Here is a 125,875-nt window from a genome sequence, read left to right as displayed (position 1 = left end):
TTTTTAAAGTTTGAGGGTCAACAGCCTTTATGGCTTGTCAAGTTATTGATCGGACACAATTTTTTACCTACAAGGTCAAATATGACCTTGACCCATTGACCCAAAATCATTAGGGGTTCATACTACTAGCAAAGTACCAATGCACCTATGAAGTTTGAGGGCTAAACAGCCAATGATTTGTCAGTTATTGATCGGAAAAAGTTTGACCTACAATTGACCAACAAAATAATAAGGGTCATCAACTAGTCATGAGGCAATCATCAGTTTCTAGCATAAGCGTTTTTTAGTTATAAACCAGAAACCGTTTTTACTTACAATGTAAATTATTGACCTTGACCTTTGACCCCTTTGACGCCAAAATCAACCAGGGGTCCATTCCCTTGTCACGAACAAATCATCATATTCCTTGTTTGAAGTACCTATGCCTATTGGTTTTTTAGTTATTGATACAGAAAGACGATTTTACCTAAATATCAATGTGATTTGCCCACGTTGACTTGAAAAATCAATCGGAAGTCATATACTGGTCATGAACAATCGTCATACCAGAGTTTGAAGTTCCTTGTGCCTAAGTAAGTTATTGATCCGGAAACCGTTTTTAACGCTACAAGGTCAATGTGACCTTGACCTTTGACCCCGAAAAAAAAGGGGTCCATCTACTGGTCCCATGAAACCCAATCCATCAATCTAATAGTTTTGGGAGGTCTTATGCCCATAAACAGTTCCTTTTTAGTTGATTGATCAGAAAAAATTTTTTTCCTTTCAAGGGTCAAAGTGCCCTTTGACCCAAAAATTAAAGGGCCCCAATCTTTGGTAAATTGGAAAATTTATAAATACCCCCGTTCAAAAGTTTCCCCAAAATTTTTTAAAATTATTGTTGGGAAAATTTTTTAAACCTTAAAGGTCAATGAAACCCTTGACCTTTGCCCCAAAAAATTAAAATAGGGTCATTCTTACTGGTCATGAAAACTCAATATACCAGTTTAAACGATCAAATAAGAAAAGTAAAAATTTAAAGAATTTTTAATTTTTTTTTTTTTTTTTTTCTGAAAGGAGGGGGAAAAAAAAATTAATTGAAACAAATAAGTTTGTACATTTTTTTTTTTAAAAACAGTAAACCCCACTCATGCTTTTCCAAAAACAAGAAAACAAATACATTTTATTTAATTTTAAAAAGGTAAAAATTGTATTACATTAATAAAAAAACCCAGTGTTCTTTTAATTTATGTAAAAAGATCAATTTATTTTATATTGTTAACATTTCTCAAAACCTGAAAATTGAAATTTGGCCGGGCCTTTTTTTTAAAAAAAAAAATTAATTAATCTATTTTTAATTAAAAAAAACATTTTTTTTTTTTAACTTTTATTTTCACTAAAATTAAAAAGCGAAAAGTTTTATTTTTTTTTTGTTGGCATGATAAAAAAAAATTAATCTTTAGTCAATAAAGGGCTGAAAGAAAATGTGTATTGCAAAAATTTAAAAAATTTCCCATATGGGTTTTTCTCCAAAAATTTATCAATTAAATCAATTAATAAAATTTAAAAATTTAAAAGACACATTTTTAAAAACAAAGTTAAAATTAAATATAATTAATCCCAAAAATTTAACGGGTTTAATTGTTGGTTTTAAAAAAATCTTCCCTTATGAAAAATTAAACAGTTTTTATCTTTTTAAATTTATTCCCCAAATTCCCTTTCATTAAAAAAAAATTATTTTTAAAAACAAAAAATTTTAAAAAATAAAAGAGAATAAAATTGGGGAAAAATTTAAAAATTAAATAAGTGTTTCCCCAGAAAAGTAATATTTTCAAAAAAATTTTGTTTTCTTTCCTAGATCTTTTAAATTTTATATTCTTTTTAAAGTAAAAACCCCCCGTTTCATGCAAAATTATCATGAATTATTTTATGTCATTTTTAAAGGTAAAATTTAAAATTAAACAAGGAATTTTAAATTATTTTATTGCACACGACATTCAAAAAAGTGGGAAATTGATAAAAATAACAAAAATTTGGGGTCTTAAATTGCAAATATCATTTAAATCATTTCTTGAATCTTTCTACTTTTCTTAGGGTCTTAGGAAATTATTCTCAAGTTTGATTTTTTTATAAAGAATAATTTGGGGGGGGCTCATCTGAAGGTGTGCAGCTTTAAATATATATATGTATACAATTTACCTTAAAAATATTCCACATTGAACTTATCTTAACTGAATATATAGCAATTGCTTAAGCATAAAATATGAACAATATAGATTTGTTTATCATGTGCATGTAAATAGATGGTTTACAAATGTACTTGATAGATTTAAATCTATATTCTAAGTAACAAACAAACATGTTTAACTGCCAAGTGTTCATAAGACATAAAAATAACTAAACATGGGCATAAAACATTAACAATCATATACCTAGCAAACAAATTATTTAACAATTGTCATTGTAATTATTTTTTTTTCTTGCATACTATATACATGTAGATGAATTTACTCCACATATACATTTAAAGTTTAAAGGCACATTACACCTAAGAAATGAATAGACTTTTATTTTTGTAAAAAAAAATATGTGTTTTGTTATGTTGTAATAATAGATTTACAACATGTGATATTCTTATCACCTGACAACTGACACAAAATGAATTTAAACAGAAAATATGGAATGGTATAAACACAAATATAAAATTCTACTTTGACTAAAATATAAAATACTTATCCACCATAACTGTACTATTTGTGCAGAAAAATGCAAATATATGGGCAAATGGGAAAAATTTGAACACCCCCAAAAAATAAAACCTTTGAAAAATAAAAAGTGATTGCATTTTATGGCTTTATGGACCTTTAAATTTCAAACATGTTCACCCTTTTAAAAAATAATGTATAGTTACATGTAACAAGACGTTCTTTATTATTGTTATCAAGTACATGTAAATTGTATGTTTACAAATAACTAGAATTACAAAATCTATATTCCAAGTCAAAAACAAACATGTTTGATGCATGTGTTCAGAAGACATAACATATCTAGGCATAAAATGCACATAAACATTCATATATCTAGTAAAAACAATTAATAAACAATCTTCATGTAATTATATGTTTACATACTTATACTAGATGAATTTATTTAAACATTAAAATTTTTAAGTTTAAAGGAAATTTTACACCTCCGGAATAAAATAATTTTTTTTTTTTGGGAAAAAAGAGCAAATATTTTTATTAAAATGTTGTAAAAAAAATTTACAACATTTTGATATCTTTTTCACCCTACAAACTGACACAAAATAAAAAATTTATGTTTGGGTGTAAAAAAAAATGAAAACCCAAAATGGTTTATTTAAACATCCATATAAAATTTACTTTTTTTATCATAATTTGTACTAGTTCCCAAAAAATGAAAAGGAAATTGAATAGGCTCATATTTTGGCCAATAAAAAACTTTTTGGACAAAAAATAAAGGGGGTTTTTAAAAAAAAAAAAAAGTAAAATTGAATTTTAAGGTTTTAATTCGCCTTGGTTAAAAAAAACGGAATAATTTTTTAAAAAATTTATTGTATTGTTCATTCACAAAAACATTATTTTTAAAAAATTTAAAAATGATCTTATTTTCAAAAAAAGTTTTGAAATTGTTTTGTAATTTTTACAAAATTTTCTTTTATTAACTTTAAATAATATTTCTACATATGTACCTATAAAATTCAATCAAAAAATTTTCCATGAAAAAACGGGACCCAAACATATGTTTATATAAAACTTTGGGGTTATATATTTACTAAAGAAAGCAAAAAGCATTAAGGCAATCAAAATGTTAAGAGTCAAAAAGCACTTGTCCCTCACACCCATGTATTTTTAATCTAAATTATCCCTTTTTCTATTGAGGATAAGTAGAAGGAATAATGAAATCATATTTACACCCTGGTGTAAAACATGTTTTGAAAAAAAATTTTTAAAACTGTCAGTAGTTACAGTATATACTATACTATAATTTCAGAAAGGAAATATTATACTTGCCTAGTTTTAAAATTATCATTCTAACATAAAAAACAAAGAGTTCACTTAAAGGAGCTCCACTGAGGTCCAAAAGCCAAACAAAAAAGAATAAAAATAGAAAGCCAAAATTGATTAATCGGGATATTAAATAAGGGAAACAAGAGCGATCAGTGATCACATGTGTCGCCTCATGATGGCCAATTTCATGTTGGGACAAGTTTTGTGACAGACGGACAGACAGATGGATAGTGCACAACTAGACTTGGTACTGATAATTCCTGTAAAGTTTGGATGAAATTGCACTAGTAGTTTATGAGGTGTAGTCCAGACAAGCTTTTGTGCATCTGGCAACACACAGAAAAAAACACCTTTTATCAAAGGACCATAACTCGGCCAAAATCATTCAACTGGAAAACCCGTGCAATATGTGCAAGGACTTCAGCTACAGATCATTCCTGTAAAGTTTCATTGAGATTGCATTAGTGGTATAAGAGAAGTAATCCGAACAAACTTTAAAAATAAAAAAAAATATTAAAGGGCCATAACTCTTACAAAAATCATTGAACCGGAAAATGCTGACAATATGCACAACTAGACTTGGTACTGATCATTCCTGTAGATTTTGGATGAAATTGCACCAGTAGTTTATGAGGAGTAGTCTGGACAAGTTTTGTGACGGACGGACAGACAGACAGACGACAGAGAAGTGATTCATATATGTCGCCACTACTCCATAGAGGTGACACAAAAATGATACTAAAGAATTATAGTCGGAATAAAATTGAAAATCGATATTAATGAAGTGTAATTTTCACGGACTTTAGCTATAAACATTTAAACACTGTCGACAGGACATTACTTACCAATGCGGTTAGTACTATTATAGCATTATCTCTATTCATTGAATAGCCGAGCTAAAATGATTACTAGTATTTTGGAAAATCAAAGTGAGCAAATAATCTGAAATTTTGCATACAATTTTTTTACATGAAAAGTAATATATCTTCTTCAAATAGTATGAAACCTCAACAACATAACTCCCGTCCTATCATGTCAAGAAATGAAGAAAATATTATCCTCAGTGGAGACCCTTTAACGATACTGTTTGAATAATACTGACTAACATTATTAACTTGTACACATATATGGTTTTCCATAATTACAATTTGTAAATTTTTACAATCTTTACAATATAAAACAATCAAAGAAGGAATCTCTAAAATATAACATGTAAATGGTCCTCATCTCAATAAAACAATTTACTTGTCATATATATCATATAACAGGTATTTATATATACCATTCCATTGTCCTATATATCATATAACTGGTGTTAATATAAATAATTCCATTGTCTAAATATTGTATAACAGGAATTTACATATCACATTCCTTTGCTTTATATAACATATAACTGGTATTCATTTATACCATTCCATTTTCCTTTATATCTTATAACTGGTATGGATATATACCATTTCCTTTGCATATTTAACATATAATATACATATATGGTATTTTTATATACCAATCATTTGTCCTATATATCATATAACTGGTATTCATATATACCATTCCATTGGCCTAAATGTCAAATAACTAATATTCATATAAACCATTCCCTTGTCCTATATATCATATAACTTGTATTTACCATTCTCTTGACATATTTATCATATAACTGGTATTTGCATATACCATTCCTTTATCCTATTATATATTATATAACTGGTATTTGAATGTTATATTAATCTTTTACTGTTTCTGACCTTGTACATTAAACATCTGTTTTAAGATATTTCCATTAATTAAATTTACTTATTCATTAATTTATTTACTTGCTAATATATTTATGTATTTATTTATTTATAATTAGAACCTATTACTTTTTCAAATCATACTTTTCACAAACTATCCCTGATCTTTAAAAAAACAGTTACCTTAATTTTCTTTATATTTCACTGCATTTCTTTCAATTATTTATTTAAATACACATTTGAATATTACTTTCATCAATTTCAATATTACTACAATGATCAGAAATTGATATTAAATGAACTGTTTTTGATGATTGTTATTTATCATATTGTATTACATTCATTATTTAACATATCAATGTGCAACTTTAGTATTATTATTATTTTTTTTTTGCTGATAATGTTTATTTTATTAATTATTTCTCTATCGTGAAATAATATAGATTAAGCACTATGTTAACTGCATGTTAAACATTCAGATCATTTTCTTTTTTGTCAAAAATGAAAAAAGCAAACGTATCATCTCTTTTACAATGCAATTATTATAACTAAGTTTTAACACTATGTTAACTGCATACATCCATGCTTTATCCTGTTTTTGTTGAAAATTCAAACCATTCAGCATCATCACATTTAACATAAAATAACTGATCCTTATCCTTTACATACTGTACAGCATCATCTTCCTTCCCAACTTCAAATTCTTGTGATGTCATTGTAAACATATCATCATTAAACTCCTCACCATCTCCTGTTATATCACAGAACCCTGCATTCACATCTACAGTATGAGGAATGTGAGGAAGACTATCAACAAACTTCTGCCATGTTGTCAAACTCATTGTGACTTTATTAAACCTTATGTACTTTAAACCCTTCATCTCTAAAGGCGACTGTATTATAGTGTCAGTTAACCTACAATACTCTAACGTAAGCTTACTGAGATTGTGTAACAATGGTAATACTGTGACTAGTCTTTTTGTTATGATGGTATGATATAATTGAGATTTATTGCCATATTCTCCATACAATGTTAGTTTTTTCAATTTGCAAGATTTTCTAATACTATCAAATATTTTCTCAAAATTACTGTCTTGCAAATGCCCAAATTTAAATATTTCAAAGTTTGTTGTATCAGCATCTATCACACTAACAGCATCATTCAAATTAAGGTACTGTAGTTCTTGATGTTTTGATAAATTTACATCATGTTGCTTCATACACTCACATTTTACATTATAAAGATGTATTTGTTTAAGCTTACTAGTTCTCTCAAGAAAATTACAAAATAAAGTAGTTTCATCATGACTCATTGTTATCTCAGTCATACTTATTGCTACAAGATTAATCATACTAGGTAGGTTACTAACAACTGTTTTACACATTGGGTTATACTTATCAGTGTGATATTCACTACCAAGAGACAGAGATTTTAATGTTAAAGTATTTTCTGTAATTGTCTTAGACACACAATTATTAACCTCATCAATCATTTGTTCATTACTCTGTATACTATCACTTTGTGTTCTAGATAACATTGAACAATCGTATGTATATTTCATTTCAAATTTTTCAAGATGATTAAACAATTGAACTCTTTTTGTAAATTTAACATTTATTGTGTTGTAAAAATCTACTTTAATAGACTGGACAAAGTCAGAAGCAATTTGTTTCTGATCAATACCTGTACAAACAATATCACAATCCTCACTATTATTAATGACCAAATCTCTAATATAAAATACAGTTTTATTTCCTACACTACATGCTGCATTTAATTCTTCCATTGAATCAAACATAAGCCTTTGAATATCAGTTATACAACTATGATCCCTATAAATGTTACTACTTATTGTTCTTCTGTATTCCTGAACACAAGAGTCTTCTGACACAGTATCATATATGTATTTTGAAACATGTGTTGCTAATCTAGGTTCAAGACCAGATAGCATAATGATAACATTTGACTGTTCTAATATGTCATTTACTGTTGAACATTTCTGAAAAACCTCAGTAATAAACTTTTGGGCTAATTTAACATTAATTGTACTACCTGGTGAACTTATTTTTGTATTAAAATTGATACCAATATTCACTGCAGCCAGGAATTCTTGCATTGATTTGTGAATGAAAGAGAACAATGAGCTTTTAGGTTTAGACACAGATAAGGAAGGACATTTATCTTCTGTCAAAATCCCCAGTTTCAGACATGTTTCTCGCATTTTATGTGAGATTTGTAAATCATTGAACACATATTTGTCAAATGTTAAGGACTTATCCTTCGGATAATTGAACAGTGTCTCATAAGCCAAGTGTGACACACAGTATATAAAATGACTATTTAATCTACATATATGTACATCTGTTAAATCCTTAGGGAGTACAACACTCTGAGAACTTTCCATACATTCTACATTAGTTCCTAAAGTTTTATTGATATTCCAGGTGAAATAAAGTTCTAACATACCAGTATAAATAGCACACCTTGAGGTTTTATCAAGTTTACCATCACACCATAGACACACCAATTGCTGCAGCATAATTGGTACCTGTTTCAATCCAACCAGAGACTGTGCATTAAGCTTTTTTTCACACTCACTAGGATCTAATGATTCGTTCAATGCTGTTATTGTTTTCTTGATCATATCTATTTCATGTGTTTCATCAAACCCTTTTAATTTCAATAATTGATGAATCTCTCTATTACTAACTTTCAAACTGTGAATTTTCCATGGCCGTGATGTAGTAACAATTGTGTATTTCATTGTAAAGTCACGTTCAGGTAGGCCTGCCTGGAACTCATTGCTAGTCTCACTGTCAAAAGACCATTCATCTAAACCATCAAGCAAAATAATAACCTTTTCAGAATCATTTTCCATAAGTTTTCTTAACATTTTTATCTTATTATATCGCATTTCAAGCATTTCTTGGATATTTAGCCTTTTTATGTTATGTCTAAGAGAAATATAAAACATGAAATCAAATTTCTTCATTTCCTTGACTCCACCAAACTCATCATCTTCATTGTGTCCATCACTATGTGCCATACACCAACAGTTGATCAAATATTTACAGAAACTACTCTTACCAGACCCTGCATTTCCAACAACATAAATAAATTTTTGTGGTTCCCCATTCTTTGTGAAAATCTCTGATATGGACTTTATTTCTTTTTCCTCAGACTCCCCTCTATTCTTTTCTATCTTGATTGTTATAGTGGGTCTTATATAAACGTCACTAAAGTTATAATTTTCCTCATCTGGTTGCAAAGGTATTGCTGATACTTTAAGCACATCACTCTGATAATGTTCAATCAATTGAGTGCGACAACCTGGAATTTATTGAAAGCAAAACTCACAAATTATCTTAACATAAAATCAGCAAATATTACAAATAATCTAAACATAACAATATTCCCTGACAAACTAGATTTTGTAGTAAGTTTTGTTTTGTAAAAGTATTTATTAAATAAAAGATATATGATTATATTATCACATTCAGCAAGAAAATAATACAAAAACATATGATAAAATTATCACAATTAGGGCAAAATTTATCTGGTTTTAGCCTTATGATTTTATTTGAAGCATACCTGATTGAGCCTTTTCATATTCTATATTACATACCTGATATAGCTTTTTCATATTTATGTAACATACCTGATTAAGTGTTTTCATATTCTATATAACACACCTGATTTAGCCTAATGTTACTCTATTCGCCTTTTCTTTATTGTATATAACACAGCTGATCTAGCCTTTTCATATTTTATAAGATATACCTGATTTAGCCTTTTCATATTAAACAGAACATACCTGATCTATCCTTTTCATATTATGTATCATACCTGATTTAGCCTTTCCATATTCTATATAACTTTTCTGATGTAGCCTTTGGTTACACTTTGAAGCATACCTGTTTTAGCCTTTTGTCATTCTATATTTCATACCTAATTTAGCATTTTCATATTCTATATATTATCATACCTGAATTAGCCTTTTCATATTCTATGTATTAACATACCTGATTTTGCCTTTTCATATTGTTTTTAACAAAACGGATTTAGCCTTTTCTATAGAATAATATTGATTAAGCCTTTACATATTTTTTATATAATATACCAGATTAAGCTTTTCAAATTCTGTCTGGCATACCTGTTTTAGTCTTTTCATGTTCTATACAAGAGCGAGTTGAACTGGGTGATGTTCCCTGACTAGGTTTGGACACAGAAAAGTATATATTTTGTAGTTTCAGAGTTACGTTCCAGACAAAGTTCAAAATATGATAATTCCAAACAAGGCAAGGCAGAGTTACTGTTCTTTGCACTGAACTTCTACTCAATAAGATCTATTTACCAACTTGCGTGCGACACATCGTCCCAATATGGTGATGATTTCTGTGAAATAGTTGTAAAATCCTACTTCAAATAACGAAGCTATGGGCCGACCAAGATTTTGCATTAAAGATAATGATGTGACATTGACCTTCAAGGTAGCGACCCCAATGCTGCGCGCGACACGCCGTTTCAAAATGGTGATCATTTCTGTGAAATAGTTGTGAATTCCGACTTCTAATAATGAAAAAATGGACCGGACACGAGTTTGCTGCACTTTAAGGTACCGACCAAAATATTGCGCGCGACACGTCGTCTCAATATGGTGATTATTTCTGTGAAATAGATGTTAAATCCTACTTCAAATAATGAAGTTATGGGCCAAACACCATTTTGCTGCATGGTCATGCTGTGACCTTGACCTACAAGGTAGCGACCCAATGTTGCGCTCCACCTGTCATCTTTATAAAGTGATCATGTATGTGAACTTATTGTAAAATCCGTCTTCAAGTAACGAAGTAATGGCCCGGACACCATTTTGCTGCAAGGTCATGCTGTGTCCTTGAACTTCAAGTTAGCGTTTGCGCACGACACGTTGGCTAAATATGGTGATCATTTCTGTGAAATACATTGTAGTTGTAAAATCCGATTGCAAATAACGAAGTAATGGACCAGATACGATTTTGCTGCACTTCAAGGTACCGACCCAAATGTTGCGCGCGACACGTTGAATTAATATGGTGATCATTTCTGTGAAGTAGTTGTAAAATCGGACTTGAAATAACGAAGTTATTGGCCGGACACGATTTTTCTGCAAGGTCATGTTGTGATCTTGACATTCAAAATCTACCCAAATTTTGCGCGCGACAGGGCGTCTCAATATGGTGATCTTTCTGTGAAATAGTTGTAATGTCCGACTTCATTTAACGAAGTAATGGGACGGACACTAATTCTGGATGTACGTACGGACGGACTGACTGGCGGATGGACGGACGGACAACCCGGCGACTGTATGCTCCACTGAATTTTTAAGGGCACATAATAACATACCTGATCTAGCCGTTTCATATTCTATACAACATACCTGATTTAGCCTTTTTATATTCTATATAACATACCTGATTTAGCTTTTTCATATTTCATATTACATACCTGATAAGCCTTTTAATATTTCATATAACATACCTTATTAAGACTTTCAAATTCTATATAACATACCAGATTTTGCCTTTTCATATTCTATATAACACACCTTATTTATCTTTTTCATATGCTTTATAATATACCTTATTTAGCCTTTCATATTCTATATAATGTACCGAATTTATCCTTTTATATTCTATATAACAAACCTGATTTAGCCCCTACATATTCTATATAACATACTAAATTAAACCTTTTCATATTCTATAAAACCTACCATATTTTGCCTTTTTCATATTCTATAAAACCTTCCATATTTTGCCTTTTTATATGCTTCATAATATACCTTATTTTGTCTTTCATATTCTATATAACATACCGAATATATCCTTTTATATTCTATATAACATAACTGATAAATCCATTTCATATTTTATATAACATAATTATTTTAACCTTTTTCATATTCTATATAACATACCTGATATCGCCTTTACATATTCTTTATAATATACCAAATTTAGTCTTTTCATTTTATATATAACATACCTGATTTAGCCTTTTTCATATTCTATATGCATACCTTATTTAGCCTTTTCATATTCTTTATAGCATACCTGATATAGCTTTTTCATATTCTATATAACATACCTGATTTAGCCTTTTCATATTCTATATAAACATGATATAACATACCTGATTTATCCTTTTCATATTTTATATGACATACGTGATTTAGCCTTTTCATATTGAATATAACATACCTGATTTAGCTTTTCAAATTCTATATTACATACCAGATTTAGCCTGCTTCATATTTTTTATAATATACCTGATTTTGCCTTTTTCATATTTTATATGACATACCTGATTTTGCCTTTTCATATAATATACTACTCAAAATTTGCTAAGGATCACTTTTTCTACAGTGTGTTACTTTTGTGTATTTGTTATAAAAGTGAAAATTGATTAAAAAGAATTAAATATAATAAAGAAGGAATTGATTTTTATGAAAAAACAATGGAAGTGTTCCTTGACGTTGGCCTGTTGCGGAAAGAGTGTACTGGACGAAAATCAACATTTTGGAGATCACATAGTGGAATTTATTATAATCTTGCAAATCAGGAAATGGTTGGCGTAAGTTTTTAATAGCGCGTTTGGTGTCTGCGGGCATTAATTACGTCCTGGCATCGCCGCCTCATGCTGCTGATGAACCTGGGGACCTTGTGATGAGAAATCTGGGCCCATTCCTCTATGATTGCATGTCTTAGCTCCTGAACTGTTGTTTGTTGGACGTGGCGTGAAGAAATGGCTTTCTGCAGCATATTTCAAGCATGCTCAATTGGATTTTAATCCCGGGACCTCGCTGGCCAATCCATACTGACTTTAGTTGCCGGTGTCGCGTGATTATCACACGCGTGGTTATATTACCAAGCGAATGATTATTACGCGGCGGCGAAAAATCACACGGTTAGGGGAAGTGCCGTTAGAATTACACGTTCTTACATTTACTCCAAAATAGTTAAATCATACACCATTTTATTTCAAAATGAATTATGCATCTAATGGTATAATTTTTTGTGGGAATTAATAAATTTTTAAACACACGGGAGTGTTTTAAAAGCATGTATTGCAGCGATTTTAAATAATTATGACAACCTTGTTATGAATAATTATAATTATGTTCCAATAAATATTTTTTTAAAAGTTTTAGTTCTACTTTTTTAATTTGTTATATTAATTGTGTTTTCACTAAGTGTTCAAGACAGTTTTGATTTTAAATATTGATAATATCTATGCGTGTTTTTTTATATTTTGCCAGGGATGTAAATAGACAATCATTGATGTGTCATTTTATTCTTAATTAGAATAACATTATCTAAAAAAATCGAAGTGTTTGAGCGTAAGTTATTACATCAAATAATGGTTATAATCAGCTAGAGCGAAATATATAATTCGAATTAGAAATTAGAATAGTGCACGTGCTCGATTATATCACGCCGAAGTAACAACGGTCATGCGTACGAAATTATATTTAATTTAATCAAACATATTTGAATTATGTATAGTATAATACTATTTTCTCCGAAATAAATTTTGTGTCTACATGTGTCTTCAGCTTAAAGTTTATGCAAGCTTTTTTAATGTTTGACGTTAAAGAAACTTGATTTCTGAAGAAATGTATAAACCGCCTGTGACAGTATAAAGCCGTGATAATCGCAGCATCGTTTTATATTTAACCAACATACTAGAATTAATAATATTGTTTTCCAAAATGAATTGTGTCAAAGCTTTTTTTTTTATCATATATGTTTGTTATCTAACACACACATGAGCATCTTGAAAAAAGTAATTACAGGGAATTGAAAAAAAAAACAACAACGAAAAAACACACACAAAAGAAAAAACAACAAGCGTCTATTCATAATTTTGTTTTATTTTTTCTTACATCAATCATACTTGTTCATTTAGAAAAATATTATTTCATGATAAAGGAAAAATTTTAAACTAGATCGAAATGATCAGTGTCATATCCGGTTGGTTATATGCATAATACTTATTGATGCATGGAGGTGTCAATTCTCTTAAATTCGCTAGGCGAGAAAGTTAACATTATCCACTAAAACATGACACATACCGTTTGAAGTGTTCGCAATTCCTTATATCAATTTATTGACAAATACTGGTTTCCTAGCAGTTTCCGCCCCTAGCAGTTTTCCGGCCGTTTATCATTTTCGTCCAGTACAATCTTTTTTTACCAGTAAGGCATCCACATTACTTCATGAATAAGAGAGACATTTGTTTTCTATGCTAAACAGCATTAAAAATATTATTACGGTTTAAATGTTTTGAAGTTTTGCCTGTTATTTAAAGTTACATAAGATAAGTTGCGACTTTCAAAAATAAGCAACACCTGGGAAATTCTAGTTTGAATATCCATGCACAATAATTATAAGACCCCATTTTAGGTAAATCAATACTTCTGAAAATATTTTTGCAGACTACACGGAAAAGGTTGGGCAGATCTGTTTGTCTAATATAACCATCTTAACACTGCTTTATGGCACTGAATTATATTCAGAATATTAATATTCAGAATAAAAAAGGTCCGGAAAACTGCTTTGAATTTTTGAATAAAGGTGAAAAAAGGTGTTACATTTCAGGTCTATATTAAATTAAAGAGTAAAATGAAAGTGCAACATTAAACACATGGCAATGCTGGACAGGTACCTAACTTTGACAGGAATACCTAACTTTGTCCTGTCAAAGTTTTGTAACCCTTTGTAGATTGATTTTTATTTTATTTGTTAAAAAGTGCGATTTGTAGTCGAAATCTGTTAGGAAACCAGTAGGGGAGTCGAAATTCTTGTAAAAAAGCATACTATTTATCACCTAAATCTAAAAATTACCACCTGATAAATCTCTTATTAGCATAATAGCATACCGTAGTGCTCTGTGGTTGTAGGTATTGGAAAGGGCAATTTTTACATTTCGTTTTTAGTTTTTTTCAACAACCCGTGAATTCCATTCGAGAACATTGTATACATGTACACATTCGTATCCAACAGGTTAAGTATAAGACAACACAGTTTTGAATTGGGTGATAAATGGACAACGGTAAAAATATATGTACAAATGAGCAACATTGTTAAATACTGAATATAATTGATTGTATCATAGTTTGGGTACTTTTCTGTTGAAAATGTGTCAGAGTTAAAACGTATACATATACATGTACAGTGCGTTAACTGGAGTGCAGGTATTGGTTACCCGCACTCCAGAGCGTGCCCATTGATTGGTTCATTGTTGCTGGGGTTTACGTATTGTGACGGAAGAGAAAGTGAAAGCGACAGAAATATCATATTCAGATGCTCGTTCATTGGTTACTTTTTCCCGGGGTTTCATGTTGTGACAGCAGGGAACGTGTTTTTCTGTTTGACTATGATACGATACAAAATGATATGATACAAAAAAGAAAGAACACCAAAACACTCGGCAATCTGATTTATACTCGGGGGCTACGCCCCCTCGTACAAATCAGATAGCCTCTTGTTTCGGTGCTCTTTCTATTACTTATTAACAAAGTTACGTCCCCTTTATAAAACTACCTCATTAAATAAATGTTCATTGGAGTATATACATATCTATACATTGTGTAGTTATATTTACAGTATATATTTAGTGGTTGGAACATACTGATACATAAGTAAAAGGGAAGGGAGTTCAATGTAGTATGGTAACCACAGTTTTTGATGAAAAGGTTATTTTAATAGATACTTAAGGTCATAGGGTTACTGATTATTCAAGCAACGTTTACCATGAAACTGAAAAAAAATAATTTGATTTTTAACTGTGTTTAATAGTTTTAACACTTTATAAAGTGGTTTCTGTTCTGTGACCAGCGTATGATTATTATGCGGCGGCGTAATAAGAACACGGTTATGGGTAGTGCCGTGATAATCACACGCACAACTTTATAATTAATCAGTTTCATCCAAATGAGAAACATTTTTCTGTAAAACTAGTTCTGCGTTTAATAGTAAACTTTTTTTTAGAATACTAAAGCTACTATTTGCACAATTTGTTTTATTACCACGCTTCGTCAAAATCACATGATTGAGAGTTGTGCCGTGATAATCACACGTACGGTCTTATATACACTCCAAATTACAAATAACACGAAATATATACCATTTTATTCCAAAAGGAATTCCGCATCTAATAGTATAACTTTTGTGCGAATGCTATGTTTTCCCCAAAACGCGGGAATGTATTTAATCAAAGCACTGAAACTACTGAAGTATACATTGCTTGATAATATAAACCATTTTTGTCATCAAGGCCATGCTGATTTTAACCTACTGACCTCAAAAACAATAGGGATAATCTTCTGACCAAGGTGAATGTCCCTAACAAGTGACTCACACCAAGGCTTTTTTCTTCCAAAGCTTTTCCATGTTTTTGACGCTAGACCGTTACGTAGCCGAAAAACACTTTCATACTGTATTTATAAAAAATAATGTCACTGACATTTTCCATTGGTAGCAAAAAATACTACTTATTTATTTTGAAAGGTTGAAAAAAATAGCGACTCTTGTTTTAATTACGACTATTTTTTCGCCGTAAAAAATGTATTTTTCGGCTTTTCCATGTTTTTAACACTAGACTGTTACGTTGCCGAAAAACACTTTCATATCGCATTAAATATAGAATAGAATCATTCTCTTATTTACAAAGGTTGCAAAAAGAAAGTCAATTTTTATCATTTAAAGGATAGAAAAAAGTAGATAAAACTAATTTTGTTGAAATTATACCAACTGTGGCGCCGTAAAAAGTGTTTTCGGTTTTTCCATATTTTTTAAGCTTACCCGTTGAGTTTCCAAAAACATTTTTATAGTGTGTTCTTAACGATATAATGCTGACAACTGTAAAATTTATTGATCGGAATTGTGAAAAACAATGACTCTAGTGATTAAAATGGAAATTAGCATATTCTTTTTTTGCCTGTGTCTTTTCGTGCGATGCAGGCTCAGCGAATACTTTCATCAGCGTATTTTATGATATATTATCGATTTAAAACTGATATTATTGAACTTATTTCATCTCATAACCATCAAAAATTGTTTATATTGATAAATTTAATCACAGCCTTAATATTTCTTATTATTTTACTTTCTTGTATTTTAAGTGTTTTTCGGTATTTTTGGTGTTTTTCGTGTTTTTTTTTTGGCAATTTCATGCACCAATTAATATAAGCAGATTAAAATAATTCCTATTTCCTGGTCATAAATTTAATGCATTTATTTCTAAATGCTTACACTGATTTATAGTTAGTTTCAAATGATTATTTCTTATTGTTGAATATGGGCACATATGACGATATTTAGCTCCATGCTCCGGCTTAATCGTCAATATCCCAAGTTCGACTAATTGTTATGGGTCGAATGGTCGAGTGGCCGAATCTTAAAGTTTTACCCGTACTGAATCTGGCAATCTACGATGAATTTCGAAACATTTTCCGGTATACGCTGGTAAATTTTGTTACGGAACTCTATACTCATTTTGTAAAACATTTTAGGACAATTTTATTACATAAATGTAAATCAGGAATTTTATTTGATCAAATATCTATCTGTTTCGTCCCATTTATATAATTCTGACGACTTTACTTTATTTAAGTCGATGTATGCATTCATGCTAGCAAGCGCATGCGTATAGGCAAAGTTTAACGCGTAGGTATAAACTACAATTTTATCAATGAACTGTTACTTTTGGTTTTCTGTAAAGAAATGTAGAGTCTAATATTTCATGAAAATGAACGATTTGGAACTTTCAAAGCATTAAAACAACTTTGCAAACAATATTTTAATGATGTGTAGTCAGAATGTAACGCTACTGCAGAATGAAGAACTAGTTTCTATAGCGGTTTGTATCCGGGAGTGGATGTTGAATGGTAACGACTTAACGTGTAACGATTGCGGAGATATAGCTTATAATTACATTTATATGTATACATTGCAAGCAAAGTATTAATATACAAAAAGCACATTTTACTTGAATTGTCATATGAATCGTCATTTTCATATGAATACATATAATTGTGTTTTTATTTTTTCTGGTTTATAGTTAAAAGATATTTGATTTAGTGCAGTTTGATAAAATGTTCAAGATTATATTCTAAATCAAAGCACTGCAAGCACTGAGGTCTACATTGCTTGACTATGTTGCCATTACGGTCTCTATTTGTGTCATCAAAACCATGTTGATTTTGACTGACCTCAAAATCAATAGAGGTCATTTTATGGGTACGGTCAATGTCCCTAACAAGTTACACAAACCTAGATGTATTTCTGTTCAAGTCATTTATGGGTCAAGGAAACAGTTTTGTTGCTGCATTTTGGCAGGCAATTTAGATACTAGACTATATGGTTCGCAAAACAAAAGAGCATAACAGAAATCAGTTTTCGAAACACCTGTCTATTATCTACAGTATACAGTATTCGAATATTAAAATGGAGTTTCAGTGTTATTTTTATTACTATAAAAGTCTATAAAATGTAGAATTTAATCATCCAACAAGACTAAAAGTTACATGCTAAATACACACTTGAAAAATACAGGCCGTAGTATTTACTATAAACATATAAGGAAAACCTATGACCCCCTGGCAGAGCCAATTTTGACCCCATGACTATAATTTGAAGAATCTTGGTTGAAGTCTACACAAGTGAAGGTTCCATGACAAATATCTAACATCTAGCCTTTTTATATTCAGAGGAAAATATTTTTTAAATTTTTACTATATATACATATGAGAAAAACGTATGACACTGAGGCCAATTCACTAGTGCCAACATATGAACAACTGTGGTGGAGGATCTACTGATGATATTATATACCAAGTATCTAAGCCTTGAGCCTTAAACTTTCAGACAATAAGATTATTTTTTTTAATTTACTATATACATATAAAAAACCTATATACATGACCCCAGGGGCGAGGCCAATTTTGACTCTAGGGCTATAAATTAAACAATTCTGGTAGAGTTTCGCTACACAATGTTTCATGACAAATATCTAACCTCTAGCCTATGTCAATTCAGAAGAAAAAAATCAAGTTATTACTACATTCATGTAAGGAAAACCTATGACCAGGGCGGGGTCAATTTTGACCCCAGGGGTAAAATGTGAACACTCGTGGTGAAGGTCTACTAGATAATGCCTTATGCAAAATATCTATGCACTAGGTCTTATGGAATTGAATTCTTCGAAGCTGCTACGTTTGGTTGAAATTGGACGGGATGTTTTTCACAAGAAGATGTTTTAAAGTCACTATATAATCTTCAAAACACCCACACAAATGTGCACGCACAAATGCGTGCGCACCCTCTCACACGCAGGTGAATCGCTTTATGCCACCGCAGCATCTACATTCATCAGACCGGCAGAATAACACATTTTCAAAACAATAAGATGACAATTACATTGTTGATGTGGCCACTGAAGCCATATGAAATTTAATTAAAGCTTTTTACATTTAAAATAAACTTTTGTTTTGCATTCCAAGCTTGTAATAAAACAATATAAGGTAAGATAAATGATATGGTCAACCATTTGGACCTCATTGGAGCTTAAGGGTGGGGAGGAGTGTAGGAATCCAAAGATTATTGGATCGCCTTTAAAACATGTTGATTTACCCAAAGAGTGCATCAGAAAGTATAATTAAGCACATAATATGCTATATATCAAAATGAAATGCCCAATATCTTAATTTTTTATGTTTACTATAAAGAAATTAATTAATTTCTTTTATATAATCTATGAATTCAGTTAATAGTAGCTTTTTTGCACTGACTTGTATTACAGTCTTTGCTTTTTGTGATACCATACACTGTGCCAGTAATCTTTCCAGTACCTCTACTCCAACTAAACATGACTCCAAATAAACAAATGAAGTAATTGAAGATCAGGACCTTGAGTTCACATTCTTACTGAGTGGGGGATCTGAAGATCACTGCCTTCCCGGTTGATTCTATCTCAACCTCGGGTCCACCTCTGTCTTAGTGTAGACCACCCTGTCTCATGGTCTGCAAGTTTCTACATATATGGCCAGTTGGGACTGTTTAATGTCACGGAGGAGAACTCTCATTTAAACAAAAAATGTCAAATTAAAAAGTTGAATGTTACAATGTCTTACAATGCATTATCAAATATAAAGTCACATATATAGACAATAATTAAATATTTAATAATATTGACTTTAAACATTATAAAACATTAATATACAAACATGTATGCAGGAAATATTTATCAATATCACACCTAGGGTGAGAAAAGAATGCAGCTTGACTAAGCCTCAAACCAGAGACCCTCAGAATACATGTACAATACCTCAGCACTACCAAAAAACAGAGAACACGTTAAATACTATACCCCAGGTCAACTGTGAGTGAGCTTAAACATTTTCTCTCCTCTTTGCATTGACATAACCCCTTTTTATTGAAATTTGTACTATTCATTGGAACACTTAAGTGACAAAGTGAATTGACTTGAATCGCCATAGTTTCATATTGGACCCTAAAAGTAACAGGGTGAAAATATGCGGCCTGACTGGAGCTCAAACCTAACATGCATTGAATACCACAGCTCTACCAACTGAGATATAAGGTTTGTTATTGAACAGTTTACACTGTGACATCCCTATCATATTGAATTTTGTTTTACAATTCATTTCATGAATAACAGAGTATACTTTTTATAAGCTCTATATTTCAAATTTGCACCAAATATCACAGGGTAAAAAACATATGTCGCTTGACCGGAATCGAACCATGTTTCCTCAGAATATTATACATACATGTATATGTTGTTTGTTAACTGACTGAGCTACAATGTATCTAGCTGGCATGTCAATAATCTATTTTATGCGTGGGCATAAATATCGAAGAAACATTTGAATTGATAATGACCCATTATTAAAATTAAATCATATCAGAAGAATATCCCTTGAAAATGATATCATTTAAACATTAATTAATTTTTGACCCATAATTATCACGACTACCTTCTAATTGGCCTGATCAAACTGAGTTTGTAGCATCTTATTAAATCAAACAAAACATTTAAATCAAATATTTCATATCTGCCAAAATAAGTCAAATGTTTTTAATTTTGCTATTCATGGCACTTTCTTTGGGTTTCAGTTTTTTTCTTCATTTTAGGGATGTAACTCATGTTTACTAACTTGTTTGTTCTTATCTGTCTATTTTAGTCATTACAGACTATTCTAGCTGTATATAAACATACAAATAAATTTTCAATATTTATATATTGAATAGAATAAGATGAAAGATTTACATTTAGAAGAAGTTCATCGAATAGATGGAGGTCCAGGAATGATGAATATATGGATAGAAATTTTATTATTTGACTGGCTTTATATATCTTAATTTTGTTTTTCTCGTTGTTGCGGCTAAGAATTTAAAATTTATTCTTTAAAACCAAGGTTATCAGTCAAAATTTCATCATAAAGATCTTGAGGTCTCTAAATAAAGTAATATGTGTGCTTTAGGGGAAATTAAAATACTATTTATGCCAAATCAAAGCCATGATGCTTGAAAACTGATCAAACAACACCAATAAAATATTGAAAATGAATCAATGACCTGTAATGAAAGTCATATTTCCAATGTAAGTTATCAAATTGGCTTGTTGATAAGGAAATAGTTACATTGCTTTGTTACCTGTGAAATTTGAGGAATTAGAAACCAGTATTTGCTGAATCTGATATTTTTCCTAAGAAATACAGGTGTATTTTAATAATTTTACAGGTGTATTTTTGACATGTTTGAGACAAGACCTGTGTTTTAGATGTACACATGTAATTCTGATACTTAGAAAATATTCAGCAGATATTTTGTGCTGATAATAATCTAAGTCCAAAAGTACAATTGTATTTTAAGTGGTACAGATCTAGAATAAACACTTAGATTATCTTTTTCAAGACAGCCAGTAAAATTTGTTCTTATTTAAATACTTTAGAATCTTTAATGCAGTTGTAAAGACTGGATGAACACTATTTACACTAAGGATTTATTTTTTAACATTATGAAAGCAACATTGGACTAAGAATGCTATCTAAATTTAAATATACATGTACATTCTATATGATCATTTAGTTTCAAATTATATGAAATAGTTCACAATTAGGCATGTACTTGCTGTTTTTTAAGTATAATAAACGACAACAACAAAGCTGATACTTATTCAAGACTCCCAAATTTGTTTGTAAATTTGCCGACATTATGAGTTTTTCTACTCTCTGTAAAGTCTCTTGTGTATGAAATATACAATAAGCTCTCTTAATATAAATGACCTATTGATAATTTCTTATAAATAGGATAAATATATAAATAATCACTGCCTGTACCAGTACTCTACAATGATTTTACACCACTGACCGATTTTACACCACTGACCAATCTGATAATGGTAACCACCTGTTTTCCCACCATAAATTCTGCTATGGTCCAGACTTTTCCATTTGATTTTTTTGGGGGGAAACAATTTTAAAGAATTTATATGAAGTCTGTTTAGGCGGACATTGCAAAGTTATTTAAAAAAAATCATGATTTTTGAATTCTACGTTATACATTTATTTTTTCATATGTTTATATGATTGTGAAGATAAAATGATGGGTGCTTTGATTTTTGGAATACTCCTGTTTAACATCATGCATGTCCAAAATTTGAAAACTGAGGCATTTGGTTCAGCAAGATTGGAAATTATAGTGCTCATGTATCGCAAATGATCTTATTTATAATTAAGAATAGTGGAGATATATTAGCAATTTTCAAGATAATATTTGGTATAAATTGTTAATTGGGTGTATATTTTTTGAACTTTTCAAAGGAAAAAGTCAAGACTATAGTCTTCTTAATTTAAATGACAATATTCGGGTTTTTGGGATATATGTTCAGTTGTAAATGAAATTTGAATGCTGCATTATGACCTTGGACAAGAAGATGAAAATCAGAATCATAAAAATCAGATAATGTTTTTTGATACATTTATGAAAAAAAAAAAAACAATTATTATTTCAGGTCTGCAAGCAATTATAATCTATCAACTTTATTCTGAAAAATATGATTTTACATTATATCAAACATTGAAAAAAAACAGTACAACTGTATTTTGGACCTGTAGAAAAATACAGTTAATTTACATATTTCGTTTATAGTACAGGTGTAAAAAAGCTGTATTTTTGAGAAGAAAAAAAACAGGTGTAATTTGCTATACGTTTATCTAAACTAAAAAAGATAGATAAAAATACAGGAGTAAAATTTCGTACAGGCAGTTTACAACAGTCACAATTTTCCTTGGAAAATATTTTGTTATATGATAATAGAGTAAAACACAATACGTAATTGGCATTCTTTTAAGAGAAAAGATCTAGATAAAGTGTAAGAGTGAGATAGCATGGTGAAGATGGGATCTTAGTATCTCATGATCCTTGGATCACAAGATCAAGATGTAACAACTCAACAACAGATCACCTCCCTTGAATAAGATTTCCATTTACTTAATTTGCATTAATTCATTGATAACAGAACTTTTCTTAAAAAAATTAAATACATAGTATTTGTATTTAATTGGATTATGATCAGATGGATTGGATTAATAGGATTATGCCATGGTTCATAACTGTTCACTGTTTAGGGGAGAAAATGTGTAAGTGGCCGGATAGCTCAGTCGGTCGTGCCACAGTATGGTACTTTGAAGGTCTAAAATTATTAACTTTTTATATGCATGAAACATTTTTAATCTTGTTGCGTATAATTATAGCAATTGATTTACTTGTATAAGAGATATTGTTGAAGTGACAATGAAAACAACATATGTTCATGTATTTATATATATAGAAAACAACATTTGAATTATAGAAATTAAATGTTGACATAATGATGTTGATCCAGGAATTTACAACAGAGGAGTTTAAGGGGTATAATATATATTTCAGTGTGTACATGTATTTGGTACCATTGACCTAGTGGTTAAGGCGTCTGCCTTCTTATCGTGAGGTTGAAGGTTCCAGCCCCACAGGGAGCGCTAATTGATAGTTCTATGAATGTTTCAAATGGGACTCGTTCCGAAATGGCCACCGGTTACCGGTTTCTACACGCCTGGCGCCTGGCATAGAGGTAGTATTGAGTTTGGAGGTACATGGTATGCAAGCAAAAGGTTCTCATAAGTCAGAAATGGCTGGCCCTTTCAGTAGGGATGACACTTAAATAAACAAGACCTTTCCCCTTTACCATTAACTTTTTTTTTCAAAAAGGCAAGTCCTGGATGTTATATTATATTTATGTGTTGCGGTTCAGGGGAGAAGATGTGTTAGCCCCTGGATAGCTCAGTCAGTAAGAGCTATGGTACGGAGCTATTCTGAGGGTCCCGTGTTTGAGCCTGGTCAGGCTGCATATTCTTCTCACCCTGTGACATTTGGAGCCCAACTTCGGGTTGTGACTGAATATAGCTCAGAGTTAAATTTACATTGCTTTGTAACCTGTGAAATTTGAGGATGAATGTTCAATAAAGTAGGACAGTATCTCAAGCCTAAGAAATTTACTAGGGGAGAAAATGTATATAAGAGGCCGCATAGCTCAGTCAGTATGGTATTCCGAGGGCCCTAGGTTCGTTTCCCGATCAGGGAAACAATATTTATTTTTGTTTTGTTGTTTTCTTTACTTTTTTTCTCCATTTTTTATCATTATTTCCTGTACACAACCCTTTCCCCCCACCTTGACTGGGACAAAACAAAATAAATGAAAGAAAATAGGATTGGTGTCGGTAGATGCACAGGTGACAGTATGATAAAACGCCAAATGTAAGGCGGCTGTAAACTAAATATGGGGCAACAAAATGAATTCTTTATTGGTGCATGGAAACAATATCACCCCTCCCTCATTTGTTTTTATTTCTGTTGTCGCGGTCGAAGGGCCCATTCACAAAGTACCGACAAATGGTAAAAAAGTGCGACAAAATAAAAAATAAATATTTCTCATTCTGACACTCTTTCATGTTTTTTGCTACTTGTAACATTTTTCCACATGTCACGGTCCAGAACTGTTAACTTTTTACGGGGGATATAGTGTAAGCGGCCAGATAGCTAAGTTGGAAGAGCTGGAGTACGGTATTCTGAGGGATGAGGGTTCGCGTCACGGTCGTGCTGCACACTTTTCTCACCCTGTGACATTTGTAGCCCAACGGGGGAGAGTGATTGGATACAATTCAGAGTTTAAATTACATTGCTCTGTAACTCTGTGAAATTCAAGGATAAATTTCAATATAGCAGGGGAGTGTCATGGTTCAGAAGTGGTCACTTATTAGGGGAGAAGGTGTGGAAGTAGCTGTCGGGCGAGCCGCAATACCGTATTCTGAAGGTCCCAAGTTCGAGTCCAGGTCAAACTGCCCATTGTTTTCACGCTGTGACACACAACCAAACAAGATAACAAAATAGCAGTAAACAGACACCATAGTTTTGTGATCATGGCTAGATGGCAGCACTTAAATGCAAAAGTGGAATTCTATTGTTAATTTGAATTGTCATTTTTGTCTAAGTAATGTGTTGAGTTGAGAAAACGTTTTGTAACATTTTGATATCAAAGTTAATGTAATCTTAAGACGCATACTAAAAGAAATTACATAGATCTCATTTAAACAGGATTTGTCCGTCATTTTGAAAAACGGCCGAAGAATACATACCGCTTTAAACCTGTTAAACTTATATTTATGGCAAATAATGATTACAACCAATCATTGAATTGTAAATATTTGAATATGGGACAAGTTATTGGACCTTTATTCTTTAGAATAAATATGTATGGTTATGAATGACAAGTTTTACATTTGTAGTACCCTTTCGGGCAAAATTTTCGGGTAATTTGACCTAGTTTTCGGAGAAATTGGCCATTTTCAACTACAGTTTAAAATTAGGTATAACCAATTAAGAAATAAAACAAGGGACAAGAAACAATATTTAACGCCCCTGACAAGATTTAAAAGTATTTATTTTCTTGGTTTAATTATTTTAGAACCTTGCAGGTTTTTTCAAAATGCCCTATGAAAGATGCATAATTTGACGATTTAGCTCTATTCACACATATATTCTGAAGAAAATAAATACTCTCAGAATATTCAAATACTCGCACCGAAATAATTGTTCTATGCTGAAGATTAAAACTAATGTTCAAAGCGCTTTGTTATTAAACAGAGTCGCAGGCAAGTTTTAAAAAACATGTACAAACCGTGGTAATATTACGCCCGTGTGATTATTACGCGACACCGACTCAAGTTATTGGTTTGGGATGTGGGCTCTGTGTGCACGGGCGTTGTCATCTATAAAAATGAAAGCAGGACCGACTGCGCCAGCGTACGTGTGTACATTGACGTGTACGTGTCGTTTTCAATGACTTACCTTTGTGCCGTCAGTGTACTCTTTTCAATGATATGTAGGTCCGTTTTCCCCTGAGTGCTTATTCCAACCCACAACATGACTGAACCCAAACCATAACGGTCGTGTATTGTTCTGCAATGCATACTGGAGCTCAGCGTTCATTTGGACTTCTCTGTCCGTCTGTCCGTGAAGTCCACACAAAACCTTGACTCATCAGTTAAGAGGACCGGGGTCCAATCATTCACTGTCAAAGTAACTTGAGTCTGCGCCCATTGCAAACGCTAAAAGGAATGTCAGAGGAATGCAAATTGCTGGCCTCGGTGAACTCAACCCAGCACCATGCAACCTGTTTCTTACAGTTTGTGTGCTTACACGCACCCCAGTTGCATTCTGGAAGTCGTAACGTAAGGTCGTAGCATTCGAGAACCGTTGGCGCCTGGCCTGTAGGACAATAAATCGGTCATGGGCTTGAGTCGTTAAACGTTTCCGATCTCCGGACATTCCCAGCCAGTCATTTGGAATCGGCTCCACATCCTGGAGACAACGCTTTGGGATTCCCAAAGGATACGGGCAACTTGACTTTGTGAACGACGGGCCTCCAACATTCAAATACCCCTGTTCATCTCATATTCACAAAGACTACGTCTAACCTGTCCGTTTGCCATAGTTTGTTAATTTCGAACACAGTTTTACACCAAAAAAACATGACGCATTGCTCCTTGTACACATTTAATTGAAAACACATGGACATCAAAACACACAATTTCCATGGGTATGCTATTCCATGTGCTAATCGTGCAAGGTGTGCATGACAAATCGATAACTTAAGTACACAATTATGAGGTCCGCATACATGTGTATCGTTAGGGGAAATATGATATTAATATGATGATAATAAGACTGATATATGCAATGTCAAAAAGGTAATCCTTAGCAAATTTTAAGTTCAACTTGTATATATATAACAAACCTGATTAAGCCTTGTCATATTCTATATAACAAACATGATTTAGCCATTTCATATTTTATATTACATACCTGTCTAAGTCTTTTTTTTATTGTATATAACATACCAGAATTTTGCCTTTTTATGATATATACAACATACCTGATTTCGATTTTTCATTTTCTAACTGTTTTTGTTCAGGAGAGTCTTCTACTTTGATTCTTTTTATCTCCTATAAATAATAATACAAATAATTCTATTTTATTCATTAAATTTTCAAAAATGTTTCTTGTATAAAGTTATATTGGTATTTTAAGTCCGTTTGTATAACATACAGTGTCCCAATATACAGTAGAACCTCAACGAGACAAACTTCGGTAAATTGATTTACTGAATATGCAGAAGTAAAATGAAAGTCTTGATTGTTCCCCCATTATATTCTTTATAGACTAGAACTCCACAAGTTGGATGTCTGGCCTTGTCAACAGTATAGCTGTCAGTTAGGCATTTGATTCTTAAATATAGGTTATTCATGATCTTGTACATGTTCCTATAGCTTTAGTGGCATTTTAACTGATTGTAATAATGTCACATCAAGATAAACAAGAGCCGGTTGAACCGGGTGATGCTCCCCGAATAGGTTTTGGACACAGGAAGGTATACCTCTTGTAGTGTCAGAGTTATGTCACAGACAAAGTTCAAAGTGTAAAAATAACCCAAATGTTATGCACGACACATTGTCTCAATATGGTGATCATTTTTGTGAAATAGTTGTAAAATCCAGCTTCAAATAACGCAGTTATGGGCCGGACATGATTTTCCTGCAAGGCCATGCTTTCACCTTGACTTTCAAGATAGCAACCCAAATGCTGCATGCGACACGTGGATTTAATATGGTGATCATCTCTGTGAAATAGTTGTTTAATCCGACTTCAAGTAACACAGCTATGGGCCTGACACGATTTTGCTGCAAGGTTATGCCGTGACCTTGACCTTCAAGGTAGCGACCCAAATGTTGCCCGCGACACATTGTCTCATTATGGTGATCATATCTGTGAAATAGTTGTAAAATCCGACTTCAAATAATGAAGTTATGTGCCGGACACGATTTTGCTGCATGATTATGCTGTGACCTTGACCTTAAAGGTAGCAACCAAAATGTTGCGCGCAACACGTCATCTCAATATGGTGATCATTTCTGTGAAATAGTTTTAAAAGCTGACTTCAAATAACGAAGTAATTGGCCGAACACGATTTTGCTGCAAGGTCATGCCGTGACATTGACCTTCAAGGTAGCGACCCAAATGTTACGCGCGACACGTCGTCTGAATATGGTGATCATTTCTGTGAAATATTTTTACAATCCGACTTCAAATAATGAAGTTATGGACCGGACACGATTTTGCTGCAAGGTCATGCTGTGACCTTGACCTTCAAGGTAGGGAGCCAAATTTTGCGCGCGACATGTCGTCTCACTATGGTGATCATTTCTATTAAATAGTTTTAAAATCCGACTTCAAATAACGAAGTTATGGGCCGGACACGAATTCGGGACTTACGTACGGACGGACGGACGGACGGACAACCCGACGACTATATGCTCCCCCAAAATTTTTCGGTGAGCATAATAAAACTGTTATATATCAAAAATACAAATACCATGGAAAAGATTTTCACTGACGGGTCTTATGAAGGATTCTGTGATGGATTCTTATGCAATGCACAGGTCAATGAAAAAAACTTACATACCAAATTTAGAGTCAATCAAACTTAATGTGACCCAGTTATGCTCTGTTAAGAAAATTATAAAAGGGCAATAACTCAACAAGAGCCACCGCTGAGCAGGGACAACACTCGACTTTTTCACTTTTTTCTTAAGAAAATAAAATAAACGGTTTAAACAAATCTCAATTATACAAAAAATAAAGAAAACAAGGAATGTGTCCATATATGAAACAGGCACCGCAGCACTTAACTGTTTTGTCAATCTTATGACTCTAGGTCAACTATTTTTTGGGCTACACATTACACAAGTTAAAAACTAAAATGTTTTACTCACTTTTCAAAAACTAAATAAATCAACACGCAAACCCAAAGGTGCATAAAAACAAATGCTGAACAACATTCTTTATAGTTAAGGAGAAATGTACAACATTTCAAAGCAGTACCTCAAAGGGTATAGGATATGGATTGGGTGCTACATAAAATTCTAATTCAAAAAGGGGCATAATTTTATCAAAATCCAAAATGGTAATACAAAAACAAGTGGGCCAAGATGGACCTAGATCGGTCACCTGACCCATCAAACTCATCCATCGATTACCTACACAAGCACCTTGACCAAGTTTCATGACAGGTGAGTCAAAAATGTGACCACTAGAGTGTTAACAAAGATTTTTCACATTTGAGCAGTGTGACCTAGTTTTGACCCAACTTGATCCTTTATTCAACCTTGACCTATAAGTCATCAAAACAAAATTTCAGATCAATTTCCAGGATATTTCAGGGCTTGAGCTTAGGTCAAAATTTTAGGGAGAAGGGACTTCTCCCTCCAGCTGATTTAGGGAGAAGTAAGGAGACTTTAGCGATAAGTTGGGTGATATGTTGGGCGTCATCTTGAGACATGTTTCGTTTAACCCCAGGTGACCCATATTCAAACCTGACCTAGAAATCATCAAACCAATCTTTCAGACCAATGTCCATGATATTTGGATCAAAACAGTAACCACTAGAGTGTTAACAACTTTCTTCTATTTTTAGCTCCTGTACCCTAGTTTTTCTTTTGAGACGGCCCGTGTTCGAACTCATCCGAGAAATTATGTAGACAAGCATCCTGACTATGATTGATGACATTTGAGTTAAACATGTGACCACCAGAGTGTTAACATCGTTTTTTTTCATATTTGGCCTCTGTGACCTTGTTTTTGACCCAATGTGACCCATATTCGTATCTGACCTAGAAATCTTGAAAACAATATTTCAGACCAATTTCAAGCATATTTGAATCAAATCTGTATCCACTAGAATTTTAACAATTGTTTCCTTTTTTCCTGTGACCTAGTTTTTCATCCGGGATTAATAATATCTGTCATATTTTTTGCGGTTTATCCGTCCTCCGAGTTACCGCCAATGGGCGGGTGACCGAGGGACGGATTTTTCGATTCGAACCGCAAACATATGTCAGATATTTTTCTTGCATATTCTACCATATTCCATTATATGTTTAATTCTTTAACTTTAATTTCAATGGAAATTAATATCATTACAACCGTAACTACTTTCAAACAACAGTGTATGAATTACAACGTCATTCATAACGGTAAAATGACGTCATCCTAAGCGTGCCATTCTATAGCATACCCCATGCCAAATGAAATTTCTGGCATGGGTAAAACTGAACGGAAACGCCAGTCTGATATGCAAGAATAATTAGAACAGCATCCTGACCAAGTTAGATGATGGTTGAGGCAAAAATGTCACCGCTAGAGTGTTAACGGACAAATGTGGACGACGACGGACATTCAACGATCCTAAAAGCTCACAGTAAGCTGGCTACACATCATATGTTTATGGTTATTTCATATATGAAAGAAAAATTAAAAATGCTGTCATGCATGTTGAAGTTTCAGAGCTGAAATTATCACCACCTTCTTTAATTATTTATCAAAAAATGACAAAGTTTGAACCTCCACAGTGACCTTGACCTAATTCGTAGAAACACGAGTCTTGTACGACCCACACCATACGTCTATGGTTATTTCATATGTAAAATAAAATTAAAATCCTTTCATGCATACTGAAGTTTCAGTAGACACGCCCATCACTATCTATATTGATTTAGATAAAAAATGACAAAGCTTGAAACTCCACAGTGACCTTGACCTTAGTGGTAGAAACCCGAATCTTATTGGCGACACGCCATACAGTTATGATTTTGTCATGTTAAAGAAAACTAAAATCCTTTCATGCAAACTGAAGTTTCAGAGCAGACATTACCACCACCATCTATATTTATATAATATAGAAAATGACAAAGTTTAAACGTCAACAGTGACCTTGACCTTAGTGGTAGAATCCCGAGTCTTGTTCGCGACACATCATACATCTATTGTTATTTTATATGTGAAAGAAAAGTTACAATCCTTTCTATGCATACTGGAGTTTCAGAGCGGACATTACTACCCCTCCTATATATTTATATAACATAAAAATGGCAAAGTTTGAACCCTTACAGTGACCTTGACCTTAGTCGTAAGAACCCGTGTCCTGTTTGTGACACACCATACATCTTTATTATTTCATATATGAAAGAAAAAATTAAATCATTTCATGCATACTAAAGTTTCAGACCGGACACAACCACCATTGTCTATATGTATAAAGCGGGATGGACGGACGGACTGACAGACAGAGGGTTCGATTTCAATATGCCTCCCGTCGGGGGCTTTAAAAAACATGAACCGGTTTATCAACCAGAAACAAACATTAACAGACGTACAGGTATATCAATCAGAAACAAACAGTAATACAATTGTACCAGTATATCAACCTGAAACAAACAGTAATGCAATTGTACCGTTATATAAACCAGAAACAAACAGTAATACATGTACCGGTGTGACGTGAATTTTGTCATACCCGTGAGAAACGTAAGACTTTACGTTCTGTGCAATGGCAGATATTTGTCGGACGGGGCCGTGAGAGATGTAAGACTGCCTGGTAAACATCGTTTAGAAGCTAATTAATTAATCCAAGTGTAGTTCTTCCTTTTATTCGTGAGCAGAGAGCTATTTTCTATGATATCTACTTTAATTTATCTTTGACAACGTATCGTGTGGATGAAATATTGTCCAAATCAGTCGCGGTCTTTTAAAATCGTTCGTTTCCGATGTCGAGTTGATGGAAAATCCTGGAATATCGAACAGCTTTGATCGAGGAAAGCTTGTTTTGATATTTTATATTAGAATGCGTAGTCCCAAGCATCGATGAAAGTATAATAGTTTTTATTAATGCTTGCAGATACTGACCATGTCAGTCTGTTAAGAAAAATTGGCGCTATGTAGCTCAATATGAAATAATGCCACTCAACTCAGTCTTATAAATGGGCCCCGTAAGTGAAGATATGTGTGAATGATATGTGTGAATATATATATATATATATATATATATATATATATATATATATATAATATATATATATATATATATATATATATGGACTTATTCACAAACGTGGAAATACATTTTTCTTTTATTATTATTACATTTTTGATAGAGTTTTCAATGATTTGGGATACATAAACTCATTACAATCCATCCTTGTGACATTGCCAAATACATTGCATGTTAAAAAATGCATGTTGTTTTATGTATATAAGATTAAGAACAAATATTTAAAAATAGTTTAAATATTAATAAGTAAACATGTTTTATTTCGTATTTTAATGAAGATTACTTTCCAAACAAAAAGCATCAAAAGGAACACATTTGTATTATATTAATTTCTATCATGCAACAGCTATGATAACTGCCTGATAGTGATAACTCTTGACTGACAATTATTTTTCATATCAGGTTAGTAGCCTGATATAAAAAATAAGCTCTGCCAATTAAAATCTTTAACAGACTTGTTTGCCTGGCACTGAATTTTTGACTTTGACATGTCAAGGAAAAAAGTTTAAAACATGTTGCCTTGAAAACATGCAAGTTATCAGAAAAAGTTTAATATGTTTTTTTCAAAAGTGCGCAGAGTTGACATGTGCCCATTTGACCTGCGCCAAGTTGGTATAGGGCCGAAATGACTCTTTACCATTTAAACTAGCATGATAAAGTGGGAATGAACTTATTATCAAGTTATTGTCAAAAACACATTTTGAGAACCACTCATTTCTGTAGCATCAAGACTAAGGGATATAGCTTATAATAATATTTGCTGTTTGAAATATATCCCTGAGAAGAAGTTATGTTTAAAGTAAAATTTATATAGAATAATTAAAATTAAGCTTTAGGGGAGATAATTATGCTAGAGTCCAATTGAATTTTTCTTCGAAATAATGAAGTTTTCCTTATGTACACCAGCTGTTTTTCTACCCAAAGTGGAAATTTGCGATAATTTTCACCTAAATCTAAGGTCTCTTTCCTATTAAGTGAGAAAAATTACAGAGTCCCATATTATTTGAGTGATGATTAGAAACATATATTTGAAGTTAAAAGTAAATAGTTAAAGAAATGAAAAATCACAATAAAACTATATAACTACAACAAAACTGAATCGAATCAAACGGCACGAAGACAAAATTGATGCAAACAAACTTTTAACATGTATGCAAGAAAGTGTAGTACAGATGTCAATGCATGGGTGAGTAGCACAGCTCTGCATATACTCAAGTTAAAAATAAATTTTGTATTCACCAGCATGCAGCCCTTGTTATGCCGGTTGGCCAAGCTAGATAAATATGGCCCGCTATTATTTTACTAAAGGTACAATTGTGGCTCTTACAGCTGCATGCCTCCAGATGGGCCAAAATATTCAAGAAAAATAAACTTGATAAAAAAATGTAGTAAAGGGAAAAATATTTTCAGTTCAAGTACATATACATATGATAATTTCCATGTTATGATTAAACCATTACGTTATATACACGCCTTTTAACACCTTTTTCATCCCCCTCCCCATTTTGTTTTCTCAAATGGTGAATAAATGCCTTATTTAGGCCCCCAACGCTTGTAAACCAACGCTTAAAAGCATTTGACTCTATCTCAATCCATTGAGAAGCTGCAGCACTTTGAAATAAATTTTGATGGAAGAAATCAACACAAAATAGTGATTTTTGGCAGATTTTAGATGTCCTCTCGTTGCCATTGTAACAGAAAATTTAAGCCTGAGCATGTTGTTGCAAGGGCAATGGTCCAGTCAACATTTGTGCCAAGTTTGATTAGTGTTGAAGAAGTTTTTATAGTATTATAGAAATTTGAACTTGTAACGGGAGACTTTTCAATGAAAACAGCCATTTTTCACAAAATGCTCATGAAGTAATTGGTTAATGAAAAAAATCAAAAAAATCTACAAAACAACAATTTTTCTTCAAATTTAATGCTTTTAATTTTAATGCTTCCGAGGGATCACTTTGTTTCCAGAATTTTGTACTTCACAACAGCAGGTGTCAAGTGCTGTGTGGCAGCCGTAAAAAGTTGCCCCGTACTTCACTTCAGTGTTGTTATATTTTCTGGTCCTTCGGGATCATTGATGCCAACACTATAAAGTGTTGAGAATTGAGTACCGCTCAAGCCGGTGCTAGGGGCGTGAGGGATGTTGCACTTATTCATTATCCTCATGTACAGACTCAATCAAACCGAGTCTGCAATTCTTATGTTATTTTGTTGTGATTAATGCTTCCGAGGGATCACTTTGTTTCCAGAATTTTGTACTTCACAACAGCAGGTGTCAAGTGCTGTGTGGCAGCCGTAAAAAGTTGCCCCGTACTTCACTTCAGTGTTGTTATATTTTCTGGTCCTTCGGGATCATTGATGCCAACACTATAAAGTGTTTGAGAATTGAGTACCGCTCAAGCCGGTGCTAGGGGGCGTGAGGGATGTTGCACTTATTCATTATCCTCATGTACAGACTCAATCAAACCGAGTCTGCAATTCTTATGTTATTTTGTTGTGATTAATGCTTCCGAGGGATCACTTTGTTTCCAGAATTTTGTACTTCACAACAGCAGGTGTCAAGTGCTGTGTGGCAGCCGTAAAAAGTTGCCCGTACTTCACTTCAGTGTTGTTTTATATTTTCTGGTCCTTCGGGATCATTGATGCCAACACTATAAAGTGTTGAGAATTGAGTACCGCTCAAGCCGGTGCTAGGGGCGTGAGGGATGTTGCACTTATTCATTATCCCTCATGTACAGACTCAATCAAACCGAGTCTGCAATTCTTATGTTATTTTGTTGTGATTAATGCTTCCGAGGGATCACTTTGTTTCCAGAATTTTGTACTTCACAACAGCAGGTGTCAAGTGCTGTGTGGCAAGCCGTAAAAAGTTGCCCGTACTTCACTTCAGTTTGTTATATTTTCTGGTCCTTCGGGATCATTGATGCCAACACTATAAAGTGTTTGAGAATTGAGTACCGCTCAAGCCGGTGCTAGGGGGCGTGAGGGATGTTGCACTTATTCATTATCCCTCATGTACAGACTCAATCAAACCGAGTCTGCAATTCTTATGTTATTTTGTTGTGATTAATGCTTCCGAGGGATCACTTTGTTTCCAGAATTTTGTACTTCACAACAGCAGGTGTCAAGTGCTGTGTGGCAGCCGTAAAAAGTTGCCCCGTACTTCACTTCAGTGTTGTTATATTTCTGGTCCTTCGGGATCATTGATGCCAACACTATAAAGTGTTGAGAATTGAGTACCGCTCAAGCCGGTGCTAGGGGGCGTGAGGGATGTTGCACTTATACATTATCCCTCATGTACAGACTCAATCAAACCGAGTCTGCAATTCTTATGTTATTTTGTTGTGATTAATGCTTCCGAGGGATCACTTTGTTTCCAGAATTTTGTACTTCACAACAGCAGGTGTCAAGTGCTGTGTGGCAGCCGTAAAAAAGTTGCCCCGTACTTCACTTCAGTGTTGTTATATTTTCTGGTCCTTCGGGATCATTGATGCCAACACTATAAAGTGTTGAGAATTGAGTACCGCTCAAGCCGGTGCTAGGGGGCGTGAGGGATGTTGCACTTATTCATTATCCCTCATGTACAGACTCAATCAAACCGAGTCTGCAATTCTTATGTTATTTTGTTGTGATTAATGCTTCCGAGGGATCACTTTGTTTCCAGAATTTTATATGACAGGTCATGTTTAAACGTGAAAAAACGCGATTTAGGGTAATTTCAAGTATTTTCATCATTTTCTGTTAACCCATTACGTTATATACACGCCTTTTACGCCTTTTTCACCCCCCCCCCCTTTTGTTGTCTCAAATGGTGAAAAAATGCCTTATTTAGGCCCCCAACGCTTGATTTTGTTTGAGAAATGTTGTTAAAAAGTGACCTCTTTTTCGGCGCGGCCCCCAACTAAAAGATACATCAGGGAGTTGCCAAAAGGGGGATGTGCCCCCTTCTGTTTGGGGGGGGGGTTGATGGGGGGGCGGATTCCCTCTCATCGCCAAGAAAATTTTGGACTTGTGAGAGGCTATAAATGACCCCAGATTGATCATAAGGTAACGTGTTACCAACGCTGAAAAGCATTTGACTCTATCTCAATCCATTGAGAAGTTGCAGCACTTTGAAATCAATTTTGATGGAAGAAATCAACACAAAATAGTGATTTTTGGCAGTTTTGAGATGTCCCCTCGTTACCATGGTAACAGAAATTTAAGCCTGAGCATGTTGTTGCAAGGGCAATAGTCCAGTCAACATTTGTGCCAAGTTTGATTACTGTTGAAGCAGTTTTTATAGTATTACAGCAATTTAAACTTGTAACGGGAGACTTTTCAATGAAAAAAGCCATTTTTCACAAAATGCTCATGAAGTAATGGGTTAAGGACTGATTTTGCAGAAATTTTACCATCATATCTCTACTGTGTTACTTACTCAGTGCAAGGTCCTAGGGCTATTTTTGCTTATATTGATTTCCTATTTGGTAATTTATGTGGATTGCAAGCAAATTTTATAAAAAAAATATTCACTTCACAATATTTCACATTTAAATACATTTTTAGAGTTTTCATAAAAAATAGCATGAATTTGCCTGCTGTTCTAACACGTTTTGATAAACTCATCCAGAACAATTTATTGTCAACATTCAATCACAAGTATATTCAGGACTTTAAAATATACATGTATTTGCAAGCATTAAAAATAGTGTATCATGTGGTCATATATAAGTAGTTTTCGTATTTCTTTTTCATGAATGTGTAATTTTAATGCAAAACAGGGGCTCTGCAGCCAAGTGGTTTAGCTTGCTGACCCCTCAAAGTTGTGGATTTGAATCACATGAGGGATATTTTGGGAAGCTATCCAGCTTACATTGGACCGGTTAACCATGTAGAATTTATACATTGTACATGAAAGAGCAGATCCTGGTTTTTCGTTTTCATATGCATTATGCAAAGAAACAAAAATATTTATTATTTCTTAATATTTCTTGAATTAGTGGTTTCCTTGATTATTCTGTTTGATATTCTGTATGTTCATTAAGCTATATAAATTCTGCAAACAAATAACAATGCTTCATCTGCTTATTTTTTTTGTATAAATCCACGTATTGAATATTCTTAAGAATAGTACAAGATTATATGTTACTTTAGATTTTGAGAAACCTGAACAAGCTAAACAGGATAGAATTTGTTAACCTAAATTTGAATTTGATGCCTTAAAAGCAAGGTGCATATCCCTCACAGTATTGTGAGCACTGTAAATATTACCGCATGTGAATTTTGATAGTGCATAAATTATATCAGATAATATGATTTTTAAGTATTAAGACATAACAAAGGAACAATCCTTATTAAACAGTGTGACATGTTATTTTGATACATAGTTTGAATTTTTCGGAAACAGTGGCCAAATAGCTGATTTAGTTAAGCTGAGGTACAATATTTCTAAGGATCCTGGGTTTGAGTCCCGTCATTTTGCAGTACTTGTGACATAATTATGGTTCCCTTTCAGGCGACATGATATTATGGTTTATAGCACAAAGTCATATAAATCGTCTTGTGTTGAACAAATTTCAATACTGTATAGTTTGGCTGAATGTCACATTCACTCACTAGTACAAAATAACGGTACAGTACTGTTCTCATAAATGAGAGGAGCTAAATCTGTAAGCGATTAGATAGCTCAGTCGGTGTAGCTTTGGCAGTTGTTAACCTGTGCAAATAAACATGTAGCCAAATTGATATAGATTTCTTTAGCCAAATTAATAAAGTTAAAGTAAATGGTATAATGTATATAGGCAAAGGGTAAGGTCTGTGTCTATATATGCCTCCCAGATTGTCATTCTCAAGTAAAGCATAATATAGTTCTGTTATATCTTACATAACTTCCAAGCAATAATCTACCATTAAGCAGATGTCTGGATATGAAGGTCTTATTAGCCCAATTTAACACAATAAATAAAAATAGCACATTATGTTCTATGATTTTTGCACAATTATTACATTTTGTGATTTTCTTAAGATAAAGGTTGTTTCATGCTACATGTTTATGGGTATTTTTCTGTCTGCTAAGCATATTTACAGAATTTTACGCCCTTTCTAGCTCACATGAGCACAAAGTGCTTAGAGGTGTCAAATCATTTGGTTGTCCTTAATTTATTTCAACAACATCTATAGACCACATGATGGATTTTGACCAAACTTTACAGGAATGATTCTTAGATCAGGTTCTCTAATAAAGTTATATAAATAGGTCACAGGAGCTAATATTAGACTTGATCAATGAAATATTCACAACAATCTTCTTTTCAGAAACGACATGCCTAGCGGTTACATATTTGGTATTCACATCACCTTGACATGTTGTCCTCTACAAAAATTATATTTATCATGTCCTTTAGGTATAAAATGTCAACAACCTAAGGGTAACTAATAGTTTACATAGGCTATACAGGAAAATATATCTAAGTCTTCTTAAATAAAACTGCAATGCCTAGAGGTTAGACATTTTGCATGTAACATAGTCTAGTGGACCTCTACAAAGGTCTTATTTAACTCAGACATGTATAGTTAAATAACAACAACAAAAAATCTTCTCTAAAATTACAAGGCATTTTGTATTTTGCATGAAGCATCTCCTTGTGGATCTCTACAAACGTTCTGTTACTCTGACAGACCCGCTTGAGCACCCTGGGCTCACTTAGTTTATATACTAGTAAAACAAGTAAGTTTAGTGTAAAACTGTAATGCCAAAAGGTAAGATATTTGTTATGAAGAATTTCGTAGCAGACAGTGAGACATTAACAAATATTTGAAAATTATGCAGTCTGGAGAAAGAAATCTTATATGACTTCATTATTGTTATTATAATTACACATAGTTACTCTCCTTTGATAAATGATCCTCATTAACCATGCTAATTATTTAATCGTAAAACAGTTTGTTGAATACAACATCAAGTAAAGAGGTTTAATACTTATAGAGATTGTTCCATTTGATTTGACTTTGAATAATTAGAACAATTGTTGTCATTTGTTAATGAGAACACAAACAAATATTATAAATTTTCTCATTGAGACTCATTGTTAGGGGCGTAGATTGGACAAATTTAAATATACGCACAAATGTTTACAAAGAAAGGGGGAGTGTACTGTCAGGTCCTCAATTGGCAATTTGACTCTCATTTAATACAGACAGAAAGGGGGAGACGTTCTGTTATGTCAAAAGGTAAAGTGTTGGACAGTGGGTTTGATTTCTGTATGGGCAGGTGGCTATCGTTGTGGTTGATCATTAAATCTACTCTATGGTCATTCACACTGTACCTTGGCTCTGGCATGTACAGAAGTTATCAGGTCGTTGCAACTAGTAATGGTAAACTGATTGACAGCCTGCCCAGGAAAGATACGATGGCTTAATTGTGCTCTAGGAACTCCAATGTGGCTTAATGCCATAATCTGGAGTAAAAACTACCAATTCCACTGCCAGAAAGGGAGGGTAGAATTTGAAATTGGAGAGGCCACTTGGTTAATGTAAATTAATATATCGTTTTTGTAACGTTGTTGTAAGAACTTGCTAGGAGAGCACTTCCTGTGTTCTCAGTGAAATTGTTAAATTTGAGAGGGAATAGATAAGAGGTTAGTCAAGTGAAAACCGGGTTGCATGAATGTGTATTGATTAGTAAGTGTGATGGACATTTATTAACGATAAAGATAAGGTAACTGACGGATCAGATATAGAATATTTTACAGCTTATTCAATTAAAAAGACTGACGGACCAGCTAACCTTTCTAGCTCACCAATGCCGAAGGCTCAGGGTGAGCTATAAGTATAAAAGGAGGATACTCCGGCGTCCGGCGTCCGTCGTCATGCGTCAACACTCGTCTTCTTTTCTGAAACTGCTGGGCAGATTTACTTAAATTTGGTTAGGAGCATCCTTGTGACAGTCACACTTAAATTTGCTCATGTCAATTGGCCCCTTTAAGGGATCAACATAGCTTAAAAAAGAAAAACCTTTAAACATCTTCTTCTACAGAACTAAAAGATGGATGATCACCAAACTTTGTCTGTAGCATTCTCGGGTGGTCTTTTATCAAGTTGGCTCATATTAATTTGATTCCCCCCTTTTAGGGGCCTCTAGGGCTAAAAATAGAGGAAAAAAACACATTTAGACATCTTCTACAGCACTAATAGATGGATGATCACCAAACCATGTCTGTAGCATTCTTATGTAGTCTTTTTATCAAGTTTGCTCATATTAATTTGATTGGCCGCTTTTAGGAGCCTCCAAAGCTAAAAATAGTAAAACCTTTGAACATCATTTCCTAATGAAATCTCAAAACTTTGTAGCATTCTTAGGTAGTTGAGGTACAGTCATGTGACCATACAGAATGTACAAAAAATTTGTTGTCCCAAACTGTAAACTTCAAACATCTACACCATGTTTTGCATGAGGCATTTTGTGTTTTCATTCAAAAAAATATTAATCCAGTCAAAATTAATCCTGCTCTAGTGGTCATTTATTCATAGTTTCATAGGAACACACTTGCAACATACATATTTTTAACAACGCCTTTCGAAAATATTAGGACAAAAATATTTCAATTTATATTGTGAATAATGAAATGATGGTTAGATGAGTGATCTAGGGTCATCTTAGTTGCCCTATTGTTTATTATGAAGAAATAAAGCTAAAACAATCAGTGTTGTGAAAGTATATTTCTAGAGGGGCAAGTTAAAGTTGAGCTGAACTTGCCGAAAGACCTGGACTTGCCTTTAAGCAAGTTCTTTGAAAATAATTTCCAACATGTTTCTGGTGCAAACAAAGATGCTCTATTTTTTTTTTAATTTTTGTTAAAAATTGTTTAGTTTTTTGTCATTTTTTGCTGAATTAGATTCAAACTTGGAGAAAGCACAATTCAATACAATTTACCTGATGTTTCATGTGCATTATTGAATTTTGGTATCAGTTAAGCTGTTATTTATATTTTTGAAAGATACCACCTACTTTCTTGTTGTTGGTTCATGTACAGACTTGAAATTTGGACTAGGAATGTAATTTCTGATGCAAATTGAATTTATATAGTACCTGACTACTTTTGATATTAATGATATCGTTTAACCTTTATCTTGTTTGTTGATGTACTTGAAATTGTTGTTGAAATTTCGACAATGGGTTTAATTTCTGATCCTGAATTGATTTTTTATATCCACTAGGCTACTTTTCATATTTTTGATATCGCATTGACCTACTTTTCTTTTCTTTTTCTTTTATGTAGAGACTAGAAATTTGGACCTTGGGTGTAATTTTCTAATGTCACATTGAATTATGAGATCAGCTGACCAAGTTTATTGATATAATTGATATCAGTTGATCTACTTTTTGACATACAGACATAGATTTTGGACCAAGGGTGTCATTTCTGATGTAAAATCAAATTTTGATATAATCTGATCTATTTTTGATGTTTTCCCCTACATGTACTCCTTTGTTTTTTGACATACAATCTTGAAATTTTGACTAAGGGTGCAATTTGCGATGTTGAATTGAACGTTTATGTCAGCTGGCCTTTTTATGAAGTATTTGACACCATTTGACCTATTTTTCTGTTTTTTGACATACAAACTTTAAGTTTGGACTGGGGTGTAATTTCTGATGCCGAATGGAATTTTTATATTAGCTTATCTACTTTTGAAATTTTTGATATCGCTGACCTATCGTTTTGATTTGTGACATACAGATATGAAATTTGGACCATGGGTGTAACTTCTGATGTCCAATTGAATTTTGATATCATTTGACCTACTTTTGATATTTTTGATATCGTTTGACCTACTTTCTTATTTTTTTACTTACAGACTTAACATTTGGACAAGGGGTGTAATTTCTGATGCTAAATTTAATTTTGTTATCATCCGACTTTCTTTTGATAAGTTTTACTTTGTTAGGCCTTTTGTCAATTTATTTGAAGTACAGTTATGCTACCATATAGGATGTATAAAACGTTTGTTGTCCCAAACTGTACACACCTTACATATTTTGCATGTGACATGTTGTGTATTCATTAACAAAAGTTATAAAGAAAAAATATTCCATCAAAATTAACCCTGCTGTAGATGTCATTTATTCTGCATTATTTATTCTACATAGTCTCATGGGAACACACTTGCAACATAGATAGTTTTAACAAAACCTTTCTAAAATATCAGCGTTAAAGATTTCAATAACAAGAAGGGAAGTAAAAGTTGAGCTGGACAGGCCTTTCAGCAAGTTCATTTCAAAAATAACACTGAAAAACAGTTGTTTCTGGTGAGCGACTCAGGGCCATCTTGTGAAAGCTAGTTATTGATATTTTTTATATTTTTAATTTCAAATAAATTATAATATAATAAATGCTATAGAATGATAAGTACCAAGTCTAGTTTTGCATGTCTTCGAAGATTTCTGGTTCAATGAATTGTGTCAAGAGTTAATGTCTCTTTAATGATTTTTTATTTATAAAGTTTGTGCACACCTCTCCTTTTATACCAGGATTGGACTTAAGACAAGTACTTTCACATATTCTACTGGGTGTACGGACATAATCCCCTTCGGACAAAATCCCCTTCGCATATCCGGACAAAATCCCCTCCATGGGTGGACATAAACCCCATCATTCATTGTACTAGGTTAATGTATTTTAGCTCGACTATACGAAGTTTTGGTACAATAATATACAGTATTTTCAATATATTTTTTGCATGTCTTAAGGTATCAACTTCAAATATATGTTCCTTATCATATCAACTTATACATAATTTTGCATTAATTGATTTTTCTTTCATAGTTTTTCTTCCTTACAGCGTCCATTATTTCATTAGTCCAGCTTAGCTGTCTCCTGTGAAAGCTCTTGTTTGCTGAATTATGGCCCTTAACAAGAGGGATCAGTTGTCACATGAATCAACTGATAATAGCCAATTTCATTGTATACTACTGTGAAGCAGGAGAGTCAAAAAATCAGTAACAGGCCATTTGGATTTTTCTTAAGGTCGCCGCCGGAAAGCCCATATGGGCGACCGTACACTCAAGTCGTGCCATCCTAGATCGTCCCGCCGAGATTTTTCGTCGATTATTTCCAACTGTATTGGTGGAGGAAGACCCTAAGTGCCCCTCTTGGCATTATTTCAGGCACGAGCGGGCACCGGGGTAAAACCACCGACTTTCCGTAAGCCAACTGGATGGCTTCCTCACATGAAAGATTTCGGCCCGAATGAGGATCGAACCTAAAGCTGTGAGGAACCTGTGATCTCAAGTCAGCAACTTTAACCACTCGGCCACGGAGGCCTTAATATATGTGCAAGAGTGTTGGAAATATATGTTTATGTAAGAGTATCAAAAAATGTCAATCTTAGAAAGTTTTAAATCAGTTTGCCTCTAATTATTGTTTCTGTTAAATATGGGCATGTTATCTATAACTGATTCCTGACTGTTGAATATTGACCTTAATGTAGATTTTATTTTAAAAAATGACAATTTTTTTTGACCCATGAGAAATGTAAGACTTTTATATTTTTGTACATTTTATGAAATGTTGAGAATTTATTTACAGAATACATTAAATGTCATGAAAACAAGCATAATCACTACTGGAAATAGGATATGTGTCTGCTATTGAGAAATATTTTGGCGATATTATATGTATTCTTTTATATTACCTTTGAAACCAATTAAATCTAGCTGTGATATTGTGTCCTCTATTGAGATATATTTTGGAGATTTTATATTTTTGTCTTTGAATAATACCCTTTAAACCAATTAAATCTAGCCGTGAGGAATGTAAGAAAATCAAAAATGCCCATCTTAGAAAGTTTTACAAAGGCTGTTTGCCTCTTATTACCTGTTTTTCTTTTAAATATGGGTCTGTCATATATTGCCAATTCCTGACTGTTGAATATATATTTGCCATATTGCAGATTCTTTTTTCAAGAAAAATGACCAATTATTGAAGAAATACCAGTTTTTTGACCCGTGAAAAATGTAAGACTTTTATATTGTTATACATTTTCTGATATTTTCTAAGATTTTCTTTTATTGAATACTTATACATCATACACCATGAAAACAAGCTAAATCACAACTGAATAGGATATGTGTCTGCTGTAGAGAAATATCTTTCAGAGTTTACATGTAACCCTTTAATATTGCCTTTGAAACAATCAAACAGTAGTGGTGAGAAATGTAAGACTTTCAGCACTCATACTTTTGTGGAAATGTTAAGAAATTGTTGTAACTGAAAACTTTAAATGTCATGAAAATAAGCAAACTCACATCTGAATAGGACATGTCTATGCTATTGAGAAATATTTTGGAGATTTTACATGTATTCTTTGAATATTTCCACTGAACCCGCACCCCCCCCCCCTTCCCCACCCAAAAAAAAATGCCCATCTTTAAAACTTTAAACTATCATTACTCTTTTCCTTTGTTTTAATATGTGCTTGTCATCTTATCCTGATTCCTGATTAATGAATATTTTATCTTAATGCAGAATTTTGATAAAGCACATTTGTAAGACAAGGGGTATTTGAAAAGCAACATATTTGGAGTTATGGGACTTTTATTCAAAATTGCTTATTAAGTTGAATTATTTCAAAACTGAAAGGTATCAACGTGAAACTTGATGATCATGACATTAAAGAGAAAGTTGTAAACAATGAGCATTATCTTGAAAGTATATTATACAATCTTCTTTCAATCATTACAGTTATGTATCACTGTTTTCTTCTTTGTCTTTTTCAAAAGTTTAAAAGATATCATTCAAAATGAATCTTGAAATACTCGTTTGTATGATGACAGACACTTTGTCAACATTGCTTATTATTTGTTGGATGATTTCAAAACTATTTAAGCTATCAACTTGAACTATTGATTATCTTGCCAAGGCTTAGTTATAAAGCAATGGATACTATTATCCTGAAAGCAATATATATACTTTTAAAAGTTATGTTCCTTATAAAGTTGTTTTACAAAAAATGTTATTGATAGTGATGCCCTTTACGGATGACCATTGTTAAATTTATTTTCTCTCTAATTTTACAGAAACAGCAGTTTATAGTCAAGAAAAGCTAATCCTGAACTTTCGCAAAATACATGATGTACAAATATTCTGCAAGAAACATCAACCTGACAAAAAGGAAGTGGTGTATATATGTTGGGATATCTGCATATTGTTGGTGATACAAAATGTGTAATATGAAAACAGAATTTGAAGAAGAACTTTGCAAATGGAAAATATGTGATGCAAGAATTCAGTATAAGTAAAAATAACAGATTTTCATTTCAAATGAAAAGGAATTGTAGCCCACCGGATCAGTCCTCATCTTAAGTCAGTGGTCAGTCGTAAAAAGTATTTTTCCAGAAGACACAAGTGCAAATAAAAAAGGCACATCTCTCTTTTTCCACTTGAATTATGTTGGATTAAATTAAGACTGGACCTGTAAAATAGAGTTTTCAAAAAGTATGGAAAATATTCTAGATAATTCGGGCAATTAATGTTTAAGAGTTCCAAAATGACAGCAAAAATGCATCTTTTCCTTAAAGTGAACTGAATGTGTTAGAGAAGACATTATGGAGTTAACAAGGAGATACCAAAGATGTTAATGTAACAATAAATTACATCTTTATTATTTAAGAGGCTCTGTGAAAGGATTATAGTTAGAACTTAATTAGAATCATAAGATAATAACATGTTATAACTGAAAGAAAGCTGATAAACACCATTGGGAACAGTTTATTTGACATAAAAGGGTTAAAAGGCTCAAGTATTGACATGTAACACCTAACCCAGCAGGTTTTAGTAGGTAATCTTCTATTTAACTTGCCTGGTTAACCTTGGAAAACTTGATCAATTCAAACAACCTTCAGTCCTTAATCTTCATGATTTATCATGAGAGGGGATTCGCAGATAATTAAGTGATAGATTATACATGTAGCTTCATTTTTTCCCTATTTTGTAAATATCTATTCCATAATCTTGAAATACAACAAAAAATAATGTTAGAACTTTATTTGTTGCATTGACAATTTTTATTGCATTTAAACAATTATGCTTCAATCAGTTTTACGTAAGAACAATGATACTATTTCGATATGACTTTTGAGTTTCGTCGTAACTTAAAATACAATAACGTAGTTATTATATTATGGATTTTGATATTCGATGTACCCGACACATTAGCAAAACTACTCGTGTCTAGATTTACACAATGTAAATGCCGTCATCTGAAACGGACAAATATTTACTATGTTTGTGTTTTGTAAGTTCTCCTTAACATGTATTTTGAAGTTAAGTTCTTAAGTTACGTGGAAAAAGTGATTAAATATGTATAAACTGAAAGGATATTGAATGGGCGCAGGTCCAATACTTCATTTAATGCTACAAGAATATAGAAAATCATACAGTATGCTGTTTATCACAGAGTTGTGTACAGTGAAAATCAATTTAGTCAATGACAATTTGAACGCTGTAAATGTTAATGTTTTATTATGCAAATTATGTCATGATATACATGTACAGTAATTACATTAGTATTATATTGTTTTTATTAAGTTTGTGTGCCGTGTAAAATATTATGAATCAAAAATATACAAACAAACATAATTTATACTGTGTACGTATCAATAGAGCTATCTCCTTGGCGACATGACTACCTTTTTTACGACAGAGCTGTCTCAAAGATCACATATCCTATATTTTCTTTATTAACTAATGTTTTGATCTGATTTCAATCTCCTTTTTATTTCTAGACCTTATATTTACTTGAAACGTATTTGTTTTTAATCTGAATTGCTGTTTATATGAAAACTGGAGGAAAAATAATCTGTTTCATGATAAAACGATCCGTTTCAACGCTGAATTCGCTAACTGGGAAACGCCGCCACAACTACATTTCAAACACAGTGATATAGCAACTTAACGTTTTCTGAAAACTTTAATCAAATCTACATCGCATAGCATTCTTCAAATTTAGATATTTGGTGTAGAATTTACAAAATCTATAAAAACCGACAACAGTTGACACTTGATTTTAGGTACATGCACTAGCTCGGAAGTAGCGATAGAGCAGTTTACCGTATATCTTTGAAAGAGGTAGCTTTATCATTTACCAGGCGTGTTATAACTACAGAGAATTTTGCCATCACAAACATTTTTATCAATATTTGGATATTTTTTTAGCTTTCTAATTTATTTTTCATAATTTTGTATTGGATACTTTGTTGAAATACTATAACTGACATAGGTACAAAAAGTTAAAAATAAAACGGAAAGAGAAAAGTGACGTTAGGTTTTCTATGTAATGGTCTATATTTACATTTGAATTTCGACGTTACATCATGCAACTTTCATCATCATTTTACGTCCATGAAGGCAGTGATTAAAATTCTGCCAAGGGTGGTAATCACTGTGAGGAGTGTGCATTATTATTTTGTACAGATAAGAATTCCAGATGGAGGCCTAGAATATGCTCTGCATTTAATCGAGTCGAGATAGAGACAATGTTACTTCATCAAATATATCACATGTCCCATCTGGCTACCCAGTGACGTCATTATATGAAGTCATGTTATTGTTTCAATGGTCATGTTACCTTTCCCTATAAATACCCCAGAATTCACTTTGAACTTTGTCAATTGTATTTACCCCTTTACAGACGCAACATGTATGTATAATGTCTTAAAAAGTATCCATTTGCAGAGGTAGTACCAATAATCATTTAATAAATACATTTCCCATGTTAAAAAAAGTATAATAAACGTATAAACTACAAGTATTAATAAACTTGTTCAGAACCGTTACATGTGTAACTAAGGCAAACAAACCCAACTGGAGTGGTTTCGGGATATGTACCCATTTTGCCTACATGTATCATTTATATTTCTATTGAATGTCTATACATGAACGAATGATGATGATGATGAATAAATGAGATGTTAAACTAACTACTGGCTTCCTCCTGATGCAACATACCATGACTATTTAAGTAAAACTAGTGGTCCATCAGCTATATAGGCCTACTATTAAGATAAACATCCTGAGAAATTGAGACCAGGAACTAGCAGGCTCTCCCCGTACAGGCATAAAAATACTAATGTCTCAACCGGAAACAAACAGTAAAAACATTCTATATATCAACCGGAAACAAACAGTAATGCATGTACCGGTTTATCAACCAGAAATAAGCAGTAATAGATATACGGGTATATCAATCGGAAATAAAGAGTAATACATGTGCCAGTATATCAACCAGAAACAAACAGTAATACATGTACCAGTATGTCAACCGGAAACAAACAGCAATACAATGCACAAGTATATCAACCGGAAACAAACATTTATACATGTAACGGTATATTATCTAGAATCAAACAGTAATACATGTACCGGTATATCAACTGGAAACAAACAGTACTGGATATACTTTTATATCAAACAGAAACAAACTGTTCTACATCAACCGGTATATTAAACAGAGACAAACAGTTCTACATGTACTGGTTTATCAACCAGAAACAAAAAGTGATACATGTACCAGTTTATCAATCAGAATCAAACAGTAATACATGTAACGGTATATTATCTAGAAACAAACAGCAATACAACGCACCGGTATATCAATCGGAAACAAAAAGTAATGCATCTACCAGTATATCATCAAGAAACAAACCGTGATACATGTATCAGTATATCAACCGGAAACAAACAGTTATACATGTACCAGTATATCAACCGGAAACAAACAGAAATACATCGACCAGTATATGAACCGGAAACAACAGCAAAACATGTACCAGTATATCAACCAGAAACGAACAGTGATACACGTAGCAGCATATCAACCAGAAACTAACAGTAATACACGTACCGGTACATCAACTTGAAACAAACAATTATACATGTACCAGTACATCAAATGGAAACAAACAGTAATACATGTACAGCTATATCATCCACAAACAAACGGCAATACATGTACCAGTACATCAACTGGAAACAAAGAGTATTACAATGTATCAGTATATCAACCAGAAACACACAGTAATACCTGTACTGGTATATCAACCAGAAACTAGCAGTAATACATGTACCAGTATATTTACCAGTAAAAAGCAAAAGAAACACATTCTACCTCTTTTTGTTCTGTTTCAAGAACAGTAAATTTTCTTTTTAATTCTGTATGTTTTTTCTCAGCTTCCTCCTTCTCTTTGGTCATCTGTGCTTTAAGTTCAATGAATTCTTGTTTAAGTCCCTCGTATCCCTCTGATGATTTCCGAATTTTCGTCATTTCGTCTTTGATATGGCTCAAAATTTCTTCAAACCCTTCTGTAGTGATAATGAAGTCTTTCTTCTTCAGCTGATAAAAAACATCAATTTTGTTACAAAATAATCTCTCTTCTTCCCTTGTTTAAATTCTCTTACTTGTCTGAGGACTTGTAAAATCCACTTTTCAACAGACGTATTTATTTTCAACATATTGTTTTTTCTTACATATAATAACAAACTAAAAAACGGTAATTTCTCTTCTCATATTCTAATATTATGTAGGTTTTTTTATTTGATTTCATCAATATTAGTTATGAATTAACCACTTCGAGCACTTTTTTCTATTCAACTCCGTAAATTAAGTAAAATGAGCTTATTTTAAAATATGATAATTTAACTCTTTAAAAATTTCAAAACTTATATATACACTTACATCTTGAAGTTTTCCAACAGCTTGTTGAGCATCTTGTCGATGTAAAAGCTCCTTACAATCTTTTAGAACAGCGATCATATCATCAATATATGAATTAGCCTTACTCTCCTCTAATTCCATATTACTAGAGTGAAAAATCTCATTTAGATACTGCCTTACCTATTATACAAAAAAAAACAAATAAAACAATATTCACATAGTGTATACAGTGTTCGGCGATGAGACTAAACACAATTCTTAAGTTGAGAATTAAATTTTAATAAAGGAGTTATTTTAAAATACTTAACATAATAATCATTATCATTAGTGTGTTTAAACCACAGATTATATAAAAGAAAAGGGAATATAAATGGCTTTAGATAAATGTTATAATAATTGTACTGAAGTAACAGTATTTACTTGATGCGCACAAGTAACTTTCTGACCATTTTACAGTGAGGCTTAAAATAAAAATAGCTTTTGCTTTCCACACACAAAAATTACAGCTAGCCAAAAGATTGTATTGCCAAGAAGTATTTGTGAATACAATTTTATGCGTAACAATTTTGAATCATTATTTATGTGTTGCAAATTGTTTCTCTGGCAAAATAACTGCATAAGCTTTAAAGTTATATGGACATAATTTCACCTTAGTGCAGTAATTGGTTAACTCCTGTAAAAATTCAATTAGAGTTAACCAATAACTGCAATAAGGTAACAATGTTCCCTTTTACTTTTATACTCAATTAACAGACTCAATCTTACAGTAAAGCTTAATATGCTACACAATTTAAAATAAACGTATAGTACACAAATGTATTTACCTTTGAAAAAAGATTGTTTGGTCCTGTAACATTGCATCCAATATGACTATGAAAGTACTTGTTATTTATGATAACATGAAGCAACCCAGTGCAATCAGTGTCGTCTGCTGATGTCTTGTCCTTGTACCCAGGAGCATTTATAAAACATTTGCAAACCTCCCACGGTTCTGTTGACCACTGTTGGACATCACTGTTTTTCCAAAAAGGTGCAGGTGGTATTGATGCATGATACTGTATAATGCTGTCATAGATGGCACCACATACGTTGTTTGGACAGGGGTTCTTATTATTTGGAAAGCAACAGTTACATTTATCTTGTTTGAGGGGACATATCCCTTTTGAGACTCGGACATGATCTGGCTTGAGAGTTGTTATCTGACAGGAGCTGCATGGCACGTTTGGTTGAGGAGTCTTTGTTTGTTGTATTTTGTTTATAATATCTTTGTGCTGCTGTCTTCCTATGTCATCACAAAATGGCGCAAGTCCCTCTTTAAGATAACCCAAGCCTAGGCCAGCCTTAACCCACTGCCGGTATTTGTTGTTCTTTAAATGTATCTCATGTGCCATCGTGATTTCTTAAACAAAACACAAAAGTATTCTTCACTACAATTTGTAAGAATCCAAAGAAAACCAGAAAAACATATATTTGAAGTTTGAACTCTAGCCATTTGGTTTGTTTTATAAGAGAATGTTTTAAGTTTTTACTATAAACAAATAAAGACAATCAATGACCCCAAGGGCGGGCCAATTTTAAACCCAGGGCTTTTATTTGAACACACTTGGTAGACACCAACTATAAGATGTTTCATGCCTTATATCTAAAGTTTGAAGTATGGATGAAATTGGCATAGCGGTTTTTGAGGATATGTCGTTTAAAGTAAAAGGACAGACGGACGATGGACGGACGGACGTTCCAACATTTTGGCTTTAGGGGCTATTTTCTTTGTTATTTTCTTTGTTTTCTTAAGGGCTACTAGCCCCTAAACCCTTTGATCACGGAATGACCCTATTGTTCTCTTTTGTTCTCTTTACTGTTATATAGCCCCTAAACCCAAAATGTTTGCTCGGACAGCCGATGGACGGACGGACGGACGGACGCCGGATGAAAAGCGATCACAAAAGCTCACCATGTCACATTGTTACAGGTGAGCTAAAAGTAACATGTTTCAAGTAAAAGTATCTGAATTCATGGGGAGATAATGCACGTCTTATTTCTGATATCGTTCATTCTCAACGCTTCCTTGTCTTGGGAAAGGAAATATCAAATAGTGTTGCACAAATCACATTTTAAAAGTGTTTATAAATTTATGAACATACCAAAGTGCAAAAAAAAAATGTTGACTGTTTAAAGGTCAATGATCATAACAAATGTTTAATAGAAACCGTGATACAATGGTTTTTTACCCCTCCCACTTTGAAATAATGAAAATACACGGTCTCACACTTTACGAAGTCAAAGATTAGCGACAAAAGAGAAAGATAGTGATTTGAAACAGATCATTAAATTATTCATTTCCAACACTATGCTTCGATTAAAAGGTAATTTTCTCGCCCCGTACCAAAATTTTGATAAACCTATGCAATTTCCAAAAGACGTATGTTCAAAACCAAATGATGCTTATTTTCATATTGATTTAACTTGAACAAATGATTTTTGAGTTTTGTCCTCAATTGTCTATCTGGAGCCGCAGAAACACTTACAACATTTGAGCAGTATCGTTTGGGCTGCTATGGACTTTACGCCCGCGCCCGTAAGGAGTTGACGTTGCAAATTTGCATTAACATACACTTCACGTCAATTAAAAAACATGTCATTTTATCACAATTAACTTGAAATCATTCTTTCTATTTTCCGATTAAATGTTTGGAATGTTTCGACGTAAGATCTTACACAGGGTAAAAAAATTATTTTGACGCGCATCTGAATTGGAATATTGATTTGGCATTTTATTTATATGGGCAAATTGAATTTTTTAACGATGTCAATTATTAAATAGTTTGTGTCAGTGTTTTTACATAGTTCTTCATTTTAGCGAAATATGATCTCTATCCCGTCATTTTGAATTAAAATAAGATAACGTTTAAATGATTTAAGATAAATGAGTAGTATTTATGTAGATACTTTCTTATCTGAGGAAAAATTGATCTGAAGTTTCCAAGGCAAGCAAGACATTATGACCCCTTAACTACTCGGCCTCTTACACTATTAAGATGACTTCTAGACCTCTTGACACTAAGACCCATTTTACATGACTTTTAGACCCCTAGTAGCTCAAGCATTAACCAACATTACGACGGGATAAGCAAACAAACAACTAAGTGTCAAATGCTTGAATATTGTTATTAAAAGCACAAGCCGATCTGTCATCATGTGAAGGCCTTTTACTTTGCAATCTATTCATATCAAGTATATGCCCTTGTAGGAGGAATTTATGTGGAAATATATGAGGGGGTATTTCATAATAAGAAAGGAACAAAATATATATTGCGTCGCAAAAACGTTAAACCACATGCACGCGAATGTTATCATATTTATTGTCGACGCCGAGGACTTGTTAAGCGTAATGAAAATATTTCTTTTAGGGCTTTGCTGTTTTGAACCTGTTGCGACATAGGATCACACACAGGACCTTATAAAATAACTATTTTGTCGCATCTGAATTGAATCAAAGTAATTTAAAGCTGCATGCCTCCAGATTAGTCAAAATATTTCAAGAAAATCAAACTTCGGACACGTACTAAATTTGTAAGAAAGGTAAAAGTTTCAGGATTCAAATTATAATTTTTATGTTTTATGCGATAAGTGACTGATTTTGAAGTATTAATAACCATATTTCTATTGCGTTACTAACGCAGTAAAGAATGTTTTTGCAGATTCCGACCTCTTTTTGGTAATTTACATGGATTGTAATTGTTTGCAATGTGTAAATTACTTTATTGTTAACTTCACAATATTTAACTTCTAAAATCATTTTTTAAATGTTCATGAACATTAGGATGAATCAGGAGGGGTGCTGCTTTAAATGTGTCAATATTATAATATAATGAATGTGTAAGCGTATTTTGAATACTCCTTTGAATATGATAAAATTTCGATCCCACCAGTTTGAATGGAAATAAGATAACGTTTTAATAAAACCAGATAAAGCTAAAGTATATATACAAGAAAAACGAGTTGAATTTATAAAAGTTTTCAAATGTTGTAGTTTATATATTTCAGACAATAATAATTGGCAAGGATCGACAGATAATAAGCAAATATTTTTGCTCGAAAACAAAACATGAAGGAAGATATAATAGTTATAGGATATATCGAGCTTGTTGGCAATCTTTGTAAGTTGGCAGCAAAATAGTGGTTATGTTTTACAACAAAATCAAGTATCGGTAATACATGAATAATTAATATTTATTAAGCATGATTTCGTTTGGCAGACACAAAGTGGGTTGAACATCAACCACTGCAGTAAAATAAGTTTTAACCATCATAATGACAGCACGATCAGATAAGGTAGGCTAACTATGAACCAACAGAGCAACTTATGTATAAGCATAAAGTTTGAAGCATGAACCAAAATAACGGGCTTACGCATAAATCAACATAATGGCTAAAACTGAATCCTATATACATGTATAACTGATTAAGCATTTATGGACATTAATGTATACGCATGCATGGTTTGTATTATCAATTTGGCATGCCTGTAATTATGTGTATCGATTCCTAATTCTTTGAGTATAAAATCATGTATATTCAATAATATGAATATAAAGGTAAAATATTTAAATAATTAATATATTCATTTTTTATTTTACAAACTGCTGCTCAAGCATAAAAAATTATGCATAACTAAAATCTGGTAATATCCGGACAAACTTTGTAATTGCAAGTATTGTAAGTATTGTACGTAGAAAAATCAACATGTAGCGCTGCCGAACATAGAATATAGAATAAATAAAAAAAAGAAAATAATATCATCATGTGAAGGGCTTTTTCTTTTCAATCTATTTATATCGAGTATCTGTCCTTGACTTTAAGGAGAAATTTATTGGAAAATTTATTAGAGAGTATTTTATAATAAGCAAGGAACAGCAACAGTTTCAATTCTCCTTAAAGTAAACCTTTACAATAAGTTTAACATCTTTAGAGCAACGTCTTTCATGAACAACTTTGTATATGATGTATATGATTGAGTTCCGCTCTACCGAGGTTTCACTGTAAGTTTTTTATATATAACAATTATTTAATTGCAACATGCATATTAAAGAAGAATACAAATATTTGTTATTGTACAAATGTAGCACCGCTAAAATCGTGTAGAAAAATTTAAATATAAAACAAAAACAAACTCTTTTTTTCATGTATAGATATTAAAACGCCCACTTTTGCCCACTCCTACTTTCGTTTTCGACGAACAAATTTTACGGACATTTCAATATGATGTCTATGAAGATAGTTAATGGTTTAACAAGCTACATAATTTGATAAAATTATCATCCAATAAAAGAAATAAATATTTACCTTAACTACTCATATATTTTCCGTAGATATTATATCATTACATCCAGGACTTAACTCCGCCATTGCGATATGGACACACAATGTTAAAGCGCATGCGTCATTATCACAAGATAAAATTGTTATCTATCACGTGAATACTGAATTGTTAGATAAAAATAAGGTCATAGCAAAAATAAGGCCATATCGAAAATATACTAAATATTTGTCCTCTTTGTTTAACTTATGATAAAATTATCTTACATAGACATGTCCTATTGTCAAGATCGTCCTCCGTGCTACTGGTTATCCAGTAAATATTGTAAAAATACTCGAGTTGACAATGTTAGTAAAGGAATCATTCCCGGTGGAAACGGAATTTAAAATACCAGTTTAGGTGACATTCAAGATGAGTTATAAACAACAATAGATTTGGAAAAAAATATCAGCAACATCAGCAATATATATTGCTCTGCACTGACGACTTGCCAAATGAATCATTAAATTCCTTAAAGCAGTATTGACTAACAAAAAAGAAATATCCCGCTACATCCGTTACGCCTAACATAATAGTAGGACAAATCAACATTAGATTTCGACGTTCATGGACCAAAGACCCCTTTCCCCTGACAACAGTAGGCCACACAGGAACAGAACAGATCAAATGGTGGAGAAGGGAGATAATTTTCTTTTAATAAAAGTGTGCTCATACTGAAAAAGAATCATTTTTCAATGACGCGCCTATAGTGTAATGTTTACGTTTCCGTATAACGCAAATTCAATGACACGTCCATAGTGTAAAGCCAATATTTATCTGTATAGCGAAAATGATGCCATGACACAATATATGCATGTATGTATAATACTGCCATACGGGCTCGCAAAAGCAGCTAAATAAAGTTATATACCTGTCATTGACTCTATTAAAATTATAAGTAAAAGTCACATATATTTTTCTGATATTTTTCGACTTTGCCTCGATTGATACAGTATTAAAGCTATATTCTTATGTAATTTTCGTAAAACTCTTAGTATAAAAATCCAAATGATGCTTATTTTGATATTGGTTCAACTTGAATAAATGGGTTTCTGGTTTCTCTTTCTAGTATCGTCATCAATTGTCTATTTGGAGTCACATTTTAACCCCCTGTACAATATTTTTCTGTCGAACATTGACTTTATGCCTTCGACTATAAGCAGTTGACGCTGCAAATTTGCATTAAAAGAGAGTTGAGTTTACTGAACATGCACATATCAATCAACACAATTTACTTTAAATCGTTATTTCTATTTCCCGATTAAATGTTTGGAATGTTGCGACGTAAGATCATACAAAGGGTAAGAAAATTAATAGTTTGGCCCATCTAAATAAATATTGATTTGGCACTATATTTAACCGTTAACGTTCTTATAAGCAATAAAGATGACTGCAATCCGATTTGACATCAACAAAGCCATTTTACTTAGCAATCAATTTATATCAAGTAAGTGCTTGAGGAATTTATGGACACATAGATTGAGATTTTTCGTAATCAACAAGGACCAAGGACAATTTTAATTTTCCCCACAGTAAACATTTATAATGAGTAACTATAACATCATTCAGGATAAACCTAAATATTTGTATTTGAATGGGTTTGCTCTTCCGGGGTTGGTTGTACTGTAATTAATTTCTGTACACATTTTGATATGAATATAATTTAATTAAATCATTCAAATAAAATTTCAAATGTAAAACTATGTTATTGTAGCAATGTTAACTTCCTGAAGAAAATTTGATATGAAAATTAAAGCTTTTGTTTTCAAATCTGTATTGTTCTACAGGCTAGAAAACGCCCACTTTGACCCAATCCTACTTTCTTTTTCGGGCACACAGATTTTACGACCATTTTAATATGTTATCCATCAAGATAATTTAACCAGCTACATTATTTGATAAAAGAAATCATCACATAAAATAAATAAATTATATTTACCGTAATTTTCTCACATACTGTCCGTAAAGTTTATATCATTTAATCCAGGACTTAACTCCGCCATTGCGATATTGATACACAATTTTACAGCGCATGCGTTGATATCACAAGATAACTTTGTTATCTATCACATGAATTATAAATTGTAAGAAAAAAATCAGGTCCTACAAAAATACTAGATAATTGTCATCTTTTTAAATATTTGTTATGATAAAATGCTGAATGTATTTGTTTTTTGTAGAAAAGAAATATGGATGAATCCTTAAATAAATCAAATTATCAAATTAAGACCTGACCTGAAGTTAAAACTTAAACCTTATTGACAAATTGTTTACTGTCGCAGTAGAAATCAAGAGAAATGTCTGAAAAAAGAAACAAACAATAACACTGGATCTGAAATTTACAATACTAGACAGTACAGATGGAATTTCCATTGGAAAATATATTTAAAACTATTGATTCGCCAACGGATTGAATTTTAGTACAGCTATAAAATAAACAGTAGAACTAAATATATGGGACTCCACTTGGATAATTCTGACTGAAAACAAATCTTAGAGATAAATATTACATTTCATTTGCAATAGGTCTAAACCAATGTATGTGCAAAATCGCAGATAATACCGAGTCTTATTAAGCGTGTAATATTTTGTAGCCGACCTGATGTGAAATATACATGGAATAATATCAACAGCTCGAACCTTTGTTTTATTTTTGGCAAACTTGTAAGATCGAAAGGATTTGTATATATTGCACGTTAAAAGTATAATTTTACTCGTGAATTATTATATGGTTTGTATTTTTTGTCTGTAAAATATATTTAAATCTCCAACCCAAAATATTTGGGGGGGGGGGAACAACATTAGTTTTTTGCTTAATCTTTTTTTTCAAAGGGGGACTACAAAGATGTCAGTGAAAGAAAGTGTTTTTATATACACTAGCTGTGTAGTTTCTTGGTGTATCAAAATGAACAACATTGGCTGAAGAGGATGGTCTACCGCCGTCCAACCCTCATCTTACCTCGATGGTATGTCTTGACCTAAGTCTGACTGGCGTAGAATTGCAGGTCTCTTTCTCACACGTAGTTTATCTGATCGATCAACTGTGTCTATAGACAGCTGACGTTTTAACTTTGTTTTTGGAGGATCCAGGAGTTTGATAGGGTGTTCCTCTAGGTTGTCACCCTCATATTCAGATTTTTTTCTGGACAAAGAAAGTCACATTAATATTTGCAAACCAACAGTATTACTTGATGCTACTTGTGAAATTCAAATAAGTCTATAAAGAAATGTAAAGTGTGTCATTTAATAAAAATAACATAAAATGTGAACGAGTTATTTTGCGTGTAGTTGTTTCATTTTTTTCTTCTCAATTTCATACCATGACAGACATGATGAGTGAAACGGTTAAAATTAGAATTAGATACAGTGTACACAATTTAATATTTTTTCTTGTAAATGATATGATGTTCAAACAAAAATAAATGTTTACACAAAATGAATACATGTCATTTAACCATTTTAAAGTTTTATTGCATAAGGTGTATAATTGGAATACAGGTTTTGATAAGATTTGACCTGAATTGAATTTGATACCTTTAGGTTGAAATGTTTTGTTGTAAATTTGTCATTGAATGACATTGATAAGATAATAATGGCAAACGTTTTATCAAGACAGGAAGTGCTTTTTCATGATACAAAACGTGTTCATTCATATACTGGGAAAAATGAATTAAGATAAAAGTTTGAGTTAAACTTGTTACCTGTTAATAAATTTCAACAGGTACTACAGTTGATATGTTGAAATATTGAAAAAATGAAAATCGCAGTTGTTGCGTATGAATTCGGAATCCTTCGGCAATTTCCGTATATTTTTATAGTACAGTATCTGATATGTTTTTGAAAGTGTCGACATTTATTCAGTATGACGCACGTGTATTATGTTAACAAGACATTCATAATGACTGACAATGGGAAATTTATATATAGAATTTTTAATTCACAACCAATTATATATTGACTTGAAAGCAAAGACAGTAGAAAAAACATATGTTATTAAAAATAAAAATATACAAAAAACCATACCTTTATGAACAGTTTCTTTTGCCATGTCGTCAATACTTGTTTTAGAGGAGCACAAAAGCACAGGGGCTGTAGCTGGACACTCAGGATAATTACCGTTCCGTGCCGGTACCCTCCCAGACAGACTTTCATGCAAGAGCCGGTTGAACAGAGGAAACTTAAAACCAATAATAGATATTAATTCATATACTTTTCTATTTACAGTGAAAAAATTCTTTTGTAATTTAAAGGAAGCTATCGCCTAAATGGTTATGGAGTCTTCCTCTCAAACCAGTGATCATGGGTTCGAGCCCTACTCAGGTCACACGACAGTGTTTCTTCATATGGTCTCTGTGGGCTGGGAGGTTAATATCACAGACTTTTTAAATCACCACAAAGGATTCGAAATCTCGCTAATGCTTTAAGATTTTGTCATAAGGAAAGTTTCTTCAGGTAGCTTATTAATGTGTTTGAAAACGCGTCATAGGGCAATATAAGTGTATATTAGGTTTTGAATAAGCATTGAAAGGGGTTCGATTATAAAATGACATTGTAGAATTTTATACTGAAAGATTGGACACTCCCATGTTATTTATTGACTTCTATGCATTTGAGCTGAAATTACTTGAGAAGCCACTCTTTCTAAGACTGAAGATAATAAAATCGGATCGTTTATTCGACAATTGCCGATTGAACTGTCTATGAAAGTTGGGAGAGGGGACTGAATATCCTATAACGCGTATTGTTAACAATAATGACATTAATTATAACATAACCTTTGGTTTCGAAGGTTTTTCCTGGTGAAGTTGATGGAGACACCATAGATACAAGTATCCAAATAATATATACAAAAGTTTATCATCGAATATTCGAAATATCCAAAAGAAATTTAAAGACACAAAAGATACGTCTATAACAAAGGCAATGTGTACATCCACGTTAAGATTATTAAACTATTGCATATACACAGAGACTGTTAAATAATTGTGTATTCGGATACCCGTGTCTGAATCCATTGAAATCAACACCCGTAAGACCCTTTGTGTACTTTGATACGCTAAGCTATTGCAGTAGATTTCGATAAATCTAATTCATGATTTAATTTCACAAAAGGGCATGTGGCTCATATGCTGTAACTTTACCCAAACGCTCATTGGAAAATGAGTTAGTCGTTGAAATAATTTTTTTTTTTCACAAAAATGCCTGCACAAACGATTAAATTCATTAACTATTTATTTTAGTAGCTTCTGCATTATTTATCCATTAGATATTCCGTATATTCAACGCCTGCATAAAACCCACAGTGTAATTTTAAATAAACAGTCATTTCTACTTTATTTTCTCCCTCAAAATGAAATCATTTCATTTTCTTTTTACAGTTGAATGTTTGCGCATATCAGAAATTTGAAAATTACCGGTAAAATTTAAAATGCATGATTTGAGGTTACATTTCCGGTGTCATATTGTTTAATAAAAACTGATTTTTATTGCACTTGAATCCCTTAAAGGTACTTGAGCGTTGAATTTTATCAATCGAACTAGTGTAAGGTTATTTAAATTTGATATTAACAATATTAAGATCTAACATCGCATGTAGATTTTATAATTAACGTGAATTGGTTTATAACTGGAAGGTCTGTATACCATAAATAAGTTTGTTGATACATGCAGTATTTAATATCATTAAGAAATAATATATCCAAACTGTGATTTTATCGCTCAAATAATTGCGCCTGATTTGCTTCCGTACTTATTGTCAGCGCGTCGGATTTTATAGTGGGTACGTCACATGTATAATGATTACGTCACATGTCTAAATATAGTACGTCAAACAGTGATTTTATAGCATGATAACACACACTTTCGGTTCTTCTATGTTCAAAAACGCGGGTCGTGTTAGAATAAGTGATAACAAGCTAGAAAAAAATGTGTAACGATGTTCCAGTAAGTGTAAGATGCATGATCTGATATAATATATAAACTATATAAAGAAGATAGAATCTAATAAAATGCTCAAAAACAAAATATTATTTTACTTCCTACTTAAAACTTTATCAAGATTCTTTTTTTTTCCATAAAATATTTTATGCTATGTTCATATTTTAATTCAAGATTTGATATAGACTAGAGCAATGTAAACATATTTATTACTTATAAAATATCGACTTTGTAGGACAAAAGTATTTCTTATAAGTGACAATAAAAATATCGACTTTGTAAGACAAAAGTATTTCTTATAAGTGACGATAAAAATATCGACTTTGTAGGACAAAAGTATTTCTTATAAGTGACATTTATAAAAATATCGACTTTTAAGGACAAAAGTGTTACTTATAAATTAAGATTGAAAATCAACTATGACGAAATTATGTATATTTTATTATGAAGTTTAGATATTTATTTGATCTACTGCTTAAAAATATGCATTGACGACTGAATAATAGGCACGAGAAAATCTTCTAACAAAAGATAAAAGATCCAGAATATCATTCAAGACGCCGAAAAGACAAGAGCCGGTGCAGTGTGGATGATGGGGTGTAGTTTGTGAACATAAATTAGTAATCTTACATAAAAACTGCTCACGTAGTTTATACGTTAACGAAGAAGTAAATATTCACCCATGACTGTATACGCATCGTTATTACACGTTTTTTAATATACCTGACTCGGGCTGCCTTGTAAAACTGCTTTTTGCAGCTTTAAAAGTCCAACAAAAGACTGGCGAATTAACTTCAATATTGAGTTAGTTTTCGCAAGGCTTTACCGACCTTAAAATGCAAGCGCGTTGTTTTAGCGAAACTGACCTATCGGTGCGTCTTATCGCATGGTTTGGAACTTTTTTTTGTTCTTACTAACCCATTATATTCAATACACTTTCAATGAGCATTTTAAAAACTGTATTGATATATAGCAGTCAGTTTTTTCATTGAATCATACAGAAAAAAACTCAACTGCTATATAGCAGTTGAGGGTGTTTTGGCACCTTATATATATCAGTGCAGTTTTTTCACCGAGGTTCCAATGGGGCAGCGGTAACGAACATTCCCAAGCAGTAACAACAAAATAGAAAGAAAGAAAATTAATGAAATGAATTTGTTCTCATATAATTATGCAACTGCTAAAATCAAAAGATACATCCGCTGAGTGAAATATTTCCACTTTAAAAAGCCCTTAAATCTTAAATCCGAATAACTTTCTCCGCAAACTATCAGTTTACAATCCGTCTCTATCATTGGACGTTGTTTAAGTTTTCAATATTATATATTGCTATAAGAAAGCTTACGACACCATAGTCTGGTATTTGTTCATATTGTCTGGGAGTGAGAAGGTGGAAAACTAAAAGGGCACAAGAGAGAGAAATGCACGTTTTTTTGTTGTTGTTGTTGTTTTTTTCTGGTTAAAATGAAAATGCGATAAAACAATTAAAATATACTACCACTACCTCCCATCATCCACACTGGCCGGGGCGACATCTCGGGATGTTTCTGCAAAACAACTTGTCTCGGCCTAACGGCCTCGACATTTTTTTAGCAGAAACAAAACCTTTTTGATTGCCCCAAAGCCAGTGTTGTATCCTCGTTAACTAATTCGTTTTAAAATATACTATAACTAGTAATTATGACAGCTTTTTGACGTTTTTTTTTGAGACAGTTTTACGTTTTTATATCTTTTTTGAGATAGTTTCGGGGCTTTTGACGGTATCAACAGATTACCCTTTTGAAATTTTTTTAGATTTAAGTTGCAAATTTCAAATTAGAATAACTACCTTTAAAGTTCCAGTGTGTTATCAGTGTAAAATCAATTTTTAAGTCCAATTTCATAATTTTATAAAATCCCCTAATTCAATGGGTATTTTACAACGGTAGAATAAATTTAAGTACACTTTTGCTTTCGGATTAAAATTACAGTATTTAACGGTTTCTATGGGGGAATTCTTTTAAAGATTTGTTAAGTTGACGAACTATTTATTCAAGTTTAATATCCTACAAAATAAGGTAATCTATTAATCCACAAGGTTTTTTTTAAATCAAAATTTAAGGGAGTATTTCTTATAATGATAAACCAATATGTAGATGTCTAAATAAATACTCTGAATTCCGGGGCGCCGTTAAGGTCGTTTGTCCTTCACTGCTGTTGGTTCAAATCCCGCCAGAGACTTTAGATTCTTACATCTGATGAAGCTATCCATGTAGCTTAAGAAACGTCGATGGTTCTACCAAGGTGCTCTTCCTCCACTTAAAAGCTGTGAAGTCGCCTTATAAGGTTATGATGAAAAACAAAACAATTTATTGTGAAGATGTTCTTAAATTTGCGTTTGATATAAACATGATAGAGCTGAATTTTCATAACCAATTAGGTTTAGGCGGCTTTACCCCCATCCCCGCCCCCTCGATTAAAATTCATATAACAACAAAGATCGATTTAATTGGAACAATTTTGATATTTTAATGCACCGGTAAATTCAAAAGAAGAATCCTTTTAAGAATTTTCAAGCCTCTGGCAATTCTATGCTTGTAAAAGATCTCATTTCCGCTTTTCACCATTACGTTAAATGCCACTCTATCGGTTTAATGCCACCATTTCCGATTTGCACCCTTACGCTTAATGCTACTCTCTCCATTTGAGACCAACTTGCAATCGGAATATCTCGATTATAACTATTGCACGTCTTATGTAAAGTAAATTGTTTTATTGCTAAAAGTACTCAATGTGAACGGGTTGTCACCCCGGACGAGGGAGGGAGGCAAGGTAGCGGGAGTATCAGACCCCAGGTAACGGTCACTGCAATGACCCTCAGACGGTCAATTTGAAGGATTAAAACTCCTGCTCTGTGACCAAAACATAATCCTAACATAAGTGCGCAGAACAAAAAAAACATCCAAAACCTTACCGCATTCGCATAACCATTGACCCGGGATGAAGAGGTTGAAAGGACGGGGCGGGGCTATCATTGATACATGCATATATTTGGCACGTGGATTTATTTATTTATTACTATTACTTGCGAGAACAATAAACTTACTATGCATCACCGTTTACACATGAACTACCTGCCGGTATAAACAAACTATCGTGATACCACAAACAGAAACTTAATATGTTACGCCATTGTCGTCTGCCGCGTTATTGTGTATCTCCCATTATGATGAGATACCGAAATAGATTATCATTTTAATATTCTCATATCACGTGATCTGATTATTGTAACAATTTTATTTAATTCTCGTCTGATTTATTTATATAGTAACGGAGAAAGATAGGATTTCTACCGTTACATTCCCGATGTAAAGATTTGTACGACATTCGTCCAACGTTAAATAGAAATTGAGAAATTTGAATCTCATAAAAAGCGACACAGAATAAATTATTATATAGACCTTCATTGAATAGATTAATTGAAATGCGGTGTCTTAAAGAACAGTTTAAGAATATCGAAATATCACGTATTAATGGGAACACCTGTTTGTAAAATTGTATGCTTTTATTAATGTGATGAAAGAATACAGTCAAGTCGGTGTCAAACAATATTCAAATTTCTCTAAACAAGCCATCCTCATTTCTTCTTCTGCTGAAATTATATACATGTATATATTCATGTATGTTTTGGGTAAGAGCCCATACTTAAATGCAGCATGTCTCCAGATTCATGTTAATTTTCATGAAAAGAAATGTATCTTAAAGTAAAATAATGTCAATCTAACAAAGAAAATAATTTACACATTGAAAGCAGCTCTTGCAACCAACGTAAATTTCCAAAATATGTCAAAATAAGCAAAAATAGCCCTTACTGCGTTAGTAACGCAGCAGAAATATTGAGATAATTTCAGTAAGATAAGTCTATAATCCTTAATAGCATGTAAATTATTATAAGGATTCGTAAATCGTTTTACTTTTAGTACATTTGTTATCTCAAGTTTAATTTTTCGTGAACTATTTAAACTCATCTGGAGGCATGCAACTTTAAAGTGACTTGGTCCTGAATGCAATTTTTTTAAACTACTTTTAAAAATCATCATTATTATAATTATTATTATCATTCATGTTCATAAGTAATAACAAAACAACTTTTTCAACATTTTAGAAGGTTTTAATTTTTCTTACAATATTAAAATGATTCATTTATATAGGTTATATCAATATTTGAAATACTTATGGAAAATAGGCCCATTGTAGACCAATACACTTTAAACCTCGGCAACATTATCGGCCAGTCCATTTTAAACCTCTGCAAAATTATCGACCAGTCCATTTTTAACCTCGGCAAAATTCTTGACCAGTCAATATTAACTTGGTCCCATTGTAGACCAGACATATTTAAACCTCGGTCACAGTCATTGTAGACCAGTCCACTTTAAACCTCGGTCACATTATCGACCAGTCCATTTTAATCCTCGGTCCCATTATAGACCAGTACACTTTAAACCTCGGCAAGATTAACGGCCAGTCCACTTTTAACCTCGGTCCAATTTGTAGACCAGTCCACTTTAAACCTAAGGATAATGTAGTTGGTAATCCTGAATTCGATTGAAACTTCTTCATTCAGTCTATAAACAACGAAAACAACAACAGTTAGAATTTATTCTGGATAATTCAGTTTCAGCACATACTCTGTTGTACGTGCAAAATGAATCATCATACCCTGTTTTTTAAAAGTACATGTTTTTTTTCTTCTTCTTAAATTAATGTAAACACATTTAAGTTTACTGCTCAGAGTTTGTAAAGTCCAGCCCTGAAAATAGACCACCTCTGTACAATACCACCTTTTCCGAAAAAGAGATACTCATGGCAACATGTGGGTAAAGATTACTCCTGGATGGATGCATTTACCAAAATTTATGGTCTTTAAATCTATGGACATTCTGTAGACAGGTCAGTTCTATCTGGAGTTTTTTTTTAATATTTGCCCGAAGACGGTTCACTTCTAAATGGTGGTGATTTTTAAATATATTTGCTGAGTAAACAATTCAAATCTAAATGAAGACATTTTCTGAATATTTGCTCTTTCTGCGTTGTCTTCCTGGTACAGCAATTTTTAAACGAACGACTCTTAAGTTCAAAGGTCATCTCTAATATTTGCTATTTCCGAAACAATATCACTCCTGAATGGAAGCATTTTTTTAAATTAATGACTCTTTAGTTTAAAGGTTATCTTTATATGCGGGCCAGATCTGAAAACTGACCACATCCTAATCACTTCCGGATACGTGAACATAGTCTGAATACAAAACAACGAACCTCTGGGTGCTTATCATTTCTAAAAAAAAAATATGAGTGTTATCCCTTTGCAAGTACAAAACATACTTTATTTTCTGTAGGCAGTACCAACATATCTACCAAGATAATGGTTTAAAATGAAATCATTATACATAAAACAAATTGTCACGGAAATATCATTACACAATCAGGACTATCTAGAGCTCACTGTATTATATTTATGCAGAATTTAGGACTCAAACTCAAAGGAAAATATGTGTGTAGCGTTTAGGACTCAGAACTCATTGGGCAATAAGTATGTAACTCACAGGAATATAATTTTAAATAACTTATCTCCTGCGAGTTTTATATACTAACACATAGGATTCGAGCTTAAGGAAAATGATTATGTAGACCCTAGGGCTAGAGATTATGAAAAATGAGTATGAAGATCCTTGGACTAGAGCTTATGAAAAATAATTATGTAAAAACTCTCGTTAATGAAAATTATTATGTAACATCTAGGTATCGAGTTTGTGGAAAACGGCTATATAGTACCTAGGATTCGAGCTAACTAGAATATTATTTAGGACTTCAGCTCATGAAGGCAGGTTATTGTCGATCAGAGACACTCACCTTTTGAGTTTACTGGTTGGTATCCAATATTAAGTTGACATGTAAAACTTAAGATTTATATTTGTACGCACTAAAGTTTATTAAACAAATATTTTTCTAATAGCCCTTTAAGAGTGAAAAAATACCACCCTTAACAAATAAACCCTTTAAAGGACTTAGCCCCTGAAAGACCCACTGTAAACCATGTTTACAATTTATTTTCACATTCTTTCAGTATTAGTTATCTATTCAAACTTTAATCCTTTATCAATATTTTTATTGCCCGTTTTAATATTTTAGTTTTTGTTTTGAGATGTTCCGAGGATTGTAAATAAAAGCTGGCGATCTTAAATAATAATATTTTGATGTCGGTAGCGTTCTTTGTTTTAAAAAGAAGCTAATTGTAATGTTTTATATGTCATAAACTATTTTGTTTGTTTTTGTTTTGTTATCCCATTTTATTCCGTTTTTGCTTTTCTCTAAAGTGAAGTAGTTATTGTTCTATCTTACCTTATCCCACATTGTTACTGCGTTGCAAATTTTAAAAAAAACACTTTTAAAAATGGGTAGATAAAATAGACGTTATTGAACGTAACAACTTAGAAAATTTATAAAGCCTCAAGCTGATTCCTATTCCGAAAATGAAGCTTGACATCAGAAGTTGTACCGACAACATAATTCGAAAAGGCTGGATGTTCCTTGATAAAAAGAATGAGCTTGAAAAAAGCCAGAGCTTTGTTGAAGATATTTCTTGTTCCTCTGAATTTTTCAAATCATTTTCACCGAAAGTCAATCCCTCCTGTCATTCTTCCGTCATTACGTCACATAACTGACTGAGCTTACAAACGTATTATAGAACTGAAACTGATACTAAATAACATATATAGAAGTCTTTTTACACCATGATAGAGCATGGAACCAAGACTACAGACCATTGCTGGAAACCAGGCTACAGACAATACCGGGGTCGAGGCTATATACTGACAAATACTGGAACCAAGGCTACAGACAATACCGGGGTCAAGGCTATATACTGAAAAATACCGGAACCAAGAATACAGACAACACCGGCGTCGAGGCTACAGATAATACCGGAGCAGAGACTACAGACAACACCGGAGTCGATGCTACAGAGAATACCGGAACCCAGGCTACAGACAATACCGTTCGAGGCTTTTATATACCGCCAAATACCGGAACCAAGCTAAAGACAACACCGGAGTTCAAGCCCACAGACGAATACCAGAACCGAGGCAACAGACAGCACTGGAGTCGAGGCTACAGACCAATACCGGAACCAGGCGACATACAACACCGGAGTCGAGGCTACAGACCAATACCGGAACCGGAACCGAGTCTACAGGACAACACCGGAGTCGAGGCTACAGACCAATACCGGCACCCAGGCGACAGACAACACCGGAGTCGAAGCTACAGACCAATACCGGAATCCAGGCTACAGATAACACCGGAGTCGAGGCTACAGAGCAATACCGGAACCCAGGCTTCCAGACCGTACTGTAACCGAAACTGAAAAACAATAACGGAACTGAGGCAACAGACCTATACTGGAACCGAGGCTACACACAATAACAGAACCGAGGCTAGAATACTTGAACAAAATAAAAAAATGTATTTGTCTACAGATATGGGTCATGTATACGTGTTTTCTGACAAGGTTCTCTCCCTTTATATTATGCTACATTTTCAAATCATTTTCAGGATTGAGCGTGCTAATAACTTAACGATTAATTATACTTCTTCTTGAAATATTTCTTTGTAAGATTAAACACAGGTAATAGAGATGGATTAAAATATTTTTCCTAACATTTACTATACTATTTGAATTATTGGGAGTTTGGATTATCTATCATATATCATTTTGAAGACCCTTCAAAACAAACGTGTGAGTTTAGATGTACTCACTGTACATTACGGTACTTTACGTGATTACAGAAATTAGTACTTCATTTATTTGTAGAAGTTTATTTACTTTTCACTGTCTTTAGAAAAGGAACATTTAAACACTTCATTAAAGCACAGAAATCGTAATTTTTATACAAAAAGCCTAGACATGATTAAAACAATTACCAAAATAAATTAATAAATAAATAAATCAATCAATCAATAAAAATAAATAAATATATAAAATAAAAACAAAATGAAAGAGAATTAGAGAATTGAGAAAAAGAAGAAATATACTGTAACAAAATGTATCAATAATTATAAAAAAAGCGTTGTCAACAATTAGAAGGTTTTATATAGAATAATATTTCACTTAAAACTTCCATTACTTAGTCTTTTATCTTATTTTATTTCTTCCGTAGAAAGGGCAATTATATGTTTTTATAATGTTTTGATAATTAGAGCATGTGTACGGCTGCCTGTTAGGGCCAGCGTGCTTTTTCTTATATCGAACAGCACGCAATACAACAGTACGATAGCGACAGTATGGCAGTACGATGACAAAGCGCGACAGCCCGATGGCGTCAGTCTTTGAGCTTGGGAGTCTTTATGAAAATGCTTGAACAAGTTAAGCCATTTTACCAAGGTCGGAATTTTGTGTTTAAATGAAGTCTCTTCTCGGCTATTATTCATAAGTCCTTATCCGAAGTTTGACGGAAAAGGCCGAGAAGATTCGATTTCTATCTCTAAAGTATATTAACCGTGACTCATTCAGCATTTTTAACTGCAGACCCCTCAAACAATGTGTTTTGAAATTCGAAACTAAATAGTTAACAACAAATCAATTAAGGGTTACCCGGATGACGAAAAAAAAAACAATATTCTTATTATCCTTTGTTATCATTTAAATCTTATATGCAAAACATAATTTAAGATGTGTCTTTTTAATACCGCCATGCATGAACAAGGTATCAATACATTTAGGTTAGTAGAAAAATGTCTGTAATTTTCATTATTTTGAATTTCTCACGATGAACCGTTCTGTCGCGTGACTGATGAAGAGATAAGATGATATGAATAAAATAGCCATTGATTCTTAAAAATTCAATTTGATCGAGTGTCGGACTGTTATGGTCCTCTAATTTTCTTACAACGACCAGGATGATTGCTGTTATTGTACATTTGACATCAACATTATGTTAGAGAGTAGATAAGACTTCAAAAATAAAATAATTTATTATCCATTATCGAACGTTTATTATTAATGAAGTATGTGAGGCTGAAATATATTGAAAATCAGGTGTTATCATTGCATCTTCGAAGTAATAGAGTATTTATGTTGTAAGTAAGTCAGAATTATTTTCAACAGCAGTATGGCGTGTATTTATGTAAAATTACAGGATCTCATCAGCAACGTAATAAACCGCCAAATTTAGGGCTGTATTTGGCCGCGTAGTTTATGCCACTTGGTTTACAACCGCTGTGGGTTCGAATTTCACCACCTAGTCTCGGTTGAAGCAGCATATTCAGTCTTTGTTAACATATCTCACCCACCTAGCACCGTCTTAAGCAGTATATTCAGTCATTGGTAGTATAGCTCACCCACCTAGCACCGTCTTAAGCATCATATTCAGTCTTTGTTAACATATCTCACCCACCTAGCGCCGTCTTAAGCTGCATATTTAGTCTATGTTAACTTATCTAACCCACCTAGCACCTTAAGCAGGATATTAGGCCTTTCTGGAAATCTCTCAACCCACTAAGCACTAACTTGCGCTGTAATTAGTTTTTGTTAACATCTCCCGTCGACCAAGCACAGCCTTAAGCAGTATTAAATTTTGTAAACATATCTTGTCCCCCGAACAACGCTTTATGCATTATATGCATTCATCAATGTTGTTCAGATTAACAAAGTTTACTGGTAGATTTCATATAATTTTTTGAGCGTAGAATGCCGATCAATAGACTAAACATGATTTAGAACACCTGGTTTGAAGACAAACAAGTTAAGACATACGCTTGTTTAACAAATCCTTATTTTATTTTAAGAATGATATAGGACTTAATGTCTACTGTTACTTAGTTTGCTGAAAGATTAACTAACCAAGATAAAGTCATGTTATTTGATTCTTTAACACGAAGTATTAATACAAATCTAAACAAAATAGATCTATATAACACCAATTCATCAAGTCAATGGACATTAGGAAATGTTAAATAAATGGTTAGAATTATTAAACGTCAAAATTTAAGTACATGGTAAGACATTTCTTACATTCTTTCAATATGATTAAATTGCTATGTTCAAAAGAAAACGTTACCTCACCTATCAATGTAAAAATAATACTTTCGTTGTTATTGTTGTTGTTGTTAAAGTGTAACCCTCTGACAGATTCCCACAACTTCTTTTTAAAAAAGGGCAATACCAAAAATCCCAAATTTGATTGATTAAATAAGGGGTTTTACGTGAAATTTTTTTCCAACTCAATGCAAAATTTTTTTATTGTTTTTTTTCATTTTTTGTTCCTTTCGTTCCCTTTTTTTAAAACAAAGTCCCTGGCCTATTTAATATATAAATGGGAAAAAAAATAAAATTTAAAAGGGCCATTTTTCATAAAAAATATATTTGCTGTCTGATTTAAAGGGAAAAATTTCCCCTGTAAAGAAGAAAACTTGGGCTATATGCAATCTCCCTTTTAAAATGATTTTTTTCCCAAATTAAAAGTTCAAAAATTATGATTAAAGGGGAAAAAAAATTTCCCTTAAGATATTTTATTTAAAACATAAATTTTTTTTCCCCTTTAAAATGCATTAACAATTTAGGTTATTGCCTTTTGAACGTTTTGTATTTTATAATGTGCTCATTTTCAGTGTCGTTCTTAATTATATTAAATTATATAACTAAGAATGTATTCTTATGTCATAAGTGTATGTGTATATTTGAGTTTAATTATCGTCGCCACTGACTTCACATATGGGGTCATCCAGAGCAGTACTAATTAGTCATTTTTGGAGATAGTGCAGAATAAAGAAATATGCCCCAATTCAAGGAGCTTCTCCTGGTTCTTTAGCGTGCCAAGTATGCCAGTGGACACTAAAATATCATAGGACCCGACATTTTGCTAGACCTACCATACCCCAATCTGTGAGCTATTTTATCAGCTTTTATAGTGCCACGTTTTATGTATCTCCACATATATATTGACACATGTTGTAAACTTAAGATGCTATAATGATAATGATACGTGTTGATATAACTTGTGTTTTACCAGCATCCACTTCATAGAGTTAAAAGTATTCGAATCATGAATAGAAAGACTAGGCAAACTTCGTGGAGCTATATACTTACTAATAATAAAGCTGGGTCAAAGAATAAACTTTACATACAGTAAGGAGAAAACTCGGACTATATCCTGTGCAGTAACAATTTCTTAACCTTTTCCCTTATATAAGCGTGTTTCGACGGCTTTCTCCCTTTTGAGGCCTCAAACAGTGAAAAAATGCCCTATTTAGGCCCCAAACACTGTTTTTCATTGGAGAAATGTTGTTAAAAAAGTGACCATTTTTCGGCGCCGTCCCCCTCATCGCCAAGAAAAATTTTTGGACATGTGACAGGCTAAAAATGGCCTCAGGTCAATCTTAGGGGTAACTAGTAACCGACACTGAAAAGCCTTTTACTCTATCTCAGTTCATTGAGAAGTTTCAGCACTTTGAAATCAGTTTTGATGGAAGAAAACTATGCAAAATAGTGATTTTTTGGCAATTTTGAGACGTCCCCCCGTTGCCATGGTAACTGGAAATTTACCATTGAGCATGCTGTTACAGAGGCTATGGGTGTTGTCAACATTTGTGCCAAGTTTCATTAGTATTGAAGCATTTTTTCATAGTTTCATAGCAGTTTGAACTTGTTACTGAGGAGGCTTTTCAATGAAAACGGCCAGTTTTCGCAATATGGGGTAAAAGGTTAACCAATGGTAAAATGTCATATCTGACGTCATATATGATGAGTAAATGAATAGAAAGACCAGGATTTTTGTAATGAAACTATACTGGATTTCTAATAATGCATCCAGATCATAGAATAAACTAAACACACAGTACTTTGAACACTCGAATCATGTCATGTGCAGTAACAATTTCGTAACCAGTAATATACTTTTTATGACGCCATATGTGACGTCACATATGATGGCATAAAACACCTATACCCTGAATATATATTATATTTATGCATTTCAGATTTGGTAAACCAGTCATGGTTTATTTAAGATGTTAGTGTTTACCCATCGTATGACGTCACATATGGTATAAAAGTACACCATTTGTTGCTAAATTGTTACTGCAGGTGATAATAATCTTTGTCTTTGTAAACATGTGTTTAACACGGGAATTGCTTTTATTCCTGTTCTATTTCACGAGTCAATCTCTCAATCTTAGTACAGTGCATATATTGTACATAGCGTTATTTATGTACTGACAGCTTAGTCAGTGTAATATGGATAAAATGGAAAGGTAAAGGTCTAATTCTTAGTTGTCTGCATAACTGACAGCTTAGTCTTTATTTTATAAGAAAAAAGTGCGAAGTATGTATCCAACAAGTTTTAAACTAGGTCTGTTAGAGAGGGGAAAACAAATAATATACAAATCAATTTTGTACAATTCTTTATTATGAAAAGTCACACATACATGCTATCAGAACCAATCAAAAAGATACATTTTACTATTTAAAGTATAACATTTATAACAAAACCAGCAGAATAACAATGTTCTCATAAAGGTAATCTATGACAAGATATAATTGTTACAATATTGCCTTCATTTTAGAAACATCTCTCTATACTAATATATATGTCACCATTGTTTGATAAATTCAAGAAAGATGGATCTGTTGTATCCATTCTGATAAAATCTAAACTTTTTTAACCATATAAAATACATAATGTTTTAGACATGTCATTTATCATACGAGTTATATATATTATATTCAGGTACAAAATGTTAGTCAACCAAGGCCTGAATCTAAAGTTATCAATTCTTAAACAAAACCAGCTATTTTTAATAAACAAACAAAGTTCCATATAAAGTGAATAGAATTGTTTCGAAAAAGTTTCATGATTGTTCAGTTCAGTCTCAGACAAAGTTCTTATTGATGCTAACAAAATAACATATACTGAATAATGATTTCAATGAACATTTCAAGTTTAAAACAGTCATGTTTCATACATAAGCATATGTACAATTGACATAACATATTCCAGATTGAACTTATCTTAACCTCATATAGAATTGTTAAAATATAAATATTGACAATATAGTTTTGTCATCATGTACATGTTATTATAGTTTTACAAATGTACTTGATTTAATCTATATTCCACGTTACAAACAAACATGTCTGATGAATGTATTCAAAAGACATAACATATCTAAACATGAAATAAACATAAACATTCATATACAATGTATCTAGTAAACAATTAATAACAAACTTCATGTACCGGTAATTATATGTTTACTTATATACTAGATGAATTTACTCTAAATATACATTTAAAGTTTATAGACACATTTCGCCTCAGAAACGAATAGATTTTTATTTTTGTAAAATGGCAAATATGTGTTTATAATGTTGAAATAATAGACTAACAACATGAGATATTTTTATCACGTTGCAAAGAAATGAGTTTGAAAAGAAAATATTTTGTGTAACAATAAATAATGAAAGCTTTTGATAGATAAAAGTGATTGCATTTTTAAGGCTTATTGGGCCTTTAAAACAAATAGGTACAAAAGTATAAAATGTATGTATAGTGTCATGTCACATAACATAACTTGTTTTAAAATAATATAAACTTATTTTCATAAAAGGATTGCAATAGCTTGTAATTATACAATTAACAATATTAGCATGTAATAATATGTACTTGACACATTCAATCAGAGTTTCATGTAAGAAACACATTCAAGCAGAATTTCATGTAACAAACAGACATGTGTAACATATGTTTATATATAACATATCTTAATATTGGTACATGTTTATACTAACATGAGCAAGCATAAAATCTAACATACCTTTAATAAGATGTAGTTATATCATTACTGTCTGAAAGTATTAAATCTTTATTTTAGCATTGTCCGAACCCATGGGTACTGATTTGGCTGAACTACATTCATCACGAATGAAGAGTATAGGCAACAAGTATGCATTGGTTACCCAGGATGCATTTTTAGACACAGGATTACAACATATCTTTTGAGTAATTTCATGTAACATATGTTTTACAATACATATGAAAGAACATATCATAGCTATGTTAACATCAGCAGAAATATAACTCATGCCTATAATGTGACCATATATTGGTAGTAAAATTTGACAAATTGTTTAATTAAAAAATTCTAATTCAACCGTTACAGAAATTATCTATGAAAACATTTGATAGTATATAAACTTGTAAAACATGGCTGTCTGTGTGAAAGAGCATATTGGCATCCAAGAGCTGGTATATATCCCTCAGGTATAGCTGAGACTTGTATATATCCTTGATGGGCAACTGAGAACTGACTTATGTCGAGAACTGGAATATATCCCCTATTGCGGGGTAGTCGAGAACTTATATATATCCCCCAAGGTGCAGTCAAGAACAGGTATATATCCCGGGGATGTAGCTGTGAACAGGTATTTATTTCTAAGGGGCAGCTTAGAACTGGTATATATCCCTTAGATGTAGCCGACAACTGGTATATATCCACCAAGGGGCAGTGAACTGGTATATATCCATGACTGACAATGAGAGGCAACTACGGACTGGTATATATCCACGAGGGGCAGCTGAGAATTGGTAAATATTACGGAAGGACAGCTTAGAACTTTATATATATCCCTGGGTTAGCTGAGTACTGGTAAATAATTCTGAGGGGGCGGGGCTGATAACTGGTTTATATCTTGAAGGGCACCTGAGAACTTGTATATCCCCGAGGGGCAGCTTAGAACTTAAATTTATCCCGGAGGAGCAGCTGAGAACTGGTTTATATCACAGAGGTGTAACCCAAAGGCAATAAAGCCAGTTGAAGAGTCAATGAGCACTTGCACCTGACAGCCATGTATATTTTATCTAAATTTTACCTTTCTATTGAGCGTATATATGAAGGTATAATGAAATCATATTTACATAAATCTTGTATAACTTGTTTTAATTAAAAATGATGTTATACTGTCTTTGTAATAACAGTATATACTAGTACATCTAATTTTACAGCAAAGTATATTTATAATTGCCCTGTGTTTAAATTTTATCATTCTAACACAAACAGCAAAAAATTCCCTTAAAGGAGCTCCACTGACTTCCAAAAGCCAAAACAATAAAGAATAAAAATATATAATCCAAAACAGATTAATTGGGGTACTCAATACGAAAAAAACAAGAGGGCCATGATGGCCCTGAGGTCGCTCACCTGTATATAGGCCCACCCCCGGGCCAATTTTTACCCAAGGGCTTTTATTTGTTTATTTGAACAGACTTGGTAGACACCCATAAGAGGATGTTTCATGCTAAACATTTAAGTTCTAGCTCATTGGGTTTTTTAAAAGAAGATTTTTAAAGTTTTTACTATACACATAGTTAAAAACAATGACACCCTGGGGCAGGGCCAGTTTTGACCCCCGGGCTTTTATTTAAACAAACTTTGTAGATATTTACTTAAAGATGTTTCATGCTTAATATCTAAACTCTAGCTATTTGGGTTTTTTCATAGAAGATTTTTAAGTTTTTGCTATACACATACAAAGAAAATCAATGACCCCCCCCCCCCCCCCGGCGGGCCAGTTTTGACCCGAGGTCTTTTATTTAAACATATTTGGTAGACACCCATTAGAACATGTTTCATGCTAAATATCTTAGCTCTAGCTCTTTGAGTTCTTTAAAAGAAATTTTTTTAAGTCTTTACTATATGCATATAGGGAAAATCAATGACCCCCAGGGGCGGGGTCAATTTTGACCCCAGGGCTTTTATTTGAACAAACTTGGTAGACATTTACTAGAAGATGTTTCATGCCAAATATCTAAGCTCTAGCTCTTATGGTTCTTTAAAGGAGGATTTTTTAAGTTTTTACTATATACATATAGGGAAAAACAATGACACCCTGGGGCAGGGCCAGTTTTGACCCCCGGGCTTTTATTTGAACAAACTTTGTAGATATTTACTTAAAGATGTTTCATGCTTAATATCTAAACTCTAGCTATTTGGGTTTTTTCATAGAAGATTTTAAAGTTTTTGCTATACACATATAAAGAAAATCAATGACCCCCCCCCCCGGGCGGGCCAGTTTTGACCCGAGGTCTTTTATTTGAACATATTTGGTAGACACCCATTAGAACATGTTTCATGCTAAATATCTTAGCTCTAGCTCTTTGAGTTCTTTAAAAGAAATTTTTTTAAGTCTTTACTATATGCATATAGGGAAAATCAATGACCCCCTGGGGCGGGGTCAATTTTGACCCCAGGGCTTTTATTTGAACAAACTTGGTAGACATTTACTAGAAGATGTTTCATGCCAAATATCTAAGCTCTAGCTCTTATGGTTCTTTAAAGGAGGATTTTTTAAGTTTTTACTATATACATATAGGGAAAATCAATGACCCCCCGGGGTGGGGCCAATTTTGACCACAGGACTTTGATTTGAACAAACTTGGTAGACACTCACTAGAAGATGTTTCCTGCTTAATATCTTAGCTCTAGCTCTTTGGGTTCTTCAAAATAAGATTTTTAAGTTTTTACTATATGCATATAGGGAAAATCAATGACCCCCTGGGGCCGGGCCAATTTTGACCCAAGGGCTTTTATTTGAACAAACTTGGTAGACACTCACTAGAAGATGTTTCATGCTTTATGTCTAAGCTCTAGCTCTTACGGTTCTTTAAAAGAAGATTTTTTAAGTTTTTACTATATGCATATAGGGAAAATCGATGACCCCCCTGGGCGGGGCCAATTTTGACCCAAGGGCTTTTATTTGAACAAACTTGGTAGACACTCACTAGAAGATGTTTCATGCCAAATATCTTAGCTCTAGCTCTTTGGGTTCTTTAAAAGAAATTTTTTTAAGGTTTTACTATATGCATATAGGGAAAATCAATAACCCCCTGGGGCGGGGCCAATTTTGACCCCAGGGCTTTTATTTGAACAAACTTGGTAGACACTCACTAGAAGATGTTTCATGCCAAATATCTAAGCTCTAGCTCTTAGGGTTGTTTAAAAGAAGATATTTAAAGATTTTTCTTTCGGTTGCCATGGCAACCAGAGTTCTGCATGGAATTAAATTCTTTGAACAATTTTTAAAGGTGACCACCAAAGGAACATTCCTGTGAAGTTTGGATGAAATTGGCTCAGTGGTTTATGAGGAGATGTCATTTAAAGCAAAAGTTTACGGACGGACAACGGACGGACGGACGCCGGACGAAAAGCGATCACAAAAGCTCACCCTGTCACTTTGTGACAAGTGAGCTAAAAAATGATACTAAAGTAATATACTCAGAAAAAAGAAATGAAAATCGATATTAATGAAGTGTAATTTTCAGACGGACTTTAGCTATAAACATTTAAACACTGTCAACAGGACAGTGTGCTCGACTTTCCACAGTGATGGATAATGCAGATTTTTTTAACTTCAAAAAGGGAAATAATTCTGTCAAATATCTATGTTATAGTCCATGGTGCTCAGACAGTGACTTCCTATTACTCTCATATATTACTCTCATAAAATCAAGTAAATATAATTCTGAGTACGTCAAAAATCCTCAGTGGAGTCCCTTTTAACATTTTGAGTAATACTGACTAACAGTATTAACTTGTACACATTATCATTTTGCATAATCATAATTTTTCTCTCACTTTTTTCAATTTTTACAATATAAAACAATCAAAGAATGAATTTCAAAAATAAAACAAGTAAATGGTTCTCATCTCAATGAATAAAAGAATTATGTATACCATTCACTTGTCCTACATATCATCTAACAGGTATTCACATATAAAATTTACTATTCCTCTATATCATATACATGTAATCCTATATATCACTGGTAATATCATATACTGTGACCCTGTACTAAATCTTATATAACTGGTATTTATTATACAATTCATTGTCCTTTACAACATATAACTGGTATTTGTATATTACCATTCTATTGTTCTATAGATCATATAACTGGTATTCATATATAACCATTCCATTGTTCTTTATATCTTATAACTGGTATTGAAATATACTGTTCCCTTGTCCTACATATCATATAGCTGGTTTTTATATTTACCATTCTCTTGACATATTTATCATATAACAGTATTTACATATACCATTCCCTTATCCTACATTCTATATACCTTTGTACCATTCCTTTGTCCTATATAACATATTTATTTGTTTATACATGTACCATTCCCTTGTCCTATATATCATATAACTGGTATTTATATATACCATTCCATTGTCCTATTTATCATATAACTGGTATTGATATATACCATTTTCTTGACATCTTGATCATATAACAGTATTTACATACACCATTCACTTATCCTACATTCTATATACCTTTGTACCATTCCTTTGTCCTATATAACATATTTATTTGCTTATACTGGTACCATTCCCTTGTCCTATATATCATATAACTGGTATTTATATATACCATTATCTTGACATATTGATCATATAACTGGTATTGATATATACCATTTTCTTGACATATTGATCATATAACAGTATTTATATATACCATTCTCTTATCCTACATTCTATATACCTTTGTACCATTCCTTTGTCCTATATAACATATTTATTTGTTTATACCATTCCCTTGTCCTATTTATCATATAACTGGTATTTATATATACCATTTTCTTGTGCTATTTATCATATAACTGGTATTTATATATACCATTTTCTTGACATATTGATCATATAACCGGTATTTACATACACCATTCCCTTATCCTACATTCTATATACCTTTGTACCATTCCTTTGTCCTATATAACATATTTATTTGTTTATACATGTACCATTCCCTTGTCCTATATATCATATAACTGGTATTTATATATACCATTATCTTGACATATTGATCATATAACTGGTATTGATATATACCATTCTCTTGACATATTTATCATATAACAGTATTTACATATACCATTCCCTTATCCTACATTCTTTATATATTTGTACCATTCCTTTGTCCTATATAACATATTTATTTGTTTATACCATTCCCTTGTCCTATTTATCATATAACTGGTATTGATATATACCATTTTCTTGACATATTTATCATATAACCGGTAGTTACATATACCATTCCCTTATCCTATCATATCATATAACTGGTATTTGAATGTTATATTAATTTTTTACTTCTTCTTACCTTGTACATTAAACATTTGTGGTATGATATTTACATTAAATTTACTTATTCATTAATTTATTTAATTGTTTATTTACATATCTATTTATGTATTCATAATTAGAACATTACATTTTTCAAATCTCTTATTGTTTTCAAAAACTATCAATGATCTTTACAAAATAACCTTTACCCTTATTAAGATCAATATATCTAATATATTTCACTGCATTTTTATTTATTTATTTATTTATTTATTTATCAACACAATTTGAATATTACTTTCTTCAATTTCAATATTGTAAAATTTAATAATGCATTGTGTGACCAGAGATCAAAATTTAATTTAACTGTTTTGATGATTGTTATCATAATGTATTATATTTATCCTCTTGCTTTACAACAATAAGAAAAGTACTTGTCATTAGTATCACTTTTTTTGATGAAAATAAAAAACAAATTGATCGTGTCTTTTAACATGAAATTTAGTTTAAACACTGTAAGTATCCTATATCAATATGTTAAAAATTCAAACCAGTTATTTTTTGTTGAAAATGAAAAACAAAACAAAAAACAACAACAACAAAACATTAAGTTAAAATACTACATAACTACATGGATACTTTATCCCTTTTTTGTTGAAAATTTAAAGGCATGTATCCTCTAAATGTTTTAATTCCAAATCATTTTTTGTAGTGAAAATGAAAAAAATAATATTTAAATTTATGTCTTTGAATATGCAATAATTACTTTAAACCACAATATTAACTACATGTGTTCTACATCACTTTTTTGTTGAAAATTTCAACACATAAAATTCATCAAGTTTAACATGAAATAACTGATCTCTATCCTTTACATACTGTTTAGCATCATATCCCTTCTCTCCTCCTAGTCCTTGTAATACCAATGTAAACCTATCATCATTATCCTCCTCACCATCTCCTGTTATATAACATTCCACTACACTCACATCTACAGTATGAGGAATATGAGGAAGACTATCAACAAACTTCTGCCATGTTGACAAACTCATTATGACTTCATAAAGCTTAATGTTCTTTAAACTCTTCAACTCTAAAGGTAACTGTATTATACTGTCAGTTAACCTACACCACCATAACTCAAGCGTACTGAGATTGTGTAACAATGGTAATACTGTGACTAGTCTCTTTGTTATGTTGATATGATATAATTGAGATTCATTGTTATCATCTCCATACAATTCAAGTTCTTTTAACTTGTAAGATCTTTTAATAATATCAAATATTTTCTCAAAATTACAATTTTTCAAAACATTTACTTGAAATATTTCAAGGTTTGTAGTATCAGCATCTATCACACTAACAGTATCTCTCAAACAAAGGTACTGAAGTTGTTGATGTTTTGATAAATTTACATCATGCTGCTTCCTACACTCACATTTAACATTAGCAAGACGTATTTGTTCAAGATGACTGGTTCCCTCAAGAAAATTACAAAATGTAGTAGTATCATCATGACTCATTGTTATACGACTCATACTTATTGCTACAAGATTGATCGTACTAGGTAGGTAACTAACAACTGTTTTATACACTGGGTAATACTTGTCAATGTAAGAGACAAGAGACAGAGATTTTAATGTTGAAGTATTTACTTTAATTGTCTCAGAAACACAATTGTTCATCTCATCAATCATCTGTTCATCACTCTGTGTACTATCACTTTGTGTACTTGATAACCGTTGTGATTCAGATTCATATCTTATTGCAATTTTTTCAAGATGATGAAAAATTGGTAAATATTTTGTAAATTTAACATTTTGTGTGTTGATGTAATCTACATGAATAGACAGAACAGAGTCAGGAACAATCTGATGCTGATCAATACTTGAACAAACAATATCACAATCATCACTATCATCAATGACCAAATCTCCTATATAAAATACATGATTACTTCCTATACTACATGCTGCATTTAATTCTTCCATTGAGTCAAACATAAGCTTTTGAATATCAGTAATACAATTATGATCCCTATAAATGCTACTATTTATTGTTCTCCTGTATTCCTGAACACGAGAGTCTTCTGACACAGAATCATATATGTATTTTGAAACATGTGTTGCTAATTTAGGTTCTAGACCAGATAGCATAATGATAACATTTGACTGCTCTAATATGTCATTTACTGTTGAACATTTCTGAAAAACCTCATCAATAAACTTTTTGGCTAATTCAACATTTCCTGTACTATCTGACGAACCATTTTTTGACAAACCAATTTTTGCATTGAAATTGATACCAATAGTCACTGCAGCCAGAAATTCTTGCATTGATTTGTGAATAAAAGAGAACAATGAGCTTGGTGGTTCTGATACAGATAAACTTGGACATTCATCTTCTGTAATTATTCCAAGTTTCAAGCAATTTTCTCTTACTTCATCTGATATATCTAGTTCATCAAACAAACAAATGTCAAATGTCAAGGATTTATCCTTCGGACAATTAAATAGTGTCTCATAAGCCAACTTTGACACATAATAAATGAGATGGCTGTTTAATTTTAATATGTTTTTATCAGCTAAGGTTTTAGGAAGATCTACTTTCTGAGCACCCTCCATGAGTCGAGTACTTGTTCCTGTAGTTTTCATGTCATTCCAGGTAAAGAAAAGTTCTAACATACCCGTGTAGATGGCACATTTTGAAGATTTTATCGAGTTTACCATCAAACCATAGACAAATCAGTTGCTGCAACATAATTGGTAGCTGTTTTAAACTTTCCAGAGACTTTTCTTTTAGCTTTCGTTCACAAACCAGGCAATTTTTCTAGCATGCCTGCTGGAATTTAATTGAGAGACTGTTCTATCTACCATTTCCCTTTCACATCTCAAATCAAACCTTTCAGATTCAGTAATTGTTCAATTTCTGTCTCACTTATTCCTAAGGTGTGAACTTTCCATGGCCGTGATGTAGTTATGATTGCATAGTCTTTATTAACATCCTGTTTCGGGAGACCCATTGTCTGGAACTGATTGTAGGATTTCCTTTCAGAAGACCATTCATCTAAGCCATCAAGCAATATAATAATCTTTGCAGAGTCATTTTTGAGAACCGGGCTTGAAATGTCAATATCATACTGATTTTTAATCATATCCTGGACACTGTCTATGTCTTGATTATGTCTTAGGGAGATATAAAACATGAAATCAAATTTCTTCATTTCCTTGACGCCTTCAAACTCATCTTCTACATTTTGTGCATCACTATGTGCAATACACCAACAGTTGACGAAATATTTACAGAAACTACTCTTACCAGACCCTGCATCTCCAAGAACATATATATGTCTCAAAGGCACGCCCTTCTTTACGAAGATTTCTGACATTGACTTGACCTCAATCTCCATTGTCTCCCCTTTCTTTCCTTTTGTTTCTCTTGTTATAGTGGGCCTAACATAAATCTCACTGAAGTTACATTTCTGACCACCTCGTGGTAGTAAAGGCATTGCTGGTACTTTTAGCAAAGTCTTACAGTATGATGCTTTCATCTCTTTCTGCCATTCTAGAATTATAATATAGTATAACATTTACATGACAAGCCACCACTAATGAGTGATTTAGATCATTAATGAACACATAATGAATCATTATTTTCAATGTATACTGTATTCCTAGAAAAGATTTCGCGCATTTTAAGTTAGCGCTTTTCGCGGTAGGCATGATTACGCGAATCTCTATAGCCGCAAATATGTAACTTATAACAAATCCGCGAACATTTCTAGCTTCAACCAAATAAAACATAAACGTTCCAAATATTTATTATAATCTACTTACACAATAACATATAAACACAGGTGCTATAGAAATGTGTAAAAAATTATGTAAAGTTCATCTCCTTACTAAACCACCACATGTTTTAGCTTGTAATCCATATTTACATTTCAATATACATGTACCTATAATGCACATAACAAAACAAAAAAAAACATGGAAAAATGTCAATTATTAGTAATTATCACGCTTATTCACATTATTTGCTAGTCACAGCATATACACGGTGCATATCCATATCGGTACCCTCTTTGCGAAATCTGCTCAAATTCTGCTAAAAACAAACCAGCGATGGATAACAATCCAGTAAAGTTTCATTGTAATAAGGAAAGGAGGTATGACACGTAGAAAAGATGTATACCACGGAACACTAGAATGTTTTATTTATGTGCTGAATTGTCATGTGCCAGTTTTTCATGTACCGCAACTTCACAATAAGCTACAACGCAGATTTCGCAAAGAGGGTACCGATATGGATATGCACCGTGGTATACAAAGCATTTACAGTTTACGTACATTAAATGACTTGGATCTTATTTGCATGGAGAAGGTGTAATCCTTTGTTTAAAGTACAATAGCTACATTGATAAACAGCTGTTATGATGTTATAATGAAAGCGATGTACAGTCCAATACTGTTAAAGTAGCACAACACAACGGAGGGACCGAGGGAAAAAACAAAACCGGGAAATTTCCTGCTACATTTGAGTAAAACACTTGTTCTAGTTTATAGATTTTAAGGTCAATCATGAATTGATGAATTATTTATGTGACATTCATAATTGGAAAATCAAATACATGTATATTAGGCCGTAGCGACTTTATATTCGCTGTTATTAAAAATCTGCGAAAATGCCGACGTTAAAAACGCGAAATATTGTATCCGCAATAATTACAAGGAATACAGTAACAAGTAAGTTTTATGAAATTATGAATTAACTAGAAGGGTTTTTGTCACAAAAACATGATTTAGCTTATCTATATTCCAAAAAAACATGTCTGATTTTGCCATTTCATATCCTAAAAAAATACATTCATGATTAAGCCTTTTTATATTTTTTTTAAATACCTGTTTTAGCCTATTAATTTTCCATACCTGATTTATCCTTTTCATATTCTATATAACATACATGATTAACTTAAGCCTTTTCATATTCTATACAACATACAGTTAAACTTCGTTCGCTTGAACTCGGATCGCTCGAATACCGCCCTTCGCTCGAACTCATCACCCAGTCCCGGCAAAATTCCTATATAATATATATTGTTCTACCTCGGATCGCTCGAACACCCATAGCTCGAACTCTCGAACCTGATCTCTGGTCTGTTCGGCAGAAATATAGTGTAAATCACACCTTTTTGGTCGAACACAAACAGACAACAGAAGTTGCGGGTCGACATGTTCTAAATAATTAACAGTCGGTGACACATGTTTTAAACACCTCGTGATCTTGACAAAGGCAATTAAAAAAGGATAAGTAAGAAGAAAATTACACGTCAACACCAGGGATGTTTATGTTATTTTATTATCTACCGGTTTTGACCTACCGTGAGGTCTTCATCAGGATAAATTTTGACAGAAATTTGGGCCTGAAGTATTAAAAATGTATAGGATAGTAAGTCACATGACTGACCAAAATAGTAACAAAAAATCTAAAAATAGAATAAGATTTGGCTCAGTCACCATAAGTATTACTATTTCTATGTTATGCACTTTTTTAATGTTAATATATGTTGGCATCAGTTGTTTTAATGTACAGTCTAGTTTTGAGGTTACCATTTACATCCTTTAACTATTTAACATAAAAAAGTGAGCTTCTTTGATGGCTGGCGATTTTATATGTAATTTTGATAAAGAAGTGAAAATCGTTCAAGTGGGCCAAGAAGGAATACAATTCCTCACAACGATGTGGCCAAATGGTAAAAATGTCATCAATATATCTGCACCATATGAGTGGTTCTATTGGTTGGGTGGCGAGAAATCTCTCTTCTAAGTACGCCATGGATAGAATAGGATAATTATGGGTATCAAAGTCAATATGTGCTTCGTCCCACTGTAATTGTGAAGTTGAGCTGATAACTGGTACTTTTGGTATGAATGATTTAATGATGGATTTTGTTCTTATGTACTTTTCTAAGTATAAATTATTATATTGTGTTCAGGTCTTTTGAACATGAAGTTTCTTTGGGAATTTAAATCTTGAGATTTTCGGTTCGTCAATTTTGCGCTGTTTCTGACCTTCCTTTGTTTGTTTTATCTTCGGATTTAATTTAGACCTTTCCTCTTCCGGAAGTGTTGCTATGGACGTTGTTGCCGAAAGTAAATGTAATTTGGTTTCTGATTGGTCGGATTGTGTGAGTGAATATATCCGGTTTCGTTTTCGATGCAATTTCCCTTTCCAAGGGCTCCGATGCTGCATTTTGTGATGGATCCAAAAAACTGGATACAAAAAAAAATCAATATGCTCCGGCCAACATCACGCATTTGCCTGGATGGTTATCCTGGTGAAGACGGATCCCGCTAAAGGGATACTAATTTCCAAAGGTTAAATCAAAAAAGGATAAGTAAGAATAAAATTACACGTCAACACCAGGGATGTTTATCATTGTTTATGTTATTTATTATCTACCGGTTTCGACCTACCGTGAGGTCTTCATCAGGATAAATTTTGACAGAAATTTGGGCCTGAAGTATTAAAAATGTATAGGATGGTAAGTCACATGACTGACCAAAATAGTAACAAAAAATCTAAAAATAGAATAAGATTTGGCTCAGTGCCAGAATGTTGTTAAGTCCTTGTGTAATAGTTAAATAAGTTAAAATACCATAGTTTTACAGAGTCAAGTGCTTTCTGATTATTGAAAAGTTCCAAAAGCAATTAAGGATAATTGATTAAAAAAAAAGGTGTTGTAATCGATTTGTTTGTTATGATACATTTTTTTATTTGCCGTCTTTAGTAACGATAAAAGGAAAATAACTCCTGAAATGCGCAAAAGTCAATAAATAAATGACGTTTACCCGGACGGCTTTAATTACAACCGTGGTTCATGTAATGTGAATTGTAACAGTGTAATCTATTTATAGAATGATACTTGTTCGTGTGTTTATTTTTGTAAATGACTACAAATAGAGCTGCTGTAATTTTATTTTAAATATTTTATTAATTCAATGCTTAAAGTAAAATTCACCCCATAATAAACATATACCGGTAAATATATTTTGAACAATGTTCACAGTTTGGATAATGATCGCCCGATCGAACTCAACCAATTACAATATGCATGAATATAGATTAACACAGTGTACCGTTAATACTGTTTTCAATAGGATATGACATATTCGACAAACGGATGTACTAACAAACAATTATATTGACGTATTTATCATTTGACCGATGTAAGCTGAACAACCTTTAGACCAATGTTCTATGTAATAATAGTTCAACCTCGGTTGGCTCGAACTACCGATCTCTCGAACAAATTTGCCCTCCAAGTTCGAGCAAACGAAGTTCGACTGTACTAGATTTAGCATTTCACATTCTTTTTAACAAACCTGACTGCATTCCAGATTTACCTTTTTCATATTCTATATAACATACCTAAATTAGCTTTTCCATATTCTATGTACCTGATTTAGCCTTTATTATATTCTATATAACATATCTGATTTAGCCTTTTCTTTTTCCATATAACATACCTGATTTTGCCTTTTCATATTATATACTACTCAAAAATTTGCAAAGGATCACTTTTTCTACAGTGTGTTAGTTTTGTGTATTTGTAATAAATGTGAAAATTTATCAAAAAGAATTAAATATAATTAGTAAGGAATTGATTTTTATGAAATTAATGACAATGCAAGTATTACTTGATATGTGCCTGTTGTGGAAAAAGTGTGCTGGACAAAAATCAACATTTTGGAAATCACAGTGGAATAAAAAAATCTTGCAAATGAAAAATGTTATGAGTAGAATGTTTAACACAGAGTATGGTGTATGTGGGCATTAATAACGGCCTGGTATTGCCGCAGCAAGGTGATCCTTAGAAAATTTTGAATTGTATATATAACATACCTGATTTAGCCTGTTCATTTTCTATATAACAAACCTGATTTAGCCTATCCATATTCTATATTACATACCTTTTTACGTCTTTTTTCTATTGACATTGTATATAACATTCCTGATTTCACCTTTCCATATTCTATATAACATACCTGATTTCTCCTTTTTTATATTATATACAACATACCTGATTTAGTCTTTTCGTTTTCCAACTGTTTTTGTTGAGGAGAAACTTCCACATTGAGTCTTTTTTTCTCCTAAAACATAAAATATATGATTTTCTTCATCAGGTCCGTCTGAACACATTTCATAACTCAATAATTTATGTACAAAATAGATTTTAACCAGGCAAAATTTCTTGATACGCATATCACAACAGATAAGGAAGGTCGTCTTCACACCACAGTATATACAAAACCGACTGACGCTCATATGTATCTACACTATTCCAGCTACCACCCAGTGCATCAAAACAACAGCATTCCGTATAGCGAACCATTAAGAACAATTTTAAACTGGGTACAACTGGCATCATGAAACTAGAAAGGTTTTTGTCACATAAACATATGTCTCCCAAAACTATGTATGGTCACTGATGTGAAGTTTCATTAAAATCCCACCAGTAGCTTGACCTGTGAAAGCATGACATATTTTTTTTATTTATAGCTCTGATGGCCATTTTGAGCAGCAAGATAGAATGTGAAGGTGATGTGCACAACTTACTAGGGATGGTACTGATCACTCCTATAAAGTTTGGTTGAAATCCCACCAGAGGTTTGACCTGTGAAGACCAGAAAAGACTTTTCTATTTTTGGCTCTGTCGGCCAAAATGGCAGTGAAGCGGAACGTGCCAGTTATGCAAACAACTAGGGATGGTACTGATCACTCCTGTAAAGTTTCCTAACCATCTGTCCTGGAGAGTTACACCAGTACTAGACTACCACTAATTTCCTCCGTGCTTAACTACCAAAGCATCTCCCGGGGATCAAACTCAAACCAGAGAGGAAACTGGATTAGAAGTCATCAACTCTAACCCCTCGACCACGGAGGCGTAAGCTGTAATACATTCACCGGTATATCAACCAGAAACCAACAATAATGCATGTACTGATGTATCAACTGGAAACATACAGTAATACAATAATACATGTACCAGTATATCAACTCAAAACAAACAGTTATACATGTACCAGTATATTAACCAGAAACAAACAGTAATACATGCACCGGTATATCAACCGGAAACAAACAGTAAAACATGCAACGGTATATCAACAGAAAACAATCAGAAATACGTGTACCGGTATATCAACCGGACACAAACAGTAATACATTTACGGTATATCAACCGGAAACACACAATAATACAGGTAACAGTATATCAACCAGAAACAAACAGTAATACATGCACCGGTATATTAACCAGAACCAAACAGTAATACATGCACCGGTATATAAACCAGAAACAAACAGTAATACATGTTCCGGTATATCAACCAGAAACAAACAGTAATACATGTACTGGTTTATCAACCGGAAACAAACAATAATACATGTACCGGTATATCAACCGGAAACAAACAGTTATTAATGTACAGGTTTATCAACCAGAAACAAACAGTAATACATGTAATGGTATATAATCCAGAAACAAACAGTAATACATGTACCGGTATTTCAACCAGAAACAAACAGTAAAACATGTACCGGTATATCAACTTAAAACAAGAGCCATGTCAACATGGCCATCCCTCGCCGAATGTGTTTGCTCATTGGAAGAATGTATATGTAGTAAAACAGAATAATTCTATTTAAAGAGGTCTTTTGGTAATGAAAACTGATGGCTATAGTGATTACAGATTTGAAACCTATGTGAATACTGATGGCTGAAAATAACAAAGGGCAATAACTGAAAAATAATGCAGGGTAGGTTATCATTCTTGTGTGCTGCATCCCTCCTCAGTAAAATCTATCCACCTATGAAGTTTCAAGTTGATACCTCAAACACTTTTTGAGAAAAAAAATTGAATTGAAAAATTAAGTATGAAAAATAACAAAGCGCAATAACTCAAAAATTATAAAAGGTAGAGTTACCATTCTTGTGCAGTGCACACCTCCTGAGTGAGATCTATGCACCTATGAAGTTTCATTTTGATATCTCAAAGGCTTTTTGAGTCATGCTCTGGACAAAAATTAATTTTGAAAAATAACAAAGGGCAATAACTCAAAAATAATGCAGGGTAGAGTTATCATTCTTGTGCCCTGCACTCCTCCTCAATGAGATCCATCCACCTTTGAAGTTTCAAGTTGATACCTCAAATATTTTTTGAGATAAGCTCTGGACAAAATAGCATGAAAAAGAACAAAGGGCAATAACTCTAAAGTTGTATAGGGAAGAGTTATCATTCTTGCGCACAACATTCCTCCTCAATAAGATCTATCCACCTATGACATTTCATGTTGATATCTCAAACACTTTTGGAGTTATGCTCCACTCAGGTAAAAAATTAGGTATGAAAAATAACAAAGGGCAATAACTCAAAAATTATGAAAGGTAGAGTTATCATTCATGTGCACTGCACACCTCCTGAGTGAGATCTATGCACCTATGAAGTTTCATGTTAATATCTCATAGGCTTTTGGAGTTATGCTCTGGACAAAAATCAATTTTGAAAAATATCAAAGGGCAATAACTCAAAAATCATGCAAGGTAGAGTTATCACTTTTGTGCACTGCACTCCTCCTCAATGAGGTCTATCCACCTATGAAGTTTCAAGTTGATAACTCAAATACTTTTAGAGATATGCTCCGGACAAAAATGTCGGACGGAAGGACGGACGGACGGTCGGACGGACGGACGGAGACTATTTCTATATCCTCCGCCGAAAATTTTCGGCGGGGGATAACAAACAGTAACACGTGTACTGGTATATCAACTGGAAACACACAGTAACACATGTACCAGTATATCAACCAGAAACAAACAGTAATACATGTACCGGTATATCAAGCGGACACAAACAGTAATTCATGCACCAGTATATCAACCGGAAACAAACAGTAACACATGTACCGGTATATCAACCAGAAACCAGAAACAAACAGTAATACATGTAACAGTAATTCTAAAACATTCTACCTCTTTTTGCTCTGTCTCAAGAACAGTAAATTTTCTAAGTACTAGAAACAAACAGTTATACATGTACCAGTATATCAACCAGAAACAAACAGTAATACATGTACTGGTATATCAACCAGAAACAAACAGTAACACATGTACCGGTATATCAACCAGAAACCAGAAACAAACAGTAATACATGTAACAGTAATTCTAACGCATTCTACCTCTTTTTGCTCTGTCTCAAGAACAGTAAATTTCCTTTTCATCTCTGTACGTTCTTTCTCAGCTTCCAACATCTGTGCTTTTAGTTCAGTTAATTTATTTTTCAGGTCCTCATATTTTTTTTCAGAATTAGTTGCAGCATTTTCTGTTGATTTCAAAACTTTTCCCATTTCTTCCTTGATTTGCCTCAGAATATCTTCAAAGTCTTCAGTAGTAATAATGAAGTCCTTTTTCTTCAGCTGATGAAAATAAATAAGTTAGGCCTATATTACATTTTCTATCATAAAAATGTAGCTATGTGATTTAAAATATTTACTATTACTATACAACATAATCACATATAAGCTCAATTTCATTTCAAAATTATCTCAATTGGTTTTTTATTTTAACTCTCATACTTTTTCTGAGGGCTTCAAAAATCTGCTTTTAAGGCAGGATTTGTGGTATAGTCATTTGATTGCCAGATTTATCTATTTTCTTCACCATTTGTTTTTCTTACCTGTTACTAACCAGCTTAGATCTGTATTATTTATGTTTACACTCTGTGGGTATTTTTATTTGATTTCATCATGATAAGTTAACTTAAGGCAGTTGTTACTTAAATTTGACTAAAATAAATTAACCACTTCGAGCACTTTTTTCTATTTCACTCTATAAATTTAGTAAAATGTGCTTATTTCAAGTTATGATAATTTAACTCTTTAAAGGTTTCAAACTTGTAATTTATCATGTACACTTACATCTTGGAGTTTCAGTACAGCTTGTTTTGCTGCTGGTTGATGAACAAGTTCCTTACCATCTTGTAGAACTGCAATCATGTCATCTAAGTAAGTATTTGCCTCGCTTTCCTCTAATTCCATACTGCTCGAGTGGAAAATCGTGTTTCTATACTGACGTACCTATTGAATGAAAAACAAATAATACAACATAGTTATAGGCTGTATCACTTAATTACACTCAAACGTTAAATGGACATTCTTTTTTATGCTTTGTTGCTGTATAAATAGAGTAGTTACCGTGGTAACTTACAATGAAGCGTAAAATTCTATGGTATCTACATTATTTAACAACATCATTGCAAAGGAACAGCAAATTATGCCAGAATAAATAAGGCTCAGTAATCAAGGATCAAATGTGCTTGAGTTCTCAAGAACAATTTTTCACATAGAGAAAAGCCCCAACATTCTACAGAAATAAAAGAACATTATAATTAAAGTATATAAATGATTAAATGATTAAATTTACCTTTGAAAAAAGATTGTTTGGTCCTGTAACATTGCATCCAATGTGACTATGAAAGTACTTGTTATTTATGATAACATGAAGCAACCCAGTACAATCAGTGTTGACTGCTGATGTCTTGTCCTTGTACCCAGGAGCATTTATAAAACATTTGCAAACCTCCCACGGTTCTGTCGACCACTGCTGGACATCACTATTTTTCCAAAAAGGTGCCGGTGGCATTGATGCATGATACTGTATAATGCTGTCATAGATGGCCCCACATACATTGTTTGGACAGGGTATCTTATTATTAGGAAAACAACAGTTACATTTATCTTGTTTGAGAGGACATATCCCTTTTGAGACTCGGACATGATCTGGCTGGAGAGTTGTTATCTGACAGGCGCCACATGGTATGTTTGGTTGAGGAGTCTTTGTTTGTTGTATTTTGTTAATAATATCGTTGTGCTGCTGTCTTCCAATGTCATCACAAAATGGCGCAAGTCCCTCTTTAAGATAACCCAGGCCTAGGCCAGCCTTAACCCACTGCCGGTATTTGTTATTCTTTAAATGTATCTCATGTGCCATCTTGATTTCTAAAACAAACAAAAAATATTTTTAGCTACAATTTGTAAGAATCCGAGGAAAACCATCATTAACTATGACTGATCACAAACACGTGTATGCCCTGAAAGCTGGCCCCAGTTAAGGGACCATGAACTTTGACTTACAATGAAGGCATTGCTACTATCACTAGAGATATTAGCCCCAGATTGCTCATCTATGATTCGCTGTTAGAAATGGTCATCACATATTATAAGAAGTAGATATTAATTGTTCCTCATTGAGCAGCCAAAATCAATTCAACCATTGCTATGTCTCAAGTAGAACTTGGAAGACATGTACGTTAGACGTCATCTCGAGACATTTGTGTGTCTTTTTTCTTTGGAATTATAAGCAAGGAAACTAGAAATAACAAACACATCTCGATATCAATTATAAATCAACTTTCCATAAATGTACAGTACAGCTTAAACAATTTACTAAAGTCCGTCAATCCCTGTGATTATTTTATGGTTGGATTGTCACGGAAACGTCCCTGCTACAGTTTTGACTTTCTGTTATCATCCGATCGGGTGCAATTTGTGCTGCGGAATATCGTCACTGTTGATCACTGTGAAATATTGCAGGGACATTCTGCTCTCTTGGGTGACCAATGATCAATTTATTACACGCGGTAATTTACTAAAATACATATGTAAATTGTACGTCAGAAAAAAATTAACACACCCAGCATTTGTCTCCTTAAATATCTGAAGGGCAGATAATTGCCCCCTGTTTTAAAAATTCATCGCAGACTGTCAATGCTTTTTACGAACCTGTGCTGGTAATGGGAGGCCACAACTTGTATGCCTTGTTTATATTATATACATGTATATAGATTTGATAAAATAAGGACAGATTTACCAATGCTCGTCTGTGGCACTTTTCCGAATGTCTGAATTTGGTCAGATTATGGACAGTTACATTAATGTTATATATTGGTTAAATTGAGGTCAGAAACTGGTTAGATTCAGGTCTGAAATAATTAAGGAACGGAATAATTGGTTTATAATTTCTTCTTTCTTTTTCACCAAACACTTGGATCACAAAAAATATCATCATTTTAATGTAAAGAATAGATGTCTTTCTACAGGCATTCAAATAAAAAGAATAATTAAAATACATCTAATATAAACCAACTTGTCAAAGAATCAAAATTTTACGTTATTGTGTTGTATTGTGTTTCACAATATCAGATGTATATAACAAGTATTGTCTGTGTCATATTGTTTAATAAAGAATTTCAATTTTAGCAGCGTTACCGTCTTATTATTTAACAAACAATCGCATGTAATATCCCAACAAATGGTCAATAATAATATCCTATTCCTAAAAAAATATTCTTAATCAATAAACTGCATTTAGTATAGGTTACAATTTATTCCTAGGTATTAACGGTCCGCCCTGTCCCAAAATATGGTCCGCCCTGTCCGTAATTCATTAATGCATACACATTGGGTTGTTTCCGTTCTTCCTAATTATCGCGAGGAAGTCACTTAATTCTCCATATGAATATAGATTTAATAAAATAAGGACAAATTTTCCTGTGAGCCTCTGTGGCAATTTTCAGAATGTCTGAATTTGGTCAGATTATGGACAAATTTTAGTTATATTATTGCTATATAATGGTATAATTTAGGTCAGAAACTGGTTAGATTCAGGTCTGAAATAATTAAGGAACGAAATAATTGGTTTATAATTTCTACTTTCGTTTTCACCAAACACCTTTTGGTAAAATATCAAATCCTAATAAAATTAGTATCATAAAGTATTCATCAAAATTATGATTTCAGATAACAAACATAACTTACAAATGCTTAATAAATGGGTGTTGCCTTTTCATTTGAAAACATCTATAATTATTAGCCTAATGTGGGAATTCCCCCAAGTTTATCATAAATTCACTTTCGTTTTTAATTGTTAACTTTTTGTAATTTGTGTTGGCACATTTGTTATTTCTGTTTCATGAAGTAATCATTTCGTTTCAGTATAAAATATGTAACATAACGGCTACAATATTTAAAAGATACTTACATCAATTTCTTCAAATTTTAAGAAAAATCTTATCCTGCACTAACCTCCGCCATACTGATATTTTCTTCAATTCTACAGCGCATGCGCGATTCATAAAGGCCTCACAACACTAAATATTGTCCTTCACTTACCAGTATTTAATGTATTTTCCCTCTATGGCTATATAGATTTCTAATTTTCTAATAATGAGGCAAAAATAGCATGAAAACTTTGGACTTATAAATAATAGATTTTGTTTTGATTGTTTTTCTATATTAACTAAAAAACTCAATGGTAAAATGTATTATATAATGATTTACATAAAAGTATATAGTGTTTCCGTAATGCAATAAAATTAGGTATAATTATGATAATGGCCTCAGCATTTTCTTTTGGTTAAAATAATTGCAATATAATATGTTACGTTCTAATAAAAATGTGATACAGTTGTTTGACCGGTTCCGGTGCAGTTTTACAACTTTTGGTGTCTGCATCTAATTAACAAATAGTTGGTATAAAAAATGTACCGTACCTGTTAGCTAGCTAGTTGATATTTGATTCGACTTCAAACCTAACAATTATTAGGAAATATATTATCTTTTATTCTAGTAAGAATACTGCTTGATTGAATCTGGTTGGTTTCACCGGTTCCGAAGCAAGTTCCGGTGCACATAACGTTACAAATGCCATTTGTTATATTACCTCCGAAGAATTTGACTATTTTTGCGAGCTAATACTAAAACTAAGTAAGTACACTACACACTTCCAGTCATATTTATTATTTTAATATTCATTCGGGGTATACATGTATATGTATGTTCTGTTTAAAACAGGGATCGATCGTATACAATGTCCAAGATGAAAATAAGTTTTTGTTTTGAAATAATGCTTGAACAACACTCATTCTAGTCCCATTACTGGTAAATATTTTTTATAGAAAATCTATGTTTTTAATTTTATCCATATTGACAAACATCTTTAGTTTAAATAATATCTGTCAACACTGACACATGTAGACATCCATGTCCATGTTTTGTTTTGCTCTATATTCTGCATTTTATTTCATTATTCAGTATTCAGTTATATAGATATTACACTATACGTACAGTACTTTTTATAAAATAATAGCACTGTAGGGTATTTTAAGTAATGACTTTCCTACTATATTATAGTGGCCTACAGTAATTAAGCGCATTTAAAAAAAAATGATTATAATTTAACTTTAAAATACGTATACCTCAAATAAAATGTTGGCACACTTTCTTACATAATACTTATTCATATATTTCAATATTAAAGAACATCTATTTCTTAAAAGAATTTTAACGCGAAAGGTTTTCATTTGGGTACATTCTGATAGTATTCCCGTCATCAAAAATACGTGTTTCGGAACTGGTCAAAATAGGTCTCCTGGTTTAAACATGTATTACTATCTTTATATTAATTTTTTTGCAAACATTTTTGAATGAAGTTGTAGGGCAAATAACAACTTTTCCATCGACATATAAAATGTGTCCCTTTCTTTCAGCTGACATTATAACATGTACCGATATACAAATAAACAAAAGGGGCCTCCGTGGCCGAGTGGTTAAGGTCGCTGACTTGAGATCACTGGTCCCTCACTGCTGTAGGTTCGATCCTCACTTGGGTCAAAATCTTTCATGTGAGGAAGCCATCCAACTGGCTTACTGAAGGTCGGTGGTTCAACCCGGGTGCCCGTTCGAGCCTGAAATAATGCCCGGAGGGGCACCTGGGGTGCATTATTTCAGTTACGAACGGGCACCTGAGTAGAACCACCGACATTCCGTAAGCTAGCTGGATAGCTTCCTCACTGTCGGGACTCGAACCAACAGCGGTGAGGGGCAACAGTGGTTTGAAGTCAACGACCTTAACCACTCGGCCACGTTTGCCTCATGTAGAGTCAATTATCGGAGAAGCCGTAATAGAATAATGACTAAAATATTTATTTGTTAATGTCAATAAACAACAAAACCTTTATTATTTAAAAATTATAATTAATTGTCGTTTACATGAATGGCTTTCAGCGTTGGTCAACCTATGATCAACCTGAGACCATTTTTAGCCACTTGCAAGTCCAAATTTTCTTGATAAGGCGGCGCCGAAAAATGTGATCACTTTTTATCAAACATTCTTAAACGAAAACAAGTGTTTAAGGCCGAAATAGAGTATATATTTTTTCACTGAAATGGAGTGAAAACAACGCGTGTATACATATGAGTTAATTGGTTAGCTCGATAAATCTGCATGATTTGATAGTATCAATTGTTTGTGTTTCAGCCTCAAATAGTATAGCTTGTTATTGGTAAGTTACAGAAATAACAATAATTATTTGTTCTATATTGCACATTTTTTTATATTATACTGTAATGCGCATGTCCATTATCTTCCCGCCACTCATATATACACTCGATCATATAATTATACATTGAACAATCAGTGGTCATAAAACGATAGAACTATATATAGAATCACGTGTCTGTTATATATAACAAGTGCACGCTCTGTGAACATATTAATAAATAAACCCTTAATACCGGTATATTATTAAAATAGCAAAAATCAGAATCCCTAAAGAAATCCCAAAATGACAAAATTAAAAACTTTGCAGGCTCAGTTTGATTGAGTCTGTTCATGGTAAGTATTGGTAAGTGCAAGCTACCGCCCACGCCCTCTAGCATCGCTAAAGCAAAAATCAACATTAAAACAGCAAAATTTTTAATTTAGAAATATCCGCAGATGCGTTAATACGGCGGGTATCATGGAACCTTCATTGTGGCATGTTCTTGCTTTCCATGAAAAGCGTCGTATCGTTCCAAAGTAAAACAATGCGTTTGCACTAAACGAGAAAACGATGGGCGGAACTGAAATTAAATGAAATTTTGAGGGATAAGAGGCTATGCATTAAATTCTTTACACTTCCGGTACTACATATGGATCTCAGAATTGAGCTTTGGTATTAATTAAGTAAGGTCTGGAGCTTATAGGTGTAAGAGGCAAAATCTACTAGTATGGTTGGATAAACAGTTATTTATTGGTATTAATTAAGTAAGGTCTGGAGCTTATAGGTGTAAGAGGCAAAATCTACTAGTATGGATGGATAAACAGTTATTTATAAAATCGATAGCAAAGAGTACAGATAAACAGAACTTTCTCAAGAGTGGAGCTCCGAAGGGAAATATAATATGACCTGTTTTCTTTTTAATATTTTATAAATGACTTTCCTGAGGCAATATCCTATACTAATAAACTTTTACATAAGACACTAAGATATATTATGTCATAAATGAACACAATGATGAAATGAGACTTCAAGATAACATTTTGACGCGACTAGTCAAGGAAATGACAAAGTTTCTTCAATAAAAAGGGGTAAAACAGCAAAACTTTGCACATTAGGTAAAGTACCCTATGACATTATTTTTATGAAAGACTAAAATACCTGAGTAATCACATAAATAGATAAATTAATAAGGCAACTAGGAGCCTTGGAGTTGTGGTTTAATTTTTTTACCTATATAAATAAAGAAATGTTTCTACAACTTTTCAAATCACATGTCAGATCCCACATTGAATTAAACTCTGCTATATTGCAACTGGATTTAAAAAATGTAACAGCCATTGAAATTGATCTCTTTATCTTCTTTATATGAAACTCCAATGCACACTTGCAACGTCCCGCGTTAAGAGGTTACAAAATCTTTCTGTTTTAGTCCGTTTTATGGCATTTTCTTCGTACAAAATGCATGTTTACGCCACGTCAGGACCCACGCAGGAAAAAATATGTCCACATTGTGTGGAAATCATAAAATGGGGAATACAGAGGAAAGTCAGAAGGATATAATTGAATTTCGATCTTTTTTTTAACTGAATTTCACAAGTTTTTTTTGAAAAAGTTGAAACCTTACCTTACATTTGAGTGTTCAAGTACACTTCTGGATCAACACTAATTAAAATATTTTCTACCGATGATCAATTTAATGATCCATAGATTATGTATTACAAATCTTTATTATAATTCTAATATCACCATCAATCTGATATCACATTCTGATATCTTCATTGTCATTCTGATATCTTCATTGTCATTCTTATATATCTTTATAATCATTAAATAACACCATTATCACTCTGATGTGAATGAATTTTTATGTAGATCATTGTAGATACAAATGTGTGATGAAAATGAATTCGGAATGATAATTATGTATAATAATGACAATGAAGATATCGGAATGACAATGAAGATATCGGAATGACAATGAATATATCAGAATAATAATGAAAATATAAGAATGATAATGAAGTAAAGAATGGTAATGAAGATCAGAAGAATTATACTGAAATATATATCAGAATGAAAATGAAGATATCAGAATGATAATTATCAGATATAATGAAGATATCAGAATGATAATAAAGATATCAGAATGACAATAGAGATATGAGTTTAGCAGTGAAAATATCAGAATAACAAAAAATATATTAGAATGAAAATGAATATATCAGAATGAAAATGATTAAATTAAGATAACAATGATATTCTCAGAATGAAAATGATGAAATGAGAATGAGAAACGTATTTACAAAATTGAAATCATTTGAATAAAGTCATATGTGACATCTTATTACTGTAACACCTTGTATATATCATGTGTTAATGCATTTTGTAGACTTGTCGATTGCGTTTTATCTTACACGTTATTTCACCAGTCAATGTCTCATTCCTAGTACAGTGCATATATTTTACAAACGTTATTTCACCAGTCAATGTCTCATTCCTAGTACAGTGCATATATTTTACAAACGTTATTTCACCAGTCAATGTCTCATTCCTAGTACAGTGCATATATTTTACAAACGTTATTTCACCAGTCAATGTCTCATTCCTAGTACAGTGCATATATTTTACAAACGTTATATCACCAGTCAATGTCTCATTCCTAGTACAGTGCATATATTTTACAAACGTTATTTCACCAGTCAATGTCTCATTCCTAGTACAGTGCATATATTTTACAAACGTTATTTCACCAGTCAATGTCTCATTCCTAGTACAGTGCATATATTTTACAAATGTTATATCACCAACCAATGTCTCATTCGTAGTACAGTGCATATATTTTACAAACGTTATTTATGTACTGGCAGTTTTGTCTTTGCTATATATGGAAATAGTGGGAAGTAAATTTTTAAAAAGTTTTATACCCCCAACTTGTTCTGTAAGAGAGGGGAAAACAAATGATATACAAATCAATTTTGTACATTTTTTTATTAAGAAAAGTCACACATTCATGCTATCAAAACCAATCAAACAAACATGATTTATTTTAAAAGTACTACATTAATAACAAAAACAGTATAATAACAATTCTGTCTATGAAGCTTCCATGATAAGATCATATACTGAATACTGTTTTCCATAAACATTTCAAGTTTTAAACAGTCATGTTTAATATATATGTATATGTATAATTGACATATTCCAGCATGATCTTATCTTAACTTCATATAGAATTGTTTAAGCATAAACCTTGCCAAAATATATGTGTTATCAAGTGCATGTAATTTAAGGTTTACAAATGTACTAGATGGATTTAATCATACAATATTCACTAAACAGACATAGTTAATATATAAAATGTATAATTGACATACCATATTCTAGCATGAACTTATCATTGCTTCATATAGAAATATTTAAACATAAATATGGCCATATAGATTTGTTATTAGTACATGTAAATTATATGTTTACAAATGTACTGGAAATATAAAGTCTTTATTCCAAGTAACAAACAAACATGTTTAATGCATGTGCTTATATGACATAACATATCTAAACATGAAATAAACACAAACCTTCATATACATGTACCTAGTAACAATTAATAACAATCTTCATGTAATTGTATGTGTACTTATATACTAGATGAATTTACTTAACATTCAAATTTAAATTTTAAAGGCACATAACGCCCCAAGAATTATATTTTTATTTTTGTAAAAGAGGAAAATATGTGTTTTAAAATGTTCTAATAATAGATTTACAACATGAGATATTTTTATCACCTGATGGGTTTGAAAAGAAAACATGATTTGTGTTACAACATGTAAACAAAATGGCTATTTCATATCCATATAAAATACTTATTCATCATAACTGTACTACTTGCTAAAATGCAAAGGAAATTGAATATGGCTCATATATATGGTCAATAAGAAACTTTTTAGACAAAAAATTAAAGTTGATTGCATTTATTAAGGCTTAATGGGCCTTTAAAAAGAACAGGTAAAACTGTTGAAAATGTATGTATAGTTACATGTTACAAAACAATCTTTATATAAAATAATATTATCTTGTTTCATCAAAGGATTGCAATAGCATGTATCTTTACATGTACAATACACATGTATTAACATGTAATAATAAGTTTACATATGTACTATATACATTCAATCAGAATTTCATGTAACAAACAGACATGAGTGACATATGTTTATATTATAACATATCTTAATCTTGGAACATTGTATATACTAATATCAGAAAGCACAAAAAAACTAACATACTGTTAATAAGATGTATCTCGAAGCATTAAGGCAATCAAAAATGTTGAAGAGTCAATAAGCACTTGCACCTGACAGCCATGTATATTTTTATCTCAATTGTACATTTCTATTGAGGATATGTATGAAGGTACCGGTATAATGAAATCATATTTACATCTATGGTGTATAACTTATTTTGATCATGTTATACTGTCTATGTAGTAACATTATATACTGGTACATATAAATTTACAGCAAGGTATATCTATACTTGCCTTGTATTTTAATTTATCATTCTAACATAAACAGCAAATAGTTCCCTTAAAGGAGCTCCACTGAGGTTGAAAAGCCAAAGAATAAAGAATAAAAATAGAAAATCCAAAACAGATTAATCGGGTATTCAATATGAAAAAATGATACTTAAGAAATATACTCGGAAGAAAACTGAAAATCGATATTAATGAAGAGTGATTTTCAGGCAGACTTTAGCTATAAACATTTTAACAAGAGCTGTCGCTAGGACAGTGTGCTTGACTATCCACAGTGATGGATAATGCAGAATTTTCTAACTATAAAAAGGGCAATAAATTCCATGTTATAGTTTATGGCCCTCGGACTTCCTATTACTCTCATATATGTGAAGTTCTAATCCACCCTTTAGTTGTTATGAAGATACAGCTTAGGTGTAAAAATTTAACCAATAATTATTTAGTCGAAGAAAGGAGTTTAAATATGAAAAAACAGCTATGGTACTTGTGGTAATCAAATGTGTCAATTGATATTTTACTTCAGTAGTTTTTAGATACCAATTTTGCACGCAAAAACTTAACCTAAGTGTGACCTAAATGCGACACCTTTGTCACTACTACAAGTATATAGCTGTAGCTATTCTCTTAATAGTCGAGCTAAATTGATTACAAGTATTTTCGAAGAATGATCTGAAATTTCGCACACAAGTTAATAGTTATATTTTTATAGTAGGAAACCTCAAGAACATAACTCCAATCCTATCATGTAAAAAATCAAGGAGATATAATTCCAAACATGTCAAAAATCCTCAGTGGAGTCCCTTTAACTTTACACTTTGAATAATATTAACAGTTTTAACTTGTACACATTAATTGTTTTACATAAATATAATTTCTAACTTTTTTTCAATATTTACAATATAAAACAATCCAAGAGGGAATCACTAAAATATAACATGTAAATGAAACAATTTATGTATACCATTTACTTGTCATATTTATCATCTAACAAGTATTCATTATTATGCAATTGACTATTCCTCTATATCATATAACCCTATATATCATATAACTGGTTATTACATATACTGATCACCTGTCATATATCTCATATAACTGGTATTCATATATACCATTTACTTTTCCTCTATATCATTTAACCCTATATATCATATAATTTGTAATAAGATATACTGTTCCACTGTACTATATATCATATAAGCGGTATTTATTATACAATACCCTTGTCCTTTATAACATATAACTGGTATTCATATATACCATTCCCTTGTTCAATATATCATATAACCGGTATTGATATATACCATTCTCTTGACATATTTATCATATAACCGGTATTTACATATACCATTCCCTTGTTCAATATATCATATAACCGGTATTTACACAAACCATTCCCTTGTCCTATATATCATACAACTGGTATTAGTATAAATAATTCCATTGTCTTAATATTGTATAACATGTATTTACATATAACACCCCTTTGTGTTGTATAACATATAACTGGTATTCATTTATACCATTCCATTTTTCTTTATATCTTATAACTGGTATTGATATATACCATTTCCTTTGCATATTTAACATATAACTGGTATTTTCATATACCAATCACTTGTCCTATATATCATATAACTGGTATTTATAAATAACATTCAACTGTGAATACCATATAGACATATTTCTTATATAACCATTATTTACATTTTCCATTCCCTTTTCCTATAATATAATATAATAATTCACTGCATTTCTTTCATTTATATATTTAAATACACATTTGAATATTACTTTCATCAATTTCAATATTACTTCAATGATCAGAAATTAATATTTAATGAACTGTTTTTGATGATTGTTATCTATCATATTGTATTACATTCATTATTTTACATATCAATATGTAACTTTAGTATTTTTTTTTTTTTTTTGCTGATAATGTTTATTTTAATAATTAAATTATGTCTTTTATCATGAAAACATTAAGATTAAGCACTATGTTAACTGCGTGTATTCTATCTCACTATGTAAAAAAATTAGATTATTTCTTTTTTGTCAAAAATGAAAAAAAAATCATCTCTTTTATAAATATGCAATAATTTATGTTTTACTTTCATGTATCCTTTACAACTTTTTTGTTGAAAAGTCAAACCAATCACCATCAACTTTAACATGAAACAACTGATCCCGATCTTTTACATACTGTTTAGCATCATTTCCCTTCCCTCCTCCTTGTGATGTACTTGTAAACCTATTATTATTTAACTTCTCACCATCTCCTGTTATATAACAGAACCTTACTCTAACATCTACAGTATGAGGAATACCAGGAAGACTATCAACAAACTTCTGCCATGTTGTCAAACTCATTTTGACCCGATAAAGCTCAATGTACTTTAAACTCTTCATCTCTAAAGGTAAATGTATTACATTGTCAGCTAACCTACAATCCCTTAACTCAAGCTTACTGAGATTGTGTATCAATGGTAATACTGTGACTAGTCTCTTTGTTATGTTGGTATGATATAATTGTAATTTATTGAAATATTCTCCATACAATTCAAGTTCTTTCAATTTGTAAGATTTTCTTATAATATCAAATATTTTCCCGTAATTAATATCTTTCAATTTACAATATTTAAATATGTCAAGGTTTGTTGTATCAGCATCTATCACACTAACAGCATTATACAAATTAAGGTACTGAAGTTGTTGATGTTTTGATAAATTTACATCATGCTGCTTCCCACACAAACATTTAACACGACCAAGATGTATTTGTTCAAGATGACTGGTTCCCTCAAGAAAATTACAAAATGTAGTAGTATAATCATGACTCATTCTTATATCTCTCATAGATATTGCTACAAGATTGATCACACTAGGTAGGTAACTAACAAATGATTTATACACTGGGTAATGCTTGCGAGTGTAAGGAACACTACTAAGAGACAGATACTTTAATGTTGAAGTGTTTTCTTTAATTGTCTCAGAAACACAATTTTTTACCTCAATAATCCTCTGTTCATAACTCTGTGTACTAAATAACCTGTAAGATTCATGACTACATTCTATTGTAATTTTTTCAAGATGATTAAACATTGGTAAATATTTTGTAAATTTAACTTTAAATGTGTTGATGTCATCTACCTTAATAGAAAGAACAGTGTCAGGAACAATTTGATGCTGATCAATACCTGAACAAACAATATCACGAGATTCCATCTTTCAATGACCAAATCTCCTATATAAAATACAGTGTTATTTCCTATACTACATGCTGCATTTAATTCTTCCATTGACTCAAACATAAGCTTTTGAATATCTGTAATACAACTATGATCCAAATAAATGTTACCACTTATTGTTCTCCTGTATTCCTGAACACGAGAGTCTTTTGACACAGTATCATATATGTATTTTGAAACATGTGTTGCTAATCTAGGTTCAAGACCAGATAGCATAATGATAACATTTGATTGCTCTAATATGTCATTTACTGTTGAACATTTCTGAAAAACCTCATAAATACACTTTTTGGCTAATTCAACATTTCCTGTACTATCTGACAAACCAATTTTTGCATTGAAATTGATGCCAATATACACTGCAGCCAGAAATTCTTGCATTGATTTGTGAATGAAAGAGAACATAGAGCTTTTAGGTTTGGATACAGATAAAGAAGGACATTTATCTTCTGTCAAAATTCCCAGTTTCAGACATGTTTCTTGCACTTCATGTGATATTTTTAAATCATCAAACACAGATTTTTCAAATGTTAAGGACTTATCCTTCGGATAATTGAACAATGTCTCATAAGCCAAGCATGACACACCATATATAAGATGACTATTTAATCTACATATCTCTACATCTGTTAAATACTGAGGGAGTTCAACATTCTGAGAACTTTCCATATATTCTGTATTCTTTCCTAAAGTTTTATTGATATTCCATGTGAAATAAAGTTCTAACATACCAGTATAAATAGCACACCTTGAAGTTTTATCAAGTTTACCATCACACCATAGACAAACAAATTGCTGCAGCATAATTGGTACCTGTTTCAGGCCAACCAGAGACTGTACATTAAGCTTTTGTTCACACACATAAGGGTCTAATGATTCCTTCAATGCTGTAATTGTTTTCTTAATCATTTCTTTTTCATGTGTTTTATCAAAACCTTTTAATTTCAATAATTGATGAATCTCTCTATTACTTACTCTCAAACTGTGAATTTTCCATGGCCGTGATGTAGTAACAATGGTGTATTTCTTTGTAAAGTCACGTTCCGGAAGGCCTGCCTGGAACTCATTTCTAGTCTCACTGTCAAAAGACCATTCATCTAAACCATCAAGCAAAATAATTATCTTTTCAGAATCATTTTCCAGAAGTTTACTTAACCTCGTACAAATGGTCAATGAAAGTACACGAAATGACAATATTCTTGATCTATTGCTCATTTCAAACCACACTCTTGTTAACAATGTCAAGGTCATACCTGGCATATCAGATCATGACATCATATCCACAGAAATATCTTCTAGGCCTACCCTCCTCAAACAAAAACCTCGTACTTGCACCTTGTATAAAAAGGCAAAATGGACTGAGTTGAAAACCTTCATTAAAACCTCAACATCTGAAATACTTCAAAAAGCTGAATCTTTGTCTGTTGAAGAACTTTGGTCGCAGTTCAAACACACACTTGAGGATGGCATATCAAAATTCATACCCACTAAAAGAATTACAGCTAAACCATCTTTGCCCTGGATAACAAAATCCATTAAAAAATTAATTCATAAAAGAGATCAGCTCTATAAAAATATTAAAAAACCAAAAACAAATAAAAATAAATCTGATCATGATCAATGGCTAAAATTTAAAAATTTGAAATCGCAAATAAAAGCTAGAATTAAACAATCATATGAATCTTACTTAGAAAACATCCTGAACCTTGCAGATGAGGATGATGAAACTAATACACAAAGTAAAGTTTGCACCAAAAAACTATACTCACTTATAAAAAACTCTAAACAAGATTCACAAAGTGTGTCTCCATTAAAAGATCAAAAGTCAGGTTCTCTCAAAATTAATAACACTGAAAAAGCAAACATTCTTAACAAACAATTTCAATCAGTTTTCTCACCAATTATACCACTCACACTTAAAGATCAATGTATACAAAAACTGAGACTCATGGATCCCAGAAAGTATTGTCAGTACCCACAAATGAATGACATCATCATCGGTAGGGCAGGTGTACTAAAGCTCCTCGCCAACCTCAATGCCAACAAAGCTGCCGGCCCTGACAACATTAGACCAATTGTCCTGAAGGAGCTGAGAGAAGAGATTGCTGACATCGTTGCAGTTCTTTTCCAAAAATCCCTGACCACCGGTAATATTCCCAATGACTGGACCCGTGCAAACGTATGCCCTGTCTACAAAAAAGGGGATACAAGTGATCCAGCAAACTATCGCCCAATTTCCCTTACATGCATCCTCTGTAAAACACTTGAACATATAGTTGCCTCTCAACTATCCTCTCACTTTACCACCCACAACATACTCTTTGATCTTCAGCATGGATTCAGAGAAAGACGATCATGTGAGACACAACTCATTGAACTTACTGATTACTTTGTGAACAACCTTTCAAATGGCAAACACACAGATCTTATACTTCTTGACTTCTCCAAAGCTTTCGATAAAGTAAACCATCTTAAACTCTTAGATACCCTGCAAGAACATGGTGTTTGTCCTCAAATTCTAAACTGGATACAGTCATTCCTTATTGGCCGTAGACAGACAGTAGTTGTGGATAGTGACTGCTCATCTGAAGTCCCAGTTACCTCTGGAGTGCCCCAAGGCTCGGTCCTAGGGCCCCTCTGTTTCCTTCTATATATCAACAAGTTACCATCTTCTGTCCTCAAATCCCAAGTCAGATTATTTGCAGACGACACTGCTGTATACCTAACCATCAATTCCTCCTCAGACCCCCCAACTCTCCAATATGATCTAGACAATATGGTTCTGTGGGAGAAGCAGTGGGACATGGAGTTTAACCCTTCAAAATGCCAAGTCATCCATATCACCAAAAATAAGACCATAATTAAACACAAATATATGCTCCATGGCCAAATCCTAGAGTCTGTTACAAATGCTAAATATCTCGGACTAGATCTATCTGCTGACCTTAAATTTAATACACATATATCTCGAATAACTTCCAATGCAAACAGATCCCTTGGCTTTATTAAAAGAAATGTCATCACTAAAAATGAGAAAGTAAAAGAACTAGCATACAAGTCCCTGGTCCGCCCACAGGTTGAATATGCCTCATCTATTTGGTCTCCTTATACTAAAACCAATATTGACAAAGTTGAGATGATCCAGAGACGTGCAATAAGATGGGTTAAAAGGGATTACTCCCCTCACTCTAGTGTCACAGCCATGCAGAAGAACTGGGCTGGCGATCCCTTGAACATCGCAGACTGGACTGTAGACTGATAATGTTTTATAAGATATACCATAACCTAGTTGCAATTAATCTCCCAACTTATGTTCAAACCCCACATAGATTAACCAGACATATGCATCCCTTATCCCTACGTCAAATACAGGTATCCTCCGACTACCATAAGTACTCTTTCTTCCCTCATAGCATTATACTATGGAATAAACTTCCTAGAAACATTGCCACCCTGCCCAACCTGAGTCAGTTCAAACAGGCAGTGGTGGGTTTGCAGTACTAGTCTTACTCCCAGTGTTTTTAAACTATTTTATCTCTTATCATCTTGTTTCGCTATTAACATTTTAACCATGACTAGAATACATTCTCAGTCTCACCTTCCAAGCATGTCAATGTTTGGACTTTTCTTTTTAGCTTTTCTCTTCACCTTTTACTAACAATCCGACGTGCACTAAATTCCTGCCTTTAACACTCGTAAGAGGGGTTGGCAGTATCCAGAGATAGATAGATAATTTTTGTATCTTATCATATCGCATTTCAAGCATTTCTTGGATACTTCGGATATTTACATTATGTCTAAGAGAAATATAAAACATGAAATCAAATTTCTTCATTTCCTTGACTCCTTCAAACTCATCATCTGCATTGTGTCCATCACTGTGTGCCATACACCAACATTTGATCAAATATTTACAGAAACTACTCTTACCAGACCCTGCATCTCCAACAACATAAATAAATTTCTGTGGATCCCCGTTCTTTGTGAAAATCTCTGACATGGTCTTTATTTCTTTTTCCTCAGACTCCCCTCTATTCTTTTCTATCTTGCTTGTTATAGTGGGTCTTATATAAACATCACTGAAGTTATAATTTTCCTCATCTGGTTGTAAAGGTATTGCTGATACTTTAAGTACATCACTGCGATAATGTTCTATCAATTGAGTACGACAACCTGAAATTTTTTGAGCAGCCAATAAAATCAGCAAAACTCACAAATTATCTTAACATAACAAGATTCCTTCACAAACTAAAGAGTTCTCTGACATTGAAATGATGATTTTGTAGTAAGTGCTGTTTTGTAAAAGTATAAATTAAATGTAAAATATATGCAAAAATTATCACAATTAGGACAAAATTCACCTGTTCTAGCCTTATAAAATTATATGAAGCATACCTGATTTAGCCTTTTCATATTCTATATAACATGCCTGATTTCGCATTTTCATAATCCATATAAAATGCCTGATTTAGCCTTTTCATATTTTTTATATCATAACTGATTTAGCCTTTTCATGTTTTATATAACATAACTTATTGAGCTCTTTCATTCTATAATATAACATAACTAATTCAACCTTTCAAAATTTAAATTACATACCTGATATTTTGCCTTTTCATATTTTATATAACATACCAGGTATTGCCTTTTCATATTCTATATAAAAAACCTTATCAAGCCTTTTCAAATTCTTTATAATATACCTATTTAGCCTGTTTCGTTCTATATAACACACCTAATTTAACCTTTCATATTCTATATAACATACCTGATTTAGCCTTTTAATATATTACATTACATGCCTGATTTAGCCTTTTCTTATTCTATTCAAAATATCTGATTATGCCTTTTCATATCTAAATCACATACCTAATTTAGCCTTTACATATTCTATATAACATACCCGATATAACCTTTTTGTATTCTATATAAAATAACTGATTTGGCCTTTTCATATTCTATATAAAATACCTGATTTAGCCTTTTCATATTTAAATCACATACCTGATTTAGCCGTTACATATTCTATATAACATAGCTGATTTAGCCTTTTCATATTCTTAATACATTTGAAGCATACCTGATTTAGCCTTTTGAAATTCTAACTGTTTTTGTTGAGGAGAATCTTCTTCCTTGAGTCTGTTTATCTCCTACAACATAAATAATAATACAAATAATTATGTTTAACTCGGTAATTTTCAAAAATGTTTATTGTATACAGTAATATTGGCATTTTCAGTCAGTATGTGTCCCCAAGTCATTCTACGTCGCAATATATCTCATAAAAATCAAATCAAATTTCCTTATTTGAAAATCAATTTTATTGCAATGGAGGAATCCTCTATGCATGGAGCATCTTTTATTTTGACATTTTAGGTGCATTAGTCCCTTTTTAAATTTCTACTAGATATTGGAATTGAGGGACAATCGCTCACCTGAATATGAATATTCTCCATGACAAGGAACAAGTAATATATTAATACAAATGAAAGCAGATATAAAACAAAATCTTAAACTGATATCACAAAGTTCATATTTGGATCTGAAATAGTGCATGTGTAACAAGAGGGCCATGATGGCCCTGAAGTCACTCACCTGAATATGCCCCCCCCCCCCCTCTGGGGGGTCAATGTAAACCCCAAGGGCTTTTATTTTATCAAACATGGTAGACATCCATTAGAAGATGTTTTATGCTAAATATCTTAGCTCTAGCTCTTTAGTTTTTTTAAAAGAAGATTTTAAGTTTTTACTTCACACATATAGAGAACAAGAGCTGTCACCCAAGTGACAAATGCTGCCGAAAAGCATTATTTGACTCCACAAATCGTCTCTATGTTGTAGACATTTATGCCAAGTTATTCTTAAAATCCTTCAATGCATGACAAACTTACAGCCCGGACACTATTATATGTACCTATTAATTCTAATTGTGATAAATTAAATGTGAAACTTCAAAATGATAGTGTGACCTTGACCTTTGAGGTAGGGACGTGTTTCTTGGACGCGAAACAACATATTTGTGTAGTAGCCATTTTTGCAAAGTTATTTCAAAATCCCTCAATGTATGACAAAGTTACAGTCTGATCACGAATGAAGTGCGACCCACATGAAGGACGCACAGACGGACGGATGGTCAGACAGATTGTGCGATTTTAATATGACTCCTTTCGGGGGCATAAAACAATACCCCCCCAGGCTGTTCCAATTTTTAACCCAGGATTTTTATTTGAACAAACTTGGTAGACACTCACTCGATGGTGTTTCATGATAAGTATCTAAACTGCAGCTCTTTGGGTTTTTTAAAAGAAGATATTTTAAGTATTTACTTTACACAAATAAAAGGAAAATCAATGACTCCCCGCCATGACGGGGCCAATTTAAACCCATGGGCTTTTATTTGGTAGACACCCATGCATAGTTCTGCATGAAATTAAATTCTAGAACAAATTTTAAAGATGACCACTTAAGGAACATTCATGTGAAGTTTGGGTAAAATTGGCATAAAAATACGCATCTTATGTGGAGCACTTAACCCTTTCGCTGCCAGAGGGTTATTGTTTTATTGATCACCTATTTGCCAGAGGGTTTTTCTAAGAAATTACTATATTATTAATTAATATAATTATTATTATTAGTTATTAGTATTATAATAATTATATTTGTTTCCAAATCAATGAGTATAATAATAATTATTATCGATGGTATAATTTTCTTTATATTTATTATTATTATTATTATTAATTTATTATTAATATTATTATTATTATTATAGAAACGGCTAAAGCCATCTATATGGCAAATACCCAGAAAATAACAGGGACGGCATAAGCTGTCCCTATGGCAGTGAAAGGGTATGGGGGAAGCAACAGTTCCATAAAATAAATGGTTTCCTTGGAAATTAGTTCCTGATATAGAATTAAATGGTAGATTCACTCGTTGCCATGGAAAGTTAATGTTTGCTGGTTGCTATGAAATTTTACAGTTTCCTATGAAAAGTCAATGGCTGCTATAAAGTCGCTGATTGCTATGAAATCTTAGCTTTATCTCTTGTAGATTCAGGGAAGAATTGTTTTTAAATTGTTTTACAATAAACATATAAGGTCAATCGATGTAACCCCAGGGTGGTGGTGGGGCTATAATTTAAACATTTTGTGTAGAGTTTCATGTTATTTACCAAATATCTAAACTTCTGTAGTATAACAGAAAATTTATTTTTTCTATTTATAAATAAGGGAAATCATTTTCCCCCCTGCGGCAAGGCCAATTTTGACCCCCAGGCTTTTATTTGAACAAACTTTGTAAACAACTCCTAGAAGATGTTTCATATTAAATATCTAAGCTAAAGCTCTGGTTTTTTTTTTTAAAGAAAATTGTGTGTGTGTGTTTTTACTACATACATATAAGGAAAATCAATGGCCCCCATAGACATGGAATTTTTACCTCATGGTTTTCATTTGAGCAAACTTGGTAGTGACCCACGAATAAGTTTCATGCAAAATATCTAAGCTCTAGCGCTTTCTGATTTAAAAGTTTTTTTTAGGTTTTTCTATTGGTTGCGATGGCAACCAGAATTTAGCATTGAATGGAATTTTTTTAATCATTTTAAAAGGCTTCATGCTAGAAATATTACTGCTTAGATTTAAAATATCAGCCAATTGGTATAAAAAAAGATGTTAAGAGTTAAACGCCATTTTTTTGAAGGATGCATGCCGGACGCAGAGTGATCACAAAAGATCAAACCTTGAGTACTTTGTGTTCAGGTGAGATAAAAAGTGGATGACAATATGCATCATGAAATAACAAAGCTTGCTAACCTCATTGTGTGCCTTGACAAGCAAATAGTACTGGTTTATACAAACATTAGTTATCTTAAAACCACTGCTGAATGCAATACGTGAACTGGTATCTTAAGTGGAAACAAACAATAGCTAAAACATTTTACCTCTTTTTTGCTCTTCCATATTGTCTCAAGAATAGTAAATTTCTTTTTTAAATCTGCTTGTTCTTTTTCAGCCTCTAGTTGTCCTTTCTTTTCTTCAGAAATCTGTTTCTTTAGATCTGCAAGTTTGTTTTCAAGTTTTTCAGTCTCAACTTTTCCCTCTGAGAGTTTATTTTTCAGGTCCTCATATTCGTCTTTAGTAGCAGCATTTTCCGTTGATTTCAAAACTTTTGACATTTCTTCCTTGATTTGCCCAAGAATATCTTCAAAACCTTCAGTTGTAATAATGAAGTCCTTCTTCTTCAGCTGATGAAAAATAACAATTTTGTTACATTTTCTTTAAGACTACATTAGCTATGTGATTTTTAAAATTCACTCTTACATATATCATATTTTAAAGCAATATCATTTTATTTAAAAAATACCTCAATCGTTCTTTATGTTAATTTTCACACTTTTCTGTTGCATTCTTAAACTTTATAAGAAGGTGTGTTTTATAGGTATCTGGCTTTGTCCTTAATTAAGTGATATGTTACAGTACAGATAACGAGGAATATGCAAATTTCTCCGAGTATCAAGTAATCTCAAAAAGCGTGACTCCGAGTGGATTATAAATTTCTTGTACACAAAAGAGTGACTCGGCGTCGATAACGAGTGACAATTAGGTCCGCGGGACTCCGTGAATCTCCGAGCCAAAAAGAGTGACTCCGAGTAATGGTTTGCTAGATATTTATTCATTTATTAATATATTTTTATGCTCTATCTCTAAACTAATATCATTGAACGCATGTATTATTCATTAAAAATAAAAATGTTGTCGAATATTCTTCGTTCATGATGTAAAGTATCACAAGTGAAAACAAAAGTAGACAACTTGATTCATTAATATCAAAAGGAAAGATTATAACCGATGATTTCCCACACTGATAAGTGTCATATTTATCAGTTCATAAACATGTAAACATACCGCGAGGTCAGTGTATTAGACTGTGTCACTGTTCATATCAATTTTTCATTCAGGGGGTAAGTTACGATCTAAACCAGTCAATGACCCACAAAAAAGTAGACTGTGTCGCTGTGTTTTGAGATAAGAAGTGATAAAACGGAAGTTCTAGATGGAAAACCAAATGAGTACTTTTCTAATTTTTTAACTTTTTTAATTTAGACTGGAGATTCCAAGTCATACTTTTCGTAAGTTTGAGCCAATCGTGATTTTCTTGAGCCAATTTAATTATATTGTTGCCAATTTGCTAATTGGCTCCTGCCAGCGTGAGCCCTGATGGTAAATTGAAAACAACAACCGTAACAAGAGCTGTCGGTAGGACAGCAACGCTCGACTATTCTTAGTGCTTGATAGTAAAAAAAGCCTTGATTAAAAGGTAAAATTTTCTAAGTAATGCAATAGGCAAAATTTTTCTTTAAATCCATATTACAGTTATAGGCCTTGGAGAGAGTCCTATTATGCTCTCAAAGAAGAGTATAAAATTTCAACATGTTTCAAAGCCTTATGTCAATGAATTTTGAAAATATTTGAGGTATTACAAAAACTTTAACGTAAATTCTAAGTCGAAAAAGGGGCATAATTCTGTCAGAATGCTTGATAGAGTTACCTCCTTCTGTCTACATGTTGGGGTCATGATGGTGAACAAGTGTGCAAAGTTTCAAAGCCATATGTCAATGGACTTTAAAAATATTTGAGGTATTACAAAAACTTTAACAGAAATTCTAAGTCGAAAAAGGGGCATAATTCTGTCAAAATGCTTGATAGAGTTACCTCCTCCTGTCTACATGTTGGGGTCATGATGGTGAACAAGTGTGCAAAGTTTCAAAGCCATATGTCAATGGACTTTAAAAATATTTGAGGTATTACAAAAACTTTAACAGAAATTCTAAGTCGAAAAAGGGGCATAATTCTGTCAAAATGCTTGATAGAGTTACCTTCTCCTGTCTACAGGTTGGGGTAATGATGGTGAACAAGTGTGCAAAGTTTCAAAGCCATATGTCTATGGACTTTGAAAATATTTAAACTATTACAAAAACTTTAACATAAGTGGTTACGCCGGCGCTCGGGTGACTACAATAGCTCTACTTATTCTTATCGAATAGTCGAGCTAAAAATCATCTTTATTTTCGAATCGTAATATAAAATGAAATGTAAAATGTGATTGCACTTGCATTTATTTACACCAGCTAGACACCGACATGGAGTTACGCGGTAATTCTCTCTCCGAGTCATGCACTCCTATTTTCGTCTGGGAGTCACTCTCATCACACGTTTCTCACGCGGAGTCACTCGTTTTTATGGACAAATACTCTCGCGGAGTTGCGAGTGGATTCCTCGATCCTCCGAGGATTTTGCATGTTCCTCGTTATCTGTACTGTATCTTAAATCATTATAAGTTAACTCCATAAAGATTTCAAACTGACACAATTCATTATTTACACTTACATCTTGAAGTTTCTTCACTGCTATCTGGGCATCTGATCGGTGTAATAGCTCTTTACCATCTTGTAAAACTGCTATCATATCGTCTAAGTAAGTATTTGCCTCACTTTCTTCTAATTCCATGCTGCTTGAGTGAAAGATAGCATTTCTATAGTGACGAACCTATTGAATAAAAAACACAGTTTCAACATTATTGTATGCATAAATATACAGTGATTAGCAAATCAAAATTGTTTTGTAGAAAATTGTTTGGGTACTTACCTACATATAAGATGCTATCATGAATTATACAGGCATTTTTCATATATTTTACAAAAATGTCACATGGCAAATTTGGGATAATTGTGTCTTAATTTTCTATTCGAACAAGAGCCAGTTGAACCGGGTGATGATCCCCAAATAGGTTTTGGACACAGAAAGGTATACCTCTTGTAGTGTCAGAGTTATTTTACAGACAAAGTTCAAAGTGTAAAAACAACCCAAATATTGCGCACGACACATTGTCTCAATATGGCGATCATTTCTGTGAAAAAGTTGGAAAATCCGACTTCAAATAACAAAGTTATGGGCTGGACACGATTTTGCTGCAAGGTCATGCCGTGACCTTCACCTTCAAGGTAACCACCCAAATGATGCTCATGACACGTCGTCTAAATATGGTGATCATTTCTGTTAAATAGTTGTTAAATCAGACTTCAAATAACGAAGTTATGGGCTGGACAGGATTTTCCTGCAAGGTCATGCTGTGACCTTCACCTTCAAGGTAGCGCCCAAATGTTGCGCATGACACGTCGTCTAAATATGGTGATCATTTCTGTTAAATAGTTGTTAAATCAGACTTCAAATAACGAAGTTATGGGCTGGACAGGATTTTCCTGCAAGGTCATGCTGTGACATTCACCTTCAAGGTAACCACCCAAATGATGCCCACGACACATTATCTCAATATAGTGATCATTTCTGTGAAATAGTTTTAAAATCTGACTTCAAAGAACAAAATTATGCGCCAGACACGATTTTGCTGCAAGGACATGCTGTGACCTTGACTTTCAAGGTAGCGACCCAAATGTTACATGCGAAACGTTGATTCAATATGGTGATCATCTCTGTGAAATAGTCGTTAAATTCGACTTCAAGTAACGAAGTTATGGGCCGGACAATATTTTGCTGCAAGGTCATGCTGTGACCTTGAACTTCAAGGTAGTTACCAAAATGTTGCGCACGGCACACTATCTCAATATGGAGATCATTTCTGTGAAATAGTTGTAAAATCGGACTTAAAAAAATGAAGTTATGGGCCGGACACAATTTTCCTGCAAGGTCATGCTTTGACCTTTTCCTTCAAAGTAGTGATCCAAACATTGTGTGAGACTTATCGTCTCAATATTATGATAATTTCTGTGAAATAATTTTAAAATACGACTCCAAATAACGAAGTTATGGGCTGGACACGATTTTGCTGCAAGGTCATGCCATGACCTTCATCTTCAAGGTAGCGCCCAAATGTTGCGCACGACACATCATCTCAATATGGTGATCATTTCTGTAAAATAGAACTTTGTAAAATCAGACTTAAAATAACGAAGTTATGGGCTGGACAGGATTTTCCTGCAAGGTCATGCTGTGACATTCACCTTCAAGGTAACCACCCAAATGATGCTCACAACACATCATCTCAATATGGTGATCATTTCTGTGAAAAAGTTTTAAAATCTGACTTCAAAGAACAAAGTTATGCACCACGATTTTGCTGCAAGGACATGCTGTGACCTTGACTTTCAAGGTAGTGACCCAAATGTTACATGCGAAACGTTGATTCAATATGGTGATCATCTCTGTGAAATAGTCGTTAAATTCGACTTCAAGTATCGAAGTTATGGGCCGGACACGATTTTGCTGCAAGGTCATGCTGTGACCTTGACCTTCAGGGTAGCGACCCAAATGTTGTGTGTGACAGGTGGTCTCAATATGGTGATCATTTCTGTGAAATTGTTGTAAAATCCGACTTCAAATAACAAAGTAATTGGGTGGACATGAATTTGGGACGTATGTACGTCCGGACGGACATACCATTGTTACTTTTGATGTTTATGAGGCAAAGCAGCTCATAAACACCACCTGGACCAAAGTCCATAAGCAAAATAAGCTCATAAAAACAAAACAAGAGGGCCATGATGGCCCTGAGGTCGCTCACCTGTATATAGCCCCCCCCCCCCCAATGTTGCAGGGCCAATTTTGACCCCAGGGCTTTTATATGCACAAACTTGGTAGACACCTATTAGAACATGTTTGATGCTAAATATCTTAGCCATAGCTCTTTGAGTTCTTTAAAAGAAGATTTTTAAAGTTTTTACTATATGCATAGAGGGAAAATCAATGACACCCCCGGGGCGGGGCCAATTTTGACCCCAGGGCTTTTATTTGAACAAACTTGGTAGACACTTATTAGAACATGTTTCATGCCAAATATCTAAGCTCTAACTCTTTTGGTTCTTTAAAAGAAGATTTTTAAGTTTTTACTATATGCATATAGGGAAAATCAATGACCCCCTGGGGCGGTGCCAATTTTGACCCCAGGGCTTTTATTTGAACAAACTTGGTAGACACCTATTAGAACATGTTTGATGCTCAATATCTTAGCCATAGCTCTTTGAGTTCTTTAAAAGAAGATTTTTTAAGTTTTTACTATATGCATATAGGGAAAATCAATGACCACCCGGGGCGGGGCCAATTTTGACCCCAGGGCTTTTATTTGAACAAACTTGGTAGACACCCATTAGAACATGTTTCATGCTAAATATCTTAGCTCTAGCTCTTTGGGTTCTTTAAAAGAAGATTTTTAAGTTTTTACTATATGCATATAGGGAAAATCAATGACCCCCCGGGGCGGGGCCAATTTTGACCCCAGGGCTTTTATTTGAACAAACTTGGTAGACACTCACTAGAAGATGTTTCATGCCAAATATCTAAGCTCTAGCTCTTATGGTTTTTTAAAAGAAGATATTTAAAGTTTTTTCTTTCGGTTGCCATGGCAACCAGAGTTCTGCATGGAATTAAATTCTTTGAACAATTTTTTAAGGTGACCACCAAAGGAACATTCCTGTGAAGTTTAGATGAAATTGGCTTAGTGGTTTATGAGGAGATGTCATTTAAAGAAAAAGTTTACGGATGACGGCCGGACGGACGCCGGACGAAAAGCGATCACAAAAGCTCACCCTGTCACTTTGTGACAGGTGAGCTAAAATAGTTCTTAATTTGAATTTTATGAGTTTTTGTTCTTTATTTAACTACGGAATGAAGCTCTAATCAAATGTTTGCTCGGACTGACATGCGGACTGACGGATATTCTCAAAGTAATTATGTGGCTACTCTATTGTTCTCTCTATTGTTCTTTTTAGCCACACAAAAGAAAATAGCCACATAAAAGCATTACGGAATGAACTAGACCTATCACTGAAGGTGATTAATACCCCACCAGCAACTTTGACTTTTGAAAAAATAAGTTGTCTGAAGAAAAATTTGAAATAAACCTACAGAAAATAAAGTACCATCAGCACTGTGTACAAAGAATTATTTCAATTTATTGCAATCCCAACTAGGATCTTGATATAAGCTTGTTAATACACCAAGTTTGATAACAATATCTCATTCCTAACCCTAGTAATTGTCTGGAAACCATTTTTCTATTTTTAGTAACTGTGACCTTGAACCCAGGGAGTCCAAATGCAATACCAAGCGCGGTCTTCATGTAAGCTTGCTAAACACCAAGTTTGATTACAATATCTCATTCCTAACTTAAGTTATTGTCCGGAAACCATTTTTCTATTTTTAGTAACGGTGACCTTGACCTTGGCCCAAGGGGGGTCCAGATGCAATACCAACCAGGGTCTTCATATAAGCTTGCTATACACCAACTTTGATTACAATATCTCATTCCTAACTTAAATTATTGTCCGGAAACCATTTTTCTATTTTTAGTAACGATGACCTTGACCTTGGCCACAGGGGGTCCAGATGCAATACCAATCGGGGTCTTCATATAAGCTTGCTGTACACCAAGTTTGATTACAATATCTCATTCCTAACTTTAGTTATTGTCCGGAAACCATTTTTCCATTTTTAGTAACGGTGACCTTGACCCCAGGGGGTCCAGATGCAATACCAACAGGGGTCTTCATATAAGCTTGCTGTACACCAAGTTTGATTACAATATCTCATTCCTAACTTTAGTTATTGTCCGGAAACCATTTTCTATTTTTAGTAACGGTGACCTTGACCTTGGTCCCAGGGGTTCCAGATGCAATACCAACCGGGGTCTTCATATAAGCTTGCTGTACACCAAGTTTGATTACAATATCTCATTCCTAACTTTAGTTATTGTCTGGAAACCATTTTTCTATTTTTAGTAATGGTGACCTTGACCTTGCCCCCAGGGGGTCCAGATGCAATACCAACCGGGGTCTTCATATAAGCTTGCTATATACTAAGTTTGATTACAATATCTCATTCCTTACTTTAGTTATTGTCCGGAAACCATTTTTCTATTTTTAGTAACGGTGACCTTGCCCTTGGCCCCAGGGGGTCCAAATGCAATACCAACTGGGGTTTCCACATAAGGTTGCTATATACCAAGTTTGATTACAATACCTCACTCCAAACTCTAGTCATCGTCTGGAAACCATGATGTGGACCGACCGATGGACCGACGGAATGACCAACCGGCCGACAAGCTGACTCCTATATACCCCCCCTAAACTTCGTTTGTGGGGGTATAATGACATCAAAGAGGAAGAACAGTTACCTATTGTCACTCTAGCCATATAATAACTGTCCTGTGAGTGCAGACTGACGGACGGACAACCCGGCGACTATGTGCTCCCCCGAAATTTTTCGGTGAGTATAAAAAATAATTATGAAATTTATCATTTCGGAAAATATGCCAGCATTCAAAATGTTCAAATTCTTTTAACAAAGCTTAATAAATCTTATTGAAACTGATCAGAAATTAAAACATATCGGCAATTTTCAGAACCTCCACACCAAGTACAACAAGAGCTGTCAGAAGGACAGCGCGCTCGACTTTTTTAGTGCTTGCCTATAAAACAAAACTTTGACAGTTAAGGGCACACAAGACTTTAACTAGGAATTTCTAAGTACAAATCAAGAAACATTTTCACAGAGTTATCTTCTCTTGCTTACAGATAGGTCTCATGATGGCACATAAGAACTCCAACTTCCAAAGTAATATCTCAAATGGTTAAGTCAACAAGTGGACAAGAATGAAAATCTTAACTGAGTTTCTAAGTCAAAAAGGGCCATAATTCAAATAAAATCCTTAACAGAATTACCTTCTCCTGCCCATGTTTTGGGACCATGATGGTAAACAAGTATTCCAACTTTCAAATTAATATCTCAAACAGTTCAGTCAAAAAGTGGACTGGTACTAAAAACTTAACCAAGATTCTAAGTCGATAAAAGGCCTTAATTTTTTAAAACAAATCCTTGACAGAGTTACCTTCTCTTGCGTACAGATGGGGGTAATGATGTGAAATAGCATTAAAAGTTTCAAAGCAATATCTCAAAGGGTTAAGGCAATAAGTGGATTTTACCCATATTCAATGTATTTTCTAAGTCAAAAAGGGGCATAATTCTGTCAAAAACCTTGACAGAGTTTATGTCCTCTTGTCTGTTGATGAAGGTCGTGATGGTAAACAAGTATGGTCAGTTTCAAAGCAATACCTCCAATGGTTTTGAAATAAAGTGAGGTGGTACAAAAAACTTAACCAAGCTCAATACACTTTCTAAGTCAAAAAAGGGCCATAATTCTGTCAAAAACCTTGACAGAGTTATGTACTCTTGTCTGTAGATGGAGGTTATGATGGTGAACAAGTATGGTAAGTTTCAAAGCCATACTTGTAATACTTCTGAAATAAAGTGGGGTGGTACGAAAAACTTAACCAAGGTGTGACGCCAACGCTAACGCTAACGCCGACGCCGACGCCGGGGGGAGTAGGATAGCTCCCCTTTTCATAGAAAAGTCGAGCTAAAAAGTGGTACCTTTGAAACCATTGAAGAAGACTGGTAAATTTGTATACTTTTGTTGTGAATCTTTAGATTTTCATTTTCAATTTTACTTTGGATGCTGAATATACAGCATTTACATTACAATTCAGCTAATAAAAGATAAACAAGACACTTTATTAATAATTTACCTTTGTAAAAAGATTGTTTGTTACTGTGACATCACATCCAATGTGGCTATGAAAATACTGGTTATTTATCATTAGATGTAATAACCCAGTACAATCAGTTTCACCAGCAGATTGTTTCTGCTCGTACCCTGGAGCATTTATAAAACACTTACAAATGCTCCAAGGATCTGTCACCCACTGTAGAGCATCGCTGTTTTTCCAGTTAGGTGCAGGTGGCGTGGATGAATGATGCTGAACAATAAAGTCATAGATGGCGCCACATATGTTGTTCGGACAAGCATTTTTGCCCTTAAAGCAACAGCTGCATTTTACTTGTCCAAGAGGACAAACTCTGTTTTTAGCATTCCCTACTGGCTTATGGTCTGGCTTGAGAGTTTCAACTTGACAGCTGCCACACGTCACAATTGATGGTAGTGATTTTGTAGAACGAATGTTTTGTAAGATATCCTTATGTTGTTGGTCAGCTATGTCATTACAGAATGGTACCAGTCCATCCTTTAAATATCCAAGTCCTAAACCAGCCTTTACCCACTGCCTGTATTTTTCCTTCTCTAAATGAAGTTGATGTGCCATCCTGATACTCTATCAATATCTATACAAACAAAACAAAAGTATTATGTTAGATTTTATATAAATAAGTAATTATGGTCTTGAATTGCAATTCAAAGTCCAAAATACTGGGTAAATATGATATGTGTTCCTAAAAAAAATCAATTACAGGGAGAAAAAAATAGAGTAGAGATGTTATCGATCAGTATTTTTGTATTGATATATCAGTAAGGAATTATCGGCGATACAGCGATATATCAATTGCCAGGCAATATTTAGCTTTCAAGATTTTTTTAATGTTCCATAAGGACACTGACGACTCTATGCAGTTGTAATTAAACATATGCATATTGTAAAGAAACCATTTGATAAAACAAAAAAAGATAAATAAGCTATGAAAACTGAACAATTTGTTTATTTCTTTTATCATATAACTATAAATGACAACTAATGACTATAACTTTAAAGTTTAAAGCATTTTCCATTCTAATTTTATTGTTGTTGCTGCAATTACGAAGTTATTGATTAGGTTAAATCCCGTCCTTGCTGTTCAAAATATACCGTGGTTTAATAAGCAAATTATAGTGTTTACAACCTGAATAATTATTAAAGTTTAACATTTTATAATCATAATTTAATTCATACAAAGAAACACTGACACACTTTTTCTTGGCATTTTCCCTTTTTAAAATCTGAATTGAGGGGTCTTTACACCCACTTAGCAGACGTGCGAGATTACAAAGAAATTCGGCAGTATTTGTTAGAGACACAGGGAGGTAATTTGGTGTGATTTTCATTTTCATTTTGGAAAAAAAATGTTTGAAAACATTTGGCATCACAGGCGCTTGTCACTTTATCAAATATTCTACATAATCGGCCTATATTATATATATATATGTATATTAAGATTATAGTATATACTTAGTATATAGCCCATATAGAACATAAACAAGAGCCCGGTTTGAGCCGGGTGATGCTCCCCGAATAGGTTTTGGACACAGGAAAGTACACCTCATGAAGTTTTAGAGTTATGTCCCTGGAAAAAGTTTAAAGTCCAAAATTAGGCAAGGCAGAGTTACTGTTCTTTGCACTGCACTTCTAATCCTTATCAATGTGATCTATCAACCTACAAAGTTTCTTGATGATATCTCTTATGATTTCCGAGTTATGTCCCGGACAACTTCAAAAAGTAAAAATAAACAAAGGGCAATAACTCCAGAATTAGGCAAGGCAGAGTTATGATTCTTGTGCACTGCATATCTACCCATTGAGATATATCTACCTACAAAGTTTCATGTTGATATCTCTTATAGTTTTAGAGTTATGCCCCGGACAAGATTTTTCTATAAGGGGAGATAATTCAAAAACCGGGCAAAATAGAGTTATGGTTCTTTGACACTGCACTCCCCCTCAATGCCCTCTACCAGTGTATGAAGTTTCAACAAATTATCTCCATGGGTTTTCAAGTTATGCTCCGGACAAGACAACGGACGGACAGACGGAGGGACGGACAGACAGACAGACGGACAAGGCGCCGACTATATGCTCCCCCGAAATTTTTCGGGGTGCATAAAAAGTTTGCTTCAAGCACCTGTGGTTGGCATTCAATACCCTATATTTAAAAAAAATTGAAATCAATTGTAAACGTGTGACCATATAAATGATTTACAAATATTCATTAATTGAACAAACATTATTTTTTATCCAGTTTCCACTCCTCCATTTGATATGTTCTATAATAAGTTATTTCCACGCACATGCAGCACATGTAACTGCGTGACACACAGAAAATCCCTTCCCTGGTTTGTGGTTATTTATGTAAATACTTTTTTATTTATGAACCAAATTAAACGATCTATTGAATATAAAATCATTTTTTATTATAAAACACTGTATCAAGAAAAGTTAATAAAAAAATAATCAATTTATAAAATATAAGTCATATTTGGTATCTTCTGTCCGCTACGGATATGACTTTTATAGAACGTTATTCGAATATAACTTATAACTTTTTTATTTATGGACCAAATTTAACGATATTTTGCATGTAAAATCATTTTATTATTATAAAACTTTGTATCAAGAAAATATAATAAAAAAAATAATTACTTTGTAAAATATAATTCTTATTTATAAAGTCATATCTGAGAATATGAGTCATCTCCGGTATTAAGACATACCGCATATTACCTGGCGATCCGCGACATTTGGAAATGGTTGATTCAGTACATGGGTTAACGTGAAGGACAGAGGATACCGAATATGACTTATAGTTCATAAAGTTTTTTCTTCATATGATATTTTATAATAATAAAATGAAATTACATGCCAAAAATGGTTAAATTTGATACTGTAATAAAAATATTACATGTTATATTTGTTGCATGTTCTAATTTAAAATAAAAGTCATAACCATAGCAGAAAGTAGATACCGAATATGACTTTTTACAGTACTGGACACGCGAAACCCGCACAATTCGCGCATTTGCGGCAAACCCTCATGCTTTATAAACGCGAGTAAATTCGCGGCAACTTGAGACATTTCCCGCGAATTCAACTCGCGACGATTTTGCCGTGAACATTTGCCATGATTCGCCAGGAATAATACATGTTACTTTGAATAAAAAGTGTATTTAGCACTCTATGAACTTGAAACCATTCGTATATTTTAGATGATATACATGTATGAAAATTAATAAGTAGATCTACATGAAGTTGTATCAAGAAAATCTTGTAATATTTTGTAATTAAATTATTTTATTGTCTACCAATCAACTTGCATTTTGCTACCCATCACCTACTCATCTTGGGCACCTGGCATTTTTTACTCGTGAAATTGAAAGTAAAGAAAGTCTCAATTTAAGTGATAAAACATTTACAATTTTCAACAATTATAATTAGCGTACCGTAAAATTCCTATTAAACGCCCCCGGGGGCTAAACATTTTCCAAAAGGGGGGCTATTATTACAACACAGTTTTTCCTTAATTCAAAAATCACTGTAAAAATCACTGTAAATACATTTAGCAAGTGTTGGTACATTAATAACATTAAAAAGTGTTGAGGTTTGAAAGTTAATATTATACATATTTGTGTTTACTATAAATTCAAATG

The 125,875-nt window shown here is 32.8% G+C and overlaps 1 protein-coding gene and 1 long non-coding RNA gene across 4 annotated transcripts; both read right to left on the bottom strand.

Annotated features, from left to right (window-relative positions):
• Positions 1 to 4,520: 4,520 nt before the first annotated feature.
• On the bottom strand, positions 4,521 to 124,915 carry LOC132725378 (uncharacterized). 3 transcript variants are annotated; one of them, XM_060710480.1, is made up of 6 exons: positions 92,932 to 93,117; positions 50,810 to 51,384; positions 50,007 to 50,165; positions 49,440 to 49,664; positions 27,285 to 27,354; positions 4,521 to 9,077 (listed from the first exon to the last, which is right to left on the bottom strand). In XM_060710480.1, the coding sequence occupies exons 1-6, from the start codon at positions 92,966 to 92,968 to the stop codon at positions 6,334 to 6,336; spliced, it is 3,810 nt and encodes a 1,269-aa protein (XP_060566463.1). In that variant the 5' UTR covers positions 92,969 to 93,117; the 3' UTR covers positions 4,521 to 6,333. The 3 variants fall into 3 exon arrangements, with proteins under 3 accessions (XP_060566463.1, XP_060566465.1, XP_060566464.1); XM_060710482.1 differs by lacking the exon at positions 92,932 to 93,117 and adding an exon at positions 57,281 to 57,503; XM_060710481.1 differs by lacking the exons at positions 50,007 to 50,165; positions 50,810 to 51,384; positions 92,932 to 93,117 and adding exons at positions 116,005 to 116,163; positions 122,214 to 124,915.
• Positions 109,547 to 111,205, bottom strand: LOC132725380 (uncharacterized). The gene is made up of 2 exons (XR_009625047.1): positions 110,697 to 111,205; positions 109,547 to 109,789 (listed from the first exon to the last, which is right to left on the bottom strand). It is a non-coding gene; the product is annotated as an uncharacterized LOC132725380 (long non-coding RNA).
• Positions 124,916 to 125,875: the final 960 nt, after the last annotated feature.

This window comes from Ruditapes philippinarum, unplaced genomic scaffold, assembly GCF_026571515.1.
Source record: "Ruditapes philippinarum isolate M1 unplaced genomic scaffold, ASM2657151v2 ctg4916_1_1_1_1, whole genome shotgun sequence".
NCBI classification, from domain to species: domain Eukaryota; kingdom Metazoa; phylum Mollusca; class Bivalvia; order Venerida; family Veneridae; genus Ruditapes; species Ruditapes philippinarum.
The sequence above is the reverse complement of the archived record's forward strand: the minus strand, read 5'-3'. Positions and strand labels throughout refer to the sequence as shown.

Coding starts and splice junctions, on each gene's coding strand:
- LOC132725378 (XM_060710480.1), bottom strand. CDS start 92,968: ATGCAATGTTACAGGACCAAACAATCTTTTTTCAAAG. Junction 27,355..49,439: donor TTGAAACAGAACAAAAAGAG/GTAGAATGTGTT, acceptor TATTATTTATAG/GAGATAAAAAGAATCAAAGT. Junction 9,078..27,284: donor AAATGAAAAATCGAAATCAG/GTATGTTGTATA, acceptor AATAAATTCCAG/GTTGTCGCACTCAATTGATT.